At 47.2% G+C, this 133,699-nt stretch overlaps 5 protein-coding genes and 1 long non-coding RNA gene across 10 annotated transcripts; 3 read left to right on the top strand and 3 right to left on the bottom strand.

Annotated features, from left to right (window-relative positions):
• Positions 1–15,577: 15,577 nt before the first annotated feature.
• MLXIP (MLX interacting protein) lies at positions 15,578–73,426 on the top strand. 2 transcript variants are annotated; one of them, XM_046638942.1, is made up of 17 exons: positions 15,578–16,113; positions 55,677–55,783; positions 56,561–56,646; positions 58,253–58,342; positions 58,783–58,824; positions 59,153–59,324; positions 60,048–60,137; positions 60,706–60,797; positions 61,790–62,444; positions 62,900–63,021; positions 63,141–63,321; positions 64,628–64,752; positions 65,356–65,457; positions 65,600–65,727; positions 65,997–66,120; positions 67,522–67,651; positions 68,340–73,426. In XM_046638942.1, exons 1-17 carry the CDS (start codon positions 15,701–15,703, stop codon positions 68,408–68,410), a joined length of 2,730 nt encoding a protein of 909 aa, XP_046494898.1. In that variant the 5' UTR covers positions 15,578–15,700; the 3' UTR covers positions 68,411–73,426. The 2 variants fall into 2 exon arrangements, with proteins under 2 accessions (XP_046494898.1, XP_046494897.1); XM_046638941.1 differs by having other exon boundaries at positions 15,579–16,113; positions 68,289–73,426.
• On the bottom strand, positions 26,434–31,347 carry LOC124226123 (uncharacterized). Its single transcript, XR_006885203.1, has 3 exons — positions 31,107–31,347; positions 30,153–30,505; positions 26,434–26,576 (listed from the first exon to the last, which is right to left on the bottom strand). It is a non-coding gene; the product is annotated as an uncharacterized LOC124226123 (long non-coding RNA).
• A 1,299-nt stretch (positions 73,427–74,725) lies between the features above and the next one.
• On the bottom strand, positions 74,726–84,528 carry IL31 (interleukin 31). Its single transcript, XM_046641017.1, is given in 5 exon segments — positions 74,726–74,776; positions 75,241–75,266; positions 82,518–82,800; positions 84,194–84,342; positions 84,513–84,528. Coding segments are annotated over 5 exon segments (525 nt in total).
• A 12,958-nt stretch (positions 84,529–97,486) lies between these two features.
• Positions 97,487–119,280, top strand: LRRC43 (leucine rich repeat containing 43). Of its 4 annotated transcripts, none has more exons than XM_046641159.1 (13): positions 97,487–97,579; positions 99,170–99,430; positions 100,439–100,549; positions 101,993–102,132; positions 104,323–104,561; positions 105,194–105,381; positions 105,965–106,200; positions 107,859–108,000; positions 108,176–108,301; positions 108,406–108,594; positions 109,052–109,082; positions 109,216–109,251; positions 119,146–119,280. In XM_046641159.1, the coding sequence occupies exons 1-13, from the start codon at positions 97,487–97,489 to the stop codon at positions 119,271–119,273; spliced, it is 1,920 nt and encodes a 639-aa protein (XP_046497115.1). In that variant the 3' UTR covers positions 119,274–119,280. The 4 variants fall into 4 exon arrangements, with proteins under 4 accessions (XP_046497115.1, XP_046497117.1, XP_046497118.1 ...); XM_046641161.1 differs by having other exon boundaries at positions 109,216–109,315; positions 119,146–119,185; XM_046641162.1 differs by lacking the exon at positions 119,146–119,280 and adding an exon at positions 113,884–114,122.
• Positions 119,281–119,504: 224 nt separating this feature from the next.
• On the top strand, positions 119,505–123,985 carry B3GNT4 (UDP-GlcNAc:betaGal beta-1,3-N-acetylglucosaminyltransferase 4). The gene is made up of 2 exons (XM_046641164.1): positions 119,505–119,639; positions 122,233–123,985. Exon 2 carries the CDS (start codon positions 122,241–122,243, stop codon positions 123,294–123,296), a length of 1,056 nt encoding a protein of 351 aa, XP_046497120.1. The 5' UTR covers positions 119,505–119,639; positions 122,233–122,240; the 3' UTR covers positions 123,297–123,985.
• DIABLO (diablo IAP-binding mitochondrial protein) lies at positions 123,887–133,606 on the bottom strand. The gene is made up of 6 exons (XM_046641165.1): positions 133,529–133,606; positions 132,557–132,683; positions 127,674–127,805; positions 126,654–126,764; positions 126,383–126,479; positions 123,887–124,484 (listed from the first exon to the last, which is right to left on the bottom strand). Exons 1-6 carry the CDS (start codon positions 133,576–133,578, stop codon positions 124,288–124,290), a joined length of 714 nt encoding a protein of 237 aa, XP_046497121.1. The 5' UTR covers positions 133,579–133,606; the 3' UTR covers positions 123,887–124,287.
• Between the last annotated feature and the right edge of the window lie 93 nt (positions 133,607–133,699).

Raw genomic sequence — 133,699 nt, 5'->3', positions numbered from 1 at the left:
CCTTTTGTTCTGTCTGACTCTCCTCCCCACCCTTTTAAACGTGTTCCAGTGTTTTACCAGGATTGGTTGCTCAGCCAAATAAATTCCTGATATAGAAAGTTCAGCTTGACAAAACGCAAATCACAGGGGCCTTGTTTGCTTAACAAAAAAATGCTGTAGCTGGCACACCCTCGCTCTCCTCTGTCCTCCCCGTGTGTCTGTTTCCTGGGTCTCCGGGTGAAGGTCCCCTTCTCCCAGACTCATCTCTCTGGATCTCCCCCTTCCTCTTGGCTGCTCTTGCCTCCACCTCCCTGGATCTGTCATTCTGTTTCACTTCCTCTGTGTCCCTACTGGTTTCTCTGTCTCTTTCAGCTCCCTGTCTGTCTGACTTCTCTCATTTCTCCCTTCGTCAAGGAGCAGTCATGCACGAGAGCTGGAAATGTAGGTTTTACAGGCATTTGTTGAGCACCATCTGTGTGCTGGGCCCTGGGCAACATTGACTGAAATTTGACCCTTTCCCTCTAGGCAGGTAAGTGAGCCGGTGCACCAGGATGCCCAGCACAGTTTGGAATTAGGGAAGAGGTGCGTGTTGATGGCGGGGGTCAGGGAGACTCCTAGGATGGTGGAGGAAGCCCAGGTGTGAGGCTAAGAGGCTCGTTTCTCCTTGACACTAAGGAGTGGCTGGAGGTTTTCTGAGCCAGGGCTCTGCTGGCCTGGGGATGGTACTGCCAGTGAATGGCATGGGTTGGAAAAGGCCAGACTGGAGGTGGGGGAAGGACAGCTAGGGGATTGGGACAATAGGTCAAGCAGGATGTCAGGAGTTCGCAAGAGGACCCGTGTACCCCCAGGTGATGTGAGGGCAATCAGTGCTGCAGCCCAGTGGGCTGGGGTCAGGTGGGAGAGGCAGGCAGAGAAAGCTCAGGTCCAAGTCCAGACCAAGCCAACAAGTGTGATGGAGGTCCAGGGTTGGGCTGAGAAGGGATGTGCAGACCCTAAAGGCCATGTCTACCCACCCCCAGCCCCCCATGCATATTTCCCTCCAGAGGCTCAGTAGACAGAGTTCTTTGCCAGTTGCATTCCCTTCTTCTTCCAGTAGGGGTCGCCCTCGCCCACTCTCTGTCACTCTCAGGCGGCCGTGTGACCCACCCCAGGCTCTCCCCCGGCCACAGCAATTGGGTCAGGGATGCTCTTATGACCCAATGTGGCCCAGTGAGAGTCAGCCCTGAGATTTTTGCAGGGACTGTGGGAAAGAGTTCTGCTAGAGTATTCGCTGGAGTTAAACTGGAGCCTTGGGCCACCTTTGCTCCAGTGTGGGGAGGAGCCTGCCTGAGAATGGAGCGGGCGCAGGAAAGAGTTGACAGATGGTGAGTGTGAGCTTCCTGAGAGCAGCGCTGGAGCCCGCAGCCCCAGCCGGCCCTGAAGCCAGCCCTCCTGAACTTGTTGATTTCGTGAGCCCATCAATGCCCTTGACGGTTTAGGTCAGTTTTCACTGAGTCTTTCCCCCTGGAACCTCCCACCCCTTTCTGCCAGGACTGCGAGTGTTTCCTGGACAGATCCAGAAGGAGAGGTGGTTGCCCACATGGGAGCTCTGACTCCTGTTGGTGTCATTCTCTTGGAGGGAGTGTCTCTCTCCCTTTCCACACTGCTGCCCTTTCCATGCTCCATGTGACAAGGACTTGGAAGTTTCACAGCTGAGGACAAGGGAACAAACAGAGGTTAACATGGACCTGTTTTGGACTTCTGAAGCAGCCTCTTCTATAATCCTCAGAGCTCCAGCACTTCAGAGCTGGGTGATCTAAGGTAAGTATCTTAACCTCTCTGGACCCCTGTTTCCTCATCTGTAAAATGAGGAGAATGATAGTGCCTACTCAGGTTGTCAGGAGGATTAAAGGAATTAATACATATAAAGTGCTTGGGATAAGCCTTGTACATAGTAGATCTCAATAAATGTTAGCTGCTATTGTGACTATTATATATCCAGACTCCAGAAGTTCAGCTCCTAGAAAATGAGGCACAGGGAAAGGCAAGAATCCCCACCCCCAGCTGCTTTGGGCTTGCCACTTTGCTCTCTGAAGACTGGCTTCTCCCTCAAATGATTGACAGGAGTTATCCACCCAGCGTGCCCCAAACAGGCCATGGCCTGAGTCATGCCCTGTGGGGTGAGTAGAAGCCCGCCAGGAAACAGGCAGAAGGGAAGACACTCCTGGCTGAGGGAAGGGCTGGAGACTTGACAGCACATCCCCACCGCAGGCCCTGGCTGCTCAGTTATTAAGCAGACCCAAGCAGGGAGCTTCGGTTCCCCGGGTCTCAGAGGAACAGCCCCCTGGGGACTCATTTTTCCAGTCTCTCTCCTTCACCACTGTTGTCCCTCCACAGGCTCTTGGGGAAAGGCTTCTGGGAGGCAAGGACCAGGATGCGGTGCCAGGCCTGTGGGTCCTGTCTCCTCTGGGATGCACTGGTGCCCATGGAGGCAGGGGGTGACTTGGGGTCAATGGCTTCCTCTCTTCAGACTTTGGCAGAAATAACAATCTGCTTTGCATTAAGGAATCTCAAGAGACTCAAATCCTGCTCTTTTCTCCCTCAGGGCTCTCTGGGATATGAGCTCATTTGACCTCATTTGAACTCCTGAATGGTAGTTTAGGGCAGGGATCAGCCCCCCCATGTTACAGGTAGGAAAACTGAGGCCAGGGAAGTAACTGAGCAGGGGCCCGCAGGGACTCAGTGAAGGACGCTTTGGAACCCAGCCTCTTCCACCAGACGGAGGGTCAGCACATCCGGCCCGCCGCCTGTTTTTGTAAAAGTATTATCGAAACACAGCCACGGCCGTTAGTTTACATATGGCCCCTGGCTGCTTTTGCGATACAACCTCAGAGTTGAGTAGTTGCTACAGAGACTGTATGGCTTGCAAAGTCAAAAGTGTTTACCATCTGGCCCTTTACAGAAAAAGTTTGCCAACCCCCACACTCGAACACACTTTGCTGTTGAAACTCTATGTAGCTGAGAGAATAACAATCATCATGATTACCTACTATGTGCCAAGCACCATGCAACCCTTAACTGAATTTTTATTGACGTGCAAGGGTGTAGCTCAATGAATTTTCACACACTGAGTACACCTGCATAACCAGCACCTGGATCAAGGAACGGAATATTACTAACCCCTAGCAGTCCCCCTCCAGGATGGGACCCCTCCTGTCACTCCGCCCGGAGGAGTAACCACTACTCTGACGTCTCCCCGCGCAGATGTCATTTGCCTGTTTTTGAACTTAATGTTCATGGAATCATATAGTTTGTGCTCCTTGTGCCTGCCTTCTTTCACTCAACATGATGTTTGTGAGATTCATCAGTGTTGCATGTCACTGGAGTCCATTCCTTCCCCGTGCTGGAGAATATCCCATGCAGTGAGGACCCGACATGTACTTTACCCATTTTCCTGTGTGGGGTGTTTGGTCTCTTTCCGGTTTCCATGGAGTATTATGAATATGCAAGATATGAGACCTCATTTCACCCTGGCTTCAACCCTGAGAGGGAGACTAATTTGTAGCCTCATTTTTTTTTTTTAAGATTTTATTTTTCCTTTTTCTCCCCAAAGCCCCCTGATACATAGCTGTGTATTTTTAGTTGTGGGTCCTTCTAGTTGTGGCATGTGGGATGCCATGTCAGCATGGCTTGATGAGTGGTGCCATGTCGGCGCCCAGGATTCAAACTGGCGAAACCCTGGGCCGTTGAAACGGAGCATGAACTTAACCACTCGGCCACAGGGCTGGCCCCCTGTAGCCTCATTTTAAAGATGTGAAGACTGAGGTTCAGAGACAAAGGTGCCCACAAGGTGACACAGCAGGTAGGGGAAGCCCTCGGTGCAGGTGTGCTCACTGTCCTGGCTCTCTGGCTTCCTTGTTAGGTTCTGGCTTGAAATTCCACTGTGACTACAGACTATGATCCCATTGATATGAGATTTCTAGAAAAAGCAAAATTATGGAGACAGAAGGTAGAGCCTGGGTTGTCTGGGGCTGGGAGCAAGGCTTGACCGCAAAGAGGCAGGAGGGAATGATTCGGGGCATCTGGATCGTGGGCATCATTGCACGACTGTGTGAACTTAGTAAAGCTCGCTCAATTGTACACTTAAAATGAGTGAATTTTATGGGATGTAAATTACACCTCAATAAAGCTCAAAAAAATCCCAAACCCACAGGCATCTATTTCTTCACCCTTTTGTGCCTCAATTTCCATTAGGGGTGTGAGGCTGGCTGTGCAAATTGTCAAGGGCTGTTCAGCCACAGAACTCTTCCGGTGCCCGCTACGATCAGATGCTCCCCACCAGCATGGCCTCTCCCTGCAAAGGTGTCAGGCGTCTCCCTGGCCAGAGGTGACATCTGAGGCAATCGGGATCCTGTTTGGCTTTACTATATCCAACCTGCCGCCTGGCGGGGGGCAGGAGAGCCACGCGCAGCGGATGCACCGGCCCCAAACTGTTTCTCCAAGTGGTCCCCCGAGATGGCCGCTGCCTTTCAGTTTTTGCACTTGTTTATTTTCAAAGGGACGTTGCCAGACTGCTAGGCCAGCCCTGCCCTTTCATGGTTTGTTTTATACAAGAGATTTCAGGAGGAGAGAGAGGAGGTAAAGCGACCTGAAACCAATCTTCTGCCGGCGAAAGACTGCGACAGGCCCCAGCTGTTAGGTTGGAGGGATGTGTGGGGCCAGGATGTCCCCTTGCTGACCCCCAGTTCCTGGAACTCTGGGAATCCTGAGAGTGCGAATAATCATTGCCAATATTCAACCACTGATGTCGGGACAATTGGACATCCAGGCGCCAAAGGAAGGACCCTCAGCCCATACCCCACACCTTATTGCAGTGTTCTCTCAAAACGGATGGTAGACCAAAATGTACCTCTAAACATTCTAGAGGAAAGCGGAGGAGAAAATATTTGTGACCTTGGCTTAGGCAAAGCCTTTTTAGACATGACATCAAAACCCTAACTATAAAAGAAAAAATTGATAAATTGGAGTTTATCAAAATTTAAAACTTCTGCTCTGCCAAAGACACTGTTAAGAGAATGAAAAAGACAAACCACAGACTGGCAGACGATCTTTGCAAAACACATGTCTGATAAAGGACTTGGATCTAGCATATATAAACAACTCTCAAAATTCAATACTAAGAAAGCAAACACCCCACCCAGAAACACCTAGCAAAGTATTTGCATAGACACTTCATCATAGAAACGATACGGGAGGAAAATAAGCACATGAAAGATGCTGAACATCATTAGTTATTAGGGAAATGTAAATTAAAACCACAGTGAGAGGAGCTGGCCCCGTGGCCGAGTGGTTAAGTTCGCGCGCTCCGCTGCAGGCGGCCCAGTGTTTCGTTGGTTCGAATTCTGGGCGCGGACATGGCACTGCTCATCAAACCACGCTGAGGCAGCATCCCACATGCCACAACTAGAAGGACCCACAACAAAGAATATACAACTATGTACCAGGCGGCTTTGGGGAGAAAAAGGAAAAAATAAAATTTAAAAAAAAAAAAAAACCACAGTGAGATACCACTACAGTCCCACCAGAAGAGCTAAAAAGATAGACCACACCAAGTGCTGGCGAGGCTGCAGAATAACTAGAATACCCCTGCACTGCTGCGGGGAAGGTAAAATGGCACAGCCATCTGGAAAATAGTTTGGCAGGCCCTTACAAAGTTAAACATAAATTTACCATACAGCCTGGCACCACTCCCAGATATTTACTGAAAAGAAATTAAAATGTACAAAGCCCTGTATGTGAATGTTACAGTGGCCTCGTTTGTAACCACCCCAAACTGGAAACAACTAAAATGGCCTTCACCTGGTGAGTGATAAACCAACTGTGATACATTCCGAAAATGAACTCCTACACAGCAATAAAAGGGAATGAACCACAGGAACGCAACCATAGGGAGGAGTCTCAGCCGTGTTGTGCTCAGTGAAAGAAGCCAGGCTCAAGGCTGCTTACTGAAGGATTCCATTTACGTGACATTTTGGAAACGGCAAAACAAGAAGCAGATCAGTGGTTGCCAGGGGGGCTGGGATGGGGAGAGAGGCTGACGGCAAAGGGATGAGGGAATCGCGTGTGTGTGCGGGAGCATTGGAAATAGTCTGTACCTTGATTGTGATGGTGATTACACGACTGTATATGTTTGTCAAAATTCATGGAATTGTACACTAACAAGAGAACTTTACTGCATGTAAATCACACCCTAATAAAACAAAAATCATAATAGCCAACATGGTGCCACGTACTATGTGCCAGGCACCATTTGAAGTACTTTACATATATGACCTCACTCAATCCTCACAACAACCCTATGAAGTAGGTATTAATTATCCCCAAACTGTGAAAGTTTTGCCCCAGCGCCCTCTGACCTTCTTCAGTTTCCTCCTGCATCAGTCTGATCCCCAGTGCCCTCTTCCTTCTGTAACCCTCACCTCTCCTGTGGCTGTCTCCTCTCTCCCACGGCCACAGTAGAAAAAGTTTCCACTAACTTGTTCCACTGAGGGGCACACAGCTAATAATGAGGCTTAGCAGGGATTTCAAACTCACATGACTTCAGGAACCAGATAGTAATGTAAATAAGCAAAACACACTGGGACAATAGGGAGTGGTGGGGACTGTGGAAAGCCGAAGAGCAAAGGATGTGTCTAAAGGGGCTAATCGCTCCTTAGCTCCAGGCTCTACCATGTGGAAGTAGTAAGAGCCCAGTGTTGTCAGATCTTCAGATAGTTCAAGAAAATCCTAACACTGTCACATTTATACAAAATCTTGTGGTTTTTAAAATGTAAGCAAGTAAGTCACATTTTTAAAAAACTGTTTAGATGTTAGTTTTTACTATTGTAAAGACATTCACTCCTTTCTTTTTCTCTAAAATCACCCCCAAAGTACGAGAAAATAAGAAGCAGAAGCAGAAAACCAATGTTTAGTGAAATAAGGCAACATCTAGAGCCCCAAACCACAATATACGAAAGTGAAAGGAGGAGGGAGGAACGGAAATGAACTTTGCAAAGTGGAGGAAATTCAGACCCAAGTGCTGCGGAAGTCGATCCCAATGAGAAGCAGGTCAGTCCTCTCCTGGAATCGCAGAAAATGTAGGAATTGGAGGCATCAAGTACAGCAGGAAGCAGAGGACTAAAAATGGGCTTTGGTTGAAAGTCTGTATATGAAACAGTCAGACCTCCAGGTTGCCACCCCCGGTCCTGCACAGTCCCGGCTGACTTCCACTGGAGACAGGTTTAGTGTCTGGAGAAATTAACTCAGAGTGGTTCAGACTCAGGGCCAGTAGGCATGGAGGAGTACAGGGAGTGCGTTGCCAGAGGCTGCAAGCAGGCAGTTTAGTGGCAGTGGGCAGAGTGAACAGCAAGACCATAGCCCCCTTCCCTGGCCTTGCCCCAGAGAATCAGCTGCCAGGCTTATACCCTCCCAGAAGGCATATGGAGGTCTTCTGTGTGATTGGAACCACCCAGAGAGAAAGCCTTCAGATTCTGACATTTAGGAGTCTCCAACCTAAAAGCTGCCTGGCCATCTATTGACTCGCCGGTTGACGAGCCATGCTTCTGTCACGTACACTGGTCCTAGCAGCCATCCTAATGGGCATCTGGATTTTTTTTTTTTTTTAAGTGAGGAAGATTGGCCCTGAGCCAACATCTGTTGCCAATCTTCCTCTTTTTTTTCTCTCTCCAAAGCCCCAGTACCTAGTTGTATATTCTAGTTGTAAGTCATTCTAGTTCTTCTGCGTGGGACGCTACCACAGCACAGCCTGATGATTGGTGTGTAGGTCTGTGCCCAGGATCCAAACCAGTGAACCTCAGGCCACCAAAGCGGAGTGTATGAACTTAACCACTTGGCCACAGGGCCGGCCCTGGCATCCAGACTTTAGAAAGCTTTCCACATGAAGAGAGAATTCAAAACATACTAGTGGGAAAAAAAAAAGAAGAAGAAGAAGAAAAATAAACAAAGTGCAGGGAGCAAAAGATAACTTCAAATAGACTCAAATAATATTCTTTGAGAAACAGACAATATTGCACCCATGAAACACGAACAGGATGCTCTGTATATGAAGTAACACTTGAAGATAAGAAAGACTTCTAAGAAAAAAAATGTTAATTTTTGTAAAATTTCCCTAAAAGTAAGTCAAAGAGACAAAAATCAGAAAATATAATAAAACTAGAGTTGATTCAGCAAGTTCAACATCTAATAGAAGTTCCAGAAAGAGACAACAGAAAAAGTTAAAGGGAGAAAATAACTAGATAATATAACAAAATATCCCTAGCATGAGGACATGACCCCCCATGTTATAAGAGCCCTGGATTACCCAAGCCCATTAATGTTAAGAGGACTCACACCAAGGCACATAATCATGAAATTCAGAACACCAGTGATAGAGAGGAGATTGTAAGGTTCTCAGAGAGAAAAGCAGATCCTGGGGGGCCGGCCCCGTGGCCGAGTGGTTAAGTTCGTGCGCTCCACTTCAGCGGCCCAGGGTTTTACCAGTTCGGATCCTGGGCGCGGACATGGCACGGCTCATCAAGCCATGCTGAGGCAGCGTAGCACAACCAGAGGCACTCACAACTGGAATATACAGCTATGTACTGGGGAGCTTTGGGGAGAAGAAGAAGAAGAAAAAGAAAGGATTAGCAACAGATGTTAGCTCAGGGCCAATCTGAAAAAAAAAAGCAGGTCACAGAGAAAGGAGCCAGTATAAGAATGACAGCGGAGGAAATAGAAGGATTTACAACTAGGATATATAACTACACACTGGGGCTTTGGGAAGAAAAAAAAAAAGAGGAAGATTGGCAACAGATGTTAGCTCAGGGCCAATCTTCCTCACCAAAAAGCATACCTTAAAAAAAAAAAAAAGAATGACATTGGGTGTCTCGAAAGCAATGTCAGAAGCTACAAAATAGTGGAGCAATACCTTTCAAATTCAGAGGGCAAGTGATTTTCAGCCTATGTTTCTCTACCCAGCCAAACTACCCAACATGTGTGCAGGTAAAATTAAATAATTTTTTTTTTTGAGGAAGATTAGCTCTGAGCTAACTACTGCCAATCCTCTCCTTTTTGCTGAGGAAGACTGGCCCTGAGCTCACATCCATGCCCATCTTACTCTACTTTATATGTGGGACTCCCGCCACAGCAAGGCTTGATGAGCGGTGCCATGTCTGCACCCGGGATCCGAACTGGTGAAACCCTGGGCCGCTGAAGTGGAACGTGCGAACTTAACTGCTGTGCCACCGGGCCAGCCCCTAAAATAACTTTTAGTTGTGCAAAGTTTCAAAAATTCTGCTTCCTGTGACCTTTCTGAAGAGACTTCTGGAGGATGTGCTCCTGTAAAACAAGGAAGTACATCAAGAAAGACAAAGACAAGAGATCCAGGAAATAGCAGCTGTGATACAAGAGAAATGAAGTACAGGGACTGGCCCAGTGACATAGTGATTAAGTTCATGCACTCTGCTTCAGCGGCCCAGGGTTTGCAGGTTTGGATCCTGGGCATGGCCTACCCAACACTCATCCAGCCAGGCTGTGGCAGGCGTCCCACATATAAAGTAGAGGAAGATGGGCATGGATGTTAGCTCAGGGCTAATCTTCCTCAGCAAAAAGAGGAGGATTGGCGGCAGATGTTAGCTCAGGGCTAATCTTCCTCAAAAAAAAAAAAAAAAGCAAGCAAGAAAGAAATGAAGTAAATTTCCAGGATGATAAAGGGAGGTCCCAGGACAATAGCTATGTGTTAGGCCTAGAGAACAACCCGTCCATATGGTTAGGACAAAGGGTGTTAGAGGGGAAAATTGAGACAGATAGGATCTGACAGGGCTGACTGTGTGAGAATTATATTGAGAGATATGTAACAAAGCTATTGGCTGATGTGCAAAGTCCTAAACTGTGGGTTTAAAGAAAGCTAAGCAAATGGGAAAAAATTAAGGCAGCTGATAACTCCAGGAAAATCAAAAATTTCAACAATAAAGGAAAAGAAATCATAATGTACAACTTGACTTAAGAGCACGCAATATTTTTGTGGTCAAAATAGTGAAAACATTGATATGAATTTAACAAGATATGACTTACCTATGTTGGTAGGATGGGGGAGGAAAGAAGTGTATAAGTAAAAAAGCAAAGTAAAATCATTCTAACATAAGTCAGTAGATGATGTCTGAAATTGATGATTCTAGAAAAAAATATACAGGTTTTAATCTGGAGATAAATACTAGAAGTAATAACTAAAAAATTTGAAAGCAGTTACCTCCAGGCAGGCAGTAGGTAGGGCTGTATGACCAGTTCTGGTCAGGTAGTAAGAGGCATGGGTATGTGTGGGCCAGAGAGGAGACTGCTATTTTTAACTATAAGCCTTCTAACATGATTGGACTTTTAAAAACTCTATATTTTATTTTTATAAAAATCTTTAAAAACCGTAACTTAAAAAATTCCATTTTGTTTTGTTTTATTTTATTTTATTGCTCTACACTGTTTCTTGGGTCCCCTATCTTTCTCTTACTTGAATTTAATGTCTACTTTGCTGGAGAACAACCTCTAGTAATTCTTTCAAATATGGCCTATGGATGCAAAAGCCATTTAACCTTTTATCCACCAAGATTTTTTGAGGTGTAATTTACATGTAGTAAAATTCACGCTTTTTACGTGTACATTTCTATGAATTCTGAGAAACTCACACAGTCGCGTTACCACCAGCACAATCAGGAGACAGAATTTTTTTTTTTTTTTAAAGATTTTATTTTTTCCCTTTTTCTCCCCAAAGCCCCCTGGTACATAGTTGTATATTCTTCGTTGTGAGTCCTAGTTGTGGTAGGTGGGACGCTGCCTCAGCGTGGTTTGATGAGCAGTGCCATGTCCACGCCCAGGATTCGAACCAACGAAACCCTGGGCTGCTTGCAGAGGAGCGCGTGAGCTTAACCACTTGGCCACGGGGCCAGCCCCAGGAGACAGAATATTTTAATCACTCCAAATAGTCCACTTATTTCTCTTTGTAGTTAGACCACTGTCCCCCAGTTCCTGGCCCCTACTGATCTGGTTTCTGTCCCCATGATTTGGTCTTTTCCGAACGTCATACAAATGGAATCAAACAATATACAGCCCTTTAAGCCTGGCTTCTTTTACTTGGCATAATACTTTTGAGAGTCATCCATAGTATTGCATTTATGGGGACCTTTGAAATCCAAAGGTATAGTGGTCATCAGTGCCATTCACCAAATATTTCTGGCTGTCTGTTTTCTGGTCACAGATCAGATTGTACTTCCTGGCTCCCTTGTGGTTAGGTGAGGCCATGTGATTAGTTCTGGCCAATGAGTTGTGAGTACACGTCATCTCTGGGCCAGACCATTTAATTGACAATGCAAGAGCTTGTTGAGCTCTCTCCCCTTCTGCCACAGGGATGGGCAACATTTGTGATGGTGGCTGCTCAGTCAGCCTGAGTCTTGGAGTGACTATGACCAGCAGAGCCCCCTGCTGACCTGCGATGGACACATAGCCTATAGACAGGTAGCTTGAACCAGAAGCACACCTTTGTGGTTTTAAGCCACTGAGATCTGGGCATGGTTTGTTTTCACAGCACAATCACCCTATACTAACCCATACAGAAGGCTTGTGTTTTAAGCACTGGGAAATTTTCTTTTATTGCTGCTTTGATTATTTCCTCTCTCTATTTTTTCCTCTCTCTCTCTCTCACTTTCTTCATTCTTTCTGGAACTATCAGGCAGGTCCTGGGACTTTCGGATTATCCTCCATGTTAGTTAACCTCTCTTTATCCTTTTGGCAGTCTTATGGGAGAAATTCTCAGATTACTCTTTTAGCTCACTACTGTGTTTTCCAACCTTGTTCATTTTGCTATTCAACTCAGCTTGTTTAAAAATTATAATTTTATATTTATATGTATTTTCCAAGACCTCTATTTGCTTCTTTCCCATAATGGGTTGTTGCTTAACGCATGCAGAATTTTCCATATTCTTTCTAGGGCTATTATTATTATTGTTATTTCTTTGGAGGAAGATTAGCCCTGAACAAACTGCTGCCAATCCTCTTCCTTTTGCTGAGGAAGACTGGCCCCAAGCTGACATCCGTGCCCATCCTCCTCCACTCTATATGTGGGACGCCTACCACAGCATGGTGTGCCAAGCGGAGCCATGTCCGCATCCGGGATCCAAATCGGTGAACCCTGGGCCACTGAGAAGTGGAACATGCAAACTTAACCGCTGCGCCACTGGGCCAACCCCTAGGGCTACTATTTTTAAAGTCTTTTGTTTGTTAACTTTTCCCCTTCACGCGTTAGTTCTCAGGGAGCTTTCTTCCAGAGTGCTGACTTTCCTTAATTGTTTGCTGGCTTTTGCTGGCCCGTAACACGTGTGTTTGGGAATTCGTATTTGCCTGATTGCTGATTTGATGACAACGGAGTGCTGCTTCTGATTTTTGGTCAAGAGACGGCAGTTTTATCAGGTTCTGTGTCTTTGTGGCTTGTTGGGTGTGGGAGCTCTTTGTCCTTCCCGGGAGTTGTTAAGTCTCCGGGGCACTGCCTTCCAGGTCCCTCTGTGCACTTGCTGTCGCTGCCCACTATTCAGGAGGAAGGAAGGTGGGGGCCATCAGCCTAGATCCTCTTCGAGCATTTCCACATTTCCTGGAAAACTGCCCCTGAGACCTTCTTCCGGCCATTGATTGTGAGCTTGGAGCGCCCTCCTCCAGATCTCGTTCGTGGTGGTCCTCTGCTTCCTGCATTTTTAACTGTGATTTCCCTCCAGTCTTATTTCTTCTCTAATACAGTTTTTTAGGAATTTATGGTGAGGATTAACGAAGTATGTTTGTGCACTGAATATGGCCCACGGATTGCCAGTTTGCAACATCAGCCTTAAGAGGTTATCTTCTCCCAGTGAATTGATGTTCATTTTTTTTAATTAAAAAAAAAGTATACATCCTCCCACATGGATGTCTTTTGTGTCAAGAAACCAAAGAGAAATAGAGTACACTCCTAAACAAAAAAGAATACAAGTAATAATTGTTTCTTTTGGAAATTAGAAAAAATAAATAAGCATAAAAAAGAAAACAGGGGCCCACCCAGTGGTGCATCAGTTAAGTTTGCGTGTTCCACTTCAGCAGCCTGGGGTTCACCGGTTCGGATCCCGGGTGTGGACATGGCACCGCTTGGTAGAGGAAGATGGGCATGGATGTGAGCTCAGGGCCAGTCTTCCTCAGCAAAAAGAGGAAGATTGGCAGCAGTTAGCTCAGGGCTAATCTTCCTCAAAAAAAAAAAAAAAAAAAAACAGAAGAAAAAATCACCCTGCCCAAAGATAACTGGTGTCAACATTATAGTGATGGTACTTTATGACAAATACATATAAAAATAGATATTGGGGCCGGCCCCGTGGGCGAGTGGTTAAGTTCGCAAGCTCTGCTTCTGGCGGCCCAGAGTTTCACAGGTTAGGATCCTGGGCGCGGAAATGGCACTGCTCATCTGGCCATGCTGAGGCGGTGTCCCACATGTCACAACTAGAAGGACCCACAACTAAAAATACACAACTATATACCTGGGGGCTTTGGGAGAAAAGAGAAAAATTAAATCTTAAAATATATGTATATATATATATATATATATATACACACATAGTTTTTTGAAATTGATATCAAACCACCGATAACTGTTTAAAAGTTGTTTTTCCATGCAATAATATATCATGGACTTCTTTCCCTGTCAATAAATATACATGTACATCATTTAATATGTAGTGTTCCATTGTATTGGGGGTTATAATATTCAATGAATTCCCTCTTGTTGGGCATGACATTGTTTCCAATGTTTCCTCTTTATAATTGATGCTACAATCATCGTCCTTGTACACATATCCTTAGGTTAAAATTCTAGGGGCCCGCCCATGGTGCAGCTGTTAAGTTTGCATGTTCTGCTTAGTGGCTGGGGGTTTGCCGGTTCGGATCCCAGGGTGCAGACATGGCACCCCTTGGCAAGCCATGCTGTGGTACGTGTCCCACATATAAAGTGGAGGAAGATGGGCACGGATGTGAGCTCAGGGCCAGTCTTCCTCAGCAAAAAGAGGAGGATAAGCAGCAGATGTTAGCTCAGGGCTAATCTTCCTCAAAAAAAAAAAAATTCTAGAAGTGAAATTGCTGTGATAAATGTGGCTGGGCATTTAAGAGTTTACGGAGGGGAAAAGTCTCCAGATAAAGGAAGGCAACTCAAAGGGTGGACTTTCAGACATCTGCAACCAGAGTTGAGAGCAGTGGGTTTGGCAAGGGGGAGATCTCAAACTCATGCCGAGGCTGCCAGTCGCTGTGGCCTATGCCTCCTTGGAGACATCTAAGTAAGGAGTTAGTGCAGCCATTTTGGAAAGAGCCTTTTTTCCTTCCCTCCCAACACCCTCCCCTTCAGGAGGAGGGTGGGGCGGGGCTGTCGGCCCCTATCCAAATCTGGAAGTGAAAATGGCTCCAAAGCAGAGCACTGGCGCCTCGTGGAGGACTCGTGAGGCCCTGCCGGGACGACTGTGGGTGCTCCTGCCCCAGGGGCCTCGCTCACCCTCCTGATGCCTTACCATCCCCCACCCTCCCCACACGGTCCCCACCCTAGGCTGGCTTTGAACCCCTTGCCAGCTTTCTAGAAGTGTCAAGTATTAGGTTGAACCATATGAAATTGCTGTTTCGCAGTCAAAAAGTGGTTGAGTATTGGGAATTTCTAGGTACCCATGGTCTGATTGGTTCAATTCCTTCAGTCTAGTGTATACATTTATTTAACATTAATTCTGTGCTAGGCACAGTACTAAGCAATTTAAGGCGTTTTTTAAATTGTCGCAACTTTCTGAGGCATAGGAATTGTTCTCTATTTGAAAGAGAAGAAAACTACGGCTCAGAACTTCCCCTTTTGGAATTGTTTGGAGGCTGGTTCACCTTCCAAACTTAAGATCTTAACAATAGTTTGAGTTGTGAAGGAGCTGGTGGCTCTGCCACTTACTAGCTGTGATGCCCTAGTCAAGTGAATTAACTTGGCAGAGCCAGCTTGCACGTCTGTGGACGTGAGGTCACAGTGAGAAGAGTTCTTGCTCTTGTTTTCGCGTTAGAAAAATCCCTTTGGTCTTCAGCGACTCAGTCTTCTCATCAATAAAATGGGGACAATAACGACAGCACACAGTAACATTCGGGACGAGCTGGTAGGACGCAGTTCCGGGCCCTGCAAGAGAAAGCGGGACCTGTGAGGGGGAAGGAGCCCCACCCCCACCCACCACGTGGAGCGCCCGCCCCGCCCGCAGCAAGGCCGCAGGGCGATTCTCCGGAACGCCGGGCGGGGTCAGCGCGGCCCGCTCGGCCAACGCCTCTCCCAGGCCCCGGCACTGGCGAGCGGCACCACCCAGCCATCACGTCCCGCAGCACCCGGGGCGGCCCGGAGGGAGGGGGTGGCGAGGGGCGGGGCCGGGAGGCGTGGCCTCCGGCTCTCCTCCTCTCTTTTTTTGTCCGCCTAGATGCGGAAAGGCTTCCCTGCGCCTTTAAGGGGCCGACGCGGGCAGCCGATTGGCCGAGACGCGCCCGTGACGTCACTCCGGGGCCGGCGCCGAGGCGGCCCCTTCGGCCCGCGCCCTCCCCCTCCCGCCCCGCCGCGCGCTCGCGGACGGTCGGCGCGCGGGCTGGGCCGGCGCCCCTCAGCTTCGCTCCTGGCGTCGCCCCGGGCCCCGGGGGATGCCCCCGGCCGGGTCCCCCCATGGCCACCGACGTCTTCATGTGCTCCCCGCGCCGGCCGCGCAGTCGGTGCCGCCCGATGCTGCTCAAGCCCCAGGTGCCCGAGGACGACGACGACTCGGACACGGATGAGCCGTCCCCGCCGCCCGCCTCCGGCTCGGCCACGCCGGCCCGGGCCCAGGCGAGCGCCGCGCCGCAGCCGTCCCGGGCCGGGTCGGGCCGCGAGGAGCCTCCGCGCCGCCAGCAGATCATCCACAGCGGCCACTTCATGGTGTCGTCGCCGCACCGCGAGCACCCGCCCAAGAAGGGCTACGATTTCGACACGGTCAACAAGCAGACGTGTCAGACCTACAGCTTCGGCAAGACCAGCTCCTGCCACCTGTCCATCGACGCCTCGCTCACGAAGCTCTTTGAGTGCATGACCCTGGCCTACAGGTAGGGACTCGGCGACCCCCGGCGGGCCCGGCCCGCCCCACCTCGAGCAGGGCTTCCTTCTTTGACAAAACTGGCGTGGAGGGCCGAGCCGCCTGGGGGCTCCTTGGCTTCACGCCTTCCCTTTGGGTCTTCCCCCTTCGGGAGGAGTTAGGGTCTGGGGTCCCCAGAGGAAGCGAGAGCGGCCGGGGTCCTGGCCTCTTCTCCTGTCAGCAGTGCTTGGGTTCTTCCGGCTCCACGTTCCCATCCAGGCCTTCCCCTCCAGTGTCCCCAGGCCACCGATTTTGGGCAAGAGAGAGGTGTAAATACAGGCTGCACCTTATGTTACTCGACTCTCTCCGCCCCTTACCCCAAATGCTTTGTTTCCAGCAATATCGAGTAGTGGCTAAGATCACCTGTCCAGGGGGTGGCTTAAGCACTGGCTCCACTGTGTTTAATGGTTGTGTAAAATCTCAGAGCCTATTTCCTCCTTTATAAAGAGGGGATGACAGTAGTATCTGCCTCCATTGGCTGTTGTGGGGATGGAATAAGATAGGTAAAGTGCTTATTTCAGTGCCTGGCACATAATTGGATGCTCCATAAATGTTGGCTACTTTTCTTATTGTCCTGGCAGAGGGAAGCTGGGTCCCCTCACATCCCCCTTATTGGAAAGCCCTTCTCCAACTTGGGAGGGGCCCTGGATGCCTCCTAGGAAGGCGTTTGGAGCCACAGCTGTTGGAGGTGCAGTCTGTCCTCCTGGCAAATTGGAGGGTTCTCTGGCCAACCCTGAAACATGATATGGGGATGTCAGTGTTTAGGGCAGGCATCCCAGACACCATCCTGACATGTGGATTTGGTTCCAGGAGGAGATCCCTTTTTCCTAAGTCACAGAGATGCCTGACCCTCAAGGATTAAGACGTCTTTCCATTCTCTCATCCTTCCTCAGTGTGTATGTTAGGTATTTGCTTCAGGTAACTTCTGCCTCAGCGACAGAACTTCTTTGGGCTAGCTGCAGTGCATAGCAGCCCAGCCCTGCGCAAAGCTCATGATAGGATCTGTGCTGAATGGGAGTTATTGCATTAGTAACTGGACTGGCTGGGGCTGTCTTAGGTCTACTCTGCAGGCAGCGCAGGAAGAGTTTCCTAGGAGACTCCAGAAGCAGTGTAAAGAAGAGCAGGAACAACCCCCCGCTCCCTCCTTTTGGAGAGCCCTGAGCCCCAGATATATCCAAGTTAAAACATTACACATTTACCTGAAGTTAAAACACTAGATACATGGCTCTGGGTGGCATTTTCCCCCTCTGGAATAAATGATTAGTCAACTTGTTCCTTTGTTGTGTTCCTGAAATGAACCCCCCTTCCTCTCCTGAAGGGTTCTCTGATGATTGTACATTACCCTTAGCTCTTCTCCCATCCCCTTACGTGACACATTGGTCAGGCTCTGCTCTGATTCTTTGGTCCTGCCGGCTTCACCTGGCACTGAGCCTGCGAAGATGTTCTGTTTTGTAAAAAAGCAAATGGTATTGAGATTGCAGCCCTGAGCCGTCTTTTTAGCCTTGCTTACTCAGTCTCAAATTTTGAGCACTTCCATTGGAATCAAACCCAACTAGATTGTAGCATGTGCTACACTTTGAGAGAGCCCTTTCAAACAAAACTAGAGGTGAAGGACAGGAATGTTTTATTAAGAGAACTTAATCCTCATTTTTATTTTAATATAAACTTCTACATGTACAGGGAGAGAATGGATGACTGAGTAGCAGGCGGCATGGGCTAACACCAAAGAATTTTAGTAGTGGCATATTTTTTTTACTTCTTTCAAAAATATTTTGGCACCTGGCCATTGCTCAGTTAACTTTCTTCATTGAAAAATGCACCCTTAGTTTGTTTCAAGACTTACCTTGCCCTTCAGGACCTCCAGCCCCGCTGGCTCTCTTGCTTTGCAGGTATTCCCTGTGCACAGATCCTGCCTCTGCAGGTCCGCAGTGAATATCTGCCTAGTAATTTCTCATGAAGATGCTCTTTGTCTCTCTATGGGAGGCTGATTTGGACGGTCCCCGAGTTTAGTTGGCAGTGTGGAACTTTGGTACAGATTGAGAGAGGAATGACTCAAAACCAGTTGTCTGTGCTGTATCCTTTGGCACGGAAAGCAGCTCGAGAACAGAACTGAGTTTCTGACCTTAACTGTCCTATCGTGACCACTCGCTGGCTTTCTGAGAAGTAGGGTCGAGGTCGGGGGCAGGGAGGAAAGAAGACTTAACCTCTCAGGTGGTCTAACTTCATTTTCAGTGGGGTTTGAGGCTTCACCACTGGTTTTCCAGGTTTTCTCCTTCTCCTTGGGCTGAGGGGGAGGCCAGCTGGGCCTCCTCTTCTGTGCGACTGTTTCTGGCCTAGGCTCTTTCTAACTTCAACTTCCTGTCGGTCCCCTGGCCTCTTCGTTCAGCTGCCTAACTCCCTGGTACACTCTGTGCTTTCTTTTGGTTTGGTTTCCTGTTAACTGCCGCCTCCCAGCTGTTTCCAGATGAGGCTGAACAGCTCTTTGAGGGGAGGTACTAAGGGCAGGGGAAGTTGTGGTTATTTTTTCCCCAGTCCCGTGAAGTGGTCTGGGGATTCTGAATGTGATCTGTTCCTGAACATGCAAAGTCTTGAACTCCCAAAGGGTCTTTGGCAAGACTGACTTTGGGTGGGGAATAGGGTGTTTGAGGAATCGGGACTGTGTGTGAGTGTGCCCAGTGTCCTATCTGGGTAAGTAACAGTGCATATGGGATTCCGGCTTCGTGCAGCTGGCCTTAAAATCCATGTCCCTGGGGCCGGCCCCGTGTCCAAGTGGTTGAGTTCGCGCACTCTGCTTCGGTGGCCCAGGGTTTACCCAGTTCGAATTGTGGGTGCAGACATGGCACCACTCATCAGGCCGTGCTGAGGCGGCATCCCACATGCCACAACTAGAAGGACCCAAAACTAAAAATACACAGCTATGTACTGGGGGACTTTGGGAGAAAAAAAGGAAAAATAAAATCTTAAAAAACAGAAAATCCATGTCTTTCCCACTCTCTGGTGCTAAGTAGCCCTATAGTGAAACATCTCGATTTGATCCTACAGCATGTGCTCAGGTATTGAGACATTTTGGAGGGGAAGAAGTTGCCTTTCCCCAGGGCAAAACTTAGGTGATAGAGGACGGGGAATAAGCCCATGGCTTACCTTTTCTAAGCCTTCCTGTCTGCCACTGTAAAATGGGGAGGCTAAAACTTCCCTGCAGGGTGGATGTGAGGATTAACTGAGATAATTCTGAACATGTCCAGTACCTGGCAAAGATGACGCAAGAGGAGGTTTAACAGGCTGAGTCCAATTCTGTGTCCTCATTCAACTGACATTTATTAGAAGCCCAAGTTTCTCATCTGTAAACGGAGGGAAATAACGTATCTGACTAGGATCTTTTAGTGTGGCCCTCAAATGCCTGCTTGACAAATACTAAATAGCTGCATTCTTGCTTTGCCCGTACTTTCTAAGGCTCCACAATGGAGCTATGTACTCTAGAACATAGTTCATGGTTCTTGCCCTCTTAACATTTTAAGGAATGTCACACATGTAAATCACCCACACAGATTCTGAACACGTCTCGTAGACAGCTTTTTGTGGTTGGTTTTGGTTTCACTTCTCTACCTTTTAATGTAGTTCTTTATTAGGGTGTTTTGGTGTGAATGTCTCAGGGAGTAAGAGAGGGTCTTTTTATGTATATAGAGATAAGCAATAGCTTTTTGGACAGTGGGTTTCTGCTTAAATGTGTATTTGAGGAGACCTTTTCATTTGGACCTGTAAGACAGCCTTGGAATGTTGCCCCATATATGTATGCCCTGTATAGTGACCCTCTGTTCCTGCCCAAGGTGGGAGTTTCTGCCACACCTAAGGAATAGCGGGGATTAAAGGTTTAGAGCACTATGTCCTCCAAATTGTAAGTTTTCAACAGAGGAACTTTCTAATGTAGCCAGAGTGACTAGTTGTGAATGGAACCATTCCCACGAATGACTAAATTAATGTTCCTCTTCTGCAACCGTGCTGAAAATAAGCAGTGTTTCTTCTCTTGTGCTTTCTTTAGTCTTTAATCATTGCATAGTGTGCCGTTAAAGGGTGTGCACTGAGATAGGAGTGAAGACTCCAGAGGTGAGAAAGACAGTCTCTGTCCTCAAGGAGCTCACAGACTTGGGGACAGATAAACAGTTGTAGAACAGTTATCAAGGGCTGTGATAAAACATGTGAACCAGGTCTAATGGCAGTACCAAGGAAGGGTGCCAAAACCAGACTGAGTATGTGTTTCCATAATGGGTATCAGTGTGGACAGTTTCCCCTGACATCAAGTTAATACTTATCTCCCCTTCCCCATGTGGCTAGCTGTCAGAAGTTATGGATCATATTGCCCAACCGGAAGCCCCAGTGTTCCTTTAACCTATCTTCTCCACTTCAGTAGCACAGAACCAAATTTCCTTTTTATATAGAGGCTGATTGGCTAATTACCATCTGGAAGGGGGAGGAAGGGGGATAAAATTGGGAAGAGCCTGGGAAAAGAGGTTAGAGGAGAAGATGGAAGGAGTTTATTTGCTAGGGTGGGAGAAGGGAAGAGAATTTACACTAACTGCATACTATTATGTCCTAGATTCTTGTTACATTATCTTAAGCAGTTCTCACAATTATCCTTTCAGGTAGGTGATGGGGGAATTCTTATTGTTCAGATTAAAAAGGAGAAAAAGAAGGAAACCTGAGCTTAGAAGTTAGTTTGCCCTGTCTCTGAGAGGTTAGGCAGCTTGTCCAAGGCAGCGTCTCTGGGGCTTACCTCCCTCATCTGCTGGCAAAAGCCTGCACTTCTGTTAGAGGAGGTGAAAGTGCTAATTCCTCTGCTAAGGCATGGAGAATCCAAGCTGGGCTAAGTGAGTGCCTCTAGGCTGCTCCATGCCCTTCCATGTGCTGCCCTTCCCACTGGTGAAATCCTGCTCTTCCTTTAAGACTTAGCTCGAGTGCCAGTTGCCTTAGTAAGTCTTCCCAAAGGGAGCGAACCCCATATTCCTCTGTAACTCTGTGGCCCTTACTGATCCTGCCTCATGTCATTACCTAGACCTGACTTGATCAGGATTCCTGCTGTCTTCACCTTTGACTTTCCCACAGAGCCTAACAGTGTCTGCTACATAGTGCGTGATTAGGAAATATATATGGAGTTGAAAAGGAAAGCTTAGAGACCTGGAAGCCAACATCATAAAGTTGCCTCTGGCGAACGTTGTTCATCTTCAGCTGTGCAAAGACAAATACAGCCTCTGTGGAACAGTGCTTTAGGGGACTTTGGTGTGGAGTGGGACAGTGGGCTAAGTGCTTTTGCCAGGTGGGTGTTTGTATTGTGGCCCACGTGGACTGGTGTGGGAGGCAGATTAATGCCCCCACCCCAAGATGTCCACGTCCTAATCCCCAGAACCTGTGAGTATGCTAGGTTTCATGGCAAAGAGGAAGTGAGGTTACTACTCAGCTGCGTTTAAATGGGGAGATTATTATCTGAGTGGGCCCAGTGTCATCACAAGGGTCTTTAAAAGTGGAGAGGAAGTCGGAAGAGAGAACCAGAGAGGGAGCAACGGGAGAAGGACTTGGGCTGATGTTGCTGGTTTTGAAGATGGAGGAAGGGGCCATGAGCTAAGGAATGTGGGTAGCTTCTAGAAGCTGGAAAAGGCTAGGAAACGGATTCCCCCTAGAACTAAAGAAGGAACCCAAGCCTGCTGACATCCTGATTTTAGCCCCGTGAGACCCATTTTAGATTTCTGACCTCCAGAACTGGGGTAGTACATTGTGTTGTTCTAAGCCATAACGTGTGGTTGTTTGTTGTAGCAGCAATAGGAGACTAACACTGACTGGTTTCAAAAGTTTCTTGCGGTAACATTCTTAAACACATAACTCAGGTTTCGAAGTCTCTCCCAGCTCTTCTTCCACTGCTGGGGAGCAGAGCGGCCCACCCTGGATTACACTGAATTACACTGAGTGTATTAGGCACGAGTTCAGAGGATCTAGTGACAGGAGGGCCCTCATTGTAAAAGGTAAAGTCTGTAAGGTGGGCTGTTTCCTTGTTCCCCAGGACAGTTCATTTTACTTATTTTTAATGATTCATATCATGGCTGGTGAAAAATTCAGAGTGTGAGCTCCCATTCCCCAGAATTGAATGACTTCTTGGGTATATTTTTTGTAGTCCAGACAGCAAATAGCTTAGGTGATATTTCCTATCCTTTGTTGGAATTCTGTCTATGGCTAGAATTCCAGGCCACAGGACTTGGGTTTTGGGCAGAGTTCTTTTGGCTGCATGGATCAGGGACCCTCTTGTGCTGGCTTGTGTAATGGGGGTTTATTGCAAGGATCAGGAAGGGTGCTAGCAGTCTCACACAACTCCAGGATGCCTAGGCCTGCTTGACTTCGGTGGAGACTGGAGCTGGGTTCCAAGCTCTTCTGGGTCCTCAGCCGGGGGAGTTTGTCCTTCTTTACTAGTTCACCCCATTAAGTGACGGCTCCTCTATCAGGCCCTGCTTTTCTTTGCGGTCTTACTTCTTCCACTCCCAGCTGGCTCTGTCACCTGCTGCCCTGTTTCTTCTCTGCTTCAGAGCTACTGCTTATGGGAGGTTCTGCATCTGCCTTACTGGAGCTTGCCCATGGCCTGTGTTTCACATAGAGACCTCACTTAGAGCTTCCTATTACTGCCAGTGCTCTTTGCCAATTGTCTAATTAAATTAGCCCCATAGCCTCCAATTCAGATGTTTGAGGGAGAATAGCTGCTTCCTCCTTCACTGAGCAGAATGTCACAGGCCACAGAGCATGAGTCTGGCCCTGGTCTTTGGACTGGCTGTTCTTTTCAGAAGTATTAATCAGGCCTCTCTTGTATGCCAGGCACTGGTGTAGCCTTGGGGATAGAGTAGTCAACAGGACAGATGAGTCATCTCCCCTCATGGAGTTTATGTTCTAGTAGGGGAATCAGTAAGCAAATCAGATTTATGGTGTTAGTGCAGTGAAGAACTTAAAACCAGATGAAAGGTGGAAAGTGATAGGGGGTGGGGGAGGGTGTTCAGAAATCTTCTGAGGAGGTGACATTTCAGGTTGAACTGAAACCTGAGTGGTGAGTAGGAGCCAGGCGTGGATAGTCATTCCAGGCGGAGGAAGGGCCCGAGGCAAAGGCCCAAGGTGGAATGAACTTGGCACATTCGGGGCTAGAAAAAAGGCCGGCATGCCTAGAATGTTGAGGGCCGGGGTGAGTGGTAGGAGACAAGACTGAGGAGGCAAGGGGCCTGGCTGGCCGTGGTGAGAAGTTGAGATACTCTGCTCATTGCATTGGGCAGTACCTCGTTGAGGCTGCTCTGTGGAGACTGGATGATGGGGGCCGGGAGCAGAAGTGGGGTGCCAGTTGGGAGGCTGTTGCGCTCCGTTCTCAGACTAGGATGGCAGCATGGAAGTGATGAGAAGTGGATGGATTCAAGGTGGGTTTGGACTTCCTGATAGATTGGATGTGGGGGGTGAAACAAAGAAAGGAATCAATAGTGGCTGAAGTTTTTGGCCTGCGCCACGGGTCGTTATTGAAATGAGGAAGCTGATGAAGGCCCAGTTGACTGTGTGGCTGGTGTGTGTTTTGCTGAGGACACTGCTGTGCTGCACGATGAATGTGGCTGCCGCAGGCTGCCTTGCCGGTGGGGCAGCTTCCGCGGCAGGGGCTGCAACGGGGCTGTCAGTGTAGGGGGCACTACAGTCGCCCAGTGAGGTCCTCACTGTCGCCAAGAGCAATTCTCCACTTAGCCCTGACCAGTCGAGACACCCTGGATGCTTTCTTCTGTCCATGCTGCTCTATCTTGCCTCCCTAACCGCTGCTGGGCCTCGTGAGGGCGCCCTTTGGGGAGGGGAGGTTTTGGAGTGCCAAGCTGGCATTCAGAACATAATGTCTTTCCCCATGAAATGTATATGTCATATATCCCAAATGGTAACTTTACTCAGTTGGGTCTGGTTGTGGTAGAGGAATACTGCCTGGTCTTGAATGCCCTAAAGAAACTTCTCCCAAGCTAGTGTTCTTAATGTATTTGAGGTTAGACTGCACTATCAGGAAAATCTTCTAGAAGGAGGCAGTGTAGAAGGGGTTATTTTGGTAGTTCCAGGAGGGTGTCCAAGATCTCGAAAAATAACTCCAGAAACAGAATTCCTTGTTAGCTTTTGAGTCTCAGGAGTAAACATAAAGAATCCGTTTGAGTAGTGGTGACGAGGAGAGCTGAGGAGTGAAGGGACGGCAGAGAGAACCAGCTGCTGGCAGAAACAGAGGTTTTGGGCGGTTGAGCTGCACTGGAGAGGGGAAGCCATGGGGGTTTTGGTAGCATGTCTTCACTGTTGAGGAATATTCTGTGAGTAGGAGGATCCATTTTGGGAGCTAGTTCGGATTTCTTCCCTCGGGGGCTTGTGGGCGTAGGGGAGAAGGTGACCACTTTTGGTTTGTCACCATGAGACAAGCTCGGTCATCAAAACAAAAACCAAATTCTTATGTAGAAAGTAGGGGAATTAACTCAGTTTCTAGATATTTACCCAATAGTCTAGCATTTTGAAAAAACAACCTAAAGAACCTCTTCATATGCTCTTGTGATAACTGGCCCTTTTACAAATGGACTACCTTGTCTTAATGATTGGCAGTTGGGACCTGCTCAGATAGCTTGATACTAAGCTTTTTAGAGAAAGTTGATTTGTAAATCCCTTTTATTTATTAAAATGAAACACTTCCAATGAATTCTTAAAATGTATATGATTATATTACTTTGCTGTTTTAAACAACTATTTTCTGGTTGAATAGCAGGGACTTTTAAATTGCCTCCTTTGTTTAAATTATTAAACAGGTCTTTGTCTTAGAGTAGGACTCTTTCATCCACTTGTAGACAGACAAATTTTGGCTGTTTTTTAGAAACTTCACTGAGGTGTAATTTGTATACCATGTATCTCCTGTATACGTATGTCATTTATATACCATAAAGTGCACTCGTGGTAAGTGTCCAGTTCACTGAGCTTTAGTTGTGCGGTTGTCATCACAGTTGAGTTCTAGAGCTGGATCCCATCAGCTCGCTAAGATGCCTCATGCCCTTTTACGTTTAATCCCAGGTCCCAGCTTGGCCCCAGACAACCGGTACTCTGCCGTGTGTGTCTAAGGATTTATCTTTTCTAGGCATTTCATATAAATGGAATCATATATATGGCCTTTTGTGTCTGGCTTTTTTCACTCAGCAAGGTTCTTTTTCAAGGTTCATCCATGTTGTTGCACATTTCAGTAGTGTGTTCTTTTTTATTGCTGAATATTCCATTGTAATAATATACTACATTTTGTTTACCCATTCATTGACAGACATGTTTTTTAGAGAAGCCTAATACCTTCATTATTTGGGTATTGACTTTCCGTTTCCTATGATAAACTTTTCTTACAGATTCAGATAGGAACTTGCTTATAAGGTGAGACTAGGAAATGGCAGTGAATATGGTGGAAAGATGATTAGATTGGACGCCACAGGACAGCTGTGCCACTGGTGGCAACAGGTCACTTAGCTGCTCTAAGTCCTGGTGTCTCCAACTGTAAAACAAACAAAAAAAAGCAAGAGGAGGGTGGGGGGAGGTTAGACTAGAATCATGGTTACCAAACTGATTTTTGTTCCACGAACCTTAAGTTTTTGAGAGATATTGCCTTAGAAACAAATTGCATCCAGCAATAAAAAAGAACACACTACTGAAATGTGCAACAACATGGATGAATCTCAGAAACATGTTGAATGAAATAAGCCTTGCCCAAAAAGAGTGTATGCTGTTCCATTTATATGAAGTTTTAGAATAGGCAAAACTAATCTACGGTGAAAAAAATTACCTCGGTACTTGCCTCTGGGGGGGTTTGGAGAGGGGTTGACCAGGAAGAGGCATGAGAGAACTAGGATGGGGGTTACTTGGTAGGGATGGTGTGCGCGTTTGTCAGAACGCGTTGAACGGCACACTTAAGATTTGTGCATTTTATTATATGTAAATCTTACCCAGCACAAAAAGAACCATTGACAGTTGTTGAACTCAGAGATGAAGTGGACTGATGCCTGTGTCTTACTTGGAAATGCTTTGAAATAGTGGCTCTCCAGCTTTTTGGTCTCAGGACCCCTCTGCGCTCTTCAATATCGAAAACTCCAAAGAGCTGTTGTTTGTGTGGATTAGAGCTATTGGTGTTTACTGTATTAGAAAGGAAAACTGAGAAAAATGTACAATATTTGTTAAAGCATTTAAAAATAAACCCATTACATGTCAAAATAAACAACATATTTTTGTAGAAAATAACTATTTTCAAAAAAAAATGAGTGACATTGATTTGTACATCTGCAGATCTCTTTAATGTTTGGCTAACGTTTAGTTAGAAGACAGCTGGATGCTCGTATTGACTTTTGCATTCATCTGTTGTGATTTCACGTCTGGAAAACTTCACCACAGGCTCTTGAGAGAATAAGAATGAAAAAGGCAATTAACCTCTTAGTATGATTTTCAAAATAGTTTTGATGTCATGGATCCCTGAAAAGGCCTCAGGGACCCTCAGGAGTCTCCATATCACACTTTGAGAACCACTGCTTAAAAAAAAAAAAAAAAAAATGGTGGATGGATAGCTGAATTTGTAATATAGTAAATCTATCAAAGTTAATTGTAGCATCAGGTGGTGGGTACACGGGTGTTCACTGTACAGTTCTTTCGATTTTTATGTATATTTTAAAATTTTCATAATGTTAGAAAAGTGAGATAAATTGCATTTATTTAAAGAATGACCACTGTGGCTTTATCATGGGCAAATAAATACTTTAAAAAATACTGAAAACAAGTCTTTGAATGAAGTACTGACCCATGCAACAACATGGGTGAACCTTGAAAACATTTTGCTAAGTGAAAGAAGCCAGACACAAAGGACCACCTGTTGTGATTCCATTTATATGAAATGTCCAGATTAGGCAAACCCATGAAACAGAAAGTGGAGTAGTGGTTGCCAAGTGGAAAGGAGAATGGTTAGTCACTGCTAATGGCTTTTGGAGCCAGTGATGAAAATGTTCTAAAATTAGAGAATGGTGACGGCAGCGCAAGTCTGTGAATATATGAAAAACCAGTGAACACTTTTTGTTTTGTTTTTTTGGTGAGGAAGATTGGCTCTGAGCTAACATCTGTTGCCAATCTTCCTCTTTTTGCTTGAGGAAGATTGGCACAGATGTTAGCTCAGGGACAGTCTTCTCTGTTTTGTGTGTGGGATGCCACCACAGCGTGGCTTGATGAGCAGTGTGTAGGTCCACGCCTGGGATCTGAACCCGTGAACCCTGGGCTGCTGAAGCAGAGCGCGTGAACTTAAACACTACGCCACCAGGCCAGCCCCCCATGAAGACTTTTAAAGGGTGAATTTCATGACATGTAAATTAGGTCTCAATAGAGCTGTTATTTAAAAAGATATTCAAAACACTTGAGGTTTTTGGCATTATCTTTAGGGAATCTGATTTGGCAAGCACTGGACCATGTGATCTTAAAGATCATAAATATGTTAGTGTCTGAAATTCTCTAATTCTGTATCTTCCGTCTCTTCTGTGTACAGCAAATGAGAGAATGGTTGGGAAAGTGACCTGCCCTGAGCATTTCCCCAAGATCAAAATTAGCTTAGGAATTGGTCTCTCCAACTTGCCCTATAGCTTGCCAAATCACCCTCTTTAAGGTTATCCTGTTAAGATCTTTTTTCCTCTTAACATTGTCTGGGTCAGAGGTCACAAACTCAAATGACCACAAGGACCAGGAAATAAAGTGGACCATCTGTAAGGCCAAGAGGACCTTTTCTGTTTTTTATTTTCCTCCTTTTGATAAAGTCATGGTTACAGAGAAATATTTTTTTCATTTTGACAACCATGCAAGCATAAACTGCAATTGACTTGGCCTCAGTTATGGAAAGGTTATAGGGAGTGGTGGGGTTTGTGGCACACTAGAGAGTGTTTGCCTGGTCTAAAGGAGGCAGCCATCACTCAGCTGCAGGTGATTCTTGCTATTTGAGAATGTGAGCCCAGTGTGATGAGATCTGGTACATTATTTTTTTTAAAGATTGGCACCTGAGCTAACATCTGTTGCCAATCTTCTTTTTTTTTAAATTTTCTCCCCAAAGCCCACAGTACATAGTTGTATATTCTAGTTGTGAGTGCTACAGTTTTTTTTTCAGGAAGATTAGCCCTGAGCTAACAACCACTGCCAGTCCTTCTCTTTTTGCTGAGGAAGACTGGCCCTGAGCTAACATCCATGCCCATCTTCCTCTACTTTATATGTGGGATGCCTGCCACAGCATGGCTTGATAAGCGGTGTGTAGGTCTGCACCTGGGATCCAAACCAGTGAACCCTGGGCTGCCAAAGCAGAATGTGCAAACTTAACTGCTGCACCACTGGGCTGGCCCCGAGAGCTGGCATATTTGAAAAATTGAAAGAAATCTGAATTTGTATGTGAACTCTGCTTTTAAATTTGGGTTCAATTTGTAATTTAATGTCAGAGTTCAGGTATTAGTTATTCTGGGAGAGTAAGTTTCAGCTGGGTTGAACCTAGTTTAGAAATGAGTCTTGGTCTAAGAGATGAAGGGGTGTGTTGTGCTGTTTTACCGCAGCTCAGCTCAGGCCTAAGGAAAATCTTTTTAGGTGTTCTCACTCTTGTATGTACCTATTTAAAGTCGCAGGACCATAATCTTCTGAATACACCATCTGAGACTGTCTGCCTGGTAAAGCCCAGTGGTATGAAGTTACTCTGAGGTGTGAGGAGCGCGCACAGTTATTTTAAATACTCTTGTCTTGGAGCTGGAAGGTTGATTCTCCATTTTCTGAAATTCCTAGCTTTACATTCCATTTTGGACTGTTACCCCTTAACTTCACCACCATGCTTGCCTGGGGTGGGCTCTTTTCATGGGGTGATTCTGGGGTAGAGGAAAGGATGGTAATTTGACTTAACTGCAAACAGTTGATTTCGTTATAGTTGAAACAAAATTATATCTTTAAGTTAGACTGAGGAGGTCCCTTTCTTGGCTCTTGTTTAAAGTTTCTAACCTACATGTTTGACATTACTGCATTCCACGCCTCTGGCTTTGCTTCCCCAGTACAAGTATGTATACTTGTGCCTGTGTGCGTGCACACGTGTGTGCATTTGGGGTGGTTAAGAAAGGAATGGACATGCCCACTTCAGAATCCTCCCCCTCACACACAGATCCACACACAAGTGTACTCGGATTTTCTATCTGTGTTTGATCTGATCTCTAAAGGTGTCGGCCGATAGCTTTCTGGTGCTTAAAGGCTGTAGCTTGTGCTCCTCAGCCAGATGGAAGCAGACTCTGAGTTTATCAGAGGTGCAGTGCTTCCTCTGCTGAGACACGTTCACTGAAAAGTTGGGGAATTCGTTTTCTCAGCTTAGGACCTTACTTTTTGGAATTTGACTGTATTTCCAGGCCTCCTTCCAGGAAAAAAAAATCCCAACACCCAGAGATAACCACTGTCAATTCCCTAATGTTTATCTTTCCAGACCTTGTGGGTTTTTTGTTTGTTTTTCATTTTTTTTGGCATGATGAATGTATTTTTTTTCCATTTAATAGATTGTGAACACCTTTCCAAGCTCCAGAATATTCATCTGCAATATTTTTTAGTGGCTGAATAGTATTTCATTGTGTGGAGGTGCTATTATTTATTTAATCCGTCTCTGTTGGTCATTGAGAATATTTCATGGTATTTTTGTGTGACTTGAAGGTGTTTCTGGGCCCCTGTTCCAGTCATTTCTGTTAACATACCCCAGGTTGGCTACTTTCTCTGAGAGTGTCCCTCTGTCTCCTCCTTCCTTTACCCTGAGAACCTTTCAGCAGGACTCTTGAAGAAAGCTGGCAGTTGGGATTGTCACCTTAGGTGCCCTGCCTGCCTTGTCACACCCTTCCACCTTTACGATAAGGCGTGTGTGGAGGAAGGTGGTGAGCAGGTACGCAGCTGAAAAGTAGCCTTTGTTCTGTGCCCTGGGCTGCTGTTAAGAAAGCTTACCGCATTTTCACGTGTGTCCCTACAGCCTGCAGAGGGGCAGGGGACACACAGTTGGTGTTTGACACGCCCAGTAGCAGCATGCACACCTGGACCGGGGCCCAAGCTTGAATGTCCATCCATATTGTGCCCTGCTGGTTGGCAGACCCCTGAGGCCAGGGCTTCGCAGTGATGTGAGCAGGTGAATGCTGTCCCTTTGCTTTTTGTTGTTCCAGAGGCAGGGAGAGCATCGAGCTTCTCGAAAGGTGGTGATTTCAGCTGAGTCCACTTGGCTTGGTGAGCTCACATGCGATGGGGAGCTGTGTGGATGCACTTTCCTTCGAGTTACAAAACACAGCACTGGCATGACTTGGTACCTGGAAGGAAGAACTGGCTCAGCACACTGGAAAACAATTCAAATACTTTCAGTCACACTGCGTGCAGAGGTGCTGATCTCTGGCTTTGGCAGCCTTACTCGTCGGTTCAATCAGTGTGGGGTTTCTGGGATCCCATCTATCCCACCCCCTGTATTGCTGGCAGAGTGTGTGGTGGAGGGGCTGAGTGAAGGTGTGAGGGGTTTGGTTATGTTTTAAAAACTGGATCAGGTCATTATGACTCCTGAGGCCCAGTGGAGAGGTTCGGCTGCCCCCTGTGGCATCCACGTCCACCCACTACGTTCTAGTGTAGGAGTGCTTACTGAGACTCCATTTCCGAGCCCAGCAGGGCCTGGTCCCCAGCCTCCCAGCTCGCTCTCTGATTGTTCCCCTGTCTAATGGACCAGTCTGTTTCCCTTTAGCTTTGGAATTCATGATTTTCTTTCCCCATGTGAAACCTTGGCATAAGACTTTGTCCCATGGGAAAAAGGCCTTCTCATAAAAGCAAAGAACCCAGTTATCAGCCCAACCTCTGGCTTGTCCTTGGCATTGTCCTTGCACAGTACATGAGAGCCAGTAGGCAGGTGGTGCTGGGGAAGCTCACCTGTGCTATGCACGGCCTCCTCCAGACGCTTCTCAGAGCAGCGCACCAGAGACCTACTGATGACGGTTGAGCTGGCTCGGCCCCGTGTGAGCCAGCTGCTTTTTGCTCAATGGCTTTGTTTGCTTATCTCTGTTTTTGTGCTTGTTGCTGGCTCCTTGGAGATTTGGGTGTGTGTGTATAGTTCTTGGGATGATTGCTGCTGACTGGTAAAATATGGATGAAGTGATCAGGGCAGGGTGTGGTGTGAAGTATTGTAATCTGCTGGTTTCCCCCCAGTTCTTCCCTGAAGAGAGTGTCGTTCTGTTTCCTGTCCTAGAGGGCCTGGGGAGCAGCTTTCAGGCTCTTGTATAGCTGGGAGCAGCCATCCTGGCTCAGCAGCTCTAATTGAGGTCTTGGGTGTGCTGCCCTCCCAAATTGACTGGAACATTGAACCAACAGGCCTGTAGAAAAACTTGACGTTTCAGCCCTGTATTCTTTGTTGGCTAGGATCACTGGAAATATATCAGCAAGTGAGACTCAAATATGTCCTGGGAGCTCCAGCTCCTGGGTAGGAGATCCATGGCTGCCAAACAGCCAGCTCCAGTGCCGTGACATCTCTGACTGGCAGCCGACCTGCCTCTGTTGCGTCACATGGATTGGCTGATATCAGTTTATGTATGTATCTTTCCCTCTTTCTAATGTGATGTCTCAAAGTCATGGGGCCTAAGGGGTAGAAATTAGGAGAGGAGGGCAGGTTTTTCAACTGGCTCTTGTTGGGCTGTTGCAATCTCCTGACAAAACCATCATTGTTTTGAATAAAGCACCAGTTGGTTTGGTTTGAATCGCTTCGGTCCTCTGAAACTGGCTGCTTTTCTTCCACCTCAGCCGCGTTCCTGAGGGGACATGGGAAGAGGACTGCCCGTTCTAGAGGGAGAACCTGCTTTCCTTTCCCATCTCTGCTCAGCAGCATCTTAGGTGATCAGTTAACCATTCCAGAATAGACAGCTGTGTCCTGGTCAGTGGGCATCCCAGGCTGCTCCTGAACCCCAGCTGGGTCGCAGCCATCGTAGCCTCTTGGCATGGAGCTTCCAGGAATCAGGCTGCTTGCTTGTGGCCTCAGCCTCACTTGGCACTTGAGGACCTGTACAGGAGACCACCTGCTCTGGCCAGGTTCCCCACCTGCTCTCACTGCTGCCTGGCTGACCTTCCTGCCAACGTGTTGGCCTGGCACCTGTCCCTATCATATGTATGATGCTTCAAGCCACGTAGTTAATTCGAAGAGCAAATGATTCCTCTGGCTGGCTTCCCAAATGCAGTCCCTCAAGACTGGGAGCAGAAACTCAGTGTTGGGTTCTTTCTGATGCTGACTTAGGTCTCATTGTCTTACCTCTACCCCTCGTTCGGTTTCATATTTGTGTGGTCAGATTAGTCATATCCAGCTGTGTTTGTGGGCATCCCAGCCTCATGGGTGAGGACAGCAGGAGCTCACGTGGAGGTGGAGGTACCTCACACAGTGGTGAGAAGACCCAGACTGTTTCCTCTCTCAGAGTTGGGAACTTTGCATTTGAATGGATAGCTCTCCAAAGCAGTGTGGCTCGCAAAGTGGCATTTGAAGGGCTTAGGAGAAATGTGGAAATGCAGTCTGAAAAAAAATTTTTTTAAGACCCCCAGCCCCAGACAGCGAAGTTAAAGTGCTTTTTCTCAAAGATGGAGCTGCAAAGACAGGAGGAGATTATATGTGGTGGACAGAGCTGCATGGGAGGGTAGTAATGTAGAAATGACCCTATCCACACGGTTAGTTCTTACTCAGAGGCAGGTTTGGGAACCACCTACGTGGTGTGATTTGAGGAGGACAGAAGAATCTATAATGAATCTAAATTACTTCTTTTGTTCAATCCTTTGAGTTTTGTGGGATTAAAGTTGTACAACTATTAAAATTTGTTTGCAGAGATACCTTACTTATTTGCCCCTCTCTTAAAGAATACAGCTTCCTGTGATGTAAGCTAGTTTTCCAGATCACCATTGTTTATTTCATTAATCATCTCTTTTATAAAATTAGCCATTTTTAATGGAAAGTGGAAATCTCAAATGAATAATAATCTTCACTGCTTTCTTGAGCATATTGAGTGTAATATAACTTTTGATTATTTAGAAACCTATTTCTGAATATTATTCATTGTATTATTATACTAACTTCTTTAGATTCTTGCACCGCTAGAGTATATTTGGTTCTCTTCTCAACGCTTGTGGGCTCTCTCACGGGGAGGGTTTTCACGTCTAATCATTGTCTCCTCCAGGCTGCTGGCTGCCGCTAGCTCTGCAGAGAGTTGGCCACTTACCCTCCCTTTTTGTCTGGTGCCTCCCACTTTCTGTTGGTTTGCATAACTTGTTAAATTGAGTGTAAAATAAGAGTAATTAACTTAGTGAGGGTTTAGAGACTCTCCTCTGAGTCAAGTGCACAGACCTTTATTATCTATCTAGAACTATTTTTGCTTACTTCTATATAACTAAAGTAAGCTCCACATAGTTGTGAGATAATACTATACATATAAACTTCTTTCACAGAATAATCTTAATTATTATCCAGTTATATCACTGCAATTTGTTGACCAGATTAATTTGTATGAAGGATAGAAATTATCTGCAAATCATAGGAAGAGGCAAAGGAAAATGACAGTATATTCTTATTTCTGAAATGTGGCAAATAAAAAAATAACTCCAAATCAACATGGTGCACTGTGTCCTCTGGGTAATTGAGTGTTATTTTCTATTAATTATGAGATGGAAATTCACTGCCCCCCCACCTTTTTTTTTTTTGAGGAAGGTTAGTCCTCGCCTAACATCTGCTGCCAATCCTCCTCTTTTTGCTGAGGAAGACTGGCCCTGAGCGCACATCCGTGCCCATGTTCCTCTGCTTTATGTGTGGAACGCCTACTACAGTATGGCTTTTGCCACCGGTGCCATGTCCGCACCTGGGATCCAAACCGGCGAACCCTGGGCCACCGCCAAAGCAGAACGTGCGAACTTAACCACTGTGGCACCAGGCCGGCCTCTCCCCTTTTTGAAATGGACATAGTTTTGTGGAGGTTCCTCTTCAACCCTCCTCCTCATTATATAGGAATGCATACTCATAGTCAACTGGAGAATTCAGACATTTCAGAAAAATATAAAGAAAGGAGCAGAATCCTCTGAAACACTCTTCTTGGAATTATATACCTAGTTATTTTGTTACTATCTCCTTTTACTGTGTAGGTAAAAATAGTCCTTTGCTATCATTTTCAGTTGTCTTTTCAAGAGCAAAAGTTTTTTTTTGTTTTTGTTTTCTTTTAAAGATTTTATTTTTTCCTTTTTCTCCCCAAAGCCCCTCTGGTACATAGTTGTATATTCTTCGTTGTGGGTCCTTCTAGTTGTGGCATGTGGGACGCTGCCTCAGCGTGGTTTGATGAGCTGTGCCATGTCCGCGCCCGGGATTCGAACCAACGAAACACTGGGCCGCCTGCAGCGGAGCGCGCAAACTTAACTACTCGACCACGGGGCCAGCCCCGCAAAAGTTTTTAATTTTGATGAAGTCCAATGTATCTATGTTATTTTTGTTTTTTTTGGAGTTCATGCTTTTTTTGTAGTACATATTTAAGAAATCTTTACCAAACCCAAGGTCTCTAAGATTTTTTCCTATGTTTTATTCAAGAAGTTTTATAGTTTTAGCTCTTAAATTTAAGACTATGATCTATTTTTGTGTATGGTGTGAGGTAAGGGTTGAGATTCAGTTTAAAAAGCAGTTTGATGAGTGTTCTTGTTATAGCTCTTCTCATTTCACTTTTTAAATTATTTTCCAAGGATAAATTCTTAAAGGTAAAACTGTAAGATCAAAGGATATTCACACTGAAATCTTTGATATGTGTTGCCAGACTGGTTTTCAAAAGCAATACCAATTAGAAAAGACAACCTCTAGAATGGGAGAAAATATTTGCAAATCATGTATCTAGTAAGGACATGTATCTAGAATATATTAAGAACTGTACAACTCAAAAGGAAAGAGACAAACAACCCCATTAAAAGCTGGGTAAAGGACTTGAATAGACATTTCTCCAAAGATATCCAGCTAACCAATAAACACACGAAAAGATATTCAACACTGTTAATCGTTACCACACTGAGACACTGCTTCACACCCAGTAGGATGTGATAAATGTTGGCGAGGATGTGGAGAGGTTGGAACCTTCCTACACTGCTGGTGGGAGTGTAAAATGGTGCAGCCATTGTGGAAAACAGTCTGGTGGTTCCTCAGAAAGTTAAACATACGAGGTGCCGTTTGCCCCAGCAAGTCCCTTCCACAAATGCAAGCATGTGTCCCTGTAAAAACTTGTACATGAATGTTCATAGCAGCATTTTTTGTAGTAGCCAAAATCCAAATGCCCATCAACTAATGAATAAATAAACCAAGTGTGATGTATCCACACAGTGGACTATTATTCAGCTAAAAAAGGAATGGCATACTTGCTGCAACGTGGTTGAACCTTGAAAACATGTGACGTGGAAGAAACCACTCACAAAAACCCGCATATTATATGATTGCAGTTACATGAAATGTTCAGAATGGGCACATATGTAGAGACAGAAAGTGGATCAGTAGTCACTTAGATGGGAGGTGATGACTCATGGGTATGGCGTGTCTTTTTGAGGTAGTGAAAATGTTCTAAAATTGATTGTGATAGTTGCACAACTTTGAGTGTACTTAAAAAAACATGAATTGTACACTTTAAATGGGTGAATTGTATGATATGTGACTTATATCCCAGTAAAGCTGTTAGCAAAAAAAAAAAAACGTAGCAGTTAATATTCTCGCTGGCAGTGCATAGGAGAGCCATCCCACACCTTCTTCCCAACTCTGGGTGTCGTTACTGTAATTTCAAAATTTAAATCAGCTCTATTGAGGTTTAATATGTAAACAATAAAGTTCACCCTTTTGAATGTACGGTTGTATGGTTTTGACAAATGTGTACACGTATGTAACTAGTCCATCAAGATACAGAACATTTCCATCACCCCAGGTTTCCTTGTTCGCTTCCCGGGTGTTCCTCTCTGTCCCTCCTCTGCTCTCTCTCACTATAGATTCGCTTTGTCTTTCCCTGTGTTTTGTATAAATGGAATCATACAGCACTGACTCTTTGGCCTGACCTCTCTCGCTCAGTTTATTTTTAAGATTCATCTGTGTTGCTCCAGGTCTCGAGAGTTGATATTCTGTTGCGTGGAGATTCCGCAGTTTGTTTTCTCCGTTTCCTGTTGGTAGACATTTGGCTTGTCTTAGTAAAGCTGCTATGAATGTTCACGTATAAGTCTTGGTGTGGGCATAGGTTTTCATTTCTCTTGGGTAAATGCTGGGTCATGTGTTGTATTTAACTTCAAAGGAATCTGCCAAACTGTTTTCCAAAATGGCTGTTACCTTGAAAAAAAATGTGTACCATTATTACTGTGCTTTTAAAAATCTTTGTTAATCTGATAGGCAAAAAAAATGATATCTCTGATATTTTAATTTGCATTCTTTGATCTCTAGTGAGTTTTTGTTCCCTGAATTTGACAATTTGTGTTATATTTTTTAATTTCCTTTTAGTTCTTTTGTTTTGCTCTTTTTAAAAAATTTATCTGTTAATTTTAATGGAGTGAATGATGCTAATATATTTTCTAATGTTGAATTACCCTTCAATAACTGATGTAAAACCTATTTATTAATGTTCTTTTTTTTTTTTTGCTCTTTTTTAAGTTGAGATGTGGGTCTTTCTTTTTCCAGTTTTTTCCCCCAACGTTTTATTATAAAAAATCTTAACAGAGAAAAGTGGAAATAATGGTGCAGTCATCACCTTTATAGCCACTACACAGCCCAAATTTAACTTTGCCATACTTGCTTTATGTATCTGTCTCTCTTGCTTTCAAATGGTTCAGGAAAAAAGTTGGAGACATCATGCATTTTATTCCTAAAAAAAGAAAAAGATATTCCCTTTTATAACCATTATGTCATTTTCATGCCAAAGGAAATATTAATTCATATGCTATACGGTCTATATTAAAATTTCTCCAGTTTTCCTCAAAATGTCTTTTGTAACTAGTTTTTACAAATCAAGTCTCAGTCAAGACTTGTAGTTTGCATTTGGTTTTCATCTTTTTTTTTTTTTTTTTAAAGATTTTATTTTTCCTTTTTCTCCCCAAAGCCTCCTGGTACATAGTTGTGTATTTTTAGTTGTGAGTCCTAGTTGTGGCCTGTGGGACGCCACCTCAGCATGGCCTGATGAGCTGTACCGTGTCCGTGCCCAGGATCTGAACCAGTGAAACCCTGGGCCCCTGCAGCGGAGCGTGCGAATTTAACCACTTGGCTACGGGGCTGGTCCCTCTTTAGTTTCTCTTAATCTAGAATAATCCTTCTGTCTTTTCCCCCCTGGCATTGATGTTTTGAAGCAACCAGTCTTGTCTCTGAGAACGTCCCACATTCTGTATTTGTCTTCTTGTGTGGTGCTTGACTTGTTCCTCTGTCCCCTGTGTTTCCCGTAAACCACATATTTTTTAGGCCTAAAAGGCTCGACTGCATTTGTATTCAACATTTTTTTTAGTGTGCTTCACAGATAGTCACATCAAATGTACATAATGTCAGGGTGTCCCCCTATTAGTGATGCTGAATTTGATCTTTTGGTTAAGATTAACTGCCAGATCTTTTCATTGTAAAGATATGTTTTTCTCTCTGGGATTAGGAATTTGGAAAGCTTAACTGACTTTTGTGGAACTCCCTAGACAGTAAGGTTTTTTCACAGTCTTTCCCTCAGCTCTGCACTTACCCTCTAACTTTGCTTATTGACTTGATTTAGAAGAGATTTTTCACTTTTATGTATTCAAACCACCAAGAGTACGAGAGATCTGTTTCCCCAACTTTCCTTTTCTAAACCCTACTCTCCCCTTCTTTTCTTCCTCTTTTTCTGTCTTTCCCTCCCCTTTCTCATCCTGCTTTACATCAAAAACTGGGATGACAAGCTAGCTCTTCCTCCTAGTCTGTCACCTTTTTGAACTGCAGATTCAGAAAATTACACTGAGCCTAAATGTGAGATAAGGACTGACTTTCCCATAGCTCTGTCTTCTTTTTCCAGGAACCTGACTGCAGTCACTGATCCCATCCCACTGGCAAGGCAAGGCACAGTGAGGTTGAGACTTTGATCCTCAGGGCTCCAAACAATAAGTGCTCTTATCTTCACTCCTGTCGTCAGAGCTAAGGATGGAGGAGGGAGGGGACCAGAAGCCAAAACCGTTGGTATTTTGAGAAAGACCTCTTTATTTCTTCTGCTTGAAACCCTTTGCTCTACATTCCCTTTCCCGGGTTAACTCCTACCCATTGGAGTCTCAGCTCAGCCATCTTACTTGAGGAAGATGTCCTGGACCCACTGACACCACTTAGCGCCCTTCTCTGTGTTTCCATATGCTCCACGCGTGCCCTAGCTCCCTTGAAGGAAGACATTTCTATCTTTCCCATTAGCTTGTGAGGTCCTGAGGTCTTTGCCACCCATTTCTCAGTGCAGAGCCTGTAACATCGCAGGTATGCACACATCACATCTGTAAGGAATAGATACGTTTGCTTCCTGATTGTGAAAGCAAGGTGGAGTCTCAGGCTTTTGTTTTTTTTTTAATCAAAAGACATGTTTATCTGTACCTTATAAATAGTTGAGGAGTTAAAACTCTTTGGCCATCCCCTTTTTAATTGTTCCGGTTGTCTTTCGAGGGTGATTATTTCTCATTTGGTACCTTTTATTGTTCTTTATTATAGATTCATAGAATTGTGGACTTTGAGCTGAAAGAGGCTTAGCGGTCAGCTACACTACCAAGTATGAGTCCACAGGGCTGTCCACTTTCTCCTAGAGCACTTGGCAGTGTTTAAACATCATTCCTCCTTGCGTTTCCCTCTCCCTCCTGCCCTCTCTCAGGTTTTCCCCTCTCTAGCCTAACTGTTGTACCCCCAACTTCAGTTCCTCCGGAAGAGCTGTTAGACTTTTCTACTATGTAGATACACTTTTGTGGTGGAGAGTGAAATGGTGCCAGCAAGAAAAGAAAGACAATTGTGTCTCTGCTACTGGTACTGGTGGGATTGCATTTGCTTTGAAGAACCGCATATCTAATCTGAATGGAGTTCTCTCCTGCTCTCAAGGACCTTTGCTCATCACGCACCCCTAACAGTCATTCTCTCTCTTTTTCCCCTGAGTCCAGTCACTGGGAGGCTTGGCCGCTGTGGCCTAGAGGCCTTTAATTGTGCTTTATCCCAGCACCAGGAGTCATAACAGTTCTGAACGTTGTCAAGGGGAACGGCAGCTGAATCCACAAATCCATTTTATTGAGACCCTCCTGTGTTACAGACACTATTAGTCCATTCTAAATACATTGCTTCATTTAATTCTCACTACAGCCCTGTGAAATAGGTTGTTGTTTTTTCCCCCTGAAAAAGTGGAGTTCAGAAAGGCCAGATCTGTGCCTAAGGCTGCATGGCTGGCAGGTGGGGGGCCATCCTCTCTGCCCCGCTCCTATGGCCAGTGGCAGGTAAGGGTGATTGTGAAAGTGTCCTAAGTAGAAAAGCTACTATTGTACTGCAGAGTCAGCCCTCATTGGAAGGCACACTGTTTCCACCACGAATGGTGGCCTGGCCAGAGAGTCTGTTGATAGATGAGTTTTTATGACATCAAGACCCGCACGGTGGACAGGATCAGATTTCCTCAGTAAAATCTGGGATTTTTACTTCAGAGGAATCAGATGTAATCCTTCTTCATTATGCCAAGAAAACAGAGCAGGCCCTTGCAATAATAGGACGACTCGGAAACTTTACAGTTAAAAAGTCAGATAAAATGGTTGACTTCAAGTTTCGTTCATAAGTGCCTCTCTCCCTACTCTCCTCCCCCCGAAAATGCACACTGGTCCCCAGAGATCTGTGGGATAAGAAAACAGAAAATCTGCTTACCAAGCGGTTCAGTCTTTCTTTAGACTACAAGCCCCTGCTGGGCGATGTGTTGGTTTCGTTTGTGAATGTGGAGGGAAAAAAATCAGTGATCAGGAACTTCACTTTTGAGAAAATAAATGTCCATCACTTTCTCTTGTGACTTTTTTTCCTGCTCCGTAGTTTGTTAAATGATTTGTGCCTTAGTATTCTCTTTTTATTTATGTCTATTTTGCCAGGAGGCCTTGAAGCAGGGGTAAATATGAAAGAGAGATAAGTTACCCTGACCTTGATTTTATAGCACTGTAGTAACTAAAGGTGTGTTTACCCTCTCATGGAGCTATAAAAACACTTTTCTTTTTAAGCATTTGCAACTCTGGTCAGGACGGGACATAGCCATGCAGCAGGGTTAACAATATATAAAGGTCTGAGATTAAAATTGGGATTTGATAATAAACTGAAACTTCATCTTCCAGGGCAGTTTTTAAGTTTGATTTTTTTAAGATTTTATTTTTTCCTTTTTCTCCCCAAAGCCCCCCGGTACATAGTTGTATATTCTTCGTTGTGGGTCCTTCTAGTTGTGGCATGTGGGACGCTGCCTCAGCGTGGTTTGATGAGCGGTGCCACGTCCGCGCCCAGGATTCGAACCAATGAAACACTGGGCCGCCTGCAGCGGAGCGCGCGAACTCAACCACTCGGCCACGGGGCCAGCCCCTTAAGTTTGATTTTGTGAATAACAAATTGTTGCTTTTGACAGAAAGGACATAGTGAAAAAGAGTATATCACAAAGAAAAACTGTAGGTATTTGAATGCTAGTAAAGACTTAATGTGTACATATGCCTCAGGGGACTGTCAGTGGAAGGGCTGCTCCTTTCAGTGGGTCCGCGTGGAGATTTACAGGGTTTCTGAAATGGAAACCAAGCTGACTCAGATTATCTAGCTTGCCTTCGATTTAGTGGGTTAGTCTCCAGCTCTCCTGCCCATCCCAAACTCCTCTGCTACTTGGAAGGTTAACAAGTTGATTAAAAAGCACGCATGGGAGGCTGAAAAGAGGGAAAGATTTAAGCTGACAGCTGATTCTCAGTAGCATTTGGAAGGGAAATTAGCAGCAAAGGTAAAACTGATTTTATTTTGGAATTTCTATAATGTGAGGAGCGCTGTACAAAATTTTTAGTTTGTGCTCTTCAAAATCCCCCTCCTCAGAGATAAGACAAATGGTTGTGGTGGGGCTGGGCTCTTACAGATCCTTCTATACTTTTTTTTGCTTGATGGTAGCTGGTGTACCCAACACATCCCTGTTTTGGGTAGCTCTCATTTGTATTCTTTAGGGCCAGTATCTCCCTTTCTGGGGAGGAGTACAGTTCTAGACCCTTAGAACTGGCAAGGGAGTTGTGATAAGCTAATTCAGTTCTCTTTCATGTAAAAAACAGAAACTGAGGCCAAGGAGGAGAAATGACTTGCTGCGCAGAGATGGTATCCCACTTACAGTCACACTGCTATTTAGCATCAAAACTGGGACTGCAGTGCTGGATCCTGATTCCTGATTTAGTCTTGCTCAATTTGTAATATACTCTTCCTTTTCATCTAGGTGTGTTCTCTAAAATGAAGCAAACCTGGAAAAAGTTGTAATCAGTTAATTGACAAAACTATGTTATCTGATTTTTTCCTTTTCTTTTTTCCCCCCGAGGAAGATTAGCCCTGAGCTAACATCTGCTGCCAATCCTCCTCTTTATGCTGAGGAAGACTGGCCCTGAGCTAACATCCGTACCCATCTTCCTCTACTTTATATGTGGGACGCCTACCACAGCCAGCTTGCCAAGCGGTGCCATGTCCACACCCGGGATCTGAACCGGCGAACCCTGGGCCGCTGAAGCGGAATGTGCTCACTTAACCACTGCACCACTGGACCGGCCCGCTATGTTATCTGATTTTAAATGGGGTAGGGAGGAGAAGGGAGGTGGAATGGAGGTGGGAACCATAAACCAAGAACAAGTGGACATTAACACACCCACATAACTGTCTGGAGTTAAGGTGACGGAGAACGAAAGTGTGGACTGAAATAGACAGGGATGCTTGGGAGGCTTGGGCACAGTGCAGAGCCTAGAGGAGCCCTGAGGGCAGGAGGTGTGGGGCAGGGGCAGGGCCAGGGAGCAGGGGCTGTTCTAGTCAAGAGTGGGGCTCGGCGGGCAGTAAGAAGACGGTGGGTTTTCATTTTGGAGTTTATTCAACACATATTGTGTGGTGGCACTGTTCTGGGCATGGCGTAGGTATTGGTGAACAAACAGGCATGGTTACACCCCCTCTGCCTCCTGGAAAATGCAGTCTGATTGTGGAGGCAGACAGTCAACAGATACATGAATAGGTAATTGCAGATGGTGGTAGGTGCAGGGTGTTGTGAGAAGGCACAGCTAACTGACTGATGCAGGAGGCCTCCTCGGGAAGCTAATATCTGGAAGATGCAGGCGTTAGACAGTGAATGAGGTTCTTGTTTAAACCAGATGTGTGCAGCTGGAGGGCCTCTACCTTGGTGGATATTCAGGGATTCTACTCTATCTTACAAGCAGGGGGAACCTCTGAAGAGTTTCAGCCAGGGAGGGATGTGAATACATGCGTGAGAAATGTCAGTAGACATGGCACACGCATTGCCCCCGTCCTTCTGGCTTGCTGGGTGGGAGGGAGGCAAGCGGGGAGGAGCCAGGAGAGGAAGTGGGGCAGCTGGTGTAGAAGCCTGAAGAACCACTGTGGAAGAGAGGAGAGGGAGGGAGTGCGGAGTAGAAAAGTGCAAGACAGGCCTGAGAACACCAGGGTTGGAGGCTGGGAGGAGGAGAAGCTGGCGAAGGAGAGACCCAACAGGAGCAGCTGGAGCTAGGAGAAGGCCAGACAGTGGGGTGACGGCATGGGAGCCAGAGAGGCATCAGATGCTGTGGGAAGCTCTGGTCAAATGAGGTCTGAAAATGACTGATTTGACAGTGTGAACATTATCAGCATCCCTGGCAAGAGCAGTTTTGTTGGCTTCTTGAGGCAGACGCTGGGATCCATCCAAGGCCCTGCTGCCCACCCTTCACTTTCATGTCTCTGCCCACACCTTTGCCGTTTGCTCCGTGTAAGCAGCGCCTCCCAGCTCCCTCTGCACCCTGCCTGCTCCATACCACGGGGTACTCCTGACATGGCACACATTGGGTTGTCTGCCTGTCTACCCCTATAGAATAGAGGCTGAGGACTTGGTTGTTCACTGCTCTATCTTTAGCACCTGTAACAGTGCTAAATAAATAAATTGAGTGGATGAATCAGGATAATGTCATGAAGAAAGTAGTATTTCATCCAGGTTAATCTGGCTTTAATTATTCATGCTGTGTATAGCCCACATGCAACCTGAAAAGGTTCCGATTCTTACCATCAACCCATTTCTTTCGTTATGCACCATTTTACACAGGGCGTTACAGTAGGTGCTATGTAGAATTGACTAACAGCTCCATCTCCTGGCCCGAGAAAGGTTAGAGTTTGATAGATGTACCCATACCCACTTTAGTTAACTTACCCTAGTGTCACTGAGACCCTAGTTATTACCAAAGGTTTGGGGTTTCAAATTCAATAGAGAACAGATTCCATGGGTTTTCTTTAATAGTCAAAGCTGACGTTTTAGAAAAGGAGCCAGTGCTTTCAAAGCCTATTTATAGGTCTTGGCTACCTGGAGAGTGTTACCTTATCCTTTGAAATGCATCAGACAGCTTCAGATTTCTCTGCCTTTTAAGTAGGTTATGTAGCTGGCAGTGCCTCGAAAATGACTAATACTGGTGATAATAACAAATTTGTTTCTTGCCAGTCTTCATAGGAACTCAGAAACATTTGCAAACATGATCTATTTCTGTTACATCTCTGGCAGCCAGTTTCTAGAGTCCTGACTCCAGATGTGTACTCTGGCCAGAGTCCCCTGTTAATTTCTTCCTCTTTAAGCCAGATGTCTGGAATGGGGTGGAGTTTTTCATTCTTTACTTAAAAATCTTAACCTTGCTGAATATTTGAACCTGCTAATTTCCTTTTCCAGAGGTAAATGAAAGTGCTAGGGAAAGGCTATGTTCTCTGAGGACAGTTATTCCCATACTGAATATGGTAGAAACCTCTCTCTTGTATCTGGGGTTTAGCCATTTTGATCAGGGTAAGGGTGGCAGTTACCACATCAGCTAGGCGGGGCCACCCTGAACACAATAAAATGTGGATAGGACTTGTGTTTGGGTGTGTACCTGTGTGATTTTGTTTGTCTTGCTGGTTTCTCTTCCTAAATTTTCCTTTTATATTATTTTGAAATGTTAATAAAAGTGTTATGATTAGAAATGTGAAGGACATATATGAAGAAAATTATAGGCTACCAGACAGCTGCAGATGCCTCTGACTTTTTGAGTAGGTTAAGTAGCTTGAATAAGCGGAGAAGCAGATGCTGACTTAGGATGGAGATGACCCAATTGGAATGGGCAGTTAATGCCCACAGTAATTTATTTAAGTGCAGCCCCAATCAAAATACTAGAATAGTTTTCTTTTGACATTTGACAATGTGATTGTAAGGTTCACATGGAAAAATAAATAAGAATTGTATAATTTGTTTTAAAAAATGATGGGGACTTAAACTTACCTAGATAATAAAGTATATCACAAATTTATAATTATTAAGTCAGTGTAATACTAGCACAAAATTGGACACGAATCAGTGATACAAGGCCCCAGAACAGACCCTTGTGTATATTATAATTTAATGTATGTTAATGGAAGTGTCATAAGTTAGTGGGGGAAGATGCGACAGACAATCAGCTAGTTGGAATTTATTTTGGTGAGCTGGGTAAGGAACTAAATTGATCCCCCCCCCAGATAAATCAGTTAAATGTAGAAAGTGAAACCTTTATGAGTATATGCACAAAAGAAATAGGACATTCACAAGTGGTCCCAAGTATATATATAGGAATGTAGTGTATGAAGAAGATGATTATTTTAGTCTGTCAGGATCAAGGGAAAGATGGATTAAGTAAATGGGTAGAAACTATTGTCTAAAGTGGGATCTCAGTATCATTCAGTACACCAAAATAACTTCCAGATGGAGCAAAGAGTTGAATGTATAAAGTGAAGCTTTGAAAGTACTAGAAGAAAATATAGATAAGTGTTTTCAGTCTTTGGGTGGAAAAGACCTTTTCAAGTTTGACACAATAACTAGAAGCAGAAGAAAGGACTTAAAAATTTTCACTACACGAATGAAAATTTTCTACTAAAAATAACAACAAAAATCCACCATACATTAAAAAGTTAAATAGAGCAGAAACCCAAACGAAGAACACTGTAAATATTCAAGGCAAAGATAGTCAAGATGGGCATATTACTCTGTCATGTGTATTCAGACATTTCCAACAAATTAAGAGCTCTCAAACAACAGAAAATGAGCAGAAGACAGTTAACATAAAAATGGCAATAAGCAAGAAGATACTAATAATAGGGAACCAAAAAATCAGTAAAGTAAATTTTTGCTTCTCAGGTTAGCAAACATTAGTGGTAACTGATATGAGCAGTGGTTTGGGGGAAATAGGCACTCTGCCCTGCCTTTGGGGAATGTAAATTAGTACAAACTTTGAAAGATTCTTTGACTATAACAAAATTATAAATATCTACATACCTCTATTTCAGCTTTCCCATTCCTAGGAATTTATCTCATAGAAATGGTCATGCAATTGCACAAAAATGTAAGTAGCAGGGTCTTCATCACAGCACTGTTTATAATAGTGAAAAATAGAAATATATCTATTAATATAAACGAATGTCTGTGGAGAAATGGCTAGGTAGATTGTGATAAATATATATGGTAGAATATTCTATAGCCAATAAAAATATTATAAAACTGTATTTATTGGTATAATAAGATGTCTATGACATATAAGTGAAAAATGAGTTGTAAAACAAGATTATGATCACACATATTTAAATAGTATGTTTATATATTTATCTGAATATATATATATTTTCAGGTAAATATATATATATATTCAGATAAATATATATTACAAGGACTTAGGGACCAACTACAAAGTTAGAATAGTCCATAAGACTGCCCTCACTTCTAACACCAATTGCACGTTAGGAGAGTACCCAAAACCATCCTTAGGTTCAATAATTCTTTAGAGAGACCTACAGAACTCGCTGAAAGTTGTTATACTCATGGTTATGGTTTATTACAGGGAAAAGATTCACATTGAGCCCTTCCCAAGCCAAGGGAAGAGACGCATAGGGCAGAGTCCAAGAAGGGGCTTAATGTGGTGCTTCTGGTTATCTCCTCTCAGTGGAGTCCTGGTCGGCACTACCTCCCTCTGGCCACAGTGTGTGACATTGTGCACAGAGTATTGCCAACAGGGATGCTCACCTGAGTCTTCGGTATTCAGAGTTTTTATGGGGCTCGATCACATACTGCCGGTATGGCCCGCCTTACTCTGCAGCCCCTCCTGGAGATCCGGCTAATACTTTAGTCATCACTTTCTCTGGAGACCGGAACTGATCCCCTGTGGTCCAAAGCACCCATCGTAAATCACATTGTGAGACTGTTCTGTGGCCAAAGCCCCCAAGCAAACAAAGACACTCCTGTCGGGCGGGACATTCCAGGGGCCTAGAGGTCACCTCTCAGGGGGCAAGGGCAAAGGCCAGACTTCTCTTTGGGTAAGGTTATTTCTACATTACACAATGTTATCACCAACGTTTAAACAATGGTTATTTCTAGGTGGTGAAACTGCAGGTGACTTTGCGTTTGTTCTTTGTACTGTTCTGTATCATTTGGATTTTCTCTCAATGTGGGTATATTATTTACTGAAAATCAGTAAGACTAAAAAAGCTAAAAAAGGGATTAAAAGGAAAACGAAATCTCTGGATTGTATGAACGAGCAGGCAGGGAAGCAGTAAAAGAAATTATAAAGAAAGACCTGTAGATATGGCTACACAAATAGTAATGTACTTATTCAAAGACATGCCATAAAAAGAAATAAAACTCAAAAACTTAGGGGAAACATTTGCATAAAGATCGCAAGGGATTAATATCATTAATATTATAGTATTACCAACATAAAATAGCTAGAGAAGAATGACTAACATTTCAGTGGATGGTGAAAACTGAGTAAGATCTGTCATCTAGTTAACAATAATGTACCAGAGCCAGTTTTCTGGTTTTGAGATTGTGCTACAGCTGTAGATGCCACTACTGGGGAAAGCTGGGTGAAGGGTATGTGGGACTCTTAGTGCTATTTTTTGTGAGTTTATATTTTGTGAGCTTTATTTCCTGTGAGTCTATAATTAATTCAAGATAAAATGTTTAAAAAAAGACAGAGTACAACCAGCTCAGAAAGTGTAAGAGATATATGGCTAATACACAGATTTTTTATTTTTTTGGTGAGGAAGATTGGCCCTGAGCTAACAGCTGTTGCCAATCTTCCTGTTTTGCTCGAGGAAGGTTGTCTGTGAGCTAACATCTGTGCCAATCTTCCTCTATTTTTATATGTGGGATGCTGCCACCTCATGGCTTGATGTATGTAGCTCTGTGCCCAGGATCTGAACCTGTCAACCTTGGGTCACCGAAGTAGAGCATGCAAACTTAATCACTATGCCACCAGGCTGGCCACTGGATTTTTTTAAGTATTAAAATTTATTAACAAATGATGCAAATAAAGGAGGGATACCACTTTTTTCCTATCATAAGTGTGGTCCCATCCCCAGTCCAGAGGAGTCAGGAACATCCTGGGTTCTGGATTCAAGTTTACTCTTGTGGCAAATAAACATATAAATATGGCTTTAAATGGTGCCTGCCCGTGTCCCTGCTCCTCCCTGAGAGTCCAGTTATGGCTAGAATCTGACAGGAAACTCCAGGCTTTGAAACTCAGGAACATGCCCAAGAACCAGCTAACATTCAGCAACGTGCCCCAGATTTGACCAGCGCTCACTCTGTGCTGGGCTCCGGCCTTTCACACTTATTTGTAATATTCCTGGCTGTCCTGTGAGGTGGACATCATCGCCATTTTACAGAAGGTGAAGCTTGGACAGCTTATGTCACTTGTCCAGAAATGGAAACAACTTTACTTTCCTCATTTGCTTGGAAATGGTATAAGCATGGTAATAGCTCTCCCCAGGTGGAAGGCTAGAACACACTAGAATGTTCCCAGCAAGGACATGGGTCACTAGCATTCACAGGGTGAAGGAGAGGTCACTCTGTAGCTAGTCTGATTTTGCCTGGTTTCAACTCCCTCTAGTTGTTCTAATTTTTGATGATCATGGAAATGATTACTCCCAGCTTTTTATATAAAAACAGACAAACACAGCCCTCACAAACAAGCTCACACACATGGGCAGATGCACACCTAGACACACTAGGACGCCCACATATGCAAGTGCTTGCTCACTCACACAAACCTAACCCCCCTACCCCTGCACACACACGCACATACCCATACACGCCACATAACACACCACACCTGCTCACCTCATCAGTAGGGCAGACTTGTGATGGGGACCTCAAGAGCCCATATTCTTCTGCCTTGCTGCTATTGCCCTCAGACCCTGCTTCTCCATCAGGACTCCCTTTGAATGTAAAAAAAAATAGACACTAAGTGACCCACGAGGAGGATGAATGTTGAATGCAGGTGATAGGACCCATGCCTGGGCCTGAGAGCAGGGCCTGAAAACCTCATGGGCTTCCTCTGGGAGGAAGCTCTGCTTGGGTGGGTGACCCAGGGCGGAGGGCCCACAGCTCCAGGCAGTTCCATTAAACACGTCGCCCTCCTCCCGCTATGCCTCTCACCACGGCTTCTCACCACGGCTGCTCCCCACGTCTTGGCTCCTCAATGAACCTTTGTCGTCTGGAGCCTGTTAGTTTTGGCTCCTAGCAGCCTGTGGAACCAGGCCCAGATCTCAGGAACAGCCAATAGAGACCGCTCTTTTGAAGAAAAAGAATCGCAGTCGTGGAAGAGAGACTCGTCTGAGCATTATTCATCCACTCGCTCATTAAAGAGACCGCTTAATACCCATTATCCTCGTATTTGGATCTGTGCACAAAGTTGACTCGCACACAAATTTTCTATCTTCTTATGTGATTATTTGCCTTCTCCAATTAACTAGAAGCCCTAGAAGGTCTTGCACTATACCTGGTCTTTTCTCCTTATTTTGAAAAAATATTATGTTCCTGTGTTATGTTTAAACAGTATAAAATGGTAAACAGTGAAAACTGAGTCTCCTACTGAACCCCTTAACTTCCCAGTTCAGCTCTCCAAAGGGAAATCACTGCTCCACTGTCACCTGTTTCTTCCGTCTCTTCCCTGAGATTGACTGGCTGTCTTCCTCCGTCCCTCCCTCCCACGCTCCCTTCGTCTGTGTGTCTGTGCATATCTCCCTGTTAAAAATGCAGGTGGTGGCTGTGCCGTGTGTCGTGCACGTTGATTTTCCCCACTTACTGCATCATGTCAATCTCGCCTGTATGTCAGCACATGTAAAGTGTGTGTCGTTTGTGCAGTTGCCCCATAGTGTTCCACTGTCTGGATATACCACAGTTTTCACCAATTCCCTCTGATCAACACCTAGATCAACAGGCTGCAGTTTAATGTCCTGTTTGTGTCTTTGTGCCCATGTGCAAGTGGGTCTATAGAATCAGTTTCTAACAGTGGAATTATCAGTCAAAGGGATGTACAATTACAATGTTGGCAGACAGCTGTCCACTTGCCCTCCAACAAAGTTCACAATTATTTTTGCCCATCATGTCCCCAGTGCCAGCTTAATGATCAGGCCTCTCTCCCCTGTCAGAGTTCTGAACTGATTGGGAAATAAAACAGAGAAGCAGCATTATGGCATCATAGCAGCATTATTCACTAGGGCCAAAAGGTGAAACTACCCAAATGTCCATCGACGGATGAAAGAATAAAATGTGGTCTGTCCATCCAATGGAATTTGATTCAGTCATAAAAAGGAACAACGTACAGTTGTCCCTTGGTATCTGCTAGGGATTTGTTGTAGGACCCCCTGCGGATACGAAAATCTGCCGATGCTCAAGTCCTTGATATAAAATGGCTTAATATTTGCATATAACCTAGGCACATCCTTCATATACTTTAAATCTTCTCTAAATTACTTAGAATACCTAATACAATGTAAGTGCTGTGTAAATAGTTGTCATACTGTATTGTTTAGGGAATAATAGAGGGAAAAAGGCCAGAACATATTCAGAACAGATGCAACCACCGTAGGCCTTTCAGTCCTCAGTGGGTTGAATCCACGGATGTGGGACCTGTGGATACTGAGGGCTGACTGTGTGGACACATGCTGCAACATGGATGAACCTTGAAACTATTGTGTTAAGTAAAAGAAGCCAGTATTTTATCATTCTGTTTATATGAAATGTCTGGAAGAAACAAATTCGTAGAGACAGAAAGTAGATTAGTGGTTGCCAGGGGCTGGAGGAGGAAATGGTGGGGAGTGACTGCTAATGGGTACAGAGCTTCCTTTTGGGGTGATGAAAAAAATTCTGAAACTAGGTAGCAGTGACGGTTGCACAGCATCATAAATGTACTTAATGCCGCTGAATTGTACACTTTAAAATGGTAAATTTTATTTTATATATATTTTACCACAATAAAAAAGAGTCAGCAGATGGTAGCCAAAACCTTACCTCTATTTTGATAAAGCTGAGAGTGTGGCTTATAAGTGACTCCTGGACTGCCTTTCCAGGCAGCCCCAGGTAGCCCTGGACTAGGACAGGCCTCCCCACCCTCAGACTCTGTAGGAGCCGAGCAGGAGGAATGTGGCCCTCAGTGGGCAGCTTTCCCCAAAGGGGACAGGTGGGGGAGGGCCAGGACCCCCCCATGCCAGTTCTTCCACCTACACTCGCTGGTAACATACCCATTGCCCCTAGCTGTGAGGGAGTAGGGGGAGGCAGGGCTAGGAATGTTTTGGTAGTGGGTGTCGAGGAGGCATCAGGAGTGGCAGAGAAATTTGGCCTCATAACAAGCAAATATGGTTGAATGAGCAAGTGAATGAACTCCACCACTGTTCTGGGACCTGTACTGACAGACCCCGGGTCCCTTTGCTCGCTTTCTTTTGGAGAGCATGGTCTGACTAGGAGTTAGGAGCTAATCCTACCCGGACTGACAGAATCCGAAATTCCTGCCCCAGTCCCACACTTCCTGTTCTTAATTCCAGCTCCTGTCTGTGCAAAGCTTGCACATTAATTTCCATTCCAGAGCACTCTCTTGCCAGACCTCTGAAGAATTCAGTGTTTGCCAGTTCCATCCAATAAAAGTTTTGAGAGAGACCTTTGTTGTACTGTGAACTTCCTGTTTCGTGTCATGAACCTGTCTTCCAGGAAGGGCAGCATGGAAGGAGAGTGTGAAGATTTCTCTTTATGGAAAAGTCGAGCGCTCGTTTAATAACTCCATATTTAAAAGCACCTCCCATGTCCCAAGCACCGTGCCTTGATGAGTCAGACCTAGACCTTAGCTTTCCCCTAGAGGGGGAGAGTGTGAGGTGAGTCTCCGGTCACGATGACGGGGAAGCCCCAGGGAGCTATGCATAGTGAGGGCAGGTTTGGGAGGCTGAGGCCAGGAGATCTTCCATTTGCTGGAGGGAAGCTAATGGTCTCAGGAATATTCATAGTGTATTTCTGATTACACTTTAACGAGGAACGCGGCTTAATCCTGGGGTAGACCAAGAAGTATCCCAGCTACCGTGTCTGGGAGATGAGTTAAGCTGGGGCAGGGTTGAGGGGAGCAGAAGTCCAGCCATGGATGCTTCCTGGAGATGCTGCCTCAGGGAGCTCCACAAAGCGCCTCAAGTTCCCTCTTAGAACTTTTTAAAGCAGCCTCTTCTAGTATGTTCCAGGGGAAACTAGACTTCGGGGACCTCCATAAAGGAGTCCCAGTCCAGGTTTGGTCTGTGGTTGTCTGCATAGGGAAAGTCTCCTCTTCCTCTCCTTGAAGACTGAAGTGACATCAGTATGTTAAAGCCTCTGAGAAGCCCGTCAGTAAAGAAATGTACGGAAATTTATCCCAGCATTTTTCTACCAATTTGTCTATGGAATCCTTTTTCTCTGTAATACTTTGATACCACAGAACTATGCATATTACTTCTTCAGATCTTGTCTTGAAACTGTGGTGGGGGAGGGGTGGTCATCACCATGAAAACATCTGGGACACTCTTCCTTCACCCTCCACCTCTTGGGTGGTTTAGGTTTTGGTTTTGGACTCACTTCTTTGTGTTGGTTGAGCGCCACCTGTTGGCTGTTGAGAAACTTGGGATGATGGCAGTTGGACTTTCTAAAATCCTACATATTCCTCCTGAAGTTTGCCCATTTTGATATACATACCAAGGAAAAATGAAACATTTTAGCAAACAAGAAGGAGGAAGATGAGAACCGCAAACTACAGCCTATGAGATTCAATTTCTAGCCTGTAGGGTTAAATTTCTGTCTGTATCTTCCCGCCCCCCTGACTGTAATAATTGAAGCTGCCAGCATAATGGGACTTCTCTGAGAGGATGCGCTTATGCTCCTGTCAGCCCACTTTGTTTCAAGTATCAAAGCAGGGGTGAGGTTGGGTTTGCATTTCAGCGCAATGGTTAGTTCTTCACAGAACATTGCAAGACACCAAAGGTCGTTCTCTTCCCGGAGTCCTCATTTTCCATTGTGTCCCTTCTCCTGCTTTTGTCCTGCAGCTGTCTCGCAGGTGGCAAATGCTCCATCAGGATTCACAGAAAAAGTTGCCTTTCAATTCTAGGCTTCAGTGTGAGGAAAATGAATTATAGAAAAGTTGCTTTTCCTTAAGGAAATAAAAAAATAGGAACAGTTTTCTATTTTGTTCTATTTTTTCCTGGAGCTGCTGTCTGGCTTGACATCAGGTTGCTGGAAGATCTTGCAGAGGAGAGGAAAGATGGTGGACTTTGCCCAGTTGTGGGACCTAATTTACTCCGGTGTGTGCTCTGCTCTCCAGGCTCTAGTGTTTTCTGCTGCCTGGCCAGGCATGTTCTTGCTCAGTTCAGGGCCATCACAAGCCGAGCAGAAGGAACAGCATAGGTCTTCCCTCCTCTGCTTCGCTTGGCGAAGTTTCCCTTGCCCTCTAGGCCTTGGCTTAGATGTCACCTCCTCCAGAAACCCTCTCCTGACTGCTCAGACTAGGTCAGTTATGCCAGCTGTGCGCTCCTGCAGACCTCTGGTCTTCTTTGCAACACTTGGCATGTAGGCAGGACTTATGCCTCAGCAACTTGTATGCTCCATGAGGGCGAGGGACCTCATCCACCTTCTCCTTCCCTTTGCGCTGTTCTTAGCACAGGCACAACACAGGGTAGGTACTTAACACTTGTCAGATGAGTAAGGGAGTGCCAGCCTCTGCTTTCAAAGCACTTGAGAAGCAAGTGGTTCTGCAGCTACGTGGGCTCCAGGGCTAACCTTTGACCTAGTCTTTCTTCACTGGTATTGAGAGCGGGCACATGGGTGGCACCTTTTTCCTCCTGTGGAGGAGGAGCCTAATGACATTGGTGACAAACACAAAAGAAAGGACTACTCAAGTTAGGAGGTGTTAAAAATCAGGCCTTTTGGTAATAACTTAAATCTTAGATAATTGGGCTGGCCGAGTGGTGTAGTGGTTAAGTTCGCACGCTCTGCTTCAGCGGCCCAAGGTTTGCAGGTTCGGATCCCAGGGCAGACCTACACACCACTCATCAAGCCACACTGTGGCCATGCTGTGGTGGCATCCCACATACAAAACAGAGGAAGATTGGCACAGATGTCAGCTCAGGGCCAGTCTTCCTCACACACACATCTAGGTAATTGAGATGGGTATTCGTGTCTTACGTTTATATCTGCTTTAGGGTTGACCAGTTGTGTGTGTCGCATGCATGCGTACACATACGCGTTCTCTCATCTAATCCTTATTAAAACATTCTGCAGGCAATGATATTATTCTGATTTTTCCCAGGAAACTGCTGTGTCAGAAAAGCTAAGTGACTGTAGAAGTTGCCGAGCTAGGATGCAATTATGCAGTAGAGGCTGCAAAACAGCAAGCTGCTGGCTGTTGAACTTAGGTGGGAGCTGATCAACATGGAGGTGGGTGAGAAGTCCGTTTGCACTGGGGAGAGACAGAAGGGAAGGTGTGTGACTAGTTTGAAGCGCCTAACCCTGTAAGCTGAGGCTGCTGCTGTCCCTTTGTCCCTCAGATTCTAAGAGGATGTGCTGTGACATTTTCTCTGTGGAGGTCACAGCCTCCTGGCCTGTGTAATTGAAAGCCTGCCTCCATGCTGGGTTGGGTGGAGGGAGGCATGAAGTTTTTGCCAGGTGTACAGCCAGCGGCTTTTGCTTTATAAACCAGATTTTCAGGTGCAGGTAATGTTTGTTGCTTGGGCACTGTGTTTGACGACCCTTGCTGTTGTGACTGTTGGCACATCTCTGCTCGTCACGTGGGTTTTCTGAAGTGGGTTTGGAAAAGGGACAGGGCTGTGGCCTGTGGTCAGGGAGAACCTGCACCCCCTTTAGTGTGGACCAGAAATAGTGCTGTGCCCATCTCAAGCCATCTGAAAAAGGGAAACCCTATGCCAGTGGCTCAGAGATGGTTCCTGGCAAAGCCCTCGGAAAAACTAAACTGTCTGAGAAGGCTGTGCCACCAGGGAACTTCCCTTGCCTGCTGTTATCTTGGTTTGCAGGGATCTTTAACTCATTCAGCAAAGAATGATTACATGAGCCCCTGCTATGTGCCAGGTTCTGTGCTGGGTGCCTAGGGCAAGTGATGCCTGAGGGCCCTCTGTGTGAGAAGCTGCAGTCTAATGGAGGGACGTGTGGGTACAGATGTTGCCATATGGAGTGTGAACGGTGCTGTGTTAGAGGTTTGAATAGTCTCAGGGAACCCTGAAGGAACTGGCAGCAGCCTGGGAGAGGCCCGTGCTGGCTCGGAGGAGATGGTGTTTGAGCAGCATTTTGCAGGATAAGCAGGTTGGCAGGGGCGGAGGGAGCTCCGTGAAGAGTGAGGACGTGTGTGCAGAGGCTTGGAGGCAGTGGAGGGCTCTGCAGGTTCTCGGGCCAGTGGGATGTTTGGGTGCCTGGATTGTAAGTGCCTCGTGAGGCCTGGTGGCAAAGGACATAGGCCGAAACCAGATTAAAGGAGCTCGGCTTTCATTCAGGGGCCAGCAGATTTCTTTCTGTCTTTCTTTTTTCCAGCTTTATTGAGATATAGTTGACATATAACGTTGTGTACGTTTAAGGTATGCAACGTGATGATTGCATACACATATATACGGCAAAATCAACAGATTTTTAACTTCTAATTGTGGAAAATTTAAAAGACATGCAAAAGTAGATAGAAAAGAATACTGAACCCCACGTACCATTACCCGGCTTCAATAATTACCAGCCTACCACAATCCTATTTCCCCCATACCCTGACACATCAGCACCTCCACGCCCACCCCCACCCCCTCCCTACTCCATATTACTTTGAAGAACGCCCAAAGTGATTTGCATTTTCTATCAAGCCTAGTCTGTGGCTTGTAATGGATTAATCCAGAATTTTGAGGCCTAGAATGATCGGATGGCACTATTGATTTCATTTCATTTTCAGAGGAACCGCTGAGTTTCCCCTCTTCATCTTGCCTTTCAGTGGAAAGTTGGTGTCTCCAAAGTGGAAGAATTTCAAGGGCCTGAAGCTCCAGTGGAGAGATAAGATCCGGCTCAATAACGCCATCTGGCGGGCATGGTACATGCAGTGTAAGTGCTCCGTGAGCTGGGAGCAGGAGGAGACTGCAGTGGCCCCAAGGCCTTGTGGGGGGCAGACCTCCAGTTATGACCACCTGGAGGCCTTTGCACCTCAGGGCCCAGGGTCTGCTCTTGGAGCATTGTGTTTCAAACAGAAGTCTTTCTTGAGCAGTCTGCAAAGATAGGAAAACCAAGCTAAATCCTAGTGCGCTGGACACTGATTGGCCATCAGGCACAGGGGCCAGTCATATTGTCTGTGTCATGAAGGTGCCCATAGACTGCAGGAGATGGACGCATTAGCTAGCTTTTCACTGTTACAATAGATGCTTGGGCCCAGTGTTGTCAAGGCAGAGCCAGGGAGAGAGGTTAGTTCTTTTCAGAGGAGTCAGGAAGGACGTAGCGGAGAGGTAACATCTGAATCCCCTGAAGAGTCAGGGAACAGTTCCCGTTTCAGCAGGTGTAAGAGGATGCAGGCCCTTGTTCTCTCGCCAGCTGGCTTGCATACCAGTGGATCCGGTGACTTCTGCAGATCAGCGTGTTGGGCCATGCTTGGGTTAGGCCGATGTGTCTCTTAATAAGCCAGACTCTCTTTCTTGCCCACACAATATTCATGGATTCTTTTCCTTTAACCTGGATTCCTTTATTTGTCCAAAACCTCATTTTCTAAGGGAAGGAGAAGGAAAGAACACTTGGGAGGGTCCCACCTGATGGGAGGCCTGTGGACAGAAGGGTAGGGCTCCTTTGGGGCTCTTAGTCATAGTGATGACGTCTCACCCTCTCTCTGCCCAGATTTGGAGAAGCGCAAGAATCCCGTGTGCCACTTTGTCACTCCCCTGGACGGCTCTGTTGAAGTAGATGAGCATCGCCGGCCAGAGGTACCTGGCGTGGGATCATCGGTGGCCGGGACGGGAACCCACCCCACTCACTGAGGAGACACTCACTGAGGGCTAGGAGCGAGGCTTGGATTCTGCAGTGGGAGACCACTGGGAAGAGTGCTGGGGCTGCGCTGTCCCATCAGCTGTTGTGACCTTGGAAAGCGATGGGGACATGGGGGGCGGAGGCTCTCCCCTTCTCAGACTAGACCTGCCTAAGGCCCAAGGGATTCTCCAATCAGGACTTACCCTCTGCTTTCATTTAAAATTGGTGTTTCTCTGTAAGTCAACAGGGGGCGATTCTGGCTCCTTACAAGGCAGATATCTTTAACAGTTAAAGAATGACCTCAAGGTCTGTATGTACTGAGATGGAAAGATGTTGACGAAATAGTAAATGAAAAAAAGCAAGTTGCACTACAGTATTTTAGTATCTTTACATTAATTTTAAAAAGTGTGTATCTGTATGATTATGCATGATAGGAAATGTCTAGAAGGATATGCAGAATCTCTTACTAGTGAGTATGTCAAGGGTGTGGGATTAGGGTGAGGAGGAGGGGAGAATCATTTCACTTTACATTCTTCTACATGGTTTTAATCTTGTCCAAGCATGTCCTACTGTTAAGAAAAAAGGGGAAAAATTTGAAAGTAACCTAATGAATTACAGTTTTGAGCAGTCGGACGTGATGTGTTTTAGACAATACAGTCACGCGCCACATAACTATGTTTCAGTCAACGACAGATTGCATATATGACAGTGGTCCCATAGGATGAGTACCACATAGCCTAGGTGTGTAGTAGGCTACACTGTCTAGGTTTGTGTAGGTACACTCTATGATGTACACGCAAGGAAGAAATCACCTAACAGCACATTTCTCAGAATGTGTCCCTGTCGTTAAGCAACACGTGACTGTATTAAGAAATGTCATTTTGCTAGGTCGGGTAATAATACTGTGCTGTGAAGATTCTTCACTGTTAGAGACACACAATGGAGTCCCAAAAAGGGTGAAATTATATGGGACTTCTGATATCTAGGACTTGCTTTAATATACTCTAGTCATAAAGAAGAAGGAATCCGAAAGAGAAGAGGGCTCTCTAGCATTCTTCAAGGATAGCGTGGAAAGGACTCATGCCCTGCATAATGGAAAGGTTGAGTAAATGCCCTTGAAAGTCACTTTCCACCTGAAACTTCTGTGATTGCCCATTTGCTTTCACCCTTTGAAAATGTGGCAGAGGCCACTGGAAAAGGGGATGTGGGTGCTACCCATGATCTCTGTAGGGATCCTCCTACACCGGCATGGAGGGGCTTTGTACGTCTTGCCTGCCTCAGCATTCTGTCTTGACGCTATGCTCCAATCCAGATCTTCAGGACCTGTGGCTAAAGCCCCACTGGGTTATCTAGATCGTGAGATGAAAGCTCATCTTTAGAGGCCGCTGTAGCACAGAAGAGGTGGGACCCTTTGTGAATGAAGTTGTAGGCATGTCATAGGGTTCTCTGAGCTGGATTGCCCAGGACTGACTTCCAGCGTCAGACACTTCTTTGTTCACGGGTTGAGTTCTGCTAGTCAGCCAAGATGCTGTCTTTTTGTTCTGACCTGCCTCTCTCTCATAGGCCATCACCACAGAAGGGAAGTACTGGAAAAGCCGCATTGAGTTTGTAATTCGGGAATATCACAAGTGGAGAACCTACTTCAAGAAAAGGGTATCCGGCTTGGGCTCCAAAAAGAGCATGTTCAGGAAGTTCCCGTAGGGGAGGGTAGGAACTGAGTTTCCTATTCAGAACACTGGCCCCAAGGCTGTGGCTTCATGGCTCTGACCCCACCCCTCCGCCCCAGGGGTGTGGAGGACCGAGTAGGACTGGAATTCTACCCAGGGAGGGGCCTGCTTTGGTGTGTGACGTGTGCTCTCACTTTCTCCAGCTGTGAATCAGGGCTGTTTATCCACAAACGCTGGCTGGGAATCTCGTGTGCCGGCATCAGCCTAGGGATGGCAGGGAGCAGGGTTCCTCTCTCTACATACCTCCGGGAGAGAAAAGGCCTGGATGCTTCCAGAGTTCATTCACCTCTGGGGAGGAGAGGCTGAGGGCCTCATCCACTCCCAGGGCCCTGGGTGACCACCTGGTCTCTCTCCTTCTCTCCACAGCTACAGCAGCACAAGGATGAGGACCTCTCCAGCCTGGCCCAGGTGAGTAAGCCTGGAGGACATAAGGACCCTCATGGGAAACCCCTTTGACAAGGAACAGCTCGGTGGCCCCACAGTGAGCCCTGTAGCAGAAGGTGATGGGGACACAAACTCTCCCTTTGGCTCGGGGAGGGACTACGCCCTTCTCAAAAGGAGGGCTAAGGAAGTGGGCCCCTTCTCTCTGCCAGGTGGGCTGGAGGGGTGCTCCCTGCATTTCTGGAGCACCTGCTGCTCCATAAAGTAGGGTAACATATTCCCCAGCATAGCGTGATTGGGAACCTGGGTCCTCTGTTGACCCTTTGAGTTTTCCTTCCCCCTCTGTTGGCGGTAGGATGATGACATGCTTTATTGGCACAAACATGGGGATGAATGGAAGACCCCCGTCCCCATGGAGGAGGACCCACTGCTGGACACAGACATGCTCATGTCAGAATTCAGCGACACTCTCTTCTCCACACTTTCCTCACATCAGCCGGTGGCCTGGCCCAACCCTCGGGAAATAGGTAACCCACCCCTAGATCCTTGACTTTGAGCACCCAGCTGGTTTGCTTCTCTGCCAGGCACCCCCAGGGGCAGGCCTCACCTCAGGGCCATCTCTGAGCTGCTCGGTGTCACTTATCTAGGGTAGGCAGTAAGGAGAAGGATTGGCCAACCTCACTGACATCTGAGGGCCACATGCACTGAGTGGGTGACACTGCAAATTGAGTCTTCCTGGGCAGCTTCCTGGTGGCGCTGTGAGAAAACAGCGAGGGGGTTTGGTTGGAATCAGTTTCACATTTCTGATACTGTCCTCTTAACAGAGCATATGTGCCTAGGCCGAGTGATAGGACCTGGGACTCACTCTAAAGAAAATCAGAAGAATTCCTGGGCACCACGTCTCACCTGGTGGCATTCAGTTATGCAGTCAGCTCCTCAGGGAAGAGCCCACAGACTAAAAATTAGAACCAGGGGATCTCTGCATGGTTGTTCATGGCTTCCCGGGGGTGTCTCTTCCCTGATGTACAATTTGCCTTTCTTGTAAAAACTTTCTTTCGTGCCTTCTGAGAGTAGAGAATGACCATGAACCACAAGAAGGTAGAAATCCAAGCCAGCTGCTTGCATTTCTCCTTGGAAGACTCTAGAATGTGAGCAGGGCCAGGAAGGTCCATTCCAGGCCTTTTGTATGTTCCTACAACGTTGTCTGAGAAGGCAGAATGATTCCTCTGTCTCCTTTCTGATTCCTGCAGCACATCTGGGCAATGCAGACATGATTCAGCCGGGCCTGATTCCCTTGCAGCCCAACTTGGACTTCATGGACACCTTTGAGCCTTTCCAGGGTGAGGACATGGGCAGAGAGAGAGCATGGCTCCTGGATCTCTTTGCCCAGGACACAGTGGATTCGTGCTTCCATTTCATAGAGGGAACTGTTAGAATGGGCAAGGGGAAGATGTGGAATTTTTCCAGAACTGCCCTTTTTTTGGTAGTAGCTGCAAGGTCTGGGAAATTTTTCTGGGACACTGTTCTCTCAAGGAAATTGGCATTCTCCTTCTCACAGTCTTAGAGCCTTGGTTTTGGCCCTGTCTATAAGCAGTTCTCCCTCTAGGCAGCAGAGGGCGCTGACGACATAGCCGCCTCCCAGCGGTTTCCTGCAGTTAGAACTGGTCCTCGAGCTCGCCTTTGTAAGAGTGAGTGAAAGACCAGGCTGGGAGTATTTCAGAGCCCACACTGGTTGCCAGAATGTGCGGTTCCAATCAGAGGACCTCTTTCTGCAGACTTAACTGCGGGGGTGCTTTGGCTATGACACTCCTCTGGGTGAGGTGGGGTTCAGTGTCTGATTTGTTTGGATCTTAATTCAAGAAAGTGATGGGTACACGGAGCTGAAAAGCCCCTGGTGTTGTCTTTCAGACCTCTTCTCTTCCAGCCGCTCCATTTTTGGCTCCATGCTGCCTGCACCCACCTCAACACCTGCACCAGATCCCAACATCCCAACTGCTCAGGTAGAGGATGCTGGGGGTTAGGGGCATAGGACTGGTCATGAAAGCTCTGCAGCCAGGGCTAGGCTAATGACATAACCAGGCAGTCATAAGCAAAGTGCTAGGGGTTGCTAGATGTAGTGCTGAGCACACGTCTGATATGTTAAAGAAATTGTTCTAGCCTTCCTTGAAAGCATCCGTAAATATCCATGAGGTGTGAGACTGTCTGTAAACATATGCTCCTGCCTAAGGCTCCAGATAACCTGTGCGCAGCAAGCTCTGTTCTGATCACTTAAGACAAGATTAGCAAGACAGCAAAGAAAAGAAATGTGGATCACTAATAAAAAGAAGTTCTGTGTATTTCTTTTACTTTTTACTCAGCAATCTACACAGGTTGGTTACCAGGTGCCAGGGCTACAGAGCTGAGTGAGGCACGGCTCTTTGCACTGAAGGGGCTGTCAGGCTGGTGCCTGTATCCTGATAGACACCAGCAACCTGGCCTGCTCTTCTTCCATCTGGCTGTGGGAAGAGTTTCTTCTATAGAGCCTGAGACCTGAACAATCAATTCCTTCTAGCATTTCCCTTTTAGGAAGAGGTGACCTCTCTAGAAGTTGATACATGAAACTGTCCTGGGGGAACCCCGTGAGCAGCTGTGATCCAGGCTGCCTGTGCTCTGTAACAGAAGATGGCAGGGACTTTGGGGGACCCCTGCGAGATTGCAGAAACAAGATAGTCCCAGGCCGAGAGCCAGCTGTGTGCAGACAGTTGCTTTGTCTGAGCCATGTTATCATTAGTTCCTTATGGAAACAAGACCCCTGCAGACGCCAGGGGAGGCGCAGATCATCTCCCCAGATCAGCAGTAACGGGGATGAGAGACATCGCCTTTGTCCCTTCTGTCCAGGGGTTCGTCTCAGGCGCCGATGTCTGTTGGGCTTTGTGGTGTGTAGTGCTAGAAAGTGATGGCGGGTTATGTAACCCCAGCGTTTGTTCCTCTCTTCTCTCTCTTCCTTTCTCAGGAGAGCATCCTACCAACCACCGCTCTCCCCACTGTGAGCCTCCCTGACAGCCTCATCGTGCCCCCCACAGCCACTGCCCTGGACCCCACGGATGAGCAGGGCTGTGAACATGCTCCCCGGCCTGGGGACCCCTTTATCCAGCCTGCAGACTTTGGTCCCTCTGCGCCGCCACTGAGTGTCCCACAGCCTTTCCTCCCCGTGTTCACCGTGCCGCTGCTCTCTCCCAGTCCTGCCCCAGTGCCTGTGTCCCCTCCCTTGCCTTTGGTCCCTCCTCCTGCCACTGCCCTGACCCCTCCAACTCCACCTGCTTTCCTGCAACCGCAGAAGTTTGCCGGAGTCAGCAAGTCGCCTTCCGTCATCACCCACACGGCCTCTGCCACCCTTACCCACGATGCCTCTGCCACCACCTTCAGCCAGAGCCAGGGCCTTGTGATCACAACCCACCACCCCAACCCCTCAGTGTCCTCCTGTGGCCTGGCGCTGTCTCCGGTCACCCGGCCACCGACTGTTGGGCCTCCCCAACCTCGCTTAACTTTTGTGCACCCCAAATCTGTATCTATGTCTGGCGGGAGGCCTAAGCAGCCCCCCAAAATAGTGCCTGCTCCCAAACCAGAGCATATGCCCTTGGTGTTGAAGAATGCTTGCATCGCCCCAGGTGAGTCAGGTGGAGGAAAGCCAAAGCGTGACCCCTGCCTCCCCCGAGAGGGATATTTCCTATCTGCAAGGCTGCAGACTCCTGACATGCACACATTGTGATATAAAACATAAGTGTTTGGGGTTACTACGTGTGTATGATCCAGTATCTTTTCTATTCTGTGTTGTTCTCTGAAAGTTAGTCTCAACCCAGTTTGAAAAAACATGGTCCTGGTCATCTCGTCCTGGGTCTGTAATCTGTCCCCTTCAAGAAGTTGTAAAAAATGTCAGGTGCCCTGGTGGCTTTGTCCTTCCGTGCCCTGTGGTGAGGAAGGCAGTGTCTCAGCGGCAGCTCATGGGTCGTTGCTCTCCTGGGGAACCCCACTGTGCAGCTTGGCTGGGCCTGGGTTCAGTTACAGTATTGGGAGCAGGCCCCCATGCCTCGGGGCCTCCACCCTCACCTTCTTGTTCTGGCAGCTGCCTTTTCAGGACAACCACAAGCAGTGATTATGACATCAGGCCCTCTGAAGAGAGAAGGGATGTTGGCTTCTACCGTGTCGCAGTCCAACGTGGTCATCAAGCCTGCTGCCATTGCCAGGGTGAGGGGACCCTGGACAGACCCTCAGCATCCAAATAACCCCAGCGTGACCCTGGTCTTGGATGGCCCTCACCTCACATGACTGGTTGGGGGTGACCTCTTTATACTCTGTCACCTCAGGCTCCTGGAGTTACGGAGTTCCACAGTGGCATCCTAGTGACAGACCTCGGCCGCCCCTCGAGCAGCCAGCCCGCCCCCGTCTCCCGGCTCTTTTCGCCAAGCACAGTGCAAGATTCCCTGGTGAAGGGCGAGCAGGTCCCGCTGCACGGGGGCAGTCCCCAGGTCCCTGCCACGGGTTCCAGTGAGTGTTCACTCCAGTTGGAATGATTAGGACTTCGTGAGTGAAACGAGCAGGCCCACTCCTGGACTGGGGAGGCCACCCGGGGGTGCCCCAGGATTGAGCCTGGGTTTTCAGGCTGTGCAGGGAGGTCTCGTAAGCCTGCAGTGGCCCAGCCTAGGGAAATGCTCAACACAGGGCAGGATGCACCACAGTAAAGCAGGAGACATGGTGCAGTGTAGGCAACTCGTGTTCTTGGGGAAGTCCTAAACTACTTCAGAAAGGCCTGGCTCTGAGCTGCCAGTTCTGATCGAGAAAAAGGATTGAGGAGTCCTCGTCATGGTTTTCAGAAAAGGTGAGCCTGGGGTTGCTGCAGCCACAGAAGCCACCCAGCCTTGTCTCCACATCAGTGTTGTTGTCCCTTACAGCTTTCAGGCACTGTGCATCCGTGAGCCCGTTACACGTCTTGGGCCTTCTGTTAGTGAGACAGTCGGGGTAGGACTGATTTTGTCCGGTGACATCTGAAGAGCCAGGAGGTCAGGGATAAATGGTTTTCCTGAGGCTGTGCTGCTGCTGGTGGGGGTGGAACCCCGCCTCCTTCCTTTCAGATGCCACATCAGGAAGGGAAACCAAAAGTGTCTTCTTGTCTAAAATAAAACCATGGTGTGGCTACTCGTGGAACTGTGTGCCAATAGTTATCTTCCCTCTGCCTTGAAAAGATGCAAGGGGGAAAAGTCTCTCCTTAGAGGGGTCAGACAGGGGAACTTCTCCAAGGACATGTTTTGAAGAATAAGGACCTTTAGTCTGGAAAGATAAAGATGCAGAATTGTTGTTTTAATTTAAAAATTTTTAAGAGTGGGTCAGAGTGAAAAGAAGTGTAAGAAAACATCTATGTGGAGTTTAAAGAACAAAAGTAAAGCAGATGCCTGTTTACTCAGCGCCCAGGGGAAGAACTGGAGCCTTACACACCCTGGAAACTCCTGGTTGCCTCCAGGTGGCTTTGTAGGAGGCTGTCAGGAGTGGCCTCCTCTCAAAAGCCCCATGTTCCTCAAGGCCTATGACGGGCAGAGCTCAGGCCAGCCACATTCCCACTCCACGTCCAGCCAGCCTTTGTCAGGCCTCGCTCAGGCCTAACAAAACCCCCCTAAGGATGTTAGCAGGGATTTCTCTAGTTTTTGCTCTGGAACCTTTATGGGAGGTTCAAGGTGGGTTTCCGAGTCTCGGGACTTCCTGGGGGTTTCCTTCATGGGTGAGGACTGCTGTGGCCGGCACAGCCTTGCCGAGCCCACATCTCCAGCACTGTCCTAAGAGGCATCTCCGTTCTTCTCAGGTCGAGACTGCCCGAACTCGGGGCAGGCCTCCCCGTGTGCTTCAGAACAGAGCCCCAGTCCTCAGTCTCCCCAGAACCACTGCTCAGGGAAACCTGCAGACCCCAAAAACATGGCTGCTTTAAAGGTATCATACGCTTCTCCCAGGTCTTGATTCCCCTGGAAAGATGAGGAGGCAAGGAGGAGAAGAATATCAGGGACCTCCCCTACTAGGGCCACCCTGGAGAGACCCATGGGCTCTGCTGGTACTCCACCAGGCTGGGGTAGCATCAGAAAGGGACATTTGCTGCTTTAATCTTGAGATCAAGTCGGCTCCTCCCATTCCCCACCCACTAGCCACCTCGAGGTGATGGCAGCCTTTTGCCCAGGAACCACCACTGAATCCTCGCGCTGTGGGGGAGCTGGCAGCCATGAGGAGTGGGTCAGTAGACAGATGTTGGAGGGTGGCTTGGAAGTGCCCGGTCAGCAGCATTCATTGAGAGTTGTTTGCAGCTCCTGCTGCTGCCTTCTGCAGAGATGGTTTTCTAGCATCTTGTCCTGTCCCCCTCCTGGCTCTTACTGGAGCCTTTTAGCTTTCTGGTGCCCGTCCTTCCACATACCTCTCTAGCCCAGCTGCAGGGTCCTCGTCTGCCCCAGCCATGCAGCAGCAGGTTGGGAGGGAGGGGGGGAGGGACGAGGGAACTGGCCCTGCAGCGGCCCTGTATCACAGTGATGGTTGATTCCCCAACAGAACCGGCAGATGAAGCACATTTCAGCTGAGCAGAAAAGGCGCTTCAACATCAAGATGGGTTTTGACACCCTGAACAGTTTGATCTCTAATAATTCCAAGCCAGTAAGTGGCCTGGGGGTGTTGGGTGAGTGAGGGAGCGGATAGGACAGCCAAGAGCTTTCTGCATCCCATGCATTGGCCTTGGTGTTGGGTGGACATGCAGGGTCGCTGTGGGCACTGCTCTGACCGGCCGCTCCTTCTGCAGAGTAGCCATGCCATCACGCTGCAGAAGACCGTGGAGTACATCACCAAGCTGCAGCAGGAGCGGGGCCAGATGCAGGAGGAAGCCCGGCGGCTGCGGGAGGAGATCGAGGAGCTCAACGCCACCATCCTGTGAGGCTGGGGGCTTGGGGGCTCCGGGACGGGGCCTTGTCCTCTCACATGTGCGTGACACAGAGGCAGGGGGACCCTTTTGTGGCGTCGTGGCTGATGGATGCCTCTTTGTTGCAGCACTTCAGCTTTTTGTCATCCTCTTCCTTCCCAGACCTCTCCTCTTGGGCCAGCCGTGGCCAGCAACAGGCTGGCTCTGCCCATCTGGTGCCCAGGGTCCGAATTTGCCACTGGCTGCTCTGAGCTTCCTCTGACTCCTCCTGTTATTTCAGCTCCTGCCAGCAGCTGCTCCCTGCCACGGGAGTCCCTGTTACCCGGCGCCAGTTTGATCACATGAGAGACATGTTTGACGAGTATGTAAAAAGCCGGACCCTGCAGAATTGGAAGTTCTGGATTGTATCTTTGGGTTTTCTTCGTTCCTCCTACCCTCCCACCCAGTGCACTGAAACAACAGACATTGTTGTTGACACTGTGGTTCCTTTAGAAGGGTTCTCTTTAAATGTTGTCATTGAGTTCGTCAGGACAGGCAATTCTAGTTCCTGCCCTGGGAGAGAGGGGCCTGGCCAGGCCTGTGGTGTGGGTGGGGCTGTCCTTGGTGACTGTCCAGGCTTGGGGCTTCCCCGGGAGGCAGAGCAATAATGTGGCAAGGAGGTGGGATCTAGTCTAACGTATCCCAGGAGCCAGCTCAGTCCCTACGACAGTGGGAAGGATGGGTACCACAGAAAACCGGGACTCTCAAAACTAACTCAGTGGCAGAGGCTGGATTTGAAACCAGTTCCCTCCAGGCTATTCTCTGCGTTTGTGCCGCATGGCCTTGAATGCTGTCATGAGGCACGTACCCCTGAGTACTGGGGTCTGTCCCTGCGGCCAAGGCCTCCCTGCACTTGGCCTTCTAGGTGGTGGCAGGGCCCTTACAGAGGCGGCTCCTGCCTTGTCACTCTCCACCCTCTGAGCAGACAGCCTGCACACGTGGTGGGTCTGCCACCGCCACCCTGCCGCGGGTCTGACAGACTGAGGAGGCAGTGCGGGAGGAGAGAATCAGCACTGCGTCAGCTCTGACAGGGCAGGTGGCGTCTGTGTGCACTCTGATGGCTGGTTTATAGAAGAGGAGGTGGCTGACACCAGCTCCAGTTCCCTACTTTGTGTTTTATTGGCTGGCTCTGGTCCTGATCCCTTATCACTGATGGAGCTGGGTGGCAGCGGGGATGAGTCAGAACCTCATAGTAAAACGGCGCATTCCCCTTCAGGCTGAGGCGTTGGGACTGTGGGTGCTATCCTGGCTCAAATCAAAGAGAAAACAGGCCTCTGACCTCACGAAGCAGATTGCCTAAGATGATTTGGGACACCTGCACAGAATATGATTAAGAGCCAGCGTATGTGTGTTTAACACAAAAGACACACATGATCTCTAGACAGATCTACCTTTCAGTCTGCTGTGTGCCTCCAATATTCTTGCCAGTACACATAAAAACTGTCACGTTCATGTCGTTGTATCAGGACCTATTCCAGACCAAATGCCTCCGGCCTGCTCAGTGGTTATCACTTGTGCTCAGTTATAGTTAGAAACATTTTAGGTGAATGCAAGGAAACACTTACCTTGTCTAGATCTCTCTCCCTCTCACATCCTCCTCCTCCCCCTTACCCCCCTCCCCCTCTCCCTGTGCACAATTACTTGCCAATCCCAAGGGAAGTCGGTCTCAGGCAAGCCGGTAACTGGAATTCATTCTCCCCATGCTCCATTACACATACCTGGGCCTCCTCCTTGCTTACGTTTTCTTTAACCCACGTGCCATGCAGTTCAGCATCATCATCAAGCCGCTATTTGAGTCCTTCAAAGGGATGGTGTCCACCAGCAGCCTAGAAGAACTGCACCGGACGGCGCTGTCCTGGCTGGACCAGCACTGCTCCCTGCCCATCCTCAGGCCAAGTGAGTGGGGGCTGCACGGGGGTCATGGGGCCACGGGGGCTTTGCCAACCCCTTCATGCTGGTCTCAGAGAGAGGAGGGCCCTTAGCTACAGATAGTGCTGAGGACACCCAGACTCCACTGCAAGGGGCAGAGCGCACGAGGGTGCTGCTGTGCAGGAGGCCCAGAGCCAGAAATGCCACCTGCTCGGCAGGGAGCCAGTCTCTAGCACTTCAACTGTAGCTCCCCACCATCTGTGTGTGTCACTTTGATCCAATCCGGCTCACATTTGCTGAGCACCTCCTATTCACCAGGCCCTGTCTCGGGTGCTTTCAGAAATCTTTTCTTGTTTAATTCTTAGGATAACTGAGGTTAGAGAGGTGTAATATTGAAACAAATGGACAAGCAGGAGCAGCTTGGGGTTCTCCGACCTGCAGGTGGGAGGTGGGGTTCAGAGGTCTGTCGCAGAGGTGCGAGTGCCTGGATCCCAGCAGCGAGGTTCTCCTGGGTCCGCCAGTCGAGCTCGGTGCCTCCCACTTTGGCAGGCATGAGCATCACCAGGCGAGTTGTATGTATAAGAACGTGTGTACTGTCCATTGTGGGGCTCGAAGCTGCCGCACGTGCCTCTGTCCCCAGGCTAACCCCCCTCCTGTCTTCCAGTGGTGCTGAACACCCTCCGGCATCTGAGCACCACCACCTCCATTCTCACAGACCCGTCCCAGCTGCCGGAGCAGGCGGCAGAGGCTGTCACCAGAGTTGGCAAGAGATCGGGGGAGTCTTAGCAACGCTTAGCAGGCATGTGGCTGCATGAGATGCCACGGAGCCCCTTCCCTGCCTGTGGAGAGGAGTCTGCGCCCACGCCTCTCCTGACACAGAGCCTCAGGACCTTCCTTCTACTCTGCTGGCCCATCGGGCCACTCAGAATGCCATGCTCAGGTCTGAAGCAGGTTCGGGTCCTGCCAACAGCAATAGCCCATCTTTGGGAAGCCCTTGCTGTGAACTCTCACTCAGTGACCTCCGTCACCGACCTCGCCTCCCCTTGGAGCAGCCCAGACAAAGGGGAACACCGCCCGGTCCTGTGCTGTCCTGCCTTGCTGGTGGTGTGTCAGGGCCACAGCACCAGCGTGGGGAGTAGATGGGTCAAGAGGAGGCAACGCCTGCTCCTGCAAGTTAGGAAACTTCAGGGTGCTTCCTGGTTCCTGTCTTGAGACTTACAGATGTTCCCTCCTGTCACATCCTGGGCACTTGTACTGTTGGGAACGACTCCCTGTGCCCACTCTGGCCCGCCTGTGGAGCAGCTAGAAGGCATCTTCATCCCCTGACTCTGACCTTATCGGTGGACCTGGATGTCTGCTCAGGCTTATGCATGGTGGGCTGCCTTCTCCTACCGCTTGGGCTGCTGGGGGAGCCCCCAAACACACGTGTGCAAAAGCAGGTGTGGGTGCCTGTGGGACGAGAAGGAAAGCACAACAACGCAAAGCTGCTACGCTGGCTTGGACTGTGCTCTTGGGCAACGTTTTAATCTGTCTTGATTTAGTTCCACGTGGCATTGCAGCATCCATTGGATCTCTGATTTGAGAATCACGACGAGGACTCAGCCCGGGCCTCCTCAGGCATCCTCACAACATGGCCCTTCTACCCTTGTTCTCCACCTGATTCCAGGCTGCAGCCACAGACAAGCCAGCTGTGCCTGATGGACACTCGTGGTCCTTAGGGTGTAGTGTTTGAAAGGCCAGACTCCACGGTGCTGCCATCAGCCTGGTCCCCTTGTCTGGATTGTTCAGCCGGGAGCCCCAAACCATAAGAGTTCTCGGACCAAAGATGTCACCATGCCCAAAGTCTGTCCTGTCTTGTATTTGGAAGAAGAAATTGAATGTTGACAGGCAGAACTCCAAGGTGGCCAGCCTTGGAGCTGTCTAGGCATCTCCCAGATCAGACAGTAAAGAATTATACTCAGATTTGATCAAGGTGGAGGAATTTGTGGGGGCAGTGGGCTGTCTCTGAATGTGCGAATTGCAGTTGGAGGGGTTCAGAGGAAGGGGCAGCAGGAGGGCGGGTCCGGGGCTCCCTGCGTCTGCATGGGTGGCCGCAGGTGGACGGGCGCTCTCTTCGACACTCAGGAAGCCCAGCCACGGGCACCTCCTCGCTGACAGAATGTGCTTTTAACGTCCTGCTGTGAAGTTCAGAGCCAGCAGGCTTTCCATTCCACCTCTGCTCTTCCTGCCAGAGATGGAGACCGGGCAGTTCTAGGCAGGCCAGGATGGGCTTTGAGGGAGCCGAGGAGCCGGGTGGGACAGGGGGAGGGTACCACATGCTACCCCCGAAGTTCGGAGGCTCCCATTGCTTCGGAGGCCTGCAGAAGGTCCTCAGAGGACAGCCAGCCCCACCTCAGCTTCGGTTGATGGAGGACAGAGGGGGGCCGTCTCCCTGCTGACGTCTATGCCACAGGTCACTGACCAGTCGTCTGCTCCTGTGTTTCTCTTCAGCCCCGTGGAAGAGCAGCTTGGCAGCACCCCTGAGCCCCCCCAGAAAATGTGTTTACAGGCCTTCCGCATCACTTTCCTGAGGGGTGAGCCCTAGATGAGGCTGGGCTGGTCCATCATGCCCACTGGGAAGTGGTAAGAGAACCCGTCCTTCACCCCCTAGATAAATATGAAGTTGCCCTTTGAAAGGAGAAACCCCTGTGGTAAGAACTCTGCTAGGGTCACAAGAAAAACACGAAACACGTTCCCAGCCGTGAGGGCTCGTGGAGGGTCCTGAGCCTGACCCCTCGGCCTCTTCCCCAGTTCCTGTGCCTTCGTAAGCCGCGTGGATGGCCACAGTGCTCAGCTTGCCAAGACCTCTCCAAAATCGATAGCTTTCTCCCCACCCTTTGCTGGGCATCATCTTTTTAAACTCCGTGGGATATGAAATGGGCCTCTTGCTTCTTTGGCCTAACTCTCTTCTTTCCCTTTTGCTGATTGAATGTTTGTGATTCTGTTAAATATTTAAGGCTGTTAGGTTGTGTGAGACTTTGAAGGGTGTGTGTGTCCCAGCAGACTGTTACTAGATGCACGTTTCTGTTTTGAGATGTTTCTTAAATCCATTTCTCTTGGTGCTCACCATCACCACAGCTGTAGGGCCACAAAGCTGTATTTCTTACTATAGACATGATTGTCTCTTGTCTCGCAGTTTTCGTGTTTCAGAATCTTGTCCGATGAATCTCAGGGGCCTAGCCTCAACTTCTTTCCTGGAGTCCTGGGCCGGGGTGTGGGGACCTCCAGGCCACCCGGCCAGCAGCCTCCACTGAACGTTGAACACGGGCCTGTGGTTTGTTTACACTCATTTCCACCCACACTCCTGTTGCTACTCCCATTAAAAAAACTTAAAAATGCTGATAATTTGAAGGATAAGAAAATCATACTGAAAAGAAAAAGAGCCTGTCTGGCACATAAATCTCTGAAAGTGATTCTGTGAAATCTTTCTGTGCCATCGGCTCCCTTCCCAGCACTGTTCGCTCTTTCACGATGAGTGAGAAGCACAGGGACAGAGCAGGTGCCACCACAGGGCTTTCTGAAATTGACTGGCCCGTCCCTCCTGTCTCAGGCAGGTTATACACCAGCTGTCGCCCCGTTTGCAGGGCCCCGCCCCGTGGCAGACTGACCGCTTTCCGGCGGTTTTTCACGGCACAAGGGAAGCAGTCCCAATATCAGAAGTTAGCGTTGATGAAAGCACTGGATCTTGTCAAAGAGGAAGGACTGAGAGGACGGCAAAATCCCCAGCACGCTGTGTTCCTGGAACCTCTGTAGGAGGAGCGGTGGTCACTACTCACCCATGTGTCCTTGTGCGCCCGACCTCCACTTCCTGTCCTTGTGACCTGACCCCATGCCCAAGCCCCTTCTTGAGGTCAGGCATGAAGATGTTTTTGTTCTGGCCAATAGAAATATAAACTTGGATTCCTAAGGGACATGGCACCCCAGTTTGGTGCCAAACCGCTGTGTCTCGCCCCAGGTGAAGGGGGATGGTGGTGAGTGACATCACTGCTTGATTCTGGCAGACCCTCTGCCAAGAGGGGTCACACACCTCTCCGCTCCATGTCCAATCCTGGCAGGCTCCACCCCAGCTTCCTCCAGGGAGGCCTCCCTTCCTTGTGAGGCGCTGGCCTCCTGCCTAGATGAATCCTGAGGCGCCAGGTTCATTGTTGTTTTCTGCATCACAAGTGTTCATTGTCTAGCTGAACAAAAACTCATCAGAAGGGAGCTGGGACTGTCCTGTGGGTCCCTCTGGCTGTGGCCGGCAGGTTCGCTCGGTGAGGGGCAGGCGTGGTACTGTGGACCCAGGTCCTGCGCTGGCCAACCTTGCCTCTGTCAGTCTCTTATCTCTCTGGCTCCAGATGGGCAGGCTTGCCATCGCCTCATTGCCCCTCCCCACTCAGCAGTCCCATCCCCTCCTGTGGTTACCTCGTTCCTGAACCTCCTTCCTCTCTCTGGCGGGAAGAATTGCCTTTCCCTGGAGACACCCTGTTTCCTGTTGGGCGCTGTGCCGTAGGTGAAACCCACCCACCATGTGTTGAAACCGAGCTTTGCAGAGGGTTTCCTTGGTCCTGGTCTTCTTGGGGAACGGAGTTGAGAGAGCCCTCACGTAGACAGCGCAGGAAGCACTAGGATGCCTGGTGGGCCGTGGTTTGGGGTTTGGTGCCCCTGAGGCCTGTGTATCAAAGAGGATTTTCACCACGTCTGAACATGGGTGAGGGGAGAGGAGAGCTGGAGGGCGGAAGAGCTTGGAAGCTCAGTGTGAGTTTGCACCATTCGTTAGTCATCGTGGCCTTCATCCCCTCGGCGGGTTTCTGTGATGAGAGGGCCTCCAGGGACAGGGAGAAGCCTTAGGACCTCCCATGTGCCCGCACACGGATCAGCTGCCCGGTTTTCTTTTCCTTCTGAGCACTTGGCTTTCCCAGCTCGCCACACGGCTGTTTCTTTGTTGGGGCCTAAGAAAATCAGCCTTTGAGAACGAAAAGGGAACTTTTCATGTTGAATGTTGGCTTTGACTTTGAGTGTGTGTGTATATATGTGTGTGTGCGCACTAGCATGTGCTTCCACAAGCTGTGTGTGTTTACTTTAATGGGATTTTATTTTTGTGAAATTCCTTTCCAATTATGTAGCAAAATTCACCTCCATCTCCCAGTCAAACTTTTGGCTCCACCGTCAGCCCCAGGCGTTGCGAATTTGAAGAATTCTCTTCTGGGTTTCTGAACAGAGACGTGTTGCTCTCAGGAGTCGAGGTTGTGGCAGGTTGTGAGAAACTGACGTTTTAGACATTTCCATGGAGTTTACACCCCACAGTTGAAAGGCGTAAAAGGCTTGGCCCTGGGAGATGGATTCTCGGCTGTGTTTCTCACAGGGCACTCGGAGAACGCAGCCTCTGCCCCACAACGTCCTGCTCTTTCGGTATCTGAGTCTTCACACAGCGCACAGATGGATGCTGTATTCGTTTGCTTATTCTGTACACCACAGCTGAAACACTGCTTTCTTTTCCTTTTTCAGATTTCAGTTCGTTGTGTAAATGGTTCTTTTTTCCTGTTGTGAGCCTTGGGGGTAGTGTCAGGGCACCTTTAGGAGAGTTACCCTTGTGGTCTGAAAAACAAAACCCAGAAGAGTCTTGTTTGATCAGAGGCTCCCTCAGGCCTGCGTCATCCAGAACACGGCCCTTTCTGCTCTGCTGTTGACAAGCACGTTTCCACCAGCTGTATTCAACACTACAATGCAGTTTTAAAACTATATTTGCATCCAAGACAATAAAAAGCCGTATTTTTTTGAAAAGCCTGTGACGTGTGTCTTAAATGCTACCCTGTTGAGCTGTGGAAGAGATGATAAAATGAGATCAGAACAAAGTGATGGCCGCAACTGGCTCCCCCATTCCAACCTTTGGGCGGGTGGTGTGGGTGGAGTGGGCTCAGCCTGGACTGGGGGTGTTGGGGTAAGAAGAGAGGCCCAAGGAGGGGTGCTGATTCTGGAGGTGTGCCTCAAAAGACAGTGGTCCCGGGGCTGGCCCCGTGGCCGAGTGGTTAAGTTCGCGCGCTCCGCTGCAGGCGGCCCAGTGTTTCGTTGGTTCGAGTCCTGGGCGTGGACATGGCACTGCTCATCAAGCCACGCTGAGGTAGCGTCCCACATGCCACAACTAGAAGGACCCACAACGAAGAATATACAACTATGTACTGGGGGGCTTTGGGGAGAAAAAGGAAAAAAATAAAATCTTTAAAAAAAAAAAAAAAAAAACAGTGGTCCTTCAGGGAGGCCTCCGCTCAAAGGGCCAATGACAAGCACCCAGTGTGACAGGAGCTCACCAGGGCCTGGTGCTCCAGGCCCTTCCCAGGGGGGCGCAGTTCAGTAGTATTTGTACAAACTACCTGTTTCCTCATCTGGACCTGGGGCAAACATCCCCCGCCCTGTGCACCTCACAGGGCGGTTTTGAGGTTCACGTAGACTCATGGACATCAGGGGGCTCAGTAACCCATGAAGCACTGTACTTAAGAGAGTGTAGGTTATCGTCAGGACGGCCAACACTGGCCCAGCACTAAAAGGATTCTGAGTCGTGGCAGTGGCCCCAGGAGGCCATGGGCTCCCTGCTAACCACTGACCCAATATCATAGATGGAAAATGCTGGGATGTCGACAAGCAGAGATGTCCTTTTGTTGTGCTGAGAAGATTTTAATTATCTCTGTTTAATGTAGAAGCTTTTCTCTTACACACCATCTTCCTGTGCTCCCCACTCCCCCACCCCAGCTCCTTGTGCCTCGGCAGGGTGACCCAACGAGGCGAGCCAAGCTGTCCCCTTGCAGGTTGCCGGGCCCCTGTGTGGAGCTGCCGGCTTGTTTACTGAACAACTGCCCAGATCCGTATCTCTTGACTAAAATGCAGTGGGTTGGTACACAGGCTCTTGTCTGATCAAACCCCCACGCCTGCCCTGAGAAAAAAAGTTTCATGACGCAAAGCAAGACTTTGGGCCTTGAGAACCAGGGGCCCTAGGGAGGTAAGTGGCTCATGGACTCCTTTGGGCTAGGAGAAATTCACTTTCCATTGAGCTAATTGATATATGTCTGTTTTGTTATGTATAGGATCTTAAAGGATGCTTGGGGCATAATTTGGAGAAGAAGGTAGAGTATGGATAGGCTGGAAAGAGGAGCAGAGTGTCTAAAGGGAGTGAGGCCAGTACACTGGATCTTGTTCTCAGCATCAGCCGCTGGGCCACCTTGGACACATACATGGCTGTGGACAATTCTCAAGTTGGTGGTATGATTATTCCCCCCCCCCCCCTTTTTTTGTAGTGAGGGAGACTGGCCCTGAGCTAACATCTGTGCCAATCTTCCTCTTTTGTATGTGTGACGCCACCACAGTATGACTTGATGAGTGATATGTCCATGCCCGGGATCCAAACTGGAGGACCCTGGGCTGCCGAAACGAAGCATGCAAATTTAACCACTTTACCACCAGGCTTGTCCCTGATTATTCTCATTTTTTGTTGTTAGTGATTTTGAGTCAATTCTGACTACTAGCGACCCTTTGGACAGCAGAGTGGAGCCCTGCCTGGTCTTTTTGCACCATCCTCTCTGGTGCTGTATCAGACAATTCTCTGCTGCTGTTCACAGGGTTTTCATGGCCAGTTTTTTCAGAAGTGAGTGGCTAGGTCTTTCTTCCTAGTCTGTCTTGGTCTGGAAGCTCTGTGAAGCCTGTCCACCATGGGTGACCTGCTGGTATTTGAAATACTGGTGCATAGCTTTCATCATCACAGCAATGCACAGCCACCACAGGATGACAACCGATATTTTATACCACTTTATAGAGGAAGAAATCAAGTCGTTTCCAAGGTAGCAGGGCTATGTGGTCAGGGTGAGAAGGCTAAAGGATCGCTTTTTGTCTTGTAATGGCCTCCAGCCACCAAATCCGGAGGAGTCTCCTTGTCCTTCCCCTCCTCTCGCCTCCCCGACACCACGTCCTGTCAAGTTTGTCTTCTGAATTTCTCCCAAACGCATCGTCCGCTTTTCTCCATCCCACCACCGTCACCCAAGTCTGAGTTGCCATGATTTCTCGACCCGCTCACATGGTGGTGTCCTTCCTTCCATCCTGTCTTATAGTCTCTCTCTCGTAGTCAGCACTTGGAAAAGTGCAGGTCTAGCCGTCATGCTCCTCTGCTCCTCACTCCTCTACTCGGTCCTTCAAGGGCTTTCCCCATAAAGGCCAAACCCTCCTGTTGGCCCCCGCCCCACCCCTCCTGCTGTCTGGCCCCTGCTTCCCTTTCCAACCTCAGTTTTTTTACTCTTTTCAGTACTTTGAACATTCTGTGTTCTGTTTTGTTTTCCTAAGGCCTTGTTTCCTCTTCCCAAGCCTTTCCCCATCTCCCTTTCCTTTCCTGGCCAGCTCCCCTTTTCTTCCATCTTTTGTTTTTGTTTTTGTTTTTGTTTTGCTGTGAAAGATTCTTCCTGAGTTAACATCTGTGCCAATCTTCCTCTGTTTTGTATGTGGGCTGCTGCCACAGCGTGGCCACAAGTGGTGTAGGTCCGTGTCCAGGAACCAAAGCTGGACCACTGAAGCGAAGCACGCCAAATTTAGCCAGTACGCCACAGGCCCGTTCCAGCCTTTTCTTCCATCTTAATCCTTAAACATCAGAACGTTTCTTCAGCAACCAGCCCTAGGGTTCCTCTCCCCGACACATGGGTGCACACATACACACACGTGTACACACAGGCACACACACAAGCACCCTATGTCTATTTCCTCAAGACACTGGTCGTGTTTGTCACTATCATTTATCCTACCTGTTAGGACAGGGGCCCCATGGTCACTGCTGTGCCCAGCACAGAACTAGCACAAAGCAGGTGTCAGGTGACCCACTGAATGAGCCCTCAGCCCTATGCCGTCCCACCAGCTGCCCCTTCCTCACGTCCATGTCACAGACGTGGGCTGGGGGATCCCTGATAGACTTCAGGGAGGCGGGGGCAACTAGGGGCTGCAGGTGGCAAGTTAAAGTAGATGTTGAAGGGCCAGCCCAGTGGTGCAGTTCAGTTCACGTGCTCCACTTTGGCGGCCCAGGGTTCACCAGTTCAGATCCCGGGGGCGGACATAGCACTGCTCTGCAAGCCATGCTGTGGCAGGTGTCTCACATATAAAGGAGAGGAAGATGGGCATGGATTTTAGCTCAGGGCCAATCATCCTCAGCAAAAAGAGGAGGATTGGTGGCAGATGTTAGCTCAGGGCCAATCTTCCTCAAAAATAAAGTAGACGTTGAGCAAGATTTAAAGGTTGACTCCTACGGTTACATATTTAATATAAAATGTCAACTTTCTGTGAGTCAGTGGCACTTGATTGTTAAAAGTGATTTTGGAGTATTTTGATCACAGTCATTTGGTGGAGGAGATATTAAATTTGTCACAAAATGCCAAGATCTGCTTATCTTTTTGCCTCTCTCTAGGTTTTGGTGGGTTATCACCAAAAGAAATTCTAATTATCTGAGAGTTCTTGTTAGTTTAGTTCCAGGTAACAGGATTTATCACCTGTGGTCGTCTCTGTCCTATGTTGCTGCTTTCAGGAGGGGCAAAGTTGAATTGGGTTTTCCCTCTTGCATGACGCTGTGGTAGGTGGTCTTGATTTAGAGGCACGTTTCTGCCCTTAATCTCCTCCCTCATTTCCCCTCCAAATTTTTCCTGTTTCTCAGAAATGGGGAAAGCAGGCTTCAAGGCAAATGTCGCCATACCACCTGCATCAGGCCTCAGGGGCTGGTTTAAAAAATACTGATCCTGTATTGCTCACCAGTGGAAAGGAATGAAGCACTGACACCTGCTACAACACGAATGAACCTGGGAAACACGAGCTGCGTGGAAGAAGCCAGACACAGAAGGCCACATGTCGTATGATCCCATTGCTATGAAATGTTCGGAACAGGCAAATTATTCAGACAAAGTAGATTCGGGGTTGCTAGAGGCCGAGGGGAGGGGCAAAGGGGAGGGACTGGTTAAAGGGAACAGGGCTTCTTTTTGGGGTGATGAAAATGTGCTGGAATTCGCGGCGATGGCTGCACAGCTCTGACTGTACTGAAAGAACATCAAATTATACACTTGAAATAGGTGAACTTTGAGGGATGTAAATTATAAGTCAAGAAAGCGGTTAAAATACTGATTTCAGGACACAGCCCAGACCTACTCAATCAGAATCTCAATGTAAAACCAAAGAATCTGCATTTCATCCAAACACCCCAGCAGGATCAGCTCCAGAGTTTGCAGGCCCCAGCACAAAATGAAAGTGTAGGGCCCCTGTTCCTAAATCATTAAGAATTTCAAGACAGTGACAACAGAGCTTTAAAACAAGCGTGAGGCCCTTCTGAGCACGGGCCCTGTTCGACTGCACGGGTCGTGGGCCCGTAAAGCCGGCACTGTAGCCCAGACTAAAGTTTGGGGTGCTCGACCCAAAGGAAAGAGGGAATTTGGTTAGCGTGTGTGCCTCTCCGGTGGCAAAGCTGTAGGGGGAGGATCTGGAAGTACGAGAGGAAAAATAAAAAACTGCGTAAGATTTCCTTTCCCTGGCAGAACAGTGAATCGGTTTTAGTCAGAAGACCCGTGGTGGAGTCCCCCAGCCAGCGGCTGAGTCATCTCCAGAACTGTGGGCTTTTGGTGAAAAAAAGAGAAAGGCCCAGGCTGCTGCCAGATCTTCCGGAGATCCTGGGTGGGTCTATCAATCAAGCAACACTGACCAAGTCTTCTGGTTGATTCAAGTTGAATGTGAGGTTTTGAAAGGATCAGAGGGGCTTGCAGAATCGCTGTGAGCCCTTGCTCACTGGGGACCTCTCCGGGGTGGGGGTGGGGGGTTGGCAGCCACTAACAGCTCAGCCCCTGCTACCCTACAGACTGGGTCTCGCTGCAATCGCCATCTTTCCCAGCAATGATTAACTTTCCACCATCCCTGCTGTTTCGTGTCACTAGTCCCTCATCCGCAGTCTGATTGTATTGCTATGGTCACATGCTGTGACATAGTAAGGAATATATATTTGGTCTCTGCGCCCAGTTCCTCACGCAGAGCTCCTTGTAATTTCCTGAGTGATGGGGATGACAGGAGCGTTTGACACAGAACCCCTAAATCCCTTGGAATTTCCTGGCTGATAGGAGCATCTTTGGTTCTAGTGAGACGACTCTTGGTGGGCTCCTGGATAGCTTCAGGATGGAGGCTGGTCACCAGAAAGACCAAGCCATGATTAGAAGCTTAGAACTTTCAACTCCATCCTCCCTCTCTCTCCTCCTCTGGGGAAGGCGAGGGGCTGAAGGTTGAGTTAATGATCAACCCAGCCTACATGCTGAAACCTCCATAAAAATCTCTGAATTATAGGGGTCGCAGATCTTCAGGGTTGGTGAATGCATCCATGTGCCGGGGGGGTGGCACAACCTGACCTCATAGGGACAGAAGCTCCTGGGCTTGAGACCCTTCCAGACCTCGCCTTATGTGCCTCTTCATCTAGCTGTTCATCTGTATTATTTATAATATCCATTATAATAAACCAGTAAACATAAGTAAAATGTTTTCCTGAGTCCTGTGAGCCATTCTAGCAAATTACTAAACCAGAGTAGAGGGTTGTGGGACCCTCTGATTTGTAGCCAGGTCACACAGAAGTGTGGGTAACCTGGGGACCCGCTACCTGTAATTGGCATCTGCAGTGGGTGGGGGACAGTCTTATGGGATTGAGCCCTTAACCTGTGGGGTCTGTACTAACTCCGGGAATTAGTGTCAGAATTAGATTGACTTGTGGGACACCCAGTTGGTGTCCAGAAGAAATGGAGAATTGCTTGGAGTGGAAACCCACACATTTGGTGTGGAAAGTGGTGTGGGAGTGGAGAAACAGTTTTCCTTTCATGCCCGCATGCTGGCCGCAAGGAAGGCTGGGGAGGCAAATGTCTCACCTTTTCAGCTTCAATGCAGGAAGCAGGCTCTGCCTTCCAGCAAACGTGTCTCAGACTGTTAAGACGTAATTCTCAAATAAAGACAGAGTGGGCATGTGCCAAGGTGTTATTTACCTCCTCAGTGAAGGAATTATCAGTGCAGCACAAACGATTCAAAGGACGATACGAGAAACTAGCATCCCTCTCTCATCTGTCTACCCTCATCAGTGAGGAAAAGAAGGCTGGGGCAAAACGCTAAGGCAGATGTTCAGCTGGTTAATGTCAATAAAACCGTCACCCCCCCCAGGGTTATCTTAACGTCTCCACTTGATAGAAATTATTTGCATCTTTCAGTTTTCTACAAGTTTACAGACACTGGGGCCTAATCAATAATAAATCATGTCAAAGAAAGCCCCATTTCCCGAAAGCAACTCTGTCAAATAGAACTTTCTGTGACAATGGAAATGTTCTGTATCTGTGCTGTCTAATGCAGGAGCCACGAGCCACATGAGGCTGTTGAGCACTTAAAATGTGGCTAGTGTGTCTGGGGAGCTGGATTTTTTTTAAAAAATGTTTTATTTTGAAATAATTTTAGATATACAGAAAAATTATAGATAGTACAGAGTTCTCATCTACCCTTCTCCCACCTTCTAAATGTGAACGTCTTACATAACCATGGTATATTTATCAAAACTAAGATATTAACACTAGTATAGGCTTAATTTGGATTTTCACCAGTTTTTTCACTAACATCCTTTTTTGGGATCCCCTCCAAGATTGTGTTCAATCCCACTGTCTCCTTGGTCCCCAGTCTGTGACGGTTCCTCCTCTCTCCTTGTCTTTCCTGGCCCTGATGCTTTTGAAGAGCACTGGTCAGGGAGTCCGTAGAATGTCCCTCAATGTGGGTTTGTCTGATGTCACCTCATGAGGACACTGGGCGTGTGGATCTCGGGGAAGAGTCCCACAGAGGGGAGCGAGGCGCCCCTCCCATCGCCTCGGTCAGGAGCACCTGACGCCCACGGGCCGGGGGTGACCGCCCGGCTCCGTGGATGAGGGTGGGGTCTGCCTTGTTTGTCCTCCCTTGGCCGCTCTCCTTCTCGGCCGTCCTGTGCGCGAGAGAAGCGAGTCCGCACTCCAGCCTGCTGTCGAGGGGAGGGGAGGGGAGGGGGCTCAGCGCCATGTCCTGGAGGAGGAACGGCAGAGAGTGTGTGGATGCGAGTTAACCCGCCACTCGTTAGTAAACATCTGAGGGAAAGTGCCGCGAGGCTACGCGGGTTCCCTGCTTCTCCTCCAAGTGTCGCCCGCAGGTTTCAGCCGTGTGTGCGGAGCCCGCGTGGAGCAATTCGCTCTGCAGTGTTCCAACGGTGACTACCTCTTTCCCTCATTCCTCTGCATTTACTAATTAAAACTCTGTAAGGAACATTTGTCCCTTCTCCTCCGTTTGTTTGTTTATATCACTGCAGACTAATGGATATTTATTTTGCTCTTTGGAAGGACATATGGTCATCTTTTTGCCTTATTTCCCAGTTTTTGGATAATTTTTCTAGTAATAGTAAAGGTGTTCCAATATAGGACAGTTAAAAAGAATGATAGGTGTCCACCACAGTAGGTGTTTCTGAATGTATTGACCAAAATATTGTCATTGAAGGCTAGGACATTTGGGGGCTTAAAAGCCTGGTGTTGGACTGGAGTGGAAATACCAAGAGTAAGAATGAGAAGAGGTCCAAGGCTGAACTGCATCTCTCAGAGTCCTAACCTCACCTCCCTTATATGAGAACTTGGGAAAATCATAGTCTCTCTTTGGGCCTCAGTTTCCTCCAAAATAAGATGAAGATGAAGATGAAGGTGCTGATCGACTCTAGATCAGTGGTTCTCAGGCTTGAGCGTGCATGTGAATCACCTGGAGGTTTCATTAAAACACAGATTGCTGGCTGCACCCCCACCGTGTCTGGGGTGAGGTCCAGGGATTTGCATTTCTAACCCATTCCCAGGTGATGCTGGTGCTGTGGGTCCAGAGACGCTTTGAGAACCATTAATCCAGATGATCTCTAAGAATCTGGGACCCAACATTTATTCAAACAATAAAATCTTTGGCCCTGGTTGTGAAGCTATCACTGACGAAATGATGGAACAGGTCTTTGCAGGAGCAGAGGCACTAGAAATCCAGTAGGGAATCACGCAGTAGACATTTGAATGATAGCTCTGTGCCAGGCATGGCGTTAAGTGCCTCTAAGACCCCGTCACTGTCCAGGAGGGACAAAGGTTGGGCTGAGCGGTGAAGAGCAAGCTTGAATCTGAGTCCCACCACTTCACAGCTGTGTGACCTTGGGCAAGTGACTAAATGACTTCTTGCCTCAGTTTCCCCACCACATGGCCTGGCATAAAGAAAATAATAAATGGTTGTTGCTTCTAGAATTACTATCATTTGCAACTGAGCCTGTCCTGTGGGGAGAATTGGCAGTGACAGAATTAGTATCTGTTTCCACAGCGTGTCCCACGCTCCCTCAGTCATACCACCCAGCCCGGATTCCCAGTCCCGCATTTTAACCTTCTCACAAAATCCAAGACAGATTATGAGGAAAATTCAATATAATTTATTAAATAGTTTCCAAGGGCTCCTCCGAGGAGCATTAACTCTCAATACAATAAATATCAATAAACTAACATAGCTGCCACCTCCTACCCTCACAAGGGTTTACTGAGAAAAAGTAACATTTAAGTCTGAAGTAGAAAAATATTCTATAAATACCAAGATGAAAAACAATGACATAACTTGAAATCTTTTACAATTCAACTCATCTATTGATTATCTCAGTCCTTGCAGGACTGGCCCATCTGGGGATTCATTGAGATAGTTCATGGAATCATTTACTTAATAACTGACAGCAGAGTTCTCACACTGAGCTCATCTCTTTTTCAGGCTTCATACATTTCTGTCATTCTGTAAGGAATCGGTTCAACCAGATGGCCTTAAATGACCTACTGAGCTCTATGTTCCAGGCAGTTTGAAAACCATCGTAAAATGGTCAAGATGAATCTTTTACGTTCAAAGTTATCTGTAGGCATAGAAACTTCTGTTTCTGGTGCATTTTGAAAATTGAGTTTGTCGAGCTGTTCTATGATGTAAAGGCTCTTATCGTTATTTAATGATGGACTGATGGCCTTGAAATAAGGCAGGATGGCTGAGCTGTTGATGTTGCCTGGTGCTTGGGAGTCAGAGGTGAAACATGACGGCAAGTCACTGTCGAATTTTTGCACTCCCTTCTCTTTGTTCAGCTGTGGAAGGAGGGAGAGAAAAGGGTGAGCATTGGGTTTGTAATAACAGCTAGAAATCCCAATGGCTGACATCTGAATGCTTCCCCTGTGACTGGCTTGGGCGAGCTCCTCCTTCTCGCCATAGCATCTAATTGGTGCAACACCCGTCTGAGGCTGCAGTCATCACCATCCCCATTCCCAGAGAAAAATAAAGCTCAAGTGCTGTGCGGAGCTGGCCCACGATCAAGCGGCAGACCCAGGATTCCAACCCACGTCAAGCGGTAATTCTGGAGCCTGGCTACTAACCACTACCCCGTTCTGCCTCCTCTGCTCTATCTAGCTGAGGTCTCCACAGCCTTCTGGAACCTGCTTTTAATGGCTTGGGGGCCCAGAGAGGTGAAGAATAGGAGAGCATCTGGGTTTCCATGCTGCTCCTTGCTTGTTGTGACTCGGCATTAAGGCCAATGTCCCCTCACGCCCCATGGCGGTGGAGAGGGTCAGTACGCTTGCCTGGAAAGGCCTCCAAGATGCCAGGGAGAGTTTTTCCAAGATGACAAGGACTCCAGACCGTGCCCTCTCCTGTCCCTATTCCTAAGGACTAAGAGCTTTTGGGTTCAACTGAAGTGCCATGAGCATCTGATCAGCCTGAACTTTCCAGTCGCCTGGGCTGGTAAACAACCTGTGCCTTTGTGTCTGTAAAAGCCGAGGCTAAGGTTTACACGCCAGGGAGGAAGGGAAGGGCAAGGCCAATTTCCCGAATTGTTTCCACGTTTTGATATTTGTTTGTTTAATCAAAGCCACCTAAGTGGCTCTGTCTTAATCACAACTCTGAGAAAATGAAAGAATATTTACATTTATTCAGCCATACTTTCTTCCCGATGGAGTCAGGCTCAGCAGTGCCTCTGCTAGAAGCCGACCAGGTCCTAATTAAACAAGTAAAGTAGCATGCAAACAGACACCTAATTTGTTAACTGCCCTTCTCTGTGCTAACAGTGACCCACAAGAGGATTTTAATGTCCTGCGTTTGCTGGGACATCATTTATGGCTTAGGTTGGCATTTGCTGCTCCTTAGGGGCTCCTGAATGGGCGGGCAGATGGCCCATCTCTAGGGATGTGCTAGAGGCAGGAAAACTAATTGAATATTACTATGAACGAAAAATGTTAGAGGTGAGCAAGCCTACTAAAGCAAATGCTATAGTACATGAGAACCTGTTGAGTTTTTGGCTGGCTGGGCTAATTCCTGCCTTTGACCCTACCTTCATAAAAATTCCATAACAGCCTATGTAGTTGTTCCCATCCCTTCCTGGCGTATCCACAGCCCTAGCTTCAGGTCTGAAAAGGATAGGCTTCTTCTGGAGGCAATGTAAGGCGTTTTAAAGAAACAGCTTAGAATAGAAGTCTCTAGGGCACTTACGTAGTCATCCAAAAGTTTCTTAGACAAGTTCTGTAATTCTACGATTATTGCTTGTATTTCTTTTGGTTGTAGCTGATAGATGGGTCCCGTATGAGAGAGCATCAAAGTTCCCAAACAGCAGAGCAGGAACAGGGCAAACCTAGTGGATCCTGGAGAAAGAGAACGATGCTGTGAGGCACATGAGGCAGCTACCCCCGCCCACCCGAGCTTCAATCACTTAAGCCATCGTTGAGCAACCACTGGGCCAAGCCCCTCCAGAGGCTTCCTCCCTGTGTGATGAGACAGCCCAAGAACCAGAGGCAGCAGGACGCAGTGGTACCTATATGGGAGACCATGGCGAGAGAGCACAAGGCCTGCTTCAGCACCAGCTTCTTGAACCAGATGTGCTCGCCATGGTCTTCAGGAGATATATAAAGGGCCAGTTGTGAGGAAGAAGAGCAATTAATGTCCCGCCCATGGCAAATTATTGCTCAGCTTTTCTTCAGAAAACTCTTTCAAAATTCTGCCACCCAAGGCTGAGTGAAAGCAGGGCTGGAAGGAAATGCTGAGGTTACCCTCAAGGTAGGCAGATGCCTGACTCAGTACACACACACATCTCTCTGCCATTTCTTCTTGGAAAGAGCTTGTTGATTTGACTTGAAGAAAGTTTGAAGCCCATGGTAGACGGGCGCAACCCACAAGGAACAAATGACTTACAGGATTTGCAGGTCAGTCCCCTGCAGGGAATTTCTGGGGAGGGTCACAGTGAGTGTGCGTAAGCATAAAGCTGGCCTGAGGTTTGCAAAAGGTATTATCTTTGGAAATTTCTGAAGCATGCCTGTGCCAGTGTGCGGGGACGGCACAGATAACCACTGTGAGCATAGTGAGTCAAAGTATTCCTCTCCACTCTGCTTGACCTCGAACATCATCAGACTCCCAACTGCATCTTTGCAATCGCAGGGCCTAGAACCAGAATCTGTGCTCAAGAGGTATTTGTTGAAACCTCTTATTCATATTTTGAGTGCCAACTTTGACCAGACACTCTTCCAGGGTCTCAGGAATGGAGGTGAAGAAGTTAGGCAAGGTCCCTGCCCGCAAGGAGCTGGCGTTCTAGTGGGCAAGAGGCAGACAATCAACAGTGTGAACAAACAAGAAAGCTTCGGGCAAATGATAAGAGCTATAAAAATACAACAAGGTGGCGCGATAGAGAGTGATGGGGAGACTCTGTAAGTCAGGTGACGAGGAAAAGTCTCTCTGAGGAGGTCACATTTAAGCTGAGACCTGGAAGATGAGAAGTAGCCTGCTATGAGAAGATCTGGAGCCCTCCAAGCAGAGGGGAAAGCAGTGCAGAAGTTCTCAGGTGAAAATTAGCTTGATGTGGTCAGGAACAGGAGGCAGGTCATGGTAGTCAGAGTCAAGTGGGAGAAGGGAAGGACGGTGGAGAGGGAGGCAGAGGCCGGGCCTCGAGGGTCTTACAAGACCATGATGAAGAACTTGTGCTGAGGCACCACTGCTTGGCCATAGGTAGGGAAACATAGGATCTAGTGGACTTTAAAAAGCAAGAAAAAGATAGGCTGCTAAGTGGAGAAGGGATTGTGGCAATCCAAGATGAAACCAGAGGGACCAATTAGGAGGTTATGCAACTGTCCAGATGAGAGATGACGGTGGCTTGGACCAGGGTGGAGTGGATGGAGATGAAGTCTACAGAACTGGTTGGTGGACTGATGTGGAGATGAATCAAAGAGCGAAATCAAGGCTGGCTTCTGGATCTTGATTAAGCAACTGGGTGGTTGATGTGCCGTGAGAGAAAAGAAGTCTGGAGAGGGGAAATCAGGAATCCTGTTTGGAATGAGTTAAGTTTGAGATGCCCACTGAGCTTCTACTCGATGTCAGGTCGGCCATTGGATGGGAGCCAAGAGCTCAGGGACGAGGTCACACCTGGGGGGGTCCACAGAACCCAAGAACCACAACAGAAGAGACAGCCAGGAACCCCCTTTCACCCTTAATCCCAAGTCCCCCTTCAGCCACTGCTCTTTCCTCTTCTTATCCAAGATGCTTTTTTTTTTTTTTTTAAAGATTGGCACCTGAGCTAACAACTGTTGCCAATCTTCTTTTTTTTTTCCGTCTTCTTCTCCCCAAAGCCCCCCAGTACCTAGTTGTATATTCTAGTTGTGAGTGCTTGTGGTTGTGCTATGTGGGATGCCACCTCAGCATGGCCCAATGAGCAGTGCCATGTCCAACCCAGGATCCAAACCAGCGAAACCCTGTGCCACCGAAGTGGAGCGTGTGAACTTAACTACTCAGCCACGGGGCCAGCCCCTTATCCAAGCTTCTTGACAGAGTGGTCTATGCACACTTTTTCCTCACTTCCCAAACCACCACAATATGTTTTCACCCCAAGAATTTATTGAAAATCCCCTAGCAAAGTCTGTGATAGGCAGAATTTTGCTCCTATGATGTTCACCCTCTGGTGTTTACTCCCATAATTATGTCATCTTACATGAAAAAGGGGACTTCACAGATGTAATTAAAGTTACTAATCAGTTGACCTTAAGATAGGTTGATTACCAGGTTGGTCCAATGTAATCACATGAGCCCTTAAAAACGAGAGTAGCGCAGAAGAGGAAGTCAGAGAAATTCAAAGCATGAGAAGGACTCAACTTCCCTTGCTGGCTTGAAGATGGAAGGAGCCACGTGGAAAGTGTCAAAGGAAGTTAATTTGGCCAACAACCAGTGAGCTTGGAAGAGGACCCTGGACCCTAGGTAAGAACATTAGCTCCAGCTGGTACCTTGACTTTAGCTAGGTGAGATTCCGAGCAGAGAATCCAGTTGCACCATGCTGAACTTCTGACCTACAGAAACTGTGAGACAGTGACTTTGTGGTTTTAAACTGCTGAGTTTATGGTATTTGTTACAACAGCAATAGAGAACTAGTATAGTCTCCAGTGACCTCATGCTGCCAACCTTACTGGGATTTTTTTCAGCCTTCGTCTTACTTGACCCCTCTAGGGTATGCAATGCTGCCGACCACTTCCTCCCTTCTTGATAACTTCTCTTTCCTCTCCTTCCATGACCACATTATCCTGGTATGGTTTGCCTCCCTGACAGTGCTTTCTCAGGCTGAATCACCTTCTGGGTTGGCCCTTTAATGGACGTGTCTCCAAGGGCCCCATCCTTGATCTATGTTCCTCACACTTTAATGTCTCTTTCCTTCAAACTCTAGATCTAAATGTCCAATTGCTTAATGAACATCTCCAGGTGAATGTCCCACCCGTACCTCACACTCAATGTGTCCAAAGCCGAGGATCTGAACTGGGGTAATAGTGAGAGTGGAGATGAAGATATGTGGATGGATTTGAGAAATATGTAGGAGGTAAAATTCACAAGAGAGGATGATTGAGTGATGTGGGGATAGTGGAAAGGGAAGAGTTGAGCACAACTGTAAGGTGTCTGGTTTGGGCAACTGGATGGATGGTGGTGTTACAAACAAAGAGAATCACAGGGCTCAGGTGAAGTGAAGAATTCAGTTTGTGGTGTGGTGAGATAGAAGTATCGTGGAACTCTCAGATAAAGACGTACAGCTGCATTAGACATTTGGATTTGCAGCTTGAAGGAAGGAACTAGAGACATAAATTTGGGTGCCATCTGTATATTGTGGTTGATAAAACTGTAAGCCTACAAGGGATGAGCGATGTGAGACGTGTAAGCCAAGTGTGGAGCCCTGGGGCACATTCCATCAACAAAAGAGGGAGAGGAAGATGACTTAGTCTAGAACAATGAGAAAGCACGCTCAACAGGGAGAGAAATATGCTAGAGAAAGGTGTTGTCATGGAACAAGGTGAAAAGTGGTTTGCAAGAAGGAGGAAATGATTGGCACCATTATAAGCCATGGAAAGGTCAAATAAGATAAAAGCTGAAGAGATTTACCAGGTTTGGCAACATGAGGTCACTGGGAACTTTGCTAGGGGATTTTGAATAAATTGGTGGGGGTGAAGGCCATGTTGTGGTGGCTTGGGAAGTAAGGAAAGTGTGTATAGCCTGCTCTCTCAAGAAGCTTGGATAAGAAGAGGAAAGAGACAGCAGTGGCTGAAGGGGGACTTGGGATTAAGGGTGAAAGGGGGTTCCTGGCTGTCTCTTCTGTTGTCTGTCTTGGGTTCTACAGATCCCCCAGGCGTGACCTCATCCCTGAGCTCTTAGCTGCCGTCCAATGGTTGACTTGCCGTCAAATAGAAGCCCAGTGGGCGTCTCAAACTTAACTCATTCCAAACAGGACTCTCGATTTCCCCTCTCCAGACTTCTTTTCTCTCACTGCACATCAACCACCCAGTTGTTTAATCAAGATCCCAGAAGTCATCCCTGATTCATCTTCTTGATTGGTTTATGTCACTATAGACTCATGAATATGTGTTTTATTCTTTGAAGGACATATGGTTCTCTTTTTGGCTTATATCCAAGTTTTGGAGAATTTTTCTAATAATAGGAAAGGTGTTCTGACATAGGACAGTCAAAAAGAATGATAGATGTCCACCACAGTGGATGTGTTTGGAAGGATCACATCAATAAATTGCACTTCCTCAAAATTAAAATGTTTTGCTCTTCTAAAGACACTTGCACAGAGGATGAAAAGACAAGCCTAGGCTGGGAGAAAAATATTTGCAAACCACATATCTGACAAAATATAGAAAGAATAGAATATATTGGGGCCAGCCCTATGACATAGTGGTTAAGTTCAGAGTGCTCCACTTCAGTAGCCCAGGGTTTGTGGGTTTGGATCCCAGGCTCAGACCTACACCACTTGTCAGCCATGTTGTGGCAGCAACCCACATGCAAAATAGAGGAAGACTGGTACAGATGTTAGTTCAGGGCAAGTCTTCCTCAGGGGGAAAAAAAAAAAAAAAGAACAATATATAAAGAATGCTTGTTACTGAAACTGGCAAAGAGTTAGCCATTGATGATTAAGTAGCTGGGAACTAAAGTTTTTTTCCTTTTTGCAGTGACTGATTATAGCTTTTAGCTGTTTAACCCACCCATTGTTAACTGTGCTGTTTAGGCAATATGCTCTCTGACACCCACTAGGCTCCTATAGATAACATCTTGCTGGAGCCTGGGTCACCATGGTATTGGGTGTTTGAGCTGTTCATCAGGAATTAGAACTCCTTTGTCCACTCCAGGCTGGTTGAGACCACCAACTCATCAACTGGGCCCACGCAGATGTCCGATAGGCAACCTGTTGACATCAAGAGGCTAAAAACTCCACCCTCAGATCATGCTAATGCTGCTGTGGGTCCTATGAACATGGGTCCTATGAAGAGGCATGAAGTCTGACTACGCTTGGGCAGATCATCAATTTTCTCACCTCTCCTCACCTCCAATCACCTCTCTCCATATTTCAGACCACCTTGCTCCTATCCCATAAATATCCGTGTCCCCTATTTTTGGGGAAGTGGATTTGAGACCCATGCTCTTGCTTCTTCGCATGGCTGCCTTGTGATTAAACTCTCTCTCTGCTGCAATCTCGTCATCTCGGTGTTTGGCTTTCCGGGTGGCGGGCAAAAACAAACCTGGTGTGGTAACAAATTGACAAATCAGCCAGGAGCTAAGTCCAGATGGACCTTTTTGCCCGAGATCCGTCAACCCCTTGCCAGTGTGGAGGACCTGTGGCCAAGTCCAGCAGCTGCCAGGAGCATTTCTCCTGGGACCATTCTGGGCTTCTTCCCTGGCTTGGCACTGCCGACTCCTTGGCGCATATTTTCACTTTGCAGTAGAGAGACAGTTTCTTGGTTTGGAACGTGTCTTTTTGGTGAGTAACTTCCGTACAAGTGACGAAATTCTTATTTCTTCTTCCTTTTAGTCTGACGTCCGAAAGGAAGCCTTGGTTTGGCAGGGGACTCCCTCCGTGACTTCAGACAAAGGAAGCCGTTGTCTGGCCTTCACGGTGAGGTTCCTGGTTTCGGGGACGCTCGATAATAAGGAAGAATTAGGGGATGCACTCACAGAATAGCGCTTGGCTTGGTTTGGTTTTGGTTCTAGCTGCAGCATAAGTATACTTTGACCGGCCGTGTCTCAATTCTGAAACAATGGGTAATACCAATTTGATTCCCACCTGCGGCCCCCTAGGCTGCATTCTTCAAAATTGGGCAACTTTCAGTTATGAGTCAATGAAAAAGAAAAAGATGGTATTTTTCTATAACACCACGTGGCCACAATCATTGCTCTTGCAATGACTAGTCAATCAAATTTGGAATCTCAGCTGCCTCTTGTGGTGTGACAGAAGCTAAGGCAGGCTCCACAACCCATTCCCTCCCCTGGGAGCTCTCCTCTGGTTTTTGGGCACCTGGAGTGATTCCAGGTTGGCACCTTGGTCACTCATTTGACTGACAACCTGGAACCCTGTTTTGTCTCTTGTCAAGAGCTTGTTGAGTATTTTAGGTGCCTACTAAGTCAGTTATGGGACAGGAGACCTGTAATTTCTTCTGTAAACTGTCTTTCCCGGGGAACTGTTGTTTGCATGACCTTTATCTTGACAACCCTTGGGAAGAGGCCGGGAGGGTGAGGCCTGATCACTTCTTTCCCTGCTTTGTCTGTCTCCTTCGTCACTTTGTCTGTCGTCACCAAGTTGGGGTTCAGTTCAGGCTGGACCTGAGCAGAACCTAGACCTTCTGTAAAATCAAAACTTGAAAAACTGGGGCCGGCCCCGTGGGCAAGCGGTTAAGTTTGTGCACTCCACTTCGGCAGCCCAGGGTTTCACTGGTTTGGATCCTGGTTGAGGACCTGGCACTGCTCATCAAGCCATGCTGAGGTGGTGTCCCACATAGCACAACTAGAAGGACCTACAACTAGATTATACAACTATGTACTGGGGGGCTTTGGGGAGAAGAAGAGGAAGACGAGGAAGAAGGAGAAGAAGAAGAAAAAGATTGCAGTAGATGTTAGTTCAGGCGCCAATCTTTTAAAAAAAAAAAACTTGAAAAACTTTCTGCCAGGGACTTAACTCTCAACGCTGGCATTGGGACCCGCCAGCCCCAGCCCGCTCCAGGCCTTTGCCTGTTGCCTCCCTGGCTGGCCTTGTGCTGGCTCAGGGACTAAGTGCCTGGGCTGAATGGGACTTGACTAAATCTGATAACTATGTTGATGCCCGCGGTTGGGCTCTGCACCCTTCTTTGGCCCCCTGTCAGTCAGAGTGCATTTTCAATTGGATGGGTTATGCCCCAGATAATCCATCTTGGAGAAAACTTGAGTGGTTTCTCTGTGCCTTTATTATGTAGGTGGACAGGTAGATCAGCCTATAATGTCATTTGAATTACAACCTGATTTCTGAGAAATCAAGAGCAACTGTCCTTGGAAAATCCTTGTAAGGCTGGAAATTCAGCTCTAGAGGCAGTTCAGGTTCCATCCATTTCCCTTATCTCCGAGACCTTGCAAATCCTCTGGGACTATCTAACCCATCACTAATTCCTAAGACTGAAGGAAAAAAAGGGAAAAGGCCAAAAAACGGCCACAAGAGTGCCCTCATCAAAAATCTAGCATCTTGAGTGTCTTCTCCACAAATATTAGTAAAAAGGCTGAAAACAAAATTTGGGTTCGTAACTAGGGACCTTTGTATTACTGTGCCTGATTCGTGGCAGTAATTTTTTAAAACAATAGCTGTGAAGACTGGGCATGTCTGTCTATATGTAGGTTAGATGTGTGTGTGGCATTTCTACCTCCAGATGGTATGGCCAAAAATTAAGAGCTCTGTTTAATTGGCTAAAAATAAGCACTTACATACATTGTAAATATAATAGAAACTTACCCAAATATCTTTCAAGTTAACATGATATAAATTAATCTTTGGTAACTGAAACCTTGTTTAAGTTAGTTGGTTTGATTAAATGGACATGTCTTCCAGAGTTAGCGCTGAGTGTGATGCAGACATGCAGCCCTTATTCTCCATTTATTGGTCAAATAAGCTGATGTTATCTCTATTACAAAATTGGTTAGCAAAAATAGTAACTTAAAATGATTAATTTTGTGTAATGTCTCATGAAGTTTTATAGGCAATCTAAATAATTATTGGGAATGAGTAAACTAAATAGATGTGAAAAAGATAAAAGTGTTGGGTGAACTTTTTAAAATAATGATATCTCATGACATGTATTTTTAAAATAACTTCCAAAATCTTTCTGGTAACTTGAAACTTTGAAGTGTTGCTAGGTAAAATTGAATTATAAAAAACTCACTGAATATCCAGGTCATTTTTCCAATAAGATAAAATACTGAAACATTATCCTTAGACATGTCTAGATTTATCTACCTTTGGCTTCTTATTACAAAGAAACTAAAAGATGTTTGAGTCTATTAGTAAACATATCTTGTATTTTATTAAGATTGTACCACAAAGCAGCATATTTCTAGAAATTATAAAAAGTATTTATAAATTTGCCAAGCAACAATATGCTAATGTAAAAGACAGTTCATAATTGCTTTGTTTTTAGTTTTTCCTAGGGTCTGTAAGGGTTAAAAATTCTAATTAATATATACAATTAAAGCTACTGAAAATTAATAAGGCAAACATCTTTGTGTCTAGGGAAAGTAAAGTGTATGTTTTCAGTAAAGAAGGTATAAAGAATGGAAATATTTTTGTTTGTTGGGTTAAGAAAGACAAATTTGTCCTAACGTACTAGAAGAAAAAAAAGGAAGCATGGGACAAATTCTGAATGTAAAAAGAAAGTTATAGAAGGTTTGTAAAAGAGAAATTCTGAAAGGAGTTTTATGCCTGGTCAAGTTGGCTAAGATTAAAGTAAATCCAATTAAGTAAATGAGTTTTAATGTGAAAAAAAACATGAGCTGGTGCAAAAATTAAAATTTGGTCTTCTCTCTCAAAAGGATAATTTTCTTGAACTTTTGGTCTGCTCTTGATACAGGGGTTATAAAAGGTTTTTTCTTTATTTTTGAGTAAGTCTACCTAAAGACAGAAAATCCATGTTTTGTTAAAATAATTTCCTGTGTTCAGAAACACTGTTAGGATTTTTTCACTGTTTTAACTGCTCGCCCTTGACTGTTCCTGTTGTCACGTTGATTGAATGGAGTGAGCACTATTTTCTATTGGACCAAGTGTTTTAAAACCTTTCGATATTTTTTACAAGCTCCTGCCGCCCAACCAAAATATTCAAATCCTGAATAAAAGCTTTATTTTGGCCTGGAAGAAGGAAGAGAATTTCTCTGAGGATTTTCAGAGGGCCCCGAGACTTCTCAAAGAGATTTTCTCTTCCTATAAGGAGGAAGACACTAAGCTAATTAGGCTTATTTGGTCTGTCAAATTACATAGGAAGCATTGTCAAATAAATGATGATAAACCTTCTTAAGTGGTGTTATCTCGGTAAATGTTATTGATATAAATGTTTTAAAAATCATATAACATTCCTACAATTCTGATCTGTCCTGGTTGTCAGCCATAATTCTGGTTGTTATTTTAAAGTATTGTATGTTACAAAATTAACCAGATTTCTTTGTCAGTTGCCATTTTGGGATCTTGTTGTTTACAGACAGTTAATGTTTTACTCTGATGATTTTGCAAAATATGTTTTATCATCAGAGAAATTCATGGAAAGGACTCTGGCACGCTAGAATACAGGTTTCTGATAAACTTTCAGATTGCAAAACTGAATGGGGTAAGAAATTACAGAACTCTAATACAGAAACTGATGACCTCATAAAACTGCCAACAGAAGATTAAGATCAAGAATGAATTACACAGGACTGAATGAACTGATGAGGATGACTATGATTTATATGACTTTTCATTTGAGATATTGCTGATTTTTTTGATGTTCTGTTTTGTTTCCAGATCTAAGGAAGTCTTTTTCTCTCGTGCTATGACTTATATAAATTTGATAAATTATACCTTTGTAAGCAGATTTGGAACATTTCTTTTTCTCCCTACCTGATCCCTCCAGGAATTAGAAACTTCTAATGAGTATTGTTTTCATGGCAATATAGTTATTTGCATAAGTTCAATAAGAATCTGTTCTCCTTATAGCAGGACACATTTGGAAACATTGGTTACCTTACCAAGACTTTGACTGGAATGTCATATTTGAGAGAAACATGCAGATTCAGATATGACAAGACAGCTTTTGAGGAATAAGCGTTGACTTTCTGAATAAAGCCATTTGGAAATATTGGCCTGGTACCTTGTTTACATGAATTCCAGCAATCTTACCCACTAAGTAAGTAGGATCACTTACCTGGCAGGCACCTGGAATCTTGAAATATTTTGGGAGACCTAGAGAAGAGAGGAATCTACCCAAAGCTGTGGGTATTGCAGGCAAAATCTGATGACAAGTCTTTGACTTGGCTTTCCTAGCCTGGAGAAGCCTTTAAAGTTCAATCTAAGATTCCTCATAAAAAGTTCCAGCTAAGCAGATTTGAAAAAACCTGTATAATCAATTGTTATTCTTTCTATACTTATGTAAATAATTGGGCCAAGTTTATTGACACTGAACTTATTTTGCAAACCAGTTAGTCTTACTTTGGCTATCTTTTATAAAAAATGAGGGTGATTTTAGAGAGATACATTATGTTTCAATAGAAACTATAGTACACATTCATGGATATTAGGTTCCAGTTCTGATAATTGTCTTTGAGGTTTTGTTTTCTATCTGTTGACTGGACTGGATCCTGAATTCTTCTAGCCTCTTGAAGTATCTGGCTACAAATCTTCAAACTAATACTTTGAACTTTTTCCCATCATCTTCATTTGGAATCATTGAGAACTGAACCTGCCATTTTTCCTGAAATCTTGCAAACTGAAGCTGGATAGTTTGATATAAACTTAAGAGATATTCATGTCTGTTGACACCTGATGACATCATCACAGACACTTCAAACTGCAAAAGATGCTTTGACTCTTACATCTAGAAACCTTTTTGACTGGCTGCCACTTGGGCTCAGAAAGTTTTGTAATTTGCTCCCACCATTAACCTTGTTTTTCTTTTTGTCTCTCTAGAAATACTTCTTATTAAATACTTGGTTACTTGCTTACACAACATAAGCTGAACTTTGGGAGCCCACCTGCAACACCATCTTACTAAGAGACTGGTTCAATGAGATGGAACAACCTATGCCCCTCATCAACAGGATAATCCCTCAAGATTGAGGATGAACAACAAAAGGGGTGATTTGACACCAGCTCAACACAAGGTTGACATAAGGGGAGCCATATTGTAGAAAAGAAACCATTCTGTAACTTTGAATGACTTCTGATTAACTAACTCAGACATGCTCTGTAGATTTTATGGAGCCCCCCCCCCCCCAACAGTTGCTATAAGTTGATAACTTTGTTCTTTTGAGTTCCTTAAGAATGTGATGACCCTCAGGCAGAGAGTCTGTGCTGATAGCCATCATCCATGACAACTGAAAGATCAGGGTACAGGCCACTGCTCTGGTCTCTGATGCCTATCCAGTAAAACAAAAGACTATCAGGAACTGAGATCAGCAAAGCTCATCTCAAAGTTTTTGCCCTAGTAGAGATTTTAACTTTTTCATTCTTGGCTTCATGCTCAAAACTCAATTTTATGGATTAGGTAATGGTTTCTTTAAAATGACACCAAAAACACAAGCGACCAAAGAAAAAAACAGACAAACTTTATCAAAATTAAAAACTTCTGTGTGTCAAAGGACACTATCAAGAAATTGAAAAGATGACCCACAGAAATGGGAGAAAATACTTGCAAATCAAGTATAAAACAAGGGACTAGTATCCAGAATATGTAAAAAAAACTTACAACTCAACAATAAAAAGACAAATAACCCAATTTAAAAATGACTAAAGGATTTGAATAGACATTTCTCCAAAGAAGACATACAAATGGCCAATAAGCCCATGAAAAGATGCTCAATATTATTAGTCAGGCCTTAGGGAAATGCAAATTAAAAACTACAATGAGATACTTCACACCTACTAAGATGGCTATCATAAAAAAATGTAAATAATATGTGTTGGTGAGGATATGAAAAAATCAGAACATTCATATATTGCTGGTGGGAAGGTAAAATGGTGCAGATTCTGTATAAAATAATTTGGCAGTTCCTCAAAGTGTTAAACATTGAGTTACCATGTGACCCAGTAATTTGATTCCTAGGTATCTACCCTAGGAATGAAAATGAAAACATATGTTGACGCAAAAACTTGAACACAAATGTTCGTAGAGCATTATTCAAAAGAGCCAAAAAGTGGAAACAACCCAAATGTCCATCACCTGATGAATGGATAAACAGAATGCAGTCTATCCGTGCACTGGAATATCACTCAGCCAGAGAAAGGCGTGAAGCACTGACACCTGCTACAATATGGACGGACTTTGAAAACATTATGCTAACCGAAAGAAGCCAGACACAAGAGGATACAGATTGCATGATTCCACTTACATGAAATGTCTAGAAGAGGCAAGTCCATAGAGACAGAAGGCATTTTAGTGGTTGCCTGGGGCTGGGCAGGTGGGGGAATGGGGAATGACTGGTTAACGGGGACAGGGTTTCCTTTTAGGGAACAGAAGACGTTGAAAATTATAGTTGCACTACGAATATAGTGGCACTATGAATATACTAATAACTGCAGAATTGTACACTTTAAACGGATGAACTTTATAGTGTGTAAATCATAATCCAATAAAGATGTTGCATTTCCAAATTTTCAGAATCATCTTATCCCATGAAGTTCACAACCGGTGCCCAGGAGCCCCTACTGTGTGGCCGGCAGTGGCCTAGAGGCTCTGAGAATGGAGAGGTGAATAAGATTGCATCAAAATGGGGTCTTGGTGCTACACCGGTTATACAGACAGACAGAAATGTGTTATACAGGAGACAGTGATAAACCCCTGACTCGAGGAATGAAGAGCTCCACCTTGGAATCCATTGATTAGAGTGTTAGGATTGTTTGACCTTGCGCTCATTTCTCCTTTCCAGATCGATCAAATGGGGATAAGAATTAGCACTTTCCTCGAAGGGTGCTGCGGAGGAGAAATGGAAACAGACTAGCATATGGGAAGCGCTCAACACCTGCTGGAAGCTACGCAAGTTATAACCCCGTGGCTGTAGAGGGAAGGGTACTCTTAGCCCAATTTTACAGCTGCGAGCGCAGATAAGGTCAGAAGAGAAAACCAGGTCGTTGGGGACCGAGTCCGGGTCTCTGATTCCTGGCCGGAGAAGTGTGCACGCACCGGGAAGTCGTGGGTTCCGGGAGCGCCTGCACCTCTGCGGCCACAGCCGCCTGGAGCCGATGCCCGGCCCCGGCGCGCGCGTCCGGGCGGTTGCCTAGCAACGGTGTGCGCCGGCATGGAGGAGCCCACCCGGACCTTGAGCGCCGCGGTCCGCGAGCACCTGCGGCAGCTGTGTCTGCGCGAGTTCCCGTGCGGCACCGGCAGCTGGGTGCGGCGCCGGCGCGGGCGGCGGCGGAGGGACTCAGGGGGTCTGGGAGCCGGAGGGGACGGATCAGGGGCCAGGCCAGGGCCTGGGGACTGGGAGCGGGGCCGGGGTGGGGTTGGCCCGGGGGCTGTGGGGTCCGCCAGCCCCGGGAGTTGGCTGATCTGGAGGACCTGAGAGGAGGTTCGCATCTGGGCGTTTAGCGGGCGGCCTGACCTGGGGTGGGGGTGGGACTCTGCAGGGCTGGACCGAATAGGCCCCCCTTCCCCCCTCCCTACCCGCCTAGGCTTGTGGGCGCTGACCCCGGGGGTGGAGGGCAGAGACCCCATCCTGAGCACCTCGGGCTGACCTGGGGCAGGGCCTCTCGCTCTCTTAAAGACACCACGCTCCTTTTGGAGTGAAAAGCTTTCGTGTGGGCGAAGAGCTGCTCACCCTTCAAGAGCCCCAGAGCACAGAACGAGAGCCCCGAGCCGCGTGGGGGCGATGGTCCTGAGCAGGCCCTGTTCGGATGCTACGGAGGCGGGTGGATGTGGGAGAAGCGGCTTCCGCCTTCCGTCCCTGTCTCCGTGTCTCTGAGGGCAGAGGCCCTTCCCTCCTAAAGCTTTCCCCTGGGGAGCGAGTGGTGGCTCAGGAAGGCTAGAGCAGGTGCATCTGCGCCCTCCCCCCATGCTTCCAGGGCTTTGGGGAGGCAGAACGAAATAAGGCTCTGGGCATAGTTGTGACAGCTTCAAGACGAAGAATGGCGCTTTACTGTCCAAGAAGGTCCCTTTCTCTCCTACTTTGATGTGTGCACTCATCCTGAGAGCATTGCTGGCGGTTAGGGCCATCCTCATCAGCTGGGTGCACGTGGCAGGGAGGAGGAGCATGACGTTGAGAACCCAGGCTCCTCAAGTGGGCACAGGAGTCTCATGCGGGTCCTGAAAGGTTTCTGTGGTCTTGGTGGGAAGCTGGGCTGGCCACACTTGTCGGCCCTAGGGAGAAGTCAGTGTTCCCATTTTCACAGAGTATAAAATTGAGAGACCAATCAGGGAACTAATCCATTTGTTCGTTTAAGCAACAAACATCAGTTGAGCACCTACTGTGTGCCTGGCATTGTGCTGAGCTTTAGGGTTTCTTAGATGTCTCTTAAGAGTCTCCTGGAGGAAGGGATGGGAGAAAGTAAACTCTGGGACGAAGTCTTTCATCATCCACTTATGGCATCTAAAGGATCTGAATTTACCTTTCCAACCTTGCCGGCTCTTCTTCAAACACCTTTCCTTGATCGGTTACCTCCCACAGATTGCCTTTTGCCCCTCCTGGCTTCTAGTACATAAATTTTGCATTAAATGTTTAGTCACTTTTACTTGCATCTTCAAGGCTCCCAGTTTTAGAGTAAACTCATAAAGCTAGGAATGGACCTTTTTATTATTTTGTATCTTCTCTCATCTGTAGTTATGTCCATGGCTAATAATCAGTCAAAAGTATCAATTACTCATCCAAATTTCTAAACGCTTATCCTTGATCCTCCTATTTTATAATCTGTTTTATTTGGAGACTTTCGAATCCTTGAGAGGGCTGAGCCGTAACTAGAGAAATTTTCCACCTCCACTATTGCAGAATAAGTCACGCTTTCTTCCTCAAACTTGGCGAACATGGAGGGAGCTGACCCCCAGAGAGGAGGAGGCTGCGAGCCCCGGGGAGGAGACAATGGAGGCTCTGCTGGACCTGGTCCGCAGCCCCCACTCACCCTGGGCTCTGCTGGAGGGCTCAAGTAAAGAGGACCATTTTCTGAGAGAACTGGCCATCCAGAATCCACTGAGGCTCAAAGACACCTTCTTCTACTCTTACTTCAAGTCCCTACGGATGGTGAACAAGCATGTGAGTGCTGTGAGGGAGGCCATTCCCATGACGGTACTTAGTGGTAAGACCCAGGCATTAAGTGGGAGGGAGGATGGGGCGATAGCTCTGCCCTCTGTCTAATTCATCTCACCAGCTTCCTACCAAGCAGGGCCAGCTGCCCACTTATTCTTTGTTAAGTGTTGTCTTCCTTCTCCCTGGTGGGGAGTCCACTATGTATCTTCTACACCTGACTTCTGGCGCACCCTACAGTCAGCCCTCCTGGGTCCTAGTCAAGACTTTTCATGGTCCATATTGATTCTGCTTAATTTAAACTGTGGGGACCAGGGGTTGGGGGCGTTGGCATAGTACTATATTAATTTCTGGTACTGAAAAGCCTTCTTTACTTATATCCGTAACAGAGCCCCAAAATTGCACAGGAACTTGGTCTCGGCCTTCCTGAGCTTGCTTCTCCTTTCCTGGAGAAACTGAATTTACACAGTCCTGGGGCATGAGGAGAGGGAGCAACCTGTGCCAGGTTGCCTGGGATTCTCCTGGTGTTAGCACTGGGAACCCCTCAATCCTGGGCCTGCTGGCACAGTTGGTCACCTTAGAAAAGAGAGCCTAGCCAGGAAGGGCCTCTGATGTCTTTGAGGCCACAGGGAACTGAGGATTCATGGATGGGCCCCTGAAGCTTCTGGTCTGACCCTGCTGTGTAAACTTATAGTCTTAGTGTTCACTGTGGCTCCGGGGTAGACAGCAAAGAAGATGGGGTTCCTGCCCTCAGGAGCTCACAGACCAACACAGGACACTGAGCTGGAAGTTGTATAACCCCTACAGTCAGAGGAGGGGGTGAGAGTTGAAGAGGTGAGAGGTCACTGCAAGGACGAGGCACTTGGATCCTGGCAGAACAATGCAGGAAAGGCTTCCAGGAGAGGGGAGGGGTTCGGGGGGTTGGGAGGTAAGTCTCTGAAGATGGGTAAGACTTGGCTTCTGCTCCAGTGCAGCCTTGCCCACGGGAGCTCTTAGCTACCTTTTCTTCCCTTCCAGGTGAGCCTGGTGGATAAAGACCTCCTGAAATTTACGAAGCTGGAAGAGTTGATCCTGAGTGCTAATCGAATCAAGGAGATCGACGCCGTCAATCTGCCCCCCACTCTCAAGGTAAAGGAGCCCAGGGCCCTGCCCGGCCCTGCCCGGCCCTGCCCCATGCACAGAAGCTTTGGCCATTGCGGCTATGTCCTAAGAGCCAGCGCCAGGCTTTTAAGACATAGACCAGATTCCTCAAAAAGTAGAGTTTCCATATGACCCAGCAATTCCATTCTTAGGTATGTGCCCAGATGGATTGAAGGCAGGGACTCAAACAGATTCTTGGATGCCATCTGCATAGCAGCGTTATTCACAATAGCCAAAAGGTGGAGACAACCCAAGTGTCTATCAGTAGATGAATGGACAAATAAGATAAACATGTCTGTCCATACAGTGGAATATTATTTAGTCAAAGAAGGAATGACCCGTGCTCCAACATGGATGAACCTTGAAAACATTATGCTGAAAGAAAGAGGCCAGACACAAAAGGCCACATACTAGACGGTTCCGCTTACATGAAATATCTAGAAGAGGCAAGTGCACAGAGATTGAAAATAGATTAGAGGTTATGACGTGCACGGGGCGGGCAATGGGGAGTTATTGCTTAACAGGCACAGAGTTTCTGTTTGGGTGATGAAAAGTTTTGGAGATAGCTAATGATGATGACTGTCCGACAATGTGAAAGTACTTAATGCCCCTGAATTGTATGCTGAAAAGTGGTTAAAATGGCAAATCATGTTATGTATATTTTACCACAATAAAAAATTGTTTAAAAAAATGTAGGCCAGAGAGCCGGCCTAGTGGCATAGTGGTTAAGTTCGTGCACTCCACTTCAGGGCCCTGGGGTTCACAGGTTCAGATCCTGGACACGGACCTACATGCTGCTTATCAAGCTATGCTGTGGCAGCATCCCATATACAAAATAGAGGAAGGTTGGCCACGGATGTTAGCTCAGGGCCAATCTTTCTCACCAAAATGAATGAATGAATGAATGACTGTAGGCCAGGCTTTATTATGAGTCTTCAGCTGAGCATGTCAAAATGGTCTCAATTTTAAATTAAATGTTGACATTAGTAGACTTAGTGGCAGAAGGGACTCAGAAATATGGCTCAATGCCATTCTCAAGAAAAAACCAGGCAGGGCCTTGGTGGAGAAAGGCGAGTGTTGGCTGTTATCTTTGAGTTTATTCCTATTCCTTCCGGGGTCCCTTTGGCTTTCCCAGAGATGCATTGCCAGGGGTTGACAAGTTGCCAAGATGTTATTCGTGTCCCCTCCCACCCTCTCCAACATCACCTCCCATTCCAAACTTTAAAGTTTCCTCCACAAAAGGAAAAGAAACTTTCCAACACCTGCCGTAGGCATACTTTCTTCCCGGATGTTTGAAAGGGAGTCCAGTTGGACGCAGGGAGGCGTGGCATGAGTGCGTCATAACTTCTCCCCTCGGTGTCCCAGGTGGAAGGAAGGCTGGGGACTCAGTGGGACTGGCCTCACAGGCCCTGTCTCTCTGCTCTGTCGCAGGTGTTGGAGCTCTACGGCAATGAGGTCACCAGCATGGAGTGTCTGTGTGCCCGCCCACCCCCGTGCCTCCAGCACTTGGGCTTAGGTCACAACAAACTTCTGGGCCCCTTGGAAAGTCTGTATGTCACCGCGGATCACTGGTAACTCAAGAGCCCCAAATGGAAAGAGAGAGGAAGCATTAAGCCTTAGATCTGGGTGATTCTACCCTGGCGGCTTGACGATCCCAACTTTGCTCTTTGCTATAAGAACTCCTGGTTGGCGGCCAACTCCAGACCTAGGATTTATTTCTCTGACCCATAAAAAATCCCACTGAAGCCCAGCAGCGGGTACCAAGAGGTAGTGGGAGTGAGTGAGACCTTTGGCTTTGATGCCGTGCTTTAGCGTGGGGACTTGGGCACTGGTGACGTTTGGGCTGGATCATTCTTCGCTGTGGGGCTGTCTTCTGCACCGTAGGCTGTTGAGCAGCATCCCTGGCCTCCACCCACAGATGCCAGGAGCACCCACCCACACCGATTCTCGCAACCAAAATGTTTCCAGACAGTGCCAAATGTCCACTAGGGGGCGACACTGCCCTGAAGTGGGCACCGCTGCCCTGCGTGCGGACAGCTCTGGGTGGGATCTGGATGTGCCACTGGGATTGAAAGGTCAGTGTGCATTTGAGGTTGTGCAGGATAGTCACCTCCCAGTTATTGATGTCTGACTTTGTCTCCTTGGTGGGTGAGCAGTGGGAAGCTGAACACCCTGGATCTGAGAAGTAAGAGGGGATCAGACCCCCCTGTGAAAGGCCATTAGAGGAAGGGGGGCCAGGAAGGCTTGTCAGAGCATGCTGGAAGATTCCCAGGGTTTCAGCATCCTGGGTAGCACTTCCATGGGCTTAGGCTCGCTGTCGTTCCCTTCACAGCCCGGAAGGGGCAGAAGGCGAGGGTCAATGTCACTTCCCTGCTCTCCTGGGTGACCTAGGAATGCTCTCCTGGGTGACCCGACCATGTACACTCTTGGGAGGTTCCTCTCTCTCACCGTAATTTCCTTCTCCCTCCTCCTGCTCTTGGCCAAGCTGCCTCTACAGTCTTGGCTGCATACGATTCGGGACCCCTTGTCCATAGACTGTAGCTGTCAGGGAACATAGCGCAGGAAGGAGACGACACTTTGGACTTCCTCTGACAGCTGGCTTCAGACTCGTGCTGTGGACTGAGTACCAAGTGTTCTGATTTTTCATTTGGAAAACACGCTCACCATGAGGTAACCCGCTTAAAGCTCGGTGTGCATTTCGTGGAAACATATATGCGGAACCTCCATCTTTCACTGTTTTGAGATTAAAAAGAGGGTACACTTCTTGTGAATCAGTGTTGCTGGTGTTTCCCCCAGTTCTCTTGAAGAAGGCTGATTTGGGGTGACGTCTGCGTGCTGGTCCCCACAAAGCAGTCTTCCAGTGTATTTCCCGTTGACTATGTGGCCAACACCACGGGCAGGACGGGCCCGGGAGGGAGGGGAGGAAGACGCAGTGAGGTACCTGAGTTCCGTCCGGGGGCCCGTCGGCTGTGGTTGTGGAAGGTTGTGCTGAGGGGGCGCCCCCTTGTGTTTTTGTGCCTCTGTCCTCAGAGCTGGAATCAGTTTGCTTTCTAGTCTGTGCAGGAAAGCCGCCCGACTCTCGTCCTGGCCTTCTTCACTGGGCTGAGCTGGCGGGCGCCTCCTTTGTCCTCACTGGCATCTTCTTCTTCACCTGAGGGCCCCAAGAAGTGAACCAGATAGCTTCCTGTGGTCATGCACATGCCCGGCCTTGGAAAGTGCCCTCCGGCCTCTAGACCCCTCAAGAGCCTCCAGACCGTCTTTCAAGGTCCCCGTATCTACCCAGCTCTCCGTCCTCACCCATTGCTCCTCCCCACTGTGGCTTCCCTCTGTCTTCCTTGCCAGTCTGTCAGTCTTTGTTGAGAACCTTCTAGATGTACAACACCCTGTCAGGCTCTCCAGGAGAGACCAAGATGTTTAACTGAAATGAGAAGATCCCTATAAATAGAAGTCAGGTGGTGGCAGGATGTGACGGGGCCGTCTGCACCACGGTGAGGATGGCAATGTCGCGGAGAGGGGACAGTAGAACCAGGAGGTCCTTCCGGAAAGGGGGTCGACTTGGGTCAAGGGCAGCACAAGGCGTGTGATTCAAGGATGGGCAGTCTCCCCTCCTGCTCTTAGTATCAAGCCTTCCGTCTGTCCTGGACACGGGGTGCTGGGGGATGCTGGGCAGGACAGGCCAGGCAGCAAGACCACAGGTCCCTGTCACCAGCCCTTTGCTCACCTGGCCTCTTGACTCCTGAACAGTCCTGCTCACCTTCTAGGCCCACCCTCGTCTCTCTGGACCTGGGCTTCAACAACCTGACGGACCTGCAGAGCCTGATCGCCAGCCTCAGCACGCTTCAGCACCTGCGGCTGCTGGTGCTTCAGGGGAACCCGCTGGCCCTGGTGCCCTACTACAGAGGCTTCACCATCGACAGCCTGTCCCGGCTCTGCGTGCTGGACGACATCACCGTGTCTCCCAATGAGAAGCACCTGTTCCGGGACCTCAGCCACAGTGGGGGTGAGGGTGCTGATGTGCACGGCGGAGGGGAGCCGGCATCTGACATCCTGCTGGGGGCGTGTGCCCATCTGTCCCCACAACTCCCCTAGTCAAGTGTAGCTCACCTCCTTGGTCAGAGCGCTCTCCCAGATTTTGATCCCCGTGGTTGAGATTTGGGGACAGGAGTGGTAGGGAGGTTGGGACCACTGTGGTCCCTTCCCTTCTGAGGCAAATGGGAAACATTCGTTACATCAGTTTCTTCACTTCCATGGTGGCCTGAGATCACCCCCTTGTGGCCCACGCCACAAGCTGCAGGAGAGCCTTCTCAAGGTCAGGGTGACAAAATGCATAACATAGCTACACCGGCTTAGTGCCAGACACCTGCTCAGGTAACATGTATTCTTGATCTGTACCCGTCCTGCAAAGCAGCTACTGTCATTCCCATTATACAGAGCAAGAAACAGGCTTAAGAGGGGTGTCTTACCGAAAGGAGACTTACTAAGTCACTGTTGGAACGTAGAACAAATTTGCAAGTCTGCAAACTCTGAGGCTCAGCCCTGCATGGATGCTAGGCTCGCCCCGCCCTCTCGTGCTGTTTGTCTTGCAGCTTCCGTCTCGGTGGCTCCCCTCACTCCTGCTCGTTCCCCCTGCAGATCTCCTGCCACGCGAGGCACAGTTTGTGGTGACTATTGGAAATGTCAGAGGGGTCCCCGACACCTCTGTCCTAGATCCAGAACCAGGGCCCCAAGGCCCTTTTATCACTTACAGCTATTATGTGACCTACGATTTTGTGGAAGATGAAGAAGATGAAGGAAAAAAATATGGTGGCGTGCTGGCTGAGGTGTGTGCCTTTCCTGAGAATATGGGGGCCTCTACTTGGGGGTCCATGGGATCTCCTGTGCAGGCAGAACAGCTTCTTGGGGACCAGGAAATCCCTTAACATGGGTCTTTCTGATTCATACCTGTTCCGAGCAGAGAACTGGCTTCCGCTCAGCCCCTTGCTGCAGCTGGAGTAATTCTCATCCGTGCTTACCCCTTCTGTCCGCCTTGAAATAGGAGCCTAACAAGCGAGCAGCCCAGAATTTCACTTCTAGGCTGATGCTCCCAGCCCCATTCTCCAGCTCCCCTGCAGCTCCCTTCTCCTTCCCATCGAAGTGAAACCCGAGGATGTCGTCTGACCAGGAGAAATGTGGGCATCTCTTATTTCATGCGGAAGTTGTTATTTTTGCTGTTTTTACTCTAACATAGATCACTCAAGAAACAAGACTGGCATTTTTTTTAAACTTCCTGCAGCCTAACTTCACGTGTTTGCTCATCTTCCAATTCATCCAGACACTGATACCTGTGCACACACGTTCACATTGCGTCAGAGGAGAAGTCTGAAGAGAGCAGCCCTGGACAGGTTTCTCTGTCTTCTCTGGCAGATTGTCAGTCCCTCTCTCATCATGGAGCAGTTAGGCGAGGAGTTTCCTGAAGAGGTCATCGGAGAGGCTGAAGGCTCTCTAGAGTCTGGGCTGACTACCCAGACCCAGTCGGGAGAGCTGGAGGAGGAGTCCCTCGTCTCGGGCGGGTCGGCGCCCTTGCCCAGGTTGACAGACTCCGCAGAAGAGTTGGCCAAGTTGCGGCCGCTTACAGATCCCCGGCTCTGCCCATCCCCAGGGTAAGGATGGAGACCTGGCTGGGAGCGGTGCCCGGGGTCACCGGGGTCACAGCGAGCTCAGACCTGCCTGCCTCCTCCCAGGAGCCCACTCTGAACAACTATGGCCACGCTCTCTCGGTAGAGGGACCCTCCAGGCCATTAGCCCGGCGGGTGCATTTGGGTTGAGTGTTCCACTTCTTTCCTAGACTCCTCACCTTCCACTCAAAGGGCAGCTCCACCTCCTTTCCCTGAAAGGCCAAGGTTTTCTGAATGATCGCATTTCTTTGTCCACAGAGAGATAAGAAATGGACAGCCTTTTCATTTCAGCCCTTAAGATTGAAACCCTTTTCGGTTTAATCTTTTAATTCATCTAGAACTTATTCTGACATCTAACGTGTGGTATGGGTCTTCAGCCCTGAGTCCTGGGTTCTTGCTTGTCTTAATAAGTCCAATCTAGTCCATCTCACGGGCTTCATATGTATCACACATTTTCTCTTATTTTATAAAGAATCTTTTTTGAAGTTGAAGAATTTTATAGGAACTTAGAGTCAGTTCTCAATGAGTATTGGTTTGGGTTTATTTATTTATTTTTTACAAAATTCTCGCTTTCAGCTTTTGTTGTTACGTGACTCTTTTGGTGACCAGAGTACAGAAAACAAAACGTGTGACTGAGATCCAGTTCACTGAGCTTTCGTCTCACTCGGACTCTGCTGCTGACGCCCTCAAGGAATCTGGGAAACTAGCTTCTCTTAAAAAAGAATTATTTAATAAAAATTATTTAAAACCTCAACTGAAAGTAAACAGTACAGGCTTGTTGGGAATCTGGGCGAGCTAAAATTGCCCACACGCAGTGCCACCGTTCCCACTGGTGACAGAACAGAGGGAACAGCTGTCCTTGCTGCTGGAGAGAAGGCAGTGATGGAACCAGCCAATTCTGTGCCAGGGGGCTGGGTTAATCTCAGCCGACGATGCTTTTGCTGTTGTTTTAATTTTTGGAAAGACTAACAAAAAAGTAAGAGCCACAAATAATTCTACCACTTTAAAAATTACGTAAATTAGAAAAAAAATTTCCTCCCCTCATCTGTCTAACTCATCCCAGAGTATTAATTACTTTATTTGTTTATTTTTTTAAGATTGGCACCTGAGCTAACATCTGTTGCCAATTTTTTTTCTTCTTCTCCCCAAAGCCCCCCAGTACCTAGTTGTATATTCTAGTTGTGGGTCCTTCTGGTTGTGCTATGTGGGACGCCACCTCAGCACGGCCTGATGAGCGGCGCCATGTCTGCACCCAGGATCCGAACCAGCGAAACCCTGGGCCGCTGCCACGGAGCGTGCAAGCTCAGCCACTTAGCGGTGGGGCCAGCCCTAATTCACTTTTTTACTACTACTTTGCTGAAGTTTTAAAAACTTTTGATTTGTGTTTGGTTGGTTTCCATCGCTGTTCAGTACACAGTCGTGCCCCAGGGGGAAGGCTCCAGCTGGCAGTTGTGGTTTTGCTTTCTCCTCTGTGCCCATATCCCTCCCGCCTTCTAGCCCCGCCCTCCTGATGGTGCTGGGCCCTCAGGGTCACGCTGTGCACGTGTGTGAACGTCTTCTCAAAGGGCCCTCACAGCTTGGTCCCTGGTCCCGGCCACAACCCCCTAGGTAATGGCACAATGTCTTCATGTCCCCTCCCCAAGGACAGTTCTCTTCAGCACAGTCCGCAAGCCCTGGGCAGAAGTCATCCCCTGTAACTATGAGATGCAGCACACCCTCAAGGACCTGGTGCCACTCAAGGCCTTCCTGCTGGCCGGAACCACGGTGACCGTCGTGGAGGAGAAGGTGAGCAGCTGAAATTCACCGTGACACATTGCCCCCATTCTCCTCTGTGCTGGTTTTCTGTCAGGGCATCTATAGCCCCCCTCCCTTGTTGGCTGGTCTCAGTGCCTTTTCCAGAAAGATCCCAGCCAGCCCCAAGGGGCCCTCTGTTCACTCAAGGCCGCTTGCTGTCCCCTAGGTTCTCTCCTGGCCTGCGGGGCTGCCTCTTGTCGACGCTTCCTTGTCTGCCAGGAAAGGAAAAGGGGAGAAGAACAAGAAAGACAAGAAGGGAACAGATTTGAATGGGGGAAAAGAGGTGGCTAAGGTACCAGCCAGCGGCCGCCGGGTGCTACCTTGGGGCAGTGGCAACGGACCCTCTCGCCACGGTCCCTGCCCGGCCCTGTCCACCTTCCTGGCCTCTCCCCACAGGACCAGAAGGGATCCAAGAAGAAGAAAGAGCTTCCTAAGGACCTCCAGCAGGACCCGCCCATCCTGCGCGTGCTGGGCAGCGGCGCAGTGGTCCTGGAGCCGCTGCTCGTCGGGGAGCCGCTTGTGTCCACCGTGTGCAACTTTGGGGTGATCCGCACCTTGGAATCTGACAGGCTGACGTTTCTCAGGGTACAGTAGGGCCCCTGCCATACCCCTCCCCACAGAACCGGTGCTGAGTGAGGAAAGGCCATCAGGCCAAGTGGTGGGAAGGAGGGGGAGACGGGCTGGGGGAGGAGGGGCTCGGAGCCCCCCGGACCCGCTCCAGAAGCCCCAGCAACCGCAGGGCCCCAGTGCACAGGAAGGCCAGGGAGAAGGAGGGCCTCTCCTTGGGTCACGCAGCCAGGCTGCCAGGCTCCCAGCTCTGCGGGTTCCTGGCACGCTGAGCAGCCTTCTCAGGTGCGAGGAGCCAGGCAGGTGGGCGGGTCAGGCCAGCTCCTCCCTAGGAGACCCCGCCCTGCCTTCCTGGACCAGGAGAGGCCCTGGAGGGGGCAGGAGCCACCCCCAGATGGCACTGGAATCTGCATCCCCCCTTTCCCAGCATCCCCCAACTCCAGTGAGCATCTCTTTTTGTGCTTCTTTCTCTCAGGACTCAAAGAAACCTAAGAGAGCTAAAAAAGGTGAGAGCCAATGACAGTAAGTGAGCGGGGAGTGTTTACTGAGGACCTGCCTTGGTCTGTTTGGGCTACTATGACAGAGTACCGCAGGCCAGGCGCCTTATAAACAACAGATGTTTATTTCTCAACGTTCTAGAGACTGGGAAGTCCAAGACCAAGCCAGGAGCGTCAGGTAAGTGTCCTGTTCCTGGTTCATAGCCGGCACCTTCTCGCTGTGTCCTCATGTGACGGAAGGGGTGAGGGATCTCTTTGGACCCTCTTTTATAAGGGCACTAATCCCATTCATGAGGGTTCCGCCCTCATGACTTAATCACCTCCCAAAGACCCCATCTCCTAATACCATCACCTTTGGGGGTTAGGATTTCCACATATGAATTTTAGGGGGACACACATTCAGACCATAGCAGGACCTGCTGAGGGATCAGCCTGATTTCAGACCAAAGGAATGGATGGTTGAAGAATCGTATCTTCTGGTCAGTGGGAAGGCCATGCCCACCCAAAGGACACACTCTGTGTCTTTGCAGCCCTGAGACAAGAGCGGCCTGCTGCAGGTTACACTATGGGCAAGAAAGCATTCCGGGGTAGGAGCCAGGTTGAGGTGGAAAAGGGGGGTCAGAGGTGGGACTGGCCCAGGGTCTTTGGGGCTCAGAGGTTGCTTGGTTCCTGCGTCAGGTCATTAGCCCCAATTTGCTGTCTAAGGAGCCTGAATTTGTTCTATGTTCGATGGGCAGCCACTGAAGTGTCTGAAATAGATAAGATTTAGGTCTGAGGTTTAGAAAGAACTGTCTGGCTTGGAGGGAGAGATAGGAGACAGGGAGACCAGCTGGGAGGCTGCTGCAGAAGAATAAGGCCGGTCATAGCAGCATCACTCACAATAGCCGGAAAGTGGAGACAGCCCAAAAGGCCATCGACAGATGAATGTGGTCCATCCATATAATGGGATATTATTTGGCCACAAAAAGGAATGAAGGACTGACACCTGCTACACCATGAATGAGTCTTGAAAACATGATGCTAAGGTGAAGAAGCCAGACACAAAAGACCACATATTGTTGATTCCATATGTATGAAATGTCCAGAACAGGCAAATCCATAGAGACTGAAAGCGGATTAGTGATTGTCAGGGGCTGGAGGAGGGGGGATTGGGGAGTGACTGCTTAGTGGGTCGGGGTTTCCATTTAGGATGATAAAAATGTTCTGGAATTAGATAGCAGCGATGATTGTACAACATTGTGAATACGCTAGAAACCACTGAACTGTAGTTTTGGGGGGTTTTGGTGAGGAAGACTGGCCCTGAGCTAACATGTTTGCCAGTCTTCCTCTACTTTGTATGTGGGGTGCCGCCACAGCACAGCTTAATGAACAGTGTATAGGTCTGCACCTGGGATCCGAACCCACGAACCCCCGTCCACTGAAGCGGAGTGTGTGAACTTAACCACTACACCACTGGGCCGGCCCCTGCACTGTAGATTTTAAAATGGTTAAAATGTTGAATTTTATCTCAATGAAAAAATATTCACCTAACAAAAGGTATAAGGCAAGAAATGATAAGGGCCAGGATTTAGGTGTTGGTGCAGAGATGGTGTGAACACTTTCCCAGATTTTTTCTTGTAGTTGATTTCTAGTTTCATAGCATTATGGTCAGAAAAGATGCTGGTATGATTTCAGTCTTCTTCAATTTATTGAGGCTTGCCTTGTTTCCCAACATATGGTCTATCTTTGAGAGTGTTCCTTGTGCACTTGAGAAGAATGTGCGTTCTGCCGATATTGGATGGAGTGTTCTATTCATTTCTGTTAAGTCCATCTGGTCTAGTGTTTCATTTAGTTCCATTATTTTCTTATTGATTTTCTGTCTGGTTGATCATCCATTGATGAAAGTGGGGTGTTCAGGTCCCCTACTGTTATTGTGTTGCTGGTAATCTCTCCTTTTAGGTCAATTAATAGTTGCTTTATGTACTGGGGGCTCCTGTGTTAGGTGCATGTATATTTATAAGTGTTATGTCCTCTTGGTGGAGTGTCCCTTTTATCATTATATACTGCTTCTCTTTGTCTCTCATTGCCTTTTTTATCTTGAACTCTGCTTTGTCTGATATAAGTATGGCAACACCTGCTTTCTTTTGTTTGCCGTTAGCTTGGAGTATCGTCTTCCATCCCTTCGTTCCAAGCTTGTGTTTGTCTTCAGAGCTGAGATGTGTTTCCTGGAGGCAGCATATTATTGGGTCGTGTTTTTCAATCCATCCAGCCACTCTGTGTCTTTTGATTGGGGAATTCAATCATTTACATTTAGAGTGATTATTGACATATGAGGGCTTAATGCTGCCGTTTTATCACTGATTTTCTGGTTGTTCTGTATTTCCCTTGTTTCTCATGCCGTGTATTTCAGAGTGCCAATTCAGTTTGGTGGCTCTATGATGGTTTTCTCAGTTTTATCTTTATTTGTCACTTGTGTCTCTCTTCTGACTTTTTGTTTAGTGGTTTGTGAGGTTTGTATAAAAGATCTCATAGATGAGCTAGTCCGTTTTCTGATAGCCTCTTATTCGCTTAGTCTAAGCAGGTTCCATTCCCTTCCTCTTCCCCTTCTAACTTGCTGTCACAATTTATTCTGTTTTTTTGTTGTTGTTGTTGTTGTAAGTTTGTGGTTAAAATGAAGTGATTATATTTATTTTTGATGTTTTCCTTCCCTTTATCTTTAGAGTTATAATGAAGTATTTGTTAATCCGTTCTGATAGAAAGTTGCAATTTTCTGATTTTGCCTGCCTATTTATCTCCTTGCCCAAGGCTTTGTAAGCCCTTTCTTCGTCTTTTTTTTCAGGTATGAGGGCCTTCTTGATCATATCTTGTAGGTGGGGTCTTGTGGCGATGAACTCCCTCAGTTTTCGTTTATCTGGGAAAGTTTTTATTTCTCCACCATATCTGAAGGATATTTTCACTGGATAGAGTATTCTTGGCTGAAAGTTTTTGTCTTTCAGAATTTTGAATATATCATTCCATTCTCTCCTAGCCTGTAAGGTTTCTGCTGAGAAATTCACTGAAAGCCTGATAGGGGTTCCTTTGTAGGTTATTTCCTTCTGCCTTGTTGCCCTTAATATTTTTTCTTTGTCATTGACTTTTGCCAGTTTTACTAAAAATGTCTTGGAGAAGGTCTTTATACATTGATGTAGTCTGCTTCTATTGGCTTCATTTACACATAATTCCAGCTTCTCCTCCAGGTTTAGGAAGTTCTCAGCTATTAGTTCTTTGAACAAGCTTTCTGCTCCTTTCTCCCTCTCTTCTACCTCTGGCATACCTATAATCTTTATGTTACATTTCCAAATTGAGTCAGATATTTCTTGGAAAATTTCTTCATTTCTTCTTAGCCTTAGTTCTCTCTCCTCCTTCATCTGAAGCATTTCTATATTCCTGTCCTCTCTATTGCTAATTCTGTCCTTCATAATATCAGGTCTGTTTTTTTTACAGTCCTTAAAAATGAAATGGATGAAAAAATTATTTCATCCATTGTGTTTTTCATCTCCAACATTTCTGATTGGTTTCCTTTATAGTTTCAGTCTCTTCTGTGAAGAATTCCCTCTGTTAATTAACTTTGCTCCTGATTTCTTGGACTGTCTTTCTGAGTTTTCTTGTAACTCCCTGAGTTTTTTTTATGATGGCTATTTTGAATTCTCTGTCATTTAGATTATGGATTTCTGTGCCTTCAGGTTTGATTTCTGGGTGTTTATCTTTTTCCTTCTGGTCTGGACTAATAATATATTTCTTCATACTACTTGATGGAGTGGATTTGTGCTGTCATGTGGTGATAGTATTTGGTCACAGGTTCCAACTGCTGCTGCTGGGTGGGGGGCAGGAGCTGTGTATTCTGAGCCCACTGCGATCCCTGTCAGCTGTGCCTTTCCAAGCCTGGGCCACTCCTTGGGACCACAGCAGCCCTGTGGGCTCTCCCATCAAATGGGAAAACAATCATGTGGAGGCTCAGGGCTGCTGCTGCCTGCTCCCACAGTCCCGCCATGATGTGCTCCCTGCTTCAGGGCTGCAGTGGTACTATGGGTATTTGTAGCAGCTGGGAGCTCGTTTGCCCAGGTGCGCAGATCCGCCACCATCTGCTTCTAGGTTGGACCAGCCTCTGTACTTGGTGGGCGGGGCCTCTCCACTGGGTCCGAACCTGAGCCACTCCCTATGGAATGTGTAGCACTGTGCGCTCTCCCACTGGACAGGGAAGCTATCACTTGGGGGCTCAGGGCTGCCATCACCTGTTCCTGCAGTCGCGCCAAGGCTCACTCCCACCCTCAGGGCTGCAGCAGTGATATGAGCACTCCAGCTGGGCGAGCAGTCACATGCATGTACTGGGCTGCCGGGGGGCCAGAGAGTGCTCATCTGTCTCCACCACCTCCCCAGGGCGTAGTCCATCCACTTTCGGATGTGTAGCTGCACGGGTCTCTCAGGCGTCCTGATGTGCTGTGTGGGTATCCTCTAATGATCAATGAATGTCCACTTAGTTCTAGTTCGAAGAGGGAGAGACAGAGGGAACAGCTGACTCTGCCATGTTGCTGCCGTCACCCCCGTTGAGCTCAGTTTTGCATATATGAAGTTGAAACGTGTGGAGCATGCAAGAAGCCTTTCCCTCACCTGCCCATTGTCATCTAGGGCCATAGAGCTTATTCCACTTCTCTGTCTCCATCTCCTTTGCCGCCACCCCTCCAGACCACCAAGTTCTTCACCCAGACCACTGCAATTGCCATCTTCCCGCACCTCCTCCCTCCCCCCAGCCCCTCAGTCCCTCCTACAGCAGCCAGACCAATCTCGTTTGCAGATATGGCTGAGTGACTCCCCTGCTGAAAATTATTCCCTGACTTCCTGCTGGCCACATCACAAAATCCAAATTCCCGTGGCCCACAAGGCCCCGAGAGGTCTGCTGGGAATGTTTACTTCGCACTTGCCACCCTGCTTGCTCAGCTGCTTCTTCATCTGCCGGGTCTCAGCGTCAGTGGCCCTTCTTCAGGGAAGCTGGGCCTCTGGACTAGGGTAGGCTCCCTTGTTTTCTTCATAGGATCCTGTGTTTCCCTGTATAGTATTTATCACAATGATAACTGTAGAGATGTGAATCTGTGTAATGTTTAATTTTTATCTTGTCCACTACACTGAAGCTAGAGGAGGGCAAGGGCTGTGCCTGGATTATTTAAAGTCACACAAGCCCCCAGCCCCCAGCCTAGTAGGCACATAGTAGGCCAGCAACAGACATTGATTAAAGGAATGAATCAGCTTATAGGTGGTGTTCAAAGCCATGAAAATACGTAAGCTTATGTTGACAGAGAAGAGAAAAAGATTGAGCACAGTTCCCTGGGGGAACACTACAGATTTTGAGCAGGAAGGGAAAGAAAGACCTGAAAGCATCTAACTTAACTGTGTCCTAAAACCAAACTCAAGGATGTTGATAGAAATACAAAAATAGCCAGTGCCCAAGCTAAAATTCACAATGTCTGCCATCCAATTAAAAAATTACTAGGCATGCAAAAGAGTAAGAAAATTCAGCGTATAATGGGGAGAATTTACCAGTCATAATTGTCTCAGAAATAACATATATGATAGAATTAGTAGACAAGGACCTTAAAGCAGTTTTCATAATTGAATTCCATATATTCAAAAAGCTAGAGGGGGCTGGCCTGGTGGCACAGCGGTTAAGTTTGCATGTTCCGCTTCTCAGCGGCCCGAGTTTCGCCAGTTCAGATCCTGGGTACGGACATGGCACCACTTGGCAAAAGCCATTCTGTGGTAGGCGTCCCATGTATAAAAGTAGAGGAAGATGGGCACAGATGTTAGCTCAGGACCTGTATTCCTCAGCAAAAAGAGGGGTATTGGCAGGAGTTATCTCAGAGCTAATCTTCCTCAAAAAAACAAAAAAAGCTAGAGAAAAGACTGACCATGTTGTCTAGCAACATGGAAGATAAAAGAAGTCAAACTTTTAGAGACGAAAACTACAATATCACATGGAAAATATACTCTATGGGATTAATGGCAGCTTTGAGAATGCAGAAGAAAAGATTAATAAACTTGAAGCAGTAGAAACTATCCAGAATTAAACTCAGAGAGAAAAATGGCTGGAAAAAAATAGAGTATCAATGAATTTTGAGACAAATTCAAAGGAGCTAATGTCCATGCAGTTGGAGTCCCCAAAGGAAAGGGGGGAGGGCAGAAAGAATGTCTGAAGAAATAATTGCTGAGACATTTCCAAATTAGATGGAACATATAAACACATAGATTCAAAAAGTTCGATGAACCCTAAACACAAGAAACGTGAAGAAAACTAAACCAAGCTAGATAATAAGAAAAATGCTTAAAATCAGTGACAAAGAGAAAACTTTTAAAGCAGGCAGAGAAAAAAAGACACATTACGTACAGACAAACTAAGATAAAGATGACAGGAGATTTACTATCAGAAAAAATGCAAACTAGAAGACAGTGGAAGAACATCTTAAACATCAGAGAAAAATAGCTATCAACTTAAAATTCTTTCCCCAACAAAAATATCTTTCAAAAGCAAAGGTTAAATGAACAGTTTTCCAGACATACAAATGCTGAAAGAACCCATCACCAGCATGCCTGTACCACAAGAAATGTTTAAAAAAAGTCCTTTAAGCAGAAGAAAAATAATACCAGGTTGTGAAATCTGGATCTGTACAGAGACATCAAGAGCACTGGAAATGGTAACTGTGGGTAAATATACTCTTATTATTTAAAAACTTTAAATGATAGTTGATTGTTTAATGCAAAAAATAACTATATCATAGTGCTGATAACATATATAGAAATAAAATGTATGATAATAGCACAAAGGTGAGGGGTAGGGTAAGGAGAGAAATGGAAGTACATCATTGTAAGGTTCTTAAACTATCCGTGAAGTGGTGTAATGTCACTTGAAGCTAGACTGTGATAGGTTAAAGATATTTATTATAAATTCTAAAACAACCACTAAAATGGCATAACAAAGAGTTATAGCTAACAAGCCAACAAAAGAGAGAAAATAGAAATCATAAAAATATTCAGTTAATCTAAAAGAAAGTGGAAAAAAGAAACAAAGAACACATGGGATAAATAGAAAACAAGGAACAAGATAGTAGCCTCAATCCCAATCATATCAATAATCACACTAAATGTTAATGGTATAAACAGCCAAATAAAAGGCAGAGAGGATCAGATTGCATAAAAATGTAAGACCTGAACTATATGCTAACCAGAAACCCATTTTAAATATAAAGATACAAAAATAATAAAAATGGAAAATAATAAAATAAATAATAAAAAATTTAAAAAGGATGGAAAAAGATATTTATGCTAACACTAATCAAAAGAAAATGAGAGTGACTGTATTAGTATCAAAGTAGCTTTCAGGTGCCAGCCTGGTGGCACAGCAGTTAAGTTCACATATTCCTCTTGGGCAGTCCCGGGATTTGCTGGTTCGGATCCTGGGTGTGGACCTATGCACTGCTTGTCAAGCCATGCTGTGGCAGGGGTCCCACATATAAAATAGAGGAAGATGGGCATGGATGTTAGCTCAGGGCCAGTCTTCCTCAGCAAAAAGAGGAGGATTGGCAGCAGATGTTAGCTCAGGACTAATCTTCCTCAAACAAACAAACAAACAAACAAACAAAACGTAGATTGCTGAGCAAAGACTATTGTCAGGGATAAAAAGAGTCATTTCATAATAACACAGGAGTCGATTCATCAGGAGAATGTAACAATCCTAAGCATGTATGTATCTAACAATTGAGCTTCAAAATACGTGAAACAAAAACTGATAGAAGTACATGGAGAAACAGACAAATCCAAAATTCAAAGATTTCAACATACCTCCCTAAGTAATTGCTAGAACAAGTAGACAGACAATCAGTAAGGATGTAGAAGATTTGAACCACGCCGCCAATCAGCTTGAGCTAACAGACACGTATAGGGTACTCCACCCAATAACATGGGAATACACAGTCTTTAAGTGCACGCGGAACCAAGTATTCCATAATCTGGGTCATAAAACAAGTCTCAGAAGTTTAAAAGAAGTGAAGTCATACAAAATATCCTCTGTGACCATAGTGGGATTAAATTAGAAATCAGTAACAGAAAGATATGTGTAAAATCCCCAAATTTTTGGAAACTAAGTAACATACTTCTAAATAACCCATGGGTCAAAGAAGAAATAAAAAGGAAATGAAAAAAGTAGTTTGAATTGAATGAAAATGAAAATACAAAATACCAAAATGAGTAGGATATAACCAAAGTGGTATTTAGAGAGAAATTTATAACACTAAATGTCTGTATTAGAAAAGCTCCTAAAACTAATAAGTGAGTTTAACAGGGTTGAAGGATACAGGGTCAGTATTCAAAAATTAATTGTTATTTCCATATCCTAGCAAAAAACAATCAGATACTAAAATTTTAAAACAATACCATTTACAAGAGCATTGAAAAATATGAAATAGGGATAAATCTGGCAAAGTACACTGAAGACTACAAAACGTTCCTGGGAGAAATCAAAGAACTAAATAAGTGGAAATGGATACTATGTACATGAATCAGGAGGTTCGATATTGTTAAGATGTCCGTTTCCTTCAAATTGATCTACGGATTTAACATAATCTCTCTCCACCATAATCCTGGAGGGATTTTTTTTTTTTTTTAGAAATCAGCAAGCTGTTTTAAAGTTCATCTGGAAATTCAAAAGACCCAGAATAGTCAAAACAACTTTGAAAAAGCACGGAGGACTTCAAGACCCGTACAAATATGGGCATGTGATTTTTGATGGAGCTTCTGGGTTAAGACGATCTTGAATATTTTTTTATTACATTTTTGCAAATGTCTTTAGTGTCTGACTTAATTGAGGATAGCTGTATTTGCATAGCTGCTTCTGCAGTCAGTCTCTTGTGATGTGTGGCTGTGGTTGAAGTGGACAAAGAAAATCCAACCTCACATGGACGTGGAATTGGAGAAGGGAGTATTTTAATAGGTCTTCAAATAACTGTGGATAGTCTTGGATATTACATCAAATTTGACAACTAGTTTTTTAAAAGGTGGTTACAATGTGAAAAATGAATCTCTATGGATGAATTTTTTCATAATCAGTTGTGTTAAAATCCATCAGTCTCAGGGCCGGCCGGGTGGTGCAGCAGTTAAATGCACAGGTTCTGCTTCAGCAGCCCGGGGTTCCCCAGTTCAGATCCCAGGTGTGGACATGGCACTGCTTGGCACGCCATGCTGTGGTAGGCGTCCCACATATAAAGTAGAGGAAGACGGGCATGGATGTGAGCTCAGGGCCAATCTTCCTCAGCAAAAAAGAGGAGGATTGGCGGCAGATGTTAGCTCAGGGCTAATGTTCCTCCAAAATAAATAAATAAATAAAAGAAATTTATATATATATTAAAAAATCCATCAGTGTACATTGCATTTTGAATGGTTGTCTTACCCATAGACAATTTGTAACACCAGGCATTGGTTATTTGTAAGACACTGGTTCACTGAGTTATGCAGATCTTCCAACTGTTGACACGTTTCAATATACATTATCCAAAATCACATTCTTTAATATCATCACCCATATCATTAGAAAAGTCTATGAGTATTGGGAAACTGTTAAATTCATGGTGGCAGATACAATGTTCCAGTATTGTAATTTCTACTTGAAAGCTCGTGTTATAAATTTAATTATCAAAATGCTTCAGTTGTTTTCCCTGAAATGTCGGGCTTACTTTATTCGTTTTTTAGGAAATATCTGCCAAATATTCAGGTCTGAATGGCCGTAGTTTGTCAGTATTCTTTCAAGTGAAAACGGTGTTCCAACAAAAAAGCAGCTGGTTCGCCTTGTAACTGACAGTTGCGACTCGTTAAATGATCCAATTAGATGCGATTTAATTGTATTCCTTACTACGGTTAAGACCCGAGGGCCGGTCTCTGGTTGTGAAACCGCGCCTCCCTCGGGACGGAGGGCGGGTTTGCGTTCTGGGGACGTGCGCTGATTCTGTCCAGGGCGGCCGAGAACCGGCCCGCTCATCTCTGCGGACTCACATTCTCGTGTTTTTAATTTTCTCAGAAAAGAGAAAATCTGTGTTTTCAATGTACGAAGGCGACTACCAGCCCGAGCCTCTGACGGTGGAGGTCCAGATCCAGCTGAACCAGTGCCGCTCGGCCGAGGAGGCGATCCGGGCGCTCTCCCTGTAGGGCGCGGCATTAAAGGCTGTTCTCACCACCCCGGCTCCGTGTCCGTCTGGCCGCCGCGCGGCAGGAGCGGGGGCTGCGGGGAGGGGGCTGCGCGGAGGGGGCGGCCTCTCCGCGGGCAGGTGCGCGGGGCGCGGTGAAGCCCCGGGCGGGAGGGGACCCGCGGCGGCCCGGGCTCGCTCCTCCAGAAGCCCCGCCCCCGCGGCCGTGGGTGGGGCGTGCGGCCCGTGCGGGGGCGTGGCCAGGGCTCGGGGCCGCAGTCGGGCCCCGCCCACTGCCCGAGCTGAGCCAGGTGCGCGCGGCTGTCACTCCGGCCTCCCCTCTGCTACGCGAGCTCCTCGCCTGTGCTCGGCCGGCGTCGCGTCTCAGGTAGGTCCGCGTGGGGCAGGTCGTGCCGGGCCTGGGGCGCCTGGAGCCCCGCTGCTGGGACAGGGTTGCCTCACTGTGCGCAGAGGGGCGCCTCTGACCCCGCGGGCCCCCGCTCCGCGCGCGGTCGTGGCCACCCCGGGGCAGCCTCGAAGACGCAGGGTCCCCGCCCGGGAGGCGCTGAGTCTGGCCGCGGCTGGATGGTCGCTGCACTGCCGAGCGGATGGGCGGCCTGCCGCCCCTAGGAGACCATCGGGCTAAGCGGCCACCTCTTGCCGCCTGCCTTCTGTTCGCCCCTTCTGGGGCCAGAATGGCCGGAGCTGGGCGTTGTGGAAGGGGCCAGCCTGGTTCGCTTGCCCCGGACGCCTCGACGGGCAGCGCTGCTCGCTGTGCTCAGGGCCGGGAGGAGTGTCCACTGCGTCCTTGCTCTGGCCACCCCGCGGCCCCTTGGGCCCCCACAACAGCCCTTTAGAGACTGTCCCGTGGAAAAAATGAAGCAGCCCCAGAAACAATTGCAGACCCCCTTAGGACTCAGCACCCACTTGGAGAGGGTCATGCACTCGCCAAGGCCCATGCCAGGTTAAGAACCAGGCTTTGGGGGCTGACAGCATGGTGGGAGACATAGGCTTCGCAGGTGCTGAATTAGGATTCACAGGAGGTTAGTGGGGTGGGGAGCAGAGGGAAGGCCCGAGAGGGCGACCGTGGTGCAGGCCTGCAGGCGGGCTGGATCCCAGCCACTGCACTGGGGAACTGCTGTTCGTTGGCAGTGGAGGGCCGCAGGGTTTGGGTGCGGGCACGAGGAGCCTGTGGGCAAAGGGGAAATCGGGTCGACAGCGCACTTCAGCCTGAGCCTCTGAAACGCATAAGACCAAACCGCCTGCTGTGTGCCTTTCTCAGTACATGGCACAACCATCCCCCCGGGGCTCCCTCACCCACAGCTGGCGTATCTCCCACAGCTGAAATCCATTCTCCATACCGGAAATCCATCTAGCTCTTACCTGCTGCACGGCCACCTCCCCAGTCCCAGCTGCGTCTTGGGTCCTGACTAATGCAGTTTTCTAGCTGATCTTCTTTTTCCATTCTTGCCCTTCCACAATCCATTATCACGCTCCATTACTGCAGCAGCAGTAGTGACTTTTCAAACAACACAAATTCTTTTACTGCCTCTTCCAAACCTCCCAGGGGATCCTCCGCTTTCTCCAAGCCCTCAGCATAGCCCTGACGTGTGCCTCCTCGTGCTATTGCTCCCGCTTCACCATCTGCCACCTTGCTCCTTGCCCTTTATACTCCAGCCACACTACACTCCTGTCCTCAAAGATGTCACACCTACTCCTACTTCAGGAGCTCTGCACTTCTCTTCCCCCTGCTAGCACACTCTCCCCAGATCTTGATGTGGTTTGGTCCCTTACGTCATTCAGTTCTCATTTAAATGTCCCATTCCAAGGCTTTCTAAACTACCCTAGGCTCAAATAACCTTCCCCGTCTCTTATTATTCCATTACACTGCTTTAAGATCTCCTCAGCCCTCTCTAGAGTTCGTCCTGGCTTTTTTGGTCTGTCTCTTTTCTGTGAGGACAGTGGCCCTGCCTCTCCTGCCTGCCACCACATCCCTAGCAGCTAGCAAGAGATGCTTTTGCAGTGGTGGCATCAGGGACCACAGGGACGAGGGTGGGCTGGTTAGAAGTGAAGGCCTGTTGGATCAGGATGACATGGCAAGGGAGGGGATGAGGAGGGGCCTGAGGCCTGGCTTTGCTGCTCTGGACCTTGGGCAGCTTACTCTGATCGTTACCATTTCCAGCCTTCTCTCTGGATTGCGGGGAGACTTACTGAGGAAAACCAGAACTCATGAGTGGGAGGGTCGCGTGAGGGGTGGCCGCAGGGCAGCTGTCCCTGGTACGTCTCCAGCTTTCCTGCTTGTTTTCCTGCTATTCCTGTGTGTGGTTTTTTCCTAAAGCCCGTTTAAGTGGCTCTCCAGGAAATCCAGGCCACTTCAGGCAGATGTGAAGGGTGTGTTCTGTGGTGGCCATTGCCACCTGCTGCCCTGCTGAGGTTTCTTCTCCCTGGAGGAGCAAACTCCCCAAGGGCAGTGCCTGGGGCTGTCATCTCTGAGACACCCAACGCAGGGCCTGCCACCAACAGGTCAGACTCTAGACTTTTTTTTGGAAATGGTTTGACTTTTAGACTTAAGAGCCCCGAATGTCGGGCTTAGCATGAATTTAACCCGAAGCTAAACTACTTTGCGCCACTTTCACTGATGCTCCTAAGGTACTTGATTTTCCTGGGAAATGCTGAAAAATGCTCGTGGCGCCTCTTTTAAAGTGGCTGCGAGTGTTTTTGGGGAAGAGGCTGCCCCAAGAGTCCTCTGATGACCGCAGAATGCAGGCAAGGGCCAGCGTAGCAGCTGAGCTTGGTCTCCTCTGGGCGAGGGACTCTGGAAAGAGCTGGAGGACACATGGTGAAGAATAAATAAAAGGAAGTCCCAAAGGCCAGCAGGGTCTTAGCTGCAGGGTTGTGGGGAGCTGTTGCTCTTGGGACCAGGGGGGCGGAGACTGGCAGGGGATGGGGCCGGGCCCACTCACACAGCTCGTTCCTTGCAGGACCTGCCATGTTCCGCAGGCTGGGCTGGCCTGTCCTGTACAGCCTGGCTGTGCTGCTGCCGAGCTGCCTGCTCTTCCTGAAGAAGGAGCCCAAGCCGCCAGGGGGCCCCACGGCCCACCAGCTCTTCTGGGCTCCCGCGGGGCCCCGCCGCAGCCAGTGTCCTCCCAACCACACAGTGGCTAATGCCTCCCTGTCCCTGCCTAGCCGTCACCGCCTCTTCTTGACCTATCGCCACTGCCGCAACTTCTCTGTCTTGCTGGAGCCTTCAGGCTGTGCCAAGGACACCTTTCTGCTCTTGGCCATCAAGTCGCAGCCTGGCCACGTGGAACGGCGTGCGGCCATCCGCAGCACCTGGGGCCGGGCGGGGGACTGGGCTAGGGGCCGGCAGCTGAAGCTGGTGTTCCTCCTAGGGGTGGCAGGACCTGTGCCCCCAGCCCAGCTGCTGGCCTATGAGAGTCGGGAGTTTGATGATATCCTACAGTGGGACTTTGCTGAGGACTTCTTCAACCTGACACTCAAGGAGCTGCACCTGCAGCGCTGGGCGGCGGCTGCCTGTCCCCAGGTCCACTTCATGCTAAAGGGAGATGACGATGTCTTTGTTCATGTCTCCAATGTGCTCGAGTTCTTGGATGGCTGGGACCCAGCCCAGGACCTCCTAGTAGGAGACGTCATCCACCAGGCCCTGCCCAACAGGAACACTAAGGTCAAATACTTCATCCCACCCTCCATGTACAGGGCCCGCCACTACCCACCCTATGCTGGGGGTGGAGGGTATGTCATGTCCAGAGCCACCGTGCAGCGCCTCCAAGCAGCCGTGGAAGAGGCTGAACTCTTCCCCATCGATGACGTCTTTGTGGGTATGTGCCTGAGGAAGCTGGGGGTGAGCCCCATGCACCATGCTGGCTTCAAGACATTTGGAATACGACGGCCCCTGGACCCCTTGGACCCCTGCCTGTACAAAGGGCTCCTACTCGTACATCGTCTCAGCCCCCTGGAGATGTGGACCATGTGGGCATTGGTGACAGATGAGGGGCTCAAGTGTGCATCTGGCCCCTTGTCCTAGCTCCGAGGGGTGGGCTGAGTGAGTGACTCAGTGCTGATTTTCCTATCAATCATGATGAGAAACTGAGAACCTTGAAGCTTGATCCTTGATGAATGTCTACAGGAAATGCTGTCTTGGTTTTGTAACTCCCTCCCACACCTTGCAAACTTGGATTAAAAACACTTGAAACCTGGCTATCTTGTACTAGCATGTGTGGAATGGGAGCCAAAGCATAGCAAATGCCACCAGAACTCCATGGGGGGAATTCCTGGAGCCCCCTGGGGCTCTGCCAGGCTGGGCGTGAAGGAGAGAGGCTGCATAGGGCCCCAGAAGACACACACACATTTTTAAATGCACAAAAAAATTATTCTCCTTCAGATAGAATAGAGAAACTCAAAGGAAACGAGAAGCATGTGTTGGAGTAAGTCCTGTTGAGAGCACCAGGTCAACACTGCATTCAGTCCCTTAAAAGTAGTGGACTTTTGGCTCCTTGGCCTGAGCTGTCCTTACAGGGCAGTGGGGCCAGGTCAGAGAAGGCATCTGAAACACTTAAAAAGAACTCTTACAAACACGACAGGCTCCCCTTTCCCCACAAAACTCACATACCTATGGAGGGAGCAAATACTAAATCATATTTGAAAATGTGAATAAGGTCAGAAACACGTTAAACAGCTACTGAACTTGTGGGCATGACAAAAAAAGGACCCCTCTCTCTGGCCAGGTTGCTGAGATGCTCTTCTGGGAGGTAAAGATTGGTGGGTGAGAGGGCAGCTGTGCTGAGTGGGGTGAAATGTTAAACAGGGTGCAGTGCCCGCAGGCTAAGAACCAGGTCTAGTAGAAGCCTGAGGCCACGGGGGAAGAGGTCAGGCACTCACAGCTCACAAAGGCCTCAGGCCTGTTGGACCAGGGCAGGACCTGCTGCCGCCTCTCCACACACAGAAAGCTGTGCCGATCCTGGGCCGGACGGCATCCACCCTTGCTTTCCAGGCTGAGTGGGCCGCAGCTCAGGCCCTCAATCCTCACGCAGGTAGGCCTCCTCCTCTGTCTCAGCCCTCTCGTCCCCTTCCCCCTGTGTTTTCTGACGAAGTTCTTCTGTCTGTGCTTCTGCCAACTTGGTTTCTGCTTTCTGGGAGAGCTGGCGCACCTCCTGCACCTGCGATTTCACCAGCTGAATATGGTTCCTGGCAGTTATAGAGGCCTGATCTGCTCCTGCCAAAAGATGGGACAGTTAAGCTGAGCAGACGGACAGAGTAGAAGGTGCAAGTGGACACAAGGAAAGCTCTGGGGTGCTCCGCGGTTGTCATCTGAGCCCCTCTTAGAGCCCCTCTGTGTGCCGTCCCTGCTGGCCCTCTCTCTGCAGAGAACTCTACCTCCACATTCAGGTCTGCATTTTATTCTTTAGTGTCAAAACCCCTGCATTTTTCTCCAGCTATGAGCAGCTATCATCATAATCGTTAAATCTAATTCCCACAATTATCTCTATAGCTGCACAGCTCTTTGAATAGACATTTTATGACTTTAATTTTTTAACTACAGGAGTAATACATATACATTTCTTTTTGACAAATTAAGAGATCACTAATAAAACTGTCACAGATCTCTTCCCTTTCCCTACCCAATCTTCAGAGATAATCTCTGTTGGAAGTTTAAAGGGCATCTTTCTCATCTTTTAAAATGTGACTGTATACATATGGGATGCACAGAAAAATATTTTGTTACTATAATTTACATAATGGACAAAAGGTATCTATTGAACATATTTTGCAATTTTTAACAGTATGTTTTTGAGCGCCCTCATTCCTTGTACCTGCTGCTAGTGCACTTCATCACATGGACAAGAACATTCACCAGTTCAGCTGCAGAACATCTGGGTGTTCTTTTCTATCTCACTGCGTTCATGAGAACCTTCAGCACGATGCTGGAAGGTGGTGGAGAATAGCAGGCCTCCTTCCTGACCCTGATGGAAATGGTTCTCGTATTTCATTATTAAGTAGGATTACTTAACCTTTATGATGTTAAGAAAATTCTCTCTTCATAATTGTCCTTAGACTTAAAGCATAAATGGGTACTACATTTTACTGAAGGCTTTGGGGCATATAAATCTATTTTTAGGATTTTTCTTTGCATATTTTACATTCTGAATATTTCACTGCAGTTTTTTTTTTTTTTTTTTTTTTTTTTACTGTTTAGAACCTTTGCGAGCCCTTTCAATGAGTTCTGGAAATGGCCTGTTATTTCAGGTAATGCTTACACTTTACTCTCCCTCTTTTCTCCTGCCAGATGTAAGCCTGCCTAGGTGAGTGGTGAAGGTTGCCTGGGGACGTTCCTGCTGCTTACCTCAGCAAATCGCCCTGTCTTTACACCTGGAATTCCCACTCCCACCCCTGGTGTGGCACTACTATAATGCTACTTTCACACTTCTATTGTTTGCTCCTGGCTACCAGGAGCAACAGCTTTAGAATTTCATCCACCCGGATGAATCCCAGGTTTGGCTGCTTGCTTACCATACCATAGCATCTTGGGTGAATTACTTAATCCCCCGTCCCTCAGTTTCTTCATCTGTAAAGTGGGAATGATAATAGCTCCTACTTTAAAGGAATTGTGGGGATTAAATTAAAAGTGCCTAGAAAATGCTTACCAAAAAGCCTGAAATAGACAATAAATGGTAGCTATTATTTTTCCTGGTTTTGCCACTATGATTCCATGTCTCACTTTCTCCATCTGTACAAAAAGGTTCACATAGGTTGATGATCTCAAGTCTCACCCAACTGTGTCATTCTATAACTGGTTATTCAGAAATTATCTCAGTTACAAAAAAATGCTTAAAAACTATTTGGAAGCAATCAAATTTTCCAATTGGGAGTTTTATCATTTCATTATTTTTCATTTTCTAAAGACTGACAACCTAGCTTCTACTGGTCTGGTCCTTAGGGGCACTAATTTTTCCTATTGTGCAAATAGGAAAAGTTGGTTAATATATTGAAAATGGGGACATTTTCCCACTAAGTTAGAGCCACAATGGGCCTTGGACCATCTAATCTAAATCCCTCATTTTACAGCTAGATGAACACTCAAATGGAGCCTCCATAGTGTAAACTGTTACCTACCAGTTTGGTATGCAGCTTCTGCTGCCATCTCTGAGAGACCAACTGCAGTCATCCATGTGGTTTCCAGCTTCAAGTATTCTTGTTGTTTTGAAGTCATCTGTAAATTAAACAATGCACTTGAGACAACACAAAGAGGATAAAGACATTTAAATAGAGTTATTCAAAATAGACTTAGGGAACAGTTACTGGTTAGAAATCTTAATTCAACAATTTAGATACCACAATGAGGCAGGAGCACTAATACAGAAATGGGTAATAACTTTTTGCTCACCTCAACTCTGGCTCCTATGATCACCTGCCATACTTCATCTTCCTCCTGTGAATTCATTTTCCCAAGTAAACTTGTATATTGTCGGTACAGAGAAATTAAGGTATAAACAGCCTACAAATACAGAATAAATAAGTCTGAGTAAAATACATGAGGCATGTTAGGATTAGTGAGGCTTAGACCTCAAGGAGATGAAGTTCCACACAGCAAACTGGCTCTCAGTTCTTCTGCCTCACTGAAATTGCACTGTTGTATGAAGCAGAGGCATTATTCCAGGACATCAATATCTCCACTGGTCCACTTTTGTGTTTTTAAAGCGTGTTAGCAATTTAGAAATAGAGAACACAAGGCAGAGGACAAACTCACACGGCCAAGGAAAAAGCTGCTGGAAAATCAAGATAAAAGAAACATATAAATGATTTAGATTATCCAGATACTCTCTCTTCCTAATAGCTCACATCAGTGGTTTTCAAAGTGTCCTCACAGAGAAGCCCTGGTGCTGCTGGTGGTAGACTCCGGAACTTTCTAGCCTTAAGTGAACCAGATCAGCTTGATTCAGTTACAAAAAAATGCTTAAAAACTATTTGGAAGCAATCAAATTTTCCAATTGGGAGTTTTATCATTTTATTATTTTTCATTTTCTAAATACTGACAACCTAGCTTCTACTGGTCTGGTCTATAGGGGCACTAATTTGTCTTATACACTGGGCTGCTAGATTTAAGATTTTTCCTTTAAAAAAGTTTCCTGGAAAAAGTCTAAAAACCAGTGATTTAGGTCAGGACTCAGCCAACTTTTTTTTTGTAAATGGCCAAAGGGTAAATATTTTAGGTTTTGTGCCCTTACAGTCTCTGCCAGAACTATTCAACTCACAAAAGCAAAAGCAGTCACAGACAATACATAAATGAGTCTGGCTTTGTTCCAGCAAAAGTACAAAAATAGGCATCAGACCGGATTTGGTCTGTGACCCACCGTTTGCTAACCCCTAGTTTAGGATGATCAAGACTTAACAAGAAGACACTTACCTTAGTATATTCAGTGATTGCTTCAATCAATGCATACGTGGTCTGAGAGAGAAAGGTAGAGGTGCTGTCTGTTACCAAAGACACAGCCCTCCTCATTAATGCATCGTTACTAAGAGAATGAGGCTCCGATTTCTGAAAGACAAACATTTTCACTCAACTTCTTACCTAAAGCATGAGCTGAGAACTTCAGACAGCCAAGTGAAAAACAGGATTCTCATGCTGCAACTGCACTACGCTTGTGTTAACTTTTTCTTTTTAGGCTTTATTTTGGCTATGTAACACAGCACATGGAAATAATTCCAGAGTATGCTTTCTATCCACTGTTGTTGTTGTTGTTGAGGAAGATTTGCCCTGAGCTAACATCTGTGCCAATCTCCCTCTATTTTATATGTAGGACACTGCCACAGCCTGGCTGATGAGTAGTGTAGGTCCGTGCCTGGGATTTGAACCTGTGAAGTGGGCTGCCAAGGCAGCGTGCCAAACTCAACCACTATGCCATGGGGCTGGCCCCCCTGCTATCTACTTTTATTTTTTATTCTCTGCTCCAAAAAGCAAAGTATTTCTTTATATAAAATAAAAGGCTAGTAATTATAACAAATGAGTTTCATGAAGTTATGATTCATTCATTACCACAGTGCTAGATGCTTGGGATATAAAAATAAAATATATTCTCTGCCCTCAAAGATTTCAGACAGAGGGGGAGGGGCAGGGGCTAACAGAGTACTTGACAACTAACGCAGTCAAGTACCATGGGAGCTGTTGCAGAAATCTGTATGGGCTACAGTAGGGGCATACTTAAGGGAGCAACACTTCTGTGTTGAATGAGATTAGCTTAGAAAACCTTCATAGAATTGATCAGGATTAAGGGGTTAATATCCAAAATATATAAAGAACTCATACATTTCAACAACAAAAAAACTAACAACCCAATTGAAAAATGGGCAAAAGATCTGAACAGACATTTCTCCAAAGAAGATATACAGATGGCCAATAGGCAGATGAAAAGATGTTCAACATCACTAATTATCAGAGAAATGCAAATCAGAACTACAATGAAATACCATCTCTCGCCCGTCAGAATGGCTATAATTAACAAGGCAGGAAACAAGAAGTGTTGGAGAGGATGCAGAGAGAAGGGAATTCTCATACACTGCTGGTGGGAGTGCAAACTGGTGCAGCCACTACAGAAAACAGTATGGAGATTCCTCAAAAAATTAAGAATAGAACTACCAAACTATTGAGCTACCCCACTACTGGGTACTTATCCAAAGAACAGGAAAACATGAATGCATAAACATACATGCATCCCTATGTTCACTGCAGCATTATTCACAATAGCCAAGACTTGGAAGCAACCTAGCTGTCCATCAAGGGACGAATGGATAAAGAAGATGTGGTATATACATACACAATGGAATACTACTCAGCCATAAAAAAGAATGAAATCTGGCTATCTGTGACAAGATGGATGGACCTTGAGGGTATTATGCTAAGTGCAGTAAGTCAGAGGGAGAAAGTCAAATACCGTATGATCTCACTCATAAATAGAAGATAAAAACAAACACACAGAGACAGATTGGATTGGTGGTTACCAGAGGGGAAGCAGGGAGGAGGGCAAAAGGGGTCATTAGGCACATGTGTGTGGTGATGGACGGTAATTAGTCTTTGGGTGGTGAACATGATGTAATCTACACAGAAATCCAAATACAATGATGTACACTCGAAATTATATAACATTATAAACCAATGTTACTGCAATAAAAAAAAAAGAATTGACGAGGATTAAGTCATGGGTGGGGGCTGGCCCGGTGGCGCAGCAGTTAAGTTTGCATGTTCCGCTTCTCGGAGGCCCAGGGTTCGCTGGTTCGAATGCCAGGTGTGGACACGGCACCGCTTGGCACGCCATGCTGTGTTAGGCGTCCCACATATAAAGTAGAGGAAGATGAGCATGGATGTTAGCTCAGAGCCAGGCTTCCTCACCAAAAAAGAGGAGGATTGGCAGTAGTTAGCTCAGGGTTAATCTTCCTCAAAAAAAATAAAGTTATGGGTGGATGGGGGAGGGCACTTATGAAGAGTATAGTCTTGGTGGGTGTAAGGGGGATTCCTGACTTTGACCTCAGCTGTTAAAAAAAAGCCAATATAACCATCTCAAGAGTTAAGGGAACGTGGCCACCTTGACTAAATATTGGCAAGTGTAATGAGAGGTCATCCCTGACTCTGCCTTTTTCTTCTTCAGCAGAGCACTGACTATATCAGAACTAACAAAGAAACCAATCTCTCTATCATATGTTGTCTTTGCTATTCAGAATATAAACACGCAGAATCACTACCTGTTGAAAGCAGCAGTCAAGAACTATCTTTGACATCGGAACAAATCAAGAACTTTATTTACTATATATTTCATTTAATCAAATAAGTATTCATTATGTACCTTGCACTGAGAGCTAGAAAGAATGACATTCTCTCTGCTCATGGGAAGCTAATTTTGACATACTCTGATAACTCAATCTTCATAATGCCCTACATTTCACAATGCATTTCACTTGTTCCTCACAACAGTTTAGGTATTACGACTTCTTTTTTATAGACAAGGAAATGGAAGCTCAGAGTAGTTATGTGACTTTCCCCAAAAGCCACTCACCTAGACCTCAAACAAAATCTCACTCTCAACTTTGTATCCTCTCCATTATGCTCTGCTGACTCAGCAGAGCGCCAAATGGATCATCATCAAATATCAAAATAAACAACATAAGTCATCAGAAAGGGGGCTAGTTGTTGGCCAGGAACTAGGAAAGGCTTTAAAGAGAGGTGGGATTTGGGCCTGAAGACTTCAGGATTTAGGATTAGATAGTCAGGCATCCTGAGTGAGAAGAAATAATGAGGAAAAGAATACCTATGTTGCATGCAGGGGATGTTCAGGAATCTAGTCTGGTTGGAGCCAATGGCACAAGGGAGATGAGACAGACAGACTAGGGCACTGGAGTGCAGGAGGAGTGAGTGGAGTTTCAGCTTTGTACCACATAATGGAAAGCCACTGCGGGTTTCAAAGAACTGAAGTGGGACTGCTCTTTCTGCAAGGGAATGACTAGAGGCTCCTGCCTTGTGGCCCAGAACTGAGGTACTTGGGCTTAAGAAGACTACAGGAACTGAGAAAGGACAACTTCCCAAAAATCTTTGGGAGGAAGAAAGAAAAGGCTGTCCTAATTGTGGCTGAAAATGGCCCGGTGTTCAAGTAAGGGTTTTAGGGTTGAAGATGCATCAGCCTGCAGGGATAACTGTTGAAGTGAGGCACAAGAAAGTGAGGGCTCATGAATGAGCCTCAGAAGATGCTGAAAATACTGGTGATAAATGGAATTAATCTGGTTGTGATAAACACATATATAAGTATCAGGAATACTTTGCCAAAATGGGATTTGCTGGCTTCCTATTTAGTTCTTCTTGATAAAGTGTAAAATCAGTGATTTTTAAAATGAGGTGCCACTTTCATATCTACTAGACATCTCAGTTGTCATTTCCAAAAGTGAGCTCTTGATCTCCTCCCAAAACCCACTCCTCTCCATCCCAGTAAATGGCCACTCCATTCTTTCAGTTGTTTAGGCCTTTTAAAAGCATTAGAATCTAGGTTATACACTCCACATCTAATCCATCAGCAACTCCTGCTGACACACTCAGCCCACTTCCTCCCACCTCACTGCTGCCCGCCTAGTCTAAGCCCACCATCATCTCATGCCTGGACTCCTATTGGTCTTCCTAGTTCTACACAGCAACATTTAAAAACTTATGTCAGATCATAATACTCTTGGTGTTAAAGTCCTCTGTGGCTTCCTTTTCAGAATAAAATCCAAAGTTTTACAATGGCCTACAAAGTAGAGAACACACAATTTCATCCTCAGCTAACTCTCTGGCCTATCTTTTACTCTCTCTCCCTTGTTCCACTTCAGCCACAGTAACCTCCTCATCGTTCGTCAAACATATCAGGCACACTCCTGCTTCTAGGCCTTTGCACTGAAGAATTCCTTCTGCTCAGCAAGCTCTTCTCCAAGATATTACCATGGCTCACGCCCTCAGATCATTCTGATCTCTAACACCTTATCAGAGTAGACCTCCTGGACCACTCTGTCTAAAACCAAACAGCTCCCTACTCCCTACTTTCTTACCCTATTTGTTTTCTGCATAGCACTTATCATCACCTGGCATTTTATATTAGTTTATTTTCTTCTCTTTCTTTCCCCCAGAATCTTAGTTTTACAAAAGTAGGAACTTTGCTTTGCTCTTAACATGTCCAGTATATGACACATAAAAATGGCTCAACAAATTTGTGTTGAATGAAAGACTATTTTGTTGATAGACCATAATACGCTTTTACTTCTCTCTTCCCTCTTTATACAATTTGACCAACTTGACATACTATTCCTACCAAATGAGACAAAACAGGGATATTAATATATTTGCTCTGGGCTGGCCCGGTGGCATAGTAGTTAAGTTCACACGTTCCACTTTGGCAGCCCAGGGTTCACTGATTCAGATCCCGGGTGCAGACATGGCACTGCTTATCAAGCCATGCTGTGGTAGGCGTCCCACATATAAAGTAGAGGAAGATGGGCATGGATGTTAGCTCAGGGCCAGTCTTCCTCAGCAAAAAGAGGAGGATTGGCGGCAGATGTTAGCTCAGGGCTGATCTTCCTCAAAATAAATAAATAAATAAAAAACATTTGCTCAGCTAAGAAAAGAAGATGCTGATTCAGTAGAAAGTATACCATCATATGGGGGCTGGGAGCACGAGTAAAACTATGAGAGCTTGTCTGATGTTTGGTGACCACTTGAGACTTCAAGAGGTCACAGTACACTAAGACAAGAAACAGAGTGGCACGACAGTACTTTACCTGTGCAATAGGAACTGCACACAGGGTTACACCAAATCCAACTGCCACAGTTTTGTGCCATGGTCTTATCAATTCTGAGAAACAGCGCTTCCTGAAGTTAGCCGCGACGGGAACACACTGTCTGTATCTAGAAATGGAAGTCAAATTTAATAAGGCACAACTGCCAATCTGTAAAAGTCTCAGCTTGTTTGCAGGGGTTGGAAACTCAAACTTGGGCCACGCAGGAGCCTGAATGAAGATGTAGGGTGGCCTTCCAGGTGACAGGGCTCGGCGGATAGCGTGGTGCACTGGACAGCCCCGGACTCGCTGAACCAGGCAGCCGCTCCCTAGCTCCTGCGGGCCGAAGGGGTTTGGGGTTTAACAGGTACCGGTGTGGAAGTTAAAAGGCGGTCTCAATGCTTTTGTAAAACCTCATGCCCAAATCGGCGCTTCTGCAGGCACGAGCGAGCTCTGGGCCTCTGGCCGGTGTGTCTCATCGTCCCTGCTCGACAAGCCCTGGAGCCGCAGGCGCTGCGAGGGGCGCTGCGGCGTCAAGAGGCCACAGCGAGCAGGGCCCGCGCGGACCGACAAGTTCCCGGGGCCCCTTCTGCCCTCGGGGAAAACTTCCTCTAAGGATCTGGCGCCTCCCTGGGCCTGTCCCCCACTCTCCTCTGTGACTTCGATGGCAGCTCGCGGGCATGCCGAGCCGGCCCAAGAAGACAGCTCGGGGTTGGGGGATTCGCTCTCAGCAGGTGGAATAACGGAAATGCCTTCAGTGAGAAACGAACCCCGGGCTTGGCCGAGGGGGCGGGAGGCCTCCGGCCCGGGTAGACGCAGGACGTCCTCGGACCTGAGAGGGGCTGGACGCCGCGGCCCGCTCGGCCGAAAAGGGAAGCGCGCGCCAGCAAGGCCGGCGCTGTAGTCCCGGCTGCAGCGCTCTCTGCGCCGCCTCCCTCTCTCCGGTCCCGCCCTCCTTCACGACCGCAGCGGTACCTGAACAGGGAGGCTACGCTCCGCGACACCCAACTCCTCAGAGCCGCCATCCTGCGACGGGCGGATGCCAGACGCACACGCCGGAAGTGACGCCGCGCCGTGAGCGGGGGGGCGTGGCATGGCCGCCGCTTGAGTGGGGCTGGTCCCATGGCCACGCCCCTGCCCGAGGGG

This window comes from Equus quagga, chromosome 15 (genome assembly GCF_021613505.1).
Source record: "Equus quagga isolate Etosha38 chromosome 15, UCLA_HA_Equagga_1.0, whole genome shotgun sequence".
NCBI lineage: Eukaryota > Metazoa > Chordata > Mammalia > Perissodactyla > Equidae > Equus > Equus quagga.
This window is presented reverse-complemented; position numbering and strand designations above follow the sequence as displayed.

Excerpts from the sequence above, each read along its gene's own strand:
- DIABLO (XM_046641165.1), bottom strand. The coding sequence starts at position 133,578 with ATGGCGGCTCTGAGGAGTTGGGTGTCGCGGAGCGTAGCCTCCCTGTTC. Across the intron at positions 132,684-133,528 it reads AGCGTAGCCTCCCTGTTCAG|ATACAGACAGTGTGTTCCCG; the intron begins GTACCGCTGCGG and ends TTCCATTTCTAG. Across the intron at positions 126,480-126,653 it reads TCATAGGAGCCAGAGTTGAG|ATGACTTCAAAACAACAAGA; the intron begins GTGAGCAAAAAG and ends TTTAATTTACAG.
- B3GNT4 (XM_046641164.1), top strand. The coding sequence starts at position 122,241 with ATGTTCCGCAGGCTGGGCTGGCCTGTCCTGTACAGCCTGGCTGTGCTG.
- LRRC43 (XM_046641159.1), top strand. The coding sequence starts at position 97,487 with ATGGAGGAGCCCACCCGGACCTTGAGCGCCGCGGTCCGCGAGCACCTG. Across the intron at positions 108,595-109,051 it reads ACAGGCTGACGTTTCTCAGG|GACTCAAAGAAACCTAAGAG; the intron begins GTACAGTAGGGC and ends TCTTTCTCTCAG. Across the intron at positions 109,083-109,215 it reads ACCTAAGAGAGCTAAAAAAG|AGACTGGGAAGTCCAAGACC; the intron begins GTGAGAGCCAAT and ends TCAACGTTCTAG.
- MLXIP (XM_046638941.1), top strand. The coding sequence starts at position 15,701 with ATGGCCACCGACGTCTTCATGTGCTCCCCGCGCCGGCCGCGCAGTCGG. Across the intron at positions 56,647-58,252 it reads ATGAGCATCGCCGGCCAGAG|GCCATCACCACAGAAGGGAA; the intron begins GTACCTGGCGTG and ends TCTCTCTCATAG. Across the intron at positions 65,728-65,996 it reads GAGCTCAACGCCACCATCCT|CTCCTGCCAGCAGCTGCTCC; the intron begins GTGAGGCTGGGG and ends CTGTTATTTCAG.